The sequence below is a fragment of the Aethalodelphis obliquidens genome, unplaced genomic scaffold, assembly GCF_003676395.1.
Source record: "Aethalodelphis obliquidens isolate GAN/ISIS:26980383/991018 unplaced genomic scaffold, ASM367639v1 scaffold5, whole genome shotgun sequence".
NCBI classification, from domain to species: Eukaryota; Metazoa; Chordata; class Mammalia; order Artiodactyla; family Delphinidae; genus Aethalodelphis; species Aethalodelphis obliquidens.
The window spans coordinates 28,066,851-28,186,363 of record NW_020837949.1 but is presented as its reverse complement, the minus strand read 5'-3'; the positions used below and the strand labels follow the sequence as shown (position 1 = coordinate 28,186,363).

Below are 119,513 nucleotides of genomic sequence, written 5' to 3'. Positions count from 1 at the left end.
CGATAGTCATGAGGGATCTTCCCAGACCGGGGCACGAACCCGCGTCCTCTGCATCGGCAGGCGGATTCTTAACCACTGCGCCACCAGGGAAGCCCTATGCTTCTACCTTTTTAGCTTTCCTTTTAAAGCAATAGTCATGAAGAGTTTTGAAATAGAAAAAAATTCCAACAAATAGTGTCACAAATCACAAAATATTGATAAGTACTGACCTACAGGGTATAAAACAATTAACATGCTTCTTTCTCACCCTCCCAGGGAGGAAGGCCAGAAGGTTAATTCTGATTCCTTGGTTGCTTTTCTAGCCTTGTCTCTTACACCTCTTGTTTTACAGTTTTGTTTCCCCGTAACCCACAAAGTCTAATCTGAACAAGGAGTCCATGTCACAATTATTTTTTCTATTTTTCCGTTTGCCTTTGTCCCAGGAACAAATGGCCTTTGAAGGGATATAGAATTTTTTTCCTTCATGGTTTTTTTTATTAGTGAGGTGCCTTGTAGGGTCTCTTCCAAGAGAATGTAATGTTGCAAGTGCAGGTATGATAACCAAGTATTTTATAGACAAATTCTAATAAAAATACCCTGAAACCAATAAAAAAAAGACGATCCTGTCAGATATAGCAATCTTTCCTCATCTTATGAAGCTTAACTCTGAGACAATAATCAATTATGAGAAGTGAAAATAAATGAAGCCTCGTAAGTAAGCCTCATAAGTCTTACCCAATTATTTACCAAAATTTCATAGAGTTTTATTGCATTCACAGCTTTTATCCACACATTGTTTTATTACACAATGGTGGCCTTGTTATGAATATATTTTTATGCTGCCTTTCATGTTGTTACATAGGCATTTTTATTACACATAATTATAAACCTATCATTGTTACTGTGTAATATTCTACCTTGTATAGTGGTTTTCAAACAGGGATAGTATTGCGCCCCAGGGGACATTTGGCAGTGTCTGGAGACATTTTTGGTTTTCGCATCTGAAGGGGATGTGCTGCTGGCACTTACTGGGCAGAAGCTAGAAATGCTGCGAAACATTCCGAAATGCACAGGACAGCCCTCACAACGAAGAATCGTACAGCACAGCATGTCGGTAGTACCAGGGTGGAGGAACCCGCCCTCGTGGTGTACCGGGGCTCTTGTGATCACTTTCGTGATGTCAGCTGTTTAGGCTCTTTTCAAATTCTTCCTAAACTACAAAACTATGATAAACATTTCTTTATGTAAAAGCCTTTTACCATATTTAGGATGTTTCCTTAGTACCAATTCCTGTAAGTGCCAGTTGGTGAGAAGATTGTATGAATATTTTTATGTGTCTTAATACTCTTTGGCTTTCCGAGAGTTGTACAGTTTACACTCCCACTGCTCAGGTACTGGAGTCTTAGGGCTCCACTCCTGGGTTCAGGCTTCTGCTCAAACATCTCTTTGAGCAGCATTCCCCAATCGGCCTGTTGGAAGCAGCATCCCCCTCCTCCTAAGGAAGATCTTCAGAATATTTAGTGCTGATCATTGGAAGGGACTTGAGCTGCCTCAGTGTCCCGCGTGTGCAAGCCGAATGTGGGGCCCCCTCTCCGCAAGCCCCTCACCCCAGGCCCTCCCGTCTCCTTACCCTGCTTTTTCTCCGGAGCACATTTTGCTTCCTGACGTATTTTATATTTGTTGTCTGTCCCCCGCTATTTGTATATAAGCTCCATGAGGAGAGGAACTTTGGCTCTTGTAAACCTCTGTATTTCTATACCTAGAACAGGACTGGGCACGTTAAAAACACTCACTACATTTTAGATAAATGAATGAATAAGGAGTGAATTAATGAATGAATTGGGGTTGTTTTGTTTTGCTTTACCTAGGACAAAAATGCTCTTTAGTGATCCTGGGAAACCCGACACTCTATAGGTAGTGTTCCTCAACATACAATAAATGTGTCAATTTTGACCCATTTTCTTTTTCTGTAGCACCTTTGTAAATTAGCCCAATTGAGAAATGGTGTTCTATACAGACTTTATCTCCGATATTAAATCACGTAGAGCAGTTTTGCAATCTGCAGAGAGGTATTAAAGATGAGCATGACCCACCTATTTAGCGAAATGCATGGGACTCTATATAGTCCATCATGGGTCTCAGCCTGATACTACCTGAGAATTTATGGCAGCTGCTCCTTCATATCAAATTAATACAAATATTTAATATGTGCATGTTCTACTCAATATTACACCATAGGACTCTTACTTAATTTTCACATTTCTCATCTGAAAGCCCCTAATTTGTTAGCATCCAAAATGACTTTAATAGACAAAACTTAGAAAATAAGAACCCTTTATAAGCAGATACATTTTAGTTTCTTAGAATTGAATTCCATTCATAAATAGCACATAGAGTCAGAAATACTAAGTATTTACTTAATTAAAGTGAACTTTTTAGGGAAAGTGGGAAAAATATACACATTTGTCAAAATAAACAAAAACACTTTTATTATTATAAATCATGATTGATTATCTATCATCCACTCACTGGCTAATTGCAAAATATTCTTGTATATTAGAGGTTTCCTCCTCATTAGTACAATATTGGTGTGTTAGGGTAGGTGGTATTAAATGTTAAGGCATATAAATAAAACACACTACACTGGTTTTAAAAATCTGGACATCCGGGATTTCCCTGGTGGCGCAGTGGTTAAGAATCCGCCTGCCAACACAGGGAACACGGGTTCGAGCCCTGGTCCGGGAAAATCCCACATGCCGCGAAGCAACTAAGCCCGTGGACCACAACTACTGAGCTCACGCGCCTAGAGCCTGTGCTCTGCAACAAGAGAAGCCACCACAATGAGAAGCACGGGCACTGCCGCGAAGAGTGGCCCCTGCTCGCCGCAATTAGAGAGAGCCTGCATGCAGCAACGAAGACCCAACGCAGCCAAAAATTTTAAAAATAAATAAATTTATATATATAAAACAAATCTGGACATCCTTGGCATTAAAGTTAACAAGTTTCTTAAGGTAATCATTTTTAAAAAGAAAAAATAAGATTTGGAAGTGGGAGTAAGAAAAATTGTGTGTGAGATTGAAACTTCTTGTTACGTACACAACAAACTCCTAATCAGCCTGTCACCTGGGACACATTCTAAGCAGCTCAAGACACACAGCCTGACCTTTGAAAAACTTCCCGGATATGCTAATTTGTAATCCTTTCCTCTGAAGCTTTGGACATGACTTTCTCAGATTCCTATTATCTTGCTTCAATCCTAGGGGAGTTGCTTTAGTTCTGAATTATCCACATGAGAAATGAACCGATGCAAGTAATTTTTTCCTTGCTGCTAAATTGTTTAATGAAGGTATGTATTGAAAACTATAGCATTAAGTTTCCTAATGGAAACTATTAGAGAAGTCTCTTACAGCACTTTTACTTCAGGTAAGTGTTTTAAAGGACTCGGGAGGTTAAAAGCACATTTCTTGGGCTTTTTAGAGAGTAAATGAAAAAATTCCACATTTTGTTTACACAGTATGTCTAGTTCTAATCTCACAGGATACATAAAAATGTTCAAAGAACCACCTGGAGAAAAAAAAATGAAATGGTTAGAAAATAACTAAGGCCAATGAGGAAACATTGATAACTGGGGTCATTTACTGTATATTCACAGAATCCACCTACCTGCCACTCTCCTTCTGGGGTGCCTTCCTGTGGCAGATTGTATTTTCCAAAAATAGCTCAACAATAGCTTTCAGCCCACATGTGACTCATTGAAACTCATCCCAGTGAGAGGTGGATCTATGGTCCCTTGCCTTGAATCTGGATGGACTTGTGACTACAATGAAAGTGATGCTACGTGATTTCTGAGGTTAAGTCGTAAAAGGCAACACAGCATCTGCCTGGTTCCCTTTATAACCATGCTGTGAGTTACTGCTGTCTTCAGTTTATGGAAAAGGAAACAGCTAGTATGTTGTAGGACTAATCACACTACTTCTCAGAGAAACTTCTGTCTCATGAGTCTAGGATGAGGAAAGCTGGAAATATAAATATCAGTATTATCTGGAGGAAGCCAAAAAAGTCAGAAAGACCTGGAAGATGTGAGCATTAAGTCTACCAAAATGGTTAGACCAGGGATTCCCAAACTGTGACTCAGGGGCCACATGCTTCTAAGTACAGTATAATCTACCCATCCATACCCAGATCCTACCACCACCACCTTTACTATTGAAATTTCTGGTAGAAAACTTGTTACTGAGAGCCAATGCAGTGTTTCACTCTATATATCTTTACTCGAGCTTACTGACATTTCCTTTTCTAGCACTAACGTTAGACAGCCCCCCTTCAATCATACCCCCTTTATCACTCAGTTAAAGCCCAAACTAGTTATTATATTATCTCAGTGGGTTCCTGCTCCCACCCAAGGTGCTAGTTCCCTAGTTCCCATGCCATCTGGGTGCTCATCCAGACTGGGGGTGGAATCAATGCAACACAAGTGTTATTTCCTAATTGATTATGTTAAAATCAATGTTGTGGTTAAAAACAAAAAACAAAAAACTTTCATAAGAGTTATGTCTTTACTTGTTAATAGATTATTGATATTTTTGGCAGGTGGGACCAGCTCGTAATCAACTCTGATCCTTTTCCAAAAGCATAGATGCTTTCTCAACTGCCATATGTCCCACATATAACACCTGCTTATTTCGATGGCAGAATGTTTCATATGCCAGAATATGAGCACAGTCCCTCAGAAAGTTTAATTTTTATCCCTAAAGAGAAACATTCCTTTCCTCCAAGGAGAAACAAAGTTTTATTTGTGCATCTTGGTACCTAATTCACACAGCATGCGATTCACACAAAGTGCACAATTCAGTGATTTTTAGCACATTCACAGAGTTGCACCTCCATTACCACAATCAACTCTACACTTTCATCTCCCCCCAAAAACCCCCAAACTCATTAGCAGTCACTCCCACTTGCCCCCAAACCCCCCAGCCCTAGGCAACCACTAATCTACTTTCTCCATATAGAGATTTGACTATTCTGGACATTTCAAACAAATGAAATCATACAATATGTGGCTTTTCATGCTTGGCTTCTTTCACTTAATATTTATCCATGTTGTAGCAAGTGACTGTACTTAATCTCTTTTTAATTGCCAAATAATATTCCATTGTATGGATATGCCACAGTTTGTTTATTCATTTATTATTGGATGGGCAGTTGACTTGTTTTGATTTCTGGCTGTTATGAATAATGCTGCTATGAACATCTGTTTACAAGGTGTTGCGTGGACATATTTTCATTTCTCTAATACCAAAGAGTGGAATTACTGGATCATATGGTAACTCTATGTTTAACCATTTGAGGAACTGCCAAACTGTTTTTCCAAGCAGTTGTACCACTTTATATTTCCACCTGCAGTTTATGAGGGCTCCAATTTCTCCACATCTTCACCAGCACTTGTTATTATTTTTTCACAGTAGCTGTCCTGGTGACTTTGAAGTGGCATCTCATTGTAGGTTTGATTTGTATTTCCCTGATAGCTAATGTACGTTAAGCATCTTTTCATGTGCTTATTGGCCTTTTGTATGTCTTCTTTGGAGAACTGTTAATTGCGATCCTTCGTCCATTTATTTTAATTGGGCTCTTTGACTTTTTCTTGAATACAGTAGTTCTTTACCTATTCTAAGTACAAGTTCTTCTCTCACTTGGTATATGATTTGCAAACATTTTTTCTCATTCTATGGGTTGTCTTTTGCCTTCTTGAGGTATTCTTGGAAGCACAGAAGTTTTTAATCATGATGATACCCAATTTATCTTTCAGTGCTTGTGCTTTTGGTGTCATTTATTTAAGAAAGCACTGCCTAATCCAAGGTCATAGAGATTTACACCTAGGATTTCATCTAAAAGTTTTATAGTGTTTGCTCTCATATTTAGGTAGTTGGTCCATTTTGAGATAATTTTTATATGTGCTGTGAGGTAGGGAGTCCAGCTTTATTCTTTTGTATGTGGATATCCAGTTGTTTCAGCACAAGTTGATGAAAAGATTATTTTCCTCAATTGAATTGTCCTAGCACCTTTTTCAAAAGTCAATTGACTGTAAATATGAGTTCTTTCTGGACTCTCAATCTATTCCTATTTTACACTTTTTCTTAGAATTGTTTTCTTAATATTACTTTTGCTTCATTCATTGATATTGTATACAAATACAATCAATTTTTGAATATTAATCCTGTATCATGCAACTTTGCTGATCTCATGTATTAGTTCTAATGTTTTCTTAGAGTATTCCTTTGAATTTTCTTTGTATAACATTAGAGATAGTTTTACATCTTCCTTTCTAATCTGGATGTCCTTTACTTCATTTTCTTGCCTAATTGCCCAGCTATACCCTCCAGTACAAGTTGAATGGAAATGGCAAGAGTATACATCCTTGTTTTGTTTCTGATTTTAGGGGGGAATCCTTCAGTCTTTCATCATTAACTATGATACTAGCTATGGTTTTTTCATAGATGCCCTTTATCAGGTTGAAGAATTCCCTTCTATTCCTAGTTTGTTGAGTGTTTTTATCATAAAAGTGTGTTGGATTTGTTAATGCTTTTCCTGTGCCTAATGAGGTGACCATGTGGATTTTGATTTAGTCTTACCTATTTCCTTCTCCAAACATTAAAAGAAAGCTATAGGAAATGTCACTTTCTAAATGAATCATCATTTTACAAAAAGGCATAAAATAGTATTATTGCAAAGCTTTGGTGATCTAAAAGCATCCAACTGAATCCGTTAGAAAAATAAAGCTGCATGAAGAAATTTTTTTCTTACTAAAAAGATAAAACTTCATCTGCTAATTATCGGAAAATATATTCTTGTAAGAAAAAAGTTGCATAATAAATTAACAAGTAGTATAATCATTGTCACTTTTACATACACATGAAAAAATACATGATAGAATTATTAAAGTTCCCTGGTAATTACTGTCATCTCTTGTTCCAAATGTTTTCATATTAAAATAGAGATTTATATTTCAAAAACACCATTGTATTGACTTAATCAAAACATATCATGCTTTATGTTTTAAAATATCACATTAGCAAGCATGTTTGTGGCCTAAAAGTTCAGAGCTGTGTTGGCTGGGAAGATAAAAACAAAATATAATTCTCAATTACGGTTTGATTGTGCTCTGTGTAGTATACATAATGCCCTCTGCTTTAATTCGCTCCAGTATTGGTCCATAGATCTCCTTTGAAAAGGGCCCCATCAGGCCTTTAGCTTGAATTTCACCTAGAAGAAAATAAATTTGTAGTTACCATTTTAAAGGTGGTATGAAAGGTTAACTTCTACAGCAAGAGTCTCCATACAGCAGTAAACTGTGAGTCAACAAGTTGTTGGAGGCCTAGGGATTTTTCAAAATAGCAGCTTAAATGTCCCCTACTAAATTATTACTTTGGGACTTCCCTGGTGGTCCAGTGGGTAAGACTCCGCGTTCCCCATTCAGGGGACCTGGGTTCGATCCCTGGTCGGGGAGCTAGATCCCACATGCATGCCGCAACTAGTAGTTCGCATGCTGCAACTAAGAAGTCCACATGCCACAACTAAGAGCCCACATGCCGCAATGAAGATCCTGTGTGCCGCAACTAAGACCCGGCGCAGCCAAAATAAATACATAAATATTTTTTTTAATTATTACTTAATCAACACTGTAAGAAAAAGCAGTTAATTGAAAGCACAGCTGGAGTTAGGGACAGAGTCTGAATTTATACACTTAACTGCATTAACTACCAAATCAGAGAATAAAGTCTAGTAAGAAAGTAAAGTCAACCTAACGGGTCTGCTTTATTTGCTGATGTCATTTTTTAAAAAGCATGAGACCAACAGAATGAAATTAAAACCAGTCTGGTTATTTGGGCACTGGCATCTGTTAGGGTGGCTGAAAGAGTAAGTCTGGGCACTTTCCTTAAAGACTATGATGCCCTCATCCCTCATCACTTCTTCACTCTAGTTCCTCAATAACTAAGTAGGTGGTTTAATTTTTTTTTCTTTTTTTTTTTGCGGTACGCGGGCCTCTCACTGCTGTGGCCTCTCCCGTTGCGGAGCACAGGCTCCGGACACGCAGGCTCAGCAGCCATGGCTCACGGGCCCAGCCGCTCCACGGCATGTGGGATCTTCCCGGACCGGGGCACAAACCCGTGTCCCCTGCATCGGCAGGCGGACTCTCAACCACTGCGCCACCAGGGAAGCCCTAGGTGGTTTAGCTAATATGATACTGTACGTTTTTTCCCCATTATTTCCCATTTATGTTTTGATGTTTTTTACTCCCCTCACACCTTCACAGGGGCCAAATGGGGTGTCATATTCAGAGCTGATGCTTATTGAATGCAAACATCATCTTAAGGGGAGAGTGGAGAGTTGAAATTTGAATTCATTTAGTTCAAAATATATATTTAGTATTGCTAGTATGTTGAGACATGAGGATTAATAAAATGTGGCCTATATTTTTGAAGATCTGGAAATGAATACCCTCTGCTATTTCAGTGTTACCCCAAACATACAAAAAAATAAGGAAAGAAAAGAAGGCAGTTAACATTCCCTGGGGAACCCCTCTATGTGGTAGGAGCTTTATGTATTATTTCACTTTAGTGTCACAACAACCCTATGAATTAGTCATGACAATCCCCACTTTAAAGATGAAGGAACTCTGACTCAGAGATGCTAAGTAACTTGCACCCCATCACTCAGTCATCTTGCGACTGAGCTGGGACAGAAATCAGGTCTAACTCCAAAGCCAAGGTTTTTTATTCATCACAAGGTGATCTCCCAGTCAGCCAGCCCTTACATCTTCTGAACTGGCTCACTTTTAGTGAAAGCTAGTGTCATACTCAAGACTAATTATTTGATATCCAGGCCCTGAATGACTTGGAGATAATATGGAGACAAACTTGGTCCCCCAGTGAAAGAACTTACCATCAAGTAACATCTTGGCTGCCATAGCAGTGGGTAACCCCACAGTTTTAGCCATAGCTGAAAAACCATTGACATCCCCGTAAACCACAAGATCAATAGTTTTATTTTCTAAATGTCCAGAAGGATGTCTGATTCCAAAGTTGTCTCTCATCACAATCATATCTTTCTCTCCAGGGCCTTAAAATAAATAAACATACAGTTTAAAATGTCACTATCATCACAACTCCAGTATCGTACTTCATCCCCCTGCGCCTGCCCTTCTGCTCTCGTTTCCCCTCCCACTATGTATATCCTTAAACAATTATGTATACTGCTTTTTAGCCCAAAGACCAAATTAAAAATTCAAGGAATTGATAACTGTAACCAGGTTCCTCTGTCTAGGTGGGTATCACTATAACCTGGTTACAGACACGAGGGTGCTGCTGTAGAGGCCGTCCCTGCTTCTCCCCAAAACGCTCCTTCAGCATTTTCCTTAATGTGTCAAAAATTAAAAGTAAAACTAATGATTTTTTCCTTTGCCATATTACCCAAGTTCACTCTTACTTAATAGTTCTCTTATTCTCCCCTCTGGAAAAATAGTCCACGTGTTCCTTCCCCATTCCCACTGTGTAGCTCCCGCCCTTCAGTCTAATTCACTGGTTCTTATGATTCCTCTGCTGGGATGTTTAGCCAATAGCCCACAGCCTACCATAGGAAAGCTTCATGGCCAAATGCTTGGAGAGTGCATCCACGAGAGACTCTGCCCGAGGGACTTGTTCATCCCCAAGCAAGCCCAACCTGAGAAGCACGAGAGATGGCTGCATTAGTTCAAGTCCTATACATATGCTCAGTTGGGAAGCAGAAGGGAACGCTCACTGGATTTTATCTTGAAAGGGCAGAATCACAAGACGACAGTTCAAGTTATATGACTCTCAAGTTATTGTAAAATAATAATAATGAGAGTAATGTTTTCACCTTTAGAATCATCCCCAGACTCTCCCAGGAGTGTTGCCTGGAGCTAGACCTGATGCACTGTAAGTACACACTGTTGCAAAGCTTTTCATGAGATTAACTTACAGGTTAGTTCTCCCACATGAAGGATACCAGCAGAATGGGCCACAGCCACATGAATAAGTGTTGTAAAGTAGTTAAAGGAAGACTGGGAGAATGTCCTACAGGAGAGAAAAAATATCCCACCTTTCTCAGGAACTGAGTAGTGAAGCTGCTCAAAAATAAGTATTTCCCAAGTTATAATTGCCATTGAATTTCTCGCTTTACCTACTTTTCATCCCCACGTGAACATGGTACGTGGTAATCTCTGTACAACAGGCCAACATTAGAGCAGCAAATTAATCAAAGACAATGTAAAATATTTGCTTCTATCTTGACTTTTCTTTGACTAGAAAGCACTAAGTAATCATTGATCCAGTATTTTGCTCTAGGTTGACTGGTGGGTACCTACCATTCAACAGCCTCCAGCTGGGTATTGTCTCCTTCTAGTTTCTTAAAGACAGCTTCCTTAAGCACATCACACTTGGAGGAGGGTGAAATTCCCACTAGATCACAGAGGAGTTCTTTCTGGTTATTAGAAAAACAAAGATACAAATTCTAAGCTCCAAATAAAATAAAAAATGAGTTGAGAAATTACCCTATTAAGACATTGGACCTCAAAAGAACCTCAAATTTTAAATTAGAAATAATTAGAAATAGTAAATTGTGGCACACACATGTGCATACACACATCTGCACACCCACACATCAATAAATGGGTATTTCAGAATGATATTTCAGCAATAAAAGAGTCATGACACCAAATCAATACCAAAAAGGTGACACCATATTTACCATCACATTGACTACCTTTGCAGGTCCTCCCTATCACCTTATCCCTCATTATCCCTCACCGTCTAGAAGTCAATTTTGGCCAGGATAGAGTGAAAGGGACTTATTGCTGTGGTTGCTAGTAGCAACTAGAGTTCTTTTGTAGGTTCAAGAAATGAGGAAAATTGTGCAGATAATAAAATCTCAAAGGACGAGCACTTAAACAGTGGTCATAGCTTTTTCTAATTTCTAAACAAGACTTTTTCCAGGCTCCCAAGGAAAATGTTATGCTCTAGATTAAGGATCAACAAACTAGTTCACAGGCCAAATTGAGCTCACCACCCGGTTTTGTAAATAAAAAGTTTTATTGGAACATAGCCATGCTCATTTGTTTACGAGCAGTCTGAACTGAGTAGCCTGACAGAGACCACATGACCCATAAAAGCCTAAAAAATTTATAATCTGGTCTTTTACCAAAAAAAAAAAAAACGTTTGCCAGCCCCTGTTCTAGACTGTAGCTACCAAGACAAGGGGACCAGCCCCAAGAATGCCTGCACCAACCTTCCCAATCAAACTGCCTCAATATCAGATTCACTATGGGTATTTATTCACTCCTGTCCAACAAGTAAGTTTATGAAATCTGAAACTTAGATTGAAAAGACTCTCAGATACACAAAAGAACTGAATTTAAAAGCAACTGGTGGGCTTCCCTGGTGGCTCAGTGGTTGAGAATCTGCCTGCCAATGCAGGAGACACGGGTTCGAGCCCTGGTCTGGGAGGATCCCACGTGCCGCGGAGCAACTAGGCCCGTGAGCCACAACTACTGAGCCTGCGCGTCTGGAGCTTGTGCTCCGCAACAAGAGAGGCCACGACAGTGAGAGGCCCGCGCACCGCGATGAAGAGTGGCCCCCGCTCACCGCAACTGGAGAAAGCTCTCGCACAGAAACAAAGACCCAACACAGCCAAAAATAATAAATTAATTAATTAATTTTTTTTAAAAAAGCAACTGGCTAACCAGAATACCCAAGATCCAAGTTTCTTTGGGACACTTAATGGGATTAGCTGTATTGATTCTTTTCTCTTTGTGATAAATTTCTAGCATTTCTATTGGAATATGGGCACATTAATTTAAGTTGAATGACCAGCTGGTAACAAGTTAATTCCTGGCAGTTAGTGGAAGCTCTAGATTTTAATACAACACAGATATGGGCATAAACTCAGTAATTAAAAACTCAGATTACGCATGGTTACAAATGGTCAAATAAAGGAACGAATGGGATTCGGGCGTTGGGAATCTAGTTCTGCGATACCAGCCGGAGCTCTCCTGCTTTCTCAGTTTCAGGAGGCCCAAGCTTAACTCCTGTCATGGGGTCACCACTCAGACAAGCGGCAGAGCCCAGAGCACAGTGCAGAGAGCAAGCGCATCTCTGCTCAGGGCTGAGGGAGCAATCAAGTGGTAGAAGTTGCAGCAGGAAACGGGCCCCAAGAGTCAGCCTCCGTGTGCTCTCCATCCTCCCCAAACAATGAAGTTTGGAAAGGGGGGCTTTGGGGCTAGGACTTAACTTCCTGCACATAAGCCACAGAATGGGTTCTTTGCTGGTCCAAACCCACGTTCAAACCTGACCATTTCAGAAGGCATTTTTTTTTTTTTTTTTTTTTTGTGGTACGCGGGCCTCTCACTGTTGTGGCCTCTCCCGTTGCGGAGCACAGGCTCCGGACGCGCAGGCTCAGCGGCCATGTCTCACGGGCCCAGCCGCTCCGTGGCCTGTGGGATCTTCCCGGACCGGGGCACGAACCGGTGTACCCTGCATCGGCAGGCGGACTCTCAACCACTGCACCACCAGGGAAGCCCTCAGAAGGCATTTCTGAAGAGCAGCAGACAATGTATTATTCCGGAGTCACTCACCCAGGTGAGCGGATTGGCATCAGGTCGAAGGGCAGGAAATGCATCTCTGTTTATAAGACCCAATTTTACAAATCCATTCAAGGCTTTGGCATATCCCTGTAACAAGAGTTATTAAGCAATATATAAAAATGTGTCTTCAAAGAAAAACATTTTTTAATTTCTTGAAAATAAGGACCTATTTTTGTAGTTCATTTAGAAAACAGGCTGAGAATAGCCATTTGTGCTGCTAGTATTGATGCAGTCACCCTCGGGTTCAAACCAAAATCAGCAGCGTCACAACAATTCCACTGGTTTACACAAGAGCCCTTGCAAAACGTGGGTCTTTACTTTTGTTTCTGGGTAACATGCGAGTGGTGTTTTCTGACAGCATAAGGGAAAGTTTCATCTTGGGTTACATGCTCAGGTCAGCAGAACTGTATTTAATAGAATAGTTGTTCTCTCTCTTATAATGGAAGAAGGAGCTTGTAAGAATATCTCCCAACGAAGATAATCCATCCTACTGATTAAGAGCCATTATCCTAACGTATATAAGGAGCAAGGGGGAAAGGCAGGCATCAGAGAGGTATTTCTAAAATGCCATCACGCTGATAGAAATTCCTCACATGTCCTTCATTCTCTACAGGACAGGCCGAGGTTCTTGGCACTGTTATGTAGAACCCATCCCAATAAACCCCTCCAGCCTGACTCACTAATCATCCTCTCCACCACTCACCATCCTCCAAACAAGCTGCTGTGCTCTTCCAGAGACCTGGGGCTCGGTGCACGCTGCTCCCATGCTTGGAACATGGTAACCCCTCTTTCTCATCTATGAAATGTTTACTTTTCTCTTAAGACCCAGCTCAGCACACATACTGAGCTCCCTAGGTGAGTGGGCACTCCCTTCTTCTCTGTATTCCTGTAGCATTTTATACATACGCACTTAACACAAACTGTAATTAATTGTCTATTCAGCTGCTGAACGGCAGGCATAGAAAGTATGTGTATGTGTGTCCTTCAACCCCATGTCCTCACCCCATTATCCATCATTCCAATATGCTGAAAGAGAACAAATGACTGGATGAATAGATTCTGAATGAAGATGAAGTGAAGGAGGATCATAATGTATGTTCTCCTGTGAGCAAGTTACACTGGGGGCCGGGAGGGAGGGGGGATTGGAAAGCCAAAATAAGGAGCTTTATAGCCACTGCAACTGAGAGACAGCAGGTGGGGGGAGGAGAAGAAGAAGAAGAAGAGAAGAAGGGCAGGAAATTATTTCAGGAAGCAGTAAAATTATTAAGATATAAAATAGTTCCTGTTGCCACTGGATGTTTCACAGTTTAATGTGTGAATTCTCACACGTCTGAACGGCTGTATTATTCAAACTGTCCAAAGTTACTAATTAAAGAATTAAAATTCATTTGCTCTAACCCAATGTAAATATACTTCAAAGAGGAGAAGCAAAAAAGCAATACCCCGAGCCTGCTTCTAGGATCTGATGAATGCTGGGGGCCCCTTCTTCCAACATCTCAAATACTGAGACATTTCTCAGCTATTTCTTCATCTCAGAAATAATTTTATGGTGACCTCTAGAAATGAATTTATTATGTGTATTCATTTATCACTAAGTACTTAGCAAAGTGCTGCCATGTGTGAGACTTGTGCTAGGGGCTGAGGCCACAGAGACGAAAAATGCAGTCCCTACCCATGAAGACACTACAGTCCAGGAGAAGGGTCAGATAAGTCCAACAAATAAGGCCTGGCCCATAGTGAGCAAAACCACGACCACTGAGGACTACGACACACTGGGCTATCACAGGTGCTACGACAGGTAAACGCCGAGCTGTGGGCACACAAGGAGGGGAACTCACGTAGATGTCGGGGAGGGGAGTCAAGGAGAGGAATTAAGAAAGATCCTGTAAGGTGATACAAGCTGGGTCTGGAAGGACTCAGGTGACAGGCAGGTGCAGGAGAGAAGTCAAGGTCTCCCTGTCATACTTGGATGACAGGGTCTCATCTCTAACGCTGGAAAGAATCTTCAGGTTACTGAAGGGTTGCTGACATTGCTCAGGACGTGAACTCTATGACATCTTCCATCCTCTGGGGTTCTGTGGGGATGGCTCTCATCCATGCACATCCTTGAGAGCTTTAGTTAATTCTTAAATCTCAAAATCCTCTATTTCTGGGTCTATATGTTTGGCAGGAGCCTAAATCTGTTGGAAAATCCTAACTCCTGAAACCCCTGGGGAAAAGAAACAGAATCAAGAATCCGTCAGATCTGAGGACAGTGTGGCTGCAATTCACACTAGAATTTCTGCTGTGCTTGAAGGCTTGCGAAGCATCCATGGTTCCTCGATCTCCTTAGGATGTTGTCACTGACAATTCCTTTAATTCCTAGACAATGAGGACATCGCATTCATGAGAGCACAGGTACCACGGAATCTCACAGGGCATCGAGATCTGAAATCAGGTCTCTAATTTTTAGAGATCTCTGTATTTTAGGTACGCTGGTTGTAGTGGGTTGAGTAGTGTATCCCTCATAACTCACGGCCACTCAGAACCTCAGAGTATGACCTTATGTGGCTCTTTGCAAATATAATTAGTTAAGGACCTCAGTATGAAGCGACCTATATTTGGGGTCCTAAATCCAGTGCCTGGTGTCCTGATAAGAAGAGGAGAGGACACAGTGATATAAACAAGAGAAGGTGGTATGAGGATGGAGACAAAGAGATGGGACCAGTATGTCTACAAGTTAAAGAACATCAACAGTCGCCAGCAACCACCAGAAGTGAGGCGAGAGTGGCAAGGGACAGTTTCTCCCTCGACGCCTCCAGAAGGCTTGCCCTGCCCACACTTTGATTTCAGACTGTGACCTCCTGGATAGTGAGAGGATAAATTTCTGTTGTTTTAATTTTGTAGTAATTTATTAGAACCACCCTAGGAAACAATTACACTGATTGTCTTAATCTGGTCACACTTGTAACTACTCTTCTGGGATTACAAAACGTGTGCTGGAATCTCTGCAACGGTGGTGCTTTCTGGGTCCCGCGGCGGCTTCCCTGCTGAGTCAGGCGTGGCTGGCTGCTGGGCAAAAATCAGACCCGCCTCTGTCCCATCACCCACGATGGAAACCCTCCAAGAAAAAGTGGTCCCAGACGCGTGTGCCTGAGGATTCCGCACGAAAGAGGTGCCCAAAATGAAGACCCTGACGCGCCCGGGGCTGGCAATGTGTTTTGCGCTCACCAGCACGTGCACCAGCTTGCCGCTCGTGTACAGCGGCCTTGGCGGCCAGAAGGAGCAGCCCGCAGCAGCAGCCGGCAGCGGCGACTGGCAGCGCGCAGCGGCCCGCAGAGAGCAGCCCCCTGCCGCGCCCCGAGGCCCCCACGCGACAGCGGTCACTGCAAGGATACCTTGGCGTGGCGGACCACAAGGAAGATCTCCAACACTTGGCTCAGCACTGGCTGGTTCACAATGACGATTGCCCTGGAGCTCTGAGACAGGACCAATGTTTATGGCATGGATCCCCAAGACTTCTGCAGGGCTCCCAATCACTCTTCAGTACCTTATCACTATTATGAACCTTTTGGACCTGATGAATGTGCAATGTACCTCTCCCGTTAGTGAGGACGGAAGGGTAGTCATCACCGCTTTATCACAGAGAAATGAGCCTTTAAGGACTGCGCGTGGGGCTTCCCTGGTGGCGCAGTGGTTGAGAGTCCGCCTGCGGATGCAGGGGACACGGGTTCGTGCCCCGGTCCGGGAGGATCCCACATGCCGCGGAGCGGCTGGGCCCGTGAGCCATGGCCGCTGAGCCTGCGCGTCCGGAGCCTGTGCTTCGCAACGAGAAAGAACTGGGCACAGACATTCAATTTTCACTTTTCGCAACCAGACCGGAAACCAGAATCGCTTGCTAGAAGTCATCCTGAGAACAAACCTGTGTTCTGAGGAAAGTGTGTGGCCAGACTGAAATCCCAAGTACCCTCTGTATCAGACATCGGGCCCCTGAACTTCCTGAGTCACCAGACATGGAAGAGGAACAGAATTGGTCGCAGGGGTAGCTGCACTCCTCAAGAAGTGCCATGTACAGCTGCCTCTGAGGCCTGACTGCAAAGCAGTGCAGCTGGTTTACAAGGGGAAATTCCAGAACTAATACACCCTAATGAGTGCTGTCCCTTTCAAGAGGGGTGACCTTAGGACCTGAACACTCATTTCAATGATGCTGCCATGGCTAAAAACATTTTGGATCTCTTTAAGTATTGCCTTTGAAACTGAGACACGAGCAACTCAACATTAGTTGTATTCCTCTGTAGAAATATCACGTTAAGAGTCATTTATCTATCAGATTGTATCCTAACCTGAACCTTTGTCATCTGTTGGACTCTGTGTGGTTTGCAAAAAGCAGCCTTGAAAGTATGGACATGATTTCTGAAGAGTACATCTTTACTAAAACTAAAAATAGAATTACCATATGACCCAGCAATCCCACTCCTGGGCATATACCCAGAGAAAAGACATATGCACCCCAATGTTTATTGTAGCACTATTTACAATAGCCAGGTCATGGAAGCAACCTAAATGCCCATTGACAGACGAATGGATAAAGAAGATGTGGTACCTATATACAATGGAATATAACTCAGCCATCAAAAGGAACAAAATTGGGTCATTTGTGGAGATGTGGATGGACCTAGAGACTGTCATACAGAATGAAGTAAGTCAGAAAGAGAAAAACAAATATCGTGTATTAATGCATATATGTGGAATCTAGAAAAATGGTACAGATAAACTGGTTTGCAAGGCAGAAATAGAGACACAGATGTAGAGAACAAACATATGACACCAAGGGGGGAAAGTGGGGAGTCAGGGGAGATGAACTGAGAGATTGAGATTGACATGTATACACTAATATGTATAAAATAGATAACTAATAGGAACCTGCTGTATAAAAATAAATAAATAGATAAAATTTTAAAAAAAGAGTACATCTTTACTGACTTTCAAAAGCAACTGCCCAATATTTATTCATTGAGAGTTTTTTAGTGTGCTCTAGGTCAGTATTTTTATAGATTATAATTATGTGGTAATTTATCCTTCCTAGTTCTTTAATCCTGAATGATGGTTGGAAAAGGCCCGGAACAGGGAGAGACGAGTTGCCGTGTTCACAGTGCTCATTGTTAGCATGTGATGGTATTTGGCTTGGAAATGTTGCGTTGCATTTTTTGAACCCTCAGGCTTCAAGAACAGCTATGATGCTTTCCAAAGTGCAGAAATGCTCCAAATGACAAAATTGAAAACCAAAAACTTTGTCATTCAAACAAAAAAGATACCAACAAGAGAAATTTAAAGACAATTTGCTTTAGTAATAATTGATGTAGGTCACTTCACTTAAGCCCTAGTTTCCTCTTCTGCAGAATGATATCACTGTACCAGAGGACCTCTTAAGTTTCATTCCAGATCTGAAATTCTCTCAACAAGCCTCTCGTTGACCCATGTAAGGACTTTGCACTTGGAATGATGGAGCTCCCACAGTAGCAGGAGCCTTATTTTAGGGGGTCTTTTATATCCCCCTACTACCTATCCCCCTCTTGTGGTTAAAAGCATACCTCCTCCCCAGACCCCATTGGCAGAAATCCATCCCCTGCTTCTCTGGTGCTTTTTGCACCAAAAAGAGTTGGCGGGGGAGAGAATTTTCATGCTTTTCCTTGGTGACAAGAATAAGGAACTGCACTTCTATGAGTTTTTGAGGAGAAGAGAATATAAGGAGATTCCCCATTATACTGCTCATTTATCCTATGAACTATTCAGATTCACTCACTGCAAATCTTACATTATGTTCACTGCCATTCCTTGGTGTTCAGGAGTATAAAGGACTCATTTTACTTAGAACCAAGATCAAACAGTATGACAGATTTTCATTTATGCAAGTAACATTGTTCAAAAATAGCCTTTAAAAAATATACCAATGTTTTCTTTACACATGGCTTAGGAGGCATTAATTTCTCTAATGCCAAATTTGAAGGCGTCAGCAAACATTATGTATGGGGACTGACATTGTTTTACAAAACATGACCTGGTTTGTGATTAAAGAAGCTTTCTCACGTTAAAAAATAAAAAATAAAACCATTCTTAAAAATGTGTACTGGACATTCGTATTTATGGTCCTAGTAGCTACACCCCATTTTGTGGTAAAAACATTTCAGATTCACTTTGGGGAAAGTGACGCTGACTACATCGTCAGCACTGGGGACATAAAACAGGGGCCAAAGCTGATTGGCACCTTTTATTGCACTGACCTCAGGGGCTAATGAGACAAAAACTCGACTTCTGGCTGTGAAGAAGTACTTTTTCTTTCTCACTGGATTTGAACCTAAGAGGATGCCACCATCTTGCCATCCCTGTGAAACAGGAGACGCAGCCAATGCTTGAAGGAAGAGCTGAGAGGTGAAGAGAAACTACTACGTGCCAGTGAGATCATAACCCTCAAACCTCAGTACACCTGAAGCTGACCCTTCACCTGGCCCCCCTTCTCCTGAGTCAAAAATTCCCTTTTTGCCCCAGTCACTTTGAGTTGTCTCCTGAAATAGTCAATCAAAAGAGCCCTGAGGGGAGAGCAGCTCAGGGCTCTGTGACCACCTAGAGCAGTGGGATAGCGAGGGTGGGAGGGAGATGCAAGAGGGAGGGGATATGGGGATATATGTATATGTATAACTGATTCACTTTGTTATAAAGCAGGAACTAACACGCCATTGTAAAGCAATTATACTCCAATAAAGATGTTTAAAAAAACCCAATTTTTAAGTAAAATATTTACATATAGAGTAAAAAAAAGAAAGAAAGAAAAGAGCCCTGAGAAAAAAGATGCCAATCTGGTTTGTTTTTTTTGTTTTTTATACATTACAAAATGATCACCATGATAAGTCAATTACCATCTGTCCCCATACAACGATACTACATTATTATTGACTACATTTCATACCCGTGACATGTACATTTCATACCTGACTCATTCATTTTGTAACTGGAAATTTGTACCTCTTAATAGCCCTCACCTATTTCCCCTTCCCTCTGGAAGCTACCTGTTTATTCTGTGTATCTATGACTTTGTTTTTATCTTTTTTAACATTTGTTCATTTATTTTGTTTTTAAATTCCACATATAAGTGAAATCATATGGTATTTGTCTTTCTCTGACTTATTTCATTTAGCATAACACCCTCCAGGTCCATCCATGTTGTTGCAAATGACAAGAGTTCATTCTTTTTTACAACTGAGTGATATTCCACTGCGTGTGTGTGTGTGTGTGCGTGTGTGTGTGTCTGTGTGTATGTATACACCACATCTTCTTTATCCATTTTTCTATTGATGGGCACTTAGCTTGCTTCCTTATCTTGGTTATTGTAAATAGTAAGCATAGGGGTGCCAGTCTGGTTTATCATCTTAATTATTTCAATTATGAAGAAAAGTTAAGTGTTCACATCACTTATATCAAAACAGGCAACATGATCATCTCAGATAGAGCCACTTACCTTGTACCTCAGCGTCCCCCGTAATAAAGTATGAGCAGACGGAATGCCATAAATCTCAGCATATTTGGTACTGTCTCTGTTAGGATAACTTTCCAAATTCAATCCAGGGAAATAGTCCATAGGAGTAACCGAATCCAGAAAGGAGACACCCCCGACCACATTCACAACCTGAGGAACATGGAAAAGGCACACGTGGGGTTAAGAAAGTGTATTCCTCTTTGGATTTACCTGCATTCGTTTCATAAGAAAGAAATCCAGGTTTTACAAGAAAGCAATAGGGGATTTGAAAAAAAAAATGTAATGAAACTATGCTAATCAACATCCCATATTCAAGCTGTTCTACTAGTATCACAATTCACAAGGCCATTGTTCTCCCAAGCTTTAAAATCTGACTTAAAGCATTTCGTTTCTTACTCAGATCTTGTTTCTGATTTTTCCTTGCCCCTGGATGAGATGGCACTGGATTGTGTCTCAGTAGAGTTTTGTTTTGTTTTTAAATAAACAATACGCTATAAGCAACAGATACTCAAAGTGGCTTCTGTGCTCAAACAGCAATGGCCACGTTCTCACTCTGTTCTTTCTCTTCGCTCCCATCCCCCTTCTCGAATGCTCACCACATCAGGCACCAGTCTTGCACATCCATTCACACAGCTAGCATTTACGGACCACCTGCTATGTGTGTGCCAGGATCACACCTGGGAATAACGACAGTGATGAATAAGATTCAACTCCTGCCTCCGTGCAATCCTTTGATCATTGAACAAACCTTTACTTAATGTCTACCAAGACCCAGGAGCTGCACTAGAGCAACAATGAAGTGCTAAGCCTGGACCAGTCAACGAACATGTGTACGTCGGGAAATGGAGTGGGGGAGATGCCCTCTCACAAGGACAATGCAATGAACATACAGTGAAACTCAAAAAAAAAAATACTACCTCCTGATCTTACTGCCTCTGAGAAGTTATGTCACCGATTCCCAAGCTCTTCTGATTTCTCAGTAATCTTCGTTCCTACATCTCTCCCCCCATAATACACAATCAAAATGCAGTGAAGCATTTTTTCCCGTTAATTTTGATTAAAGGGCTAAATTTTTCTTTCAGTTTGTGAGGTTGATGATCATCCTTGAGATCACGGAAAACATTCTGGAGTAATAAAATCAGGGCTGAGAATCCTGGTGGAACTAGACTTTTTGTCCTGCTTGCACCACTGGAAACAATCTCTGACCACATCTAAAAGCTGCACGAAAAAACACTGCACGAGGGAGCTGGTGACGTACCTTCTGGCTAAACTTAATGATTCACAGGGTTTATTTGTAGGGAGGTTCTGCGTATGTCTTGGTATGAAAGGGAAAATGGAAAGGTATGTATATGTATAGCTGAAGCCCCAGAAGGAAACGGGCAGTGCTGACCACAGAGTCATGCCTGGAGGGGCCTCCGCAGTCAAAGGCTCACTTTGAAGAGCACCAAGGACCATCAAAAATCCCAAGAGTGAGGGGCTTCCCTGGTGGCGCAGTGGTTGGCGGTCCGCCTGCCAATGCAGGGGACACGGGTTCGTGCCCCTGTCCGGGAGGATCCCACATGCCGTGGAGCGGCTGGGCCCATAAGCCATGGCCGCTGAGCCTGCACGTCCGGAGCCTGTGCTCCGCAATGGGAGAGGCCACAGTGGTGAGAGGCCCGCGTACAGCAAAAACCAAAACAAAACAAAACAAAAAAATCCCAAGAGTGGGAATCAGAAGGAAGTGAGGAATGCTTTTCATTTAAGTTTCTTGTCAAACTCTTCTGAACTTCACAGTAAACATTTCCTGAAGAGCCATTTCTGTACTTTTTCTTTAAAACAAATTTCTTCCATCAGGATTCTAAATTTTTTTTAAAAGTCTAATAAAGAGGCAAATGTTGACTTTTAGGGTCTTCCCACCTATCTCTCTTCTACAACCTATGGCAATTCTAAAGTTTGGTTTACTTGTTTGCAGGTTAGGGATTTTTAAAGAAAAATTCAATAAAGACCACTATATTCCAGCATTGTACTAATCAGAAATAAATCAGCTGGTTTCTAAGTCTATCATGAGGTCCTTGTAAAGAAAACAGGGAAGATATAAGCTGAACGGTAATGATCCGTTTAAAGACTGACGGCTGCTAAAGGAACCTGACCCCAAAATCACATTTGATGTCAATTCAGAGTCGTATTTCTAATGTCCTATCATGGGATTCATTAATAAGCCCCGCCCTACATGACAGATAAGAAAGAGAGGCATGTTTATCCATTTGCCAGAGAATATGCATTTTTTTTCTGACTCAACAATGATTCCATCCAAGACCCACTCCCAGCAGAAACAGTGGCTCATTACTCGCTGCTGGTGCAGACTGCTCTAAGTGTGACTCTTCCCCACACATGCGCCCACACCCACACGTCCCCCAACCGCTGAGAACCACTGACAATAAGCTGGATTACTAAACCAACAAGACATGTAACACAGGCAATATACAGACAAGCATTTATGAGGGCACACTGTGTGCCAGGTGCCTTATATACATTACCTTTAATCCACGCAATAACCCACTTTTCAGAGGTGAAAACTGAGGCTGATAGAGGCACCCAGGGGCAGATTTAAACCCATGTCTATTTGACTCCAGTGTCCGTGTTCTTTCTACTGTACCATACCGTCCCCTTAATTGTGCTCATCTGTGGATCAGTAGTTTGAAAAGGATATTAATTGACTAGGTACAGCATTCCTGATCATGCCACCAGTGATGCACCTGAAAATTGAGTTAAGAATGGCTGCAGGTGGGCTTCCCTGGTGGCGCAGTGGTTAAGAATCCGCCTGCCAATGCAGGGGACACTGGTTTGAGCCCTGGTCCGGGAAGATCCCACATACCGCGGAGCAACTAAGCCCGTGTGCCACAACTACTGAGCCTGCGCTCTATAGCCCGCAAACCACAACTACTGAAGCCCGTGAGCCACAACTACTGAAGCTTGCGCACCTAGAGCCCATGCTCCGCAACAAGAGAAGTCACTGCAATGAGAAGCCTATGCACTGCAACGAAGAGTAGCCCCCGCTTGCCGCAACTAGAGAAAGCCCGCGTGCAGCAACAAAGACCCAGCATAGCCAAAAATAATAAATAAAATAAATAAATTTTTTAAAAAAAGAATGGCTGCAGGCAATAGAGAGCAGCATCTACAGAGGGAAGGCTGGGTGCTACAGTCAAGGGAGGGGAAGGCAATAGGAAGAGAGCCAGAAAACCTATCTCAAATCTGTGTTTGCAGAGCGACCACGATCCTTACTTAGTGTATTTGTTTAGCTTGGGAGTGGCTTGGGATAGGAGGCTGAAGGAGATGATGGCGAAGGTCTGCCATGTCACCCCCAGGTGTCACCAATGTCCCATGGAGGGAACAGAACTCAGAGAAGACACAGTCACTGTCTCCAAACATGTGGAAGGAAATCAGATGCATTAGAAACAGGATTAGAAGTTAGAAGTTAGCAGTAGTACCAGAGGTAGATCTTGTCCTACATCCTTGCAGTTATTTCCAATGAGATACATCCTAATTCCTAGGCTACTGCCTGAGTTGCTGGAAAAGTTTAAGGTTTCAACTTAAAAGCAGAAGCCAGGGGCTTCCCTGGTGGCGCAGTGGTTGAGAGTCCGCCTGCCGATGCAGGGGACACGGGTTCGTGCCCCGGTCTGGGAAGATCCCACAGGCCACGGAGCGGCTGGGCCTGTGAGCCATGGCCGCTGAGCCTGCGCGTCCAGAGCCTGTGCTCTGCAACGGGAGAGGCCACAACAGTGAGAGGCCCGCGTACCGCAAAAAAAAAAAAAAAAAAAAAAAAAAAGCAGAAGCCAGAGAAGTCACCTGGCTCCCCCATGATGATTCTGTGTATTACATAAGGCCTGCTCCATGGTGGAGGGTGATGGTGACAGAGGCAATGGAGGAACAAGAGAGGTTTTGAGATGTTTCTGTGTATTACATAAGGCCTGCTCCATGGTGGAGGGTGATGGTGACAGAGGCAATGGAGGAACAAGAGAGGTTTTGAGATGTTTAACAATCTGGGTTAGAAGACAGACCGACACACTTGAATTACTGAGTGAATAATACAGCATCCGGAAAAAGTGTTAGACACAGACAACCGAAGTGTGGGAGTTCAGACAAAAGAATAGTGAACAGGGGCTGGAGTGGTCAGGAAGAGCTGCGTCCACAAGAGGAGACCTTGAAAAAAGTATGATTTTAGCAAAGAGAAGAAAAGCTTCGTGTTTTCTCTTGGTGTCCTCCACAGTGTCAGGGAGATGCAAAAAGCACTCCTCTTTTACAAAAGGAGTTCAGGATAAAAGGGAAAAACTTCAAATTCAACAAATACAACTTTTGCTGCCTGAAAATAACCTCTTGCTTTTCCTGAGCTCCTACCACCATTAATTTCTTTATGCAGCTGATGTTTGCTAGGGGCTTAGGACACGCCCAGAGATCTGCTGTGTGGCAGATTGTAATCTATATGACCTCACTGAGCCCTACTGCAAGAACCCTGCAAGGCTGGTGTGATTATGCTTACCTTCAGGCAAGGAGCTCAAAGCCCAGAGAGATGAAATGATTGCTCTAGTGCCACCCAGCCAGCCATGGCAGAGCTAGAGGACCAAGTCAGACACACTGGTATCAGGTTCCATGCTCTTTCTGTTGCACACTGCATTCCACTGACCTCCTTGTTATCATCTTTATCTCTTTTTTTTTGCGGTACACGGGCCTCTAACTGTTGTGGCCTCTCCCGTTGCAGAGCACAGGCTCCAGACGCGCAGGCTCAGCGGCCATGGTTCACGGGCCCAGCCGCTCCGTGGCATGTGGGATCTTCCCGGACCGGGGCATGAACCCGCATCCCCTGCATCGGCAGGTGGACTCTCAACCACTGCGCCACCAGGGAAGTCCTCTTTATCTTTTATATGGCCTCCTGCGAATAAGCATTTTACCCAGCTGAAGCAAGAATTCTTCCTGCATTCACATGTGAGTTTATACCAAACATAGGCCAGTCTCTGTTCCATGATTGCAGAAGGTAGAAGGGGCAGTTGAAGAGGAGATCAGCAGTGGCATAGAAAAGGGCGTGTGTCTGGTAGAACGTGAGACTGAGACCCAAACCTTCATGATTCTTAGAATTGGAGAACTAGATTGCCTGGCCTTTGGTGACACTGAGGGATGTCAGCACTTGGACCACAACTCAAGGGTTCTGTTTCATATCCTGAACCATGTGAATGTGTCTTTCCAGAATCAAGGTCAAGTGTCTTGCTTGTCCAGTAGTGTTTTCAGTGCAGCTGTGGTCCTCTGGTCACTAAGTCAGTCCATCTCAAATTCAGCTGCACATTAGAACCATTTGGGAAGTTTTTAAAGATCCCCAAGCCCAAGCAAGTCAGAATCTCTGGGGATGAGGCCCAGACATCAGGATTTTTTTAAGTGCCTTGGTGACTCCAGTGTTCGGCCACGGCTGTGAGCCGCGCTCACAGGTACAGAAGTCGATGGCTGACAGTGACATTCACCTTAAGAGATTCTTTCAATTTACTCCGGTTTTTACACGAAATACATTTAGATCACAGATACACTGAGAACTTATAATACTGCTGCCAGAATAATCTTTGTTAAGACCCACATCTGATCAAGTAATTCATCACTCCCTGCAGAGCTGGGACTACGGTGAGGTGAGTGAGGTGCTTAGGGCACAAAATATAAAGAGGAAGCCTTGGTCTAGTTATGTTTGTTCCTAAATGCGAGTCTTTCCTTACAGTCAAGAGCATAAACTATGAAAGCAGACAGATGTGATTTGGACACTGCTGAGCACAGTCATGAGTGGCAGTGTCTCTGCCAGGCTGGCGCCTTCTTATCCCTCAAGGCTGAGCACATCTTCTCTTCCCTGTTAATTTTCCTCTCCCTGACCTCCTCACCAAGGTCAAGTCAAAAGTCAATTGAACCTTGGGGTAAGAGAGGAATAAAGACACAGACATACTAGAGAACGGACTTGAGGATATGGGGAGGGGGAAGGGTGAGCTGTGACAAAGCGAGAGAGAGGCATGGACATATATACACTACCAAACGTACGGTAGATAGCTAGTGGGAAGCAGCCACATAGCACAGGGAGATCAGCTCAGTGCTTTGTGACCGCCTAGATGGGTGGGATAGGGAGGGTGGGAGGGAGGGAGACGCAAGAGGGAAGAGATATGGGAACATATGTATATGTATAACTGATTCACTTTGTTATAAAGCAGAAACCAACACACCATTGTAAAGCAATTATACCCCAATAAAGATGTTAAAAAAAAAAAGTCAATTGGCCTCTCATCTGCATCGCTGTGGCACTTTAGCATACTTTGGAACTCTCATTGAATTATACCTATTTATTCTACTGTCTGCCTTTCCTGCCGTGAAGCCATCTGGTAAAAGAGGGGAAAAAAAGGCTTTAGAGTTAGTTAGATCTGGGTTTGAATCCCAGCTGCATGACTGTGAACATTCTCTTTGCGCCACAGTTTCCTTATAGTAAAATGATGAAAATAGTACTAAACTCAGAGCACTCTTACGTTCTGCCACACAGCAGCTGGGAAGAAATCTTAGTTTCCTTCCTTGACCCATCACACCCTCCATCCCGAGAGCTACCCCCATTCTAGTTGTGAGTTCTCTGAGATCAGAAACTTCATTCAGCATGACAACCTTTAGTGCCTTGGCCCAAGTCTAGCACATAGTAGGGATTCAGTAAATGTTTGTCAGGCTGAAATAAACTGCAAGATGACCAGTAGTTATGCACGCAGAGAAGTTAAGAAGTGAGTGTTTCAACGGCAGAAACAACTTGCAAGAGGGCAAAGAGGAAAGAATGAGCCTGGGCTTTGCTGGGAACCGTGAGGAGACCACACGGAATGGAACAGTAAACACACACTGGGAAACAGTGCAGGAGGAGAATGGAGAGCAAGCAGCACAGCCAGCGTTAAAGGGCGTTGGTATTGGGGAGAAAGTGTTTGGCCTTTCTTAGGCAGTTACTGCAGGTTTGTATCTCTAAAGCTTTGATGATGAGCCTTCACCTTTCCATTGAGCAGGTAGGTGGCGGGCTGCATTATGTTCATCAAAACTCCCACTGGACTCCAGCTAAATTTGTATCTCAAGGGATTGTCTGAATGTTCAGGGGCTGGAAGGCCACCGCAGTAGGAAACATAAGATTCAATCTGTAAGATAAAGAATCAATAAATTAGGGAAATTAACAATTAGTTACGGAGAATAATCTATCCAAATCTATCCGAGTAATTAATTGAGTACAGTGACACAAATAAGGTAAACTTGTTACAGTTTCTCCTTTCTTAAAGTTACAAAGGCTTTCAAAAATACATCCTTAAAGCCAAACACCATTTGGTGTTTGTCAGTTATATTTAGATTAAGTCAGTTATATTTATATATATATATATGTGTGTGTGTGTGTATATATATATATTTTTTTTTTTTTAATCATCTAGAGATTGTGGCTAACATTTTGCTCCGTTAAAAATTCAACCATTAGTTCAATTCTGCTTGGTCAGTGCCTCCTGACTTTTAATTCAAATTATATACTTCATTATAATTTGATTGTATATGTATAATTATTAGTATTAATTAATATGTAATTAATATAAATATTATTAATTGATATGATATTTAATTAATTTGATTCTATATTTGATTATATATATTACATATGTGTGTGTATATATATAATATAAAATATATATAACCTGTTTTAGGTTATATATATATTATGTTAGGTTAGGTTTAATCTGAGTCATCACATTTTCATGTCCAATAGTTCTTTCTTATGTGTAAAAGATACTTTATATACCAACAGGTTGATAATATTACAAAGAATTTTTCCCACTTTTAAAAGTCAAACCTTATTATAGAATCTCCAAAGCAGTCTAAAATCTTTTATCAAACCAAAATATATATTATAGTAGCATCTATTTCTCTAAAAATCTATTGTTAAGGCTTGGACTTTTTTTTTACCATACAAATATTTCTGCAGTTTCAAAATTTTACTTGAAATTTCTAGTCGAAGTATGAGTTAGAACATAGCAGTTTCTTCTCAAAATAGACTAAAGACCCTAAATGTAACACCAGAAACCATGAAACTCCTAAAGGAAAACATAGGCAGAACACTCTGACACAAATTGCAGCAATGTTTTTTTGGATCTGTCTCCCAAAGCAAAGGAAATAAAAGCAAAAATAAACAAATGGGACCTAATTAAACTTAAAAGCTTTTGCACAGCAAAGGAAACTATTCACAAAGCAAAAAGACAATCTACTGAAAGGGAGAAAGTATTTGCAAATGATATGACTGATAAGGGGTTAATATTCAAAATATAAGGGCTTCCCTGGTGGGGCAGTGGTTGAGAGTCCGCCTGCCGATGCAGGGGACGCGGGTTCGTGCCCCGGTCCGGGAGGATCCCACATGCCGCGGAGCGGCTGGGCCCGTGAGCCATGGCCGCTGAGCCTGCGCGTCCGGAGCCTGTGCTCCACAACGGGAGAGGCCACAATAGTGAGAAGCCCGCGTACCGCAAAAAAAAAAAAAAATATATATATATATAAATACATATAAATAGCCATATAACTTAACATCAAAAAACAAACAACCTGATTAAAGAATGGGCAGAAGACCTGAATAGACATTTTTCCAAAGAAGAAATGCAGATGGCCAACAGGCACATGAGAAGATGCTCAACATTGTTAATCATCAGGGGAATGCAAATCAAAACCACAGTGAGATATCACCTCACACCTGTCAGAGTGGCTGTCATCAATAAGAACACAAATAACAAATGTTGGTGAGGATGTGGAGAAAATGGAACCTTCATACACTGTTGGTGGGAATGTAAATTGGTGCAGCCACTGTGAAAAACAGCAAGGAGGTTTCTCAAAAAACTAAAAATAGAACTACCACATGACCCAGCAATCCCACTCCTGGGTATATATCTGAAAAAAACAAAAACACTAATTCAAAAAGATACATGCACCCCAATGTTCATAGCAGCATTATTTACAATTGCCAAGATATGGAAGCAACCTAAGTGTCCATTAACAGATGAATGGATAAAGAAGATGTGGTACATATATACAATGGAATACTATTCAGCCATAAAAAAGAATGAAAGTTTTCCATTTGCAACAACATGGATGGACTTGTAGGGTACTATGCTAAGTGAAATAAGCAGACAGAGAAAGGCAAATACTGTATGATATCACTTATATGTGGGATCTAAAAAATACAACAAACTAGTAAATACAGTAAAAAAGAAGCAGACTCACAGATACAGAGAACAAACTGGTGATTACCAATGGGGAGAGGGAAGGGAGGAGGGGTAGAGGATTAAGAGGTACAAACTATTAGGCATAAAATAAGCTACAAGGAATATATCCAACACAGGGAATATAGCCAACATTTAAAAATAATTATAAATGGAGTATAACCTTTAAAAAAAGAATACAGTAGTTTCTTTAATCAGAATTATAGAAAGAGTATTTCTGTACACAAAAATCGGGACCTCTTAATATTTTCCTAAATGGACCTTTGGGTGTCAGTTGGGCTCACCGTGGCTCCCACTTCTTTGGCCTTGTCTATCGTTTCCATTGCCAACATATGATCAAGACCAGGGTCCAATCCCAATTCGCCAATGACTGTGATGCCAGCATCTTCCACACTGAAAGAGGTGGAAAGAGAAGGAAGGAAAATTTGGATAGAAAATAAAAACAATTCCATGGAGTTACTTTGTTGAAAACCTACAGAAACTTACCTCTTTTCTAATTCTTTTAGCACCGGGGTGATGTAGCTTGCAGTGATCATGTTAACCTTGCTTGCGATGCATGCCTTGGCCACAAGAGGATGCAATACATAAGGCAACAAGCTTAAAAACAGGAGAAACTAATCAGAAACTTTCTTTGCCAACCGTCCCTCCAATGTACCTTGAACTGCACTAAAGTGAAGATATCACACTGATTATTCTCTCAGAGATGATCAATGACTCCTTGAAGACTACAGAATAAATTCATCCTGTTATCATATTTAAAACTCTCCACAATATGACCTTCACTTAACCTTTCTATTTTTCCTCCTTGCATCTCCTTCATAAACCATATATGGGGACCAAAGAAGCTATTGTAATTCTCCACTCACAGTCTTTACTTTTCCATTTGTGAACCTTTACTCTCACCGTGTCTTCCACTTGAAATTGTCCCTCACCCACCCACCCCCATCCAGATCATACCTTCCTCAAAGAAATGTCTGAAAAGGTAAATCCTCCAAGAAGCTTTCCCAGATTCCCCCAAATCCAGATCTTCCTCTGTATGCACTCAGCTATCCTTTTGTAACATTTAGTGGACTTTATTCTACTCATCCTTATATTTCTATGATTTTCTGTCTTGGGTCCCTTAGTAAAAGGTAACGTTGCTATTCTTTTTACCTCCACATCTCCTAAATGGCTATCGTTAAACTAAGTCAAAGTGACCCATATGTTACATTAAAGAGTAGAGTCTAGGAAAGGCCAGGGGAAGAAATAAGTTTCAATGGTATTGTTAGGTGTAAAAGCTATCGAAACAGCTAAACGCCTATATGGGAAGCAAACACTGAAACTGTACTCAAAACTCAACTTTGGGTCTTCTAAGAATCTGGCTCTGGTGTTTTACTTTGGTGCTGGGACTACACAATCACAAAAAAATGAATTTCCATAAATTTACATATAAATGAGTATATTCATATTCTACCAAGAAATAACAAGCATCCTGTCAATCATTTAGTAATATTTAAGTTCTACTAGCTTACTGCCTATTTGGCAAAGCAATCTACACAGTACCAATGAAAATGTAAATACAAACTTGGAAACATTATTACAGTATATCACTGTACTTGTTAAATTCCTCCTGTTTATTTCATATTTTCTCTATTTCACATAAAACAAAACAATAAAACCACCTCTCAGGCACTTATTCCTCTTCAGGTTAATAGAACAGAGTATTGTTACTTAGATTTATTATCATGCAGAATAAAATTGGGTACATATTTTGCCAGTAACAATATGAAAGCCCTTGATCTCTGTTTTTTGGCTTTTTTTTTTTTTTTTTAAAGAAGATGTTGGGGGTAGGAGTTTAGTAATTTATTTATTTATTTTTGCTGTGTTGGGTCTTCATTTCTGTGCAAGGGCTTTCTCTAGTTGTGGCAAGCGGGGGCCACTCTTCATCGCGGTGCGCGGGCCTCTGACTATCGTGGCCTCTCTTGTTGCGGAGCACAGGCTCCAGACGCGCAGGCTCAGCAGTTGTGGCTCACGGGCCTAGCTGCTCCGCGGCATGTGGGATCTTCCCGGACCGGGGCACGAACCCGTGTCCCCTGCATCGGCAGGCGGACTCTCAACCACTATGCCACCAGGGAAGCCCTTTTTGGCTTTTTTAATCAAAAATAATTATTACTAAATATGGTAGCCCTTTAAAAGCCAATGAATGAAATACTTGCAAAACTCTTAGTTGGAAAAGTATTAATAGAAAATGTTCAGTGGCATCATCTTAAAGGTTAGTGGGGATTTTTTGTCGCATTCTCCACATTGAAAACCTGTCTGATAAAAATTTTATCCAGATCTAATAATATTTTTAAATTTGGGCATTATCAGCACTAACCTAATAATATACTGAGAACTAGAACGATAGAACTTCCATTGATGGTGCCTATTTTAGACAAAGGGATTAGAGTTCATAATTCATTGTATATGTAATATAGCAACTACTCAAGAGGACATAATTAACCCAAATAGTTGGAAATGCCACTTGTGAAAACATACACAAAATACACATCTAATTTTCAAAGTAATTTATCAAACTCAATTCCTACTTTTCATTAAATCGTTAAAAACCAGAACTGCAAAATAAAACCATGAGAATTTGACATATTATAAAATTTTTGTGAAACATATTTTTCACTCATTTTACTTTGATAGTCCCTAACATTGTGTTTACATCAAAACATTCTTTCTCCAACTTAAAAAATGAAAAGCTATGTAAGAAACACTACAGGAATGTTTAACATCATTTCCACTATTCACCACAGAAATTCAACCAACTGAGAAAAATGAAATATAAAACAGATTTTGCTCATGCTAAATCTTATTGCAGGTCACCAAGTCGTGGAATTCTAAATTTTACACCTGTTAATAGATTATTATCGTGTCCATTATCTTGTCATATTTTGCTTCTGATTTTGTTCAAAATGTGTTTTGTTATGTTCTTTTCTTTTTTTAATCAAAAAACAATGTTATGTTTAGGTACCTATGTGTGGCAAAACAAATTCTCTTTGTTTTATTCAGTAGGCTAGAATATTACATTTTGAAGGACTTACTTTCATAATTATAACCTGACAGACAAGGTCTACTGGTTATTGATAAACTTTTGCTAAAAAATAATTAATTCACATTAAATTTTTATAAATTGAATAATGTTTTTAAGTGTCCAAAGTGAGCCTATATTAAGAGATAATGCAAAAGTTCCCACTTAGAATTACCTTTCTTTGCGTCTGTTTTCCAACACCCACCCCCTTTTTTTAAGGAGGAACTCACAGAAGTTGCACAGAACTTGCAGAACTTCCTCAAAGATACCATTTGAATCTGATCTAACTATGAAAGTGATCTAATTATGAAAAAGCAGGTTAACTTTCTTCCTCCCATCTTGGAAAAATTATATTCTAAGAATAAATGGCTTATTCTTATCACTTTGATGTTTTCAAAGTGAAGTATCTAGCCTTCATTTTGTAGCCCTGTATCTAGATTTAGATCTGCAGTTGTATTAGATAGTAATGAATGATATATTTCAAGATATGTTCCTCTGCTAAGGCTAAAAATGGTCATAGGGCTAGAGAATCTACTCACTTTCATTTAAGCTTTATAAGTCCAAAGGAAAAAATAGCCACCCAAATACGTCGTTAGTGCCTCATGACCCAGCATTTCCACTTCTAGGTGAATCCAACAGAAGCGTGTGTATACGGTAACCAACAGACAAACACTACATTGTTCATGGCAGCACTATTCATAATAGCCAAATTCTGGAAACAACCTAAACACTCATCAGCAGTCAAATGTATAATAATAGTATATTCACGTAATGGAATATTACCCAGTAAAGAGAATAAACTACAGTTACAGACAACAACGCAAATGACGATCACAATGCTGAAGAAAGAAGGCAGCCACGAATGAGGACATACTGAAAGATTCCGACTGTACAAATGGAAAACTAGCAGAAACGAATCTCTGTGTTAGAAGCCTGGACAGTGCCTACCCTTGAAGGATGGGGCTGGTAATAAAAGGGGGCACAAGGAGCACTTCTTGGACACTATTATATTCTGGTTCTGATGTGGATGATGGTTACACCATGTGTTCACTTTGTGAAAATTCTTTGAACTACAAACTTATGATTTGTGCACTTTCCTGGAGGCACATGTGAGTGTAAAAGTTTACTGAGAGAAGAGAAGAGGAGAGAAGGGGGAAGGGAGGACAGGGGAGAGGAGGGGAGAAGAGAAGAGTGGAGAGGAGAGAAAATAAGGAAAGAGAAGTAACAGCAACAACAACAAAATATACGGCAATCATTTCTTACTATTTACTAACCTGATGACAAGATCCTGCGTTGCCACCAAGGAGTTCAACTTCACTTCTTGTTTACCAACGTACAGGCTAACAGGATTTATATTATACTTCTTGCCTAACTGTTCGATTTGATTCTCCATGTCAGACCCTATTCAAGAATCAAAACATCCAATCTTTAGATTTCCTTCCACTAGTCAGAGAGTAAAACACATTTTAACATCTTCAAAAATAATTTTTCAAAGTTTAGAAACAAGATAGTCATCTAACATTCACAGAGTAGCCATGTTTTGAAATCAATTTTACTTCCTCTTCTTTAAAAATTGGGGCTTATTTACCTACTGTTATTTCTATATTGTCGTCCCTCGACAGGTATTCCAACACCGGCTCAGATACGTAACCAGATCCAAGAACCAAGACCTTTTTCTTGGTGCTCGCTGAGAGTGACTGAACACGTTCCCTATAAATAAAAGGGGGGGGAGGGAATTTGAACAAAGAAACATTTCAAGTAACAAAATGTTGCTGTCCCCAAACCAGACTAAAACTTAGACTGTGAAGCAATTATTTTTTCCCACACTTCTTATCGTAAGAACCTCAACAGGAGTTCCCAATACCAACATTTTTCATTATTTTAGATCTTGTATGATGAACAACAGACCCTGAGATATTTGAGGCGTATGAGTTCCCTATACCACTAGTGAGGTGCAGATGCTGGCCCAGCGCCTGGCTACTCACAACTGAGTAACTTGGCGTCACACTCTATCCTTCCGGGGGACATGATTCAAAATCATGCTGGGGGCCTTACATCGAACCTTATTTACTCCTCGCAACAATCCGAGAAGACAACGATCTGAGGAGGAGATTATTATCATATTAGACACTGTCTTGTGATTTATCTTCAGGGTCACTTGAAAACAGTTAAAACCATAATTTTGAAATCACAAACGCCATGGGTTAAACGTAGAAACCTACATGAGTCACTAGGCAGAACTCTAATTCTTGAATTTTTCTGTTGTTGGAATTTGTGCCTTCCTGACAGCTAACTCTTTGTCTTTCCTGCAAACTCTGACCTCCAAGACAGTGACTGAGTCTTAGCTGTCTTTATAAACTCACTATTGCTCACTGTGTTTTGCCTTAAAGATGGAAGATACTCATTAAATGTCTTTTGAATCAGAGTCCCAGATAACCATGGAATGGCTTGGTGACAGGGACTTAAGCAGAAGGCTCTGTTGCTGGAATCTTTTAGGACAGGATGTCTCTCAAACCTTAACCTTTATTTAACTTCACTTCATTTCATTAATTATAAGTGAATAAAAATAAATTTAAATGTAAAATGTTCCTGCCCCCTCTTCACCCCCAGAACTCATATTACTGATGAGGGGACGACTCCTTTAACTTCCACCCCCATCCCATTTCACCTCCCAGAAAGAAACACTATTACAGATCCTCTCTAACAGCACTTTCTGTAGTTTGTGTAATTGAAACACATTATTTTGATGTCCAAAAAATAAAATGTTCAAAATACATATTTAAGAACTCGCTCCTAGATTTTAATACTCTCCACCCCATCAGCAACCCCAAAACGCTCCAGGTTAATAATCATTGTGCTAAGGAACGAAGAGAACAAAAGAACAAGGCAGGGATTCAAGAGAACTCCAATTTCCTTCCAAAATGCAACCTTCATTTTCAGTCTCTTGGCACAAGGTTCTACCTGGGAAGGAGGGCAGGAAGTCCTAGCAGTTGGGGCCAGCAGACCTGCCGCTACGTGAAATATAGTGTGTAAAGAGCGACTGGTCATGGTAGACACGTCATTGGATTAGTAATGTAAGAAAGAGATCATCTGATGATGACAATTCAAAGATACACAGAACTATGAAAAACAAATATGTGCAGTTTCCCCTACAAGACACTCTCCTATGGAGTTACAGAACTAGTTGCTTTTTTAAAAAACAAATTATACACTCTTGTATCATGCCAGAATATTTCACTGACGCACAAAAAATTACTGTAAGCTAACAAACACATTTGGAAAAGGCGTAACAGTAGTACTTGATCTGGTCATATCTCTTAGTTACTTCTTACAGGTGGAAAAACCGAGAAAGAAGACCAGGCAGTTTGTTTGTTTGTTTTTAATTTTCCCACTCTGGCTTCTTCTGAGAATTCAGTGCATGGGTTATTTTTTTTTAATGTGGATAGACCAGTGGAGCAGATATAAACACGGATCAAGTGCAATCAGTTGGAGACCAGAACATTCCAAAGAAATGTCAATGTTTCCAAACTTTTAGTAGTAAAACCAATTATAGAAACCAGGGCCTTAGCTAAGTATCTTCCTAAGAGAACTGTTCTCTCCAGTAGATTTGCCACATTACTTCCTGACACTTTCCTCCTAGTAAGAATCCCCAGGGGAAACTGACCTCTCACGATTTTCTTTCTTCACTACTTTCCTTAATTTCTAACCAAAAGCTCACTTTTCCGAGTATTATCCGAAACAAAAGAGAGTCCAAATCCTCAACCAAAAATCAGCCTGAAAGCACCACAGAAAGGGTTAGCAAGCTCATTTTCCTCTGAGAGAATAGCTGAGACATTACAACATGCAAAATGCTGGAGAAGGAACAAGGACAGAGCTTTTGGAGTTTTGCTTACTTACACCCAAGTCTACATGGATAACAGAAAGCCAGAACGATGCTACACTACTGTTTAAGGGAAAATAATTCACAATGGTTCCAGGCAGTCACTTGGTTTGAATTTCCTATTATTTACAGACATTTTTTAAAATTACATATTGCATAATCCTAGCATCACGAACTCACATAGAAGCATTAAAAAAAAGGACTCATGAGATCCATGATAAGAATAAATGTATTAAACAAGAGGATGTGAATGATGCTTACCTGCTCTCCCGGAGTTTCTGGATATATTTATACTTATTAGACAATGTGCCGTTGGATGTAATCACTGCCTGAATATATACGATACAAGACATTTCTTTAGTCACCACATTTAGTCCCACAAACATGGGCTCATGACTAATAGAGAAAAGAGAGAGTAACAGAGAAAGACAGGGAGAGAAAAAGGAAAGGGGAGAATGGGGAGCAAGGAGAGTGGTGGAAAAAGACATTCATGAAAAGAAATTCTTTTCATAACTTACATCTCGCACCACAGGAGAAAAATTTTGACTCTCAAGAGGCTGTGTCGCGTCTGATAATATCTGAAAAGGAAATGAGATTGGAAAGAGAGAAATGACATTGCAAAGAAGGCTTCTTGCTATTTTATCCATATGAAAATATTAGTCAAAGGAAAGAAAATAGTTTAGAAAACAGTTTTTTGAAAATCACTGAATTGTATAGATAATTGGTAAAAGAAATTTTCTATAAGCAATGAATTCTGCCCCCCTAAAACATTATTTTAGTACAATTATTTCAGTACAATTTCCAACTCTAAAACCAAAATTTAATCATGTTTGCTTACTGGAAGCACAAAAAAACTTACGCTTCCCCACCAGTTAAATGTGTCATGTTGAGCGTGCTGGTAAATACCATCACACGCTTTATAACCATAGTCCTCCCTCTGAGGAACTCTACCCCTTCCCAAAAGGTTCAGGCTGGGGCTTCCCTGGTGGCGCAGTTGTTGAGAGTCCGCCTGCCGATGCAGGGGACGCGGGTTCGTGCCCCGGTCCGGGAAGATCCCACATGTCGCGGAGCGGCTGGGCCCGTGAGCCATGGCCGCTGAGCCTGCGCGTCCGGAGCCTGTGCTCCGCAACGGGAGAGGCCACAACAGTGAGAGGCCCGCGTACCGCAAAAAAAAAGAGTTCAGGCTGTTCTATTAGAAGTAGAGAATGGGTCTTGCAGACAAAAGAGCCACCAACCCTACAATAGAGAGTCTCCCTCGGGTCAATATTAGTTCTGTTTATAGGCACATCAGCATTTCCAAAGTGTCCAGGAAAATGACTTGACCTAGTAAACTCAAAAAGTCATTCACACTCTTCCCATTATCTTGCAAGAATGAGTCAGATGGCCAACAACAAAGGCCACATCTCTCATATTAACATCCCAGCAACCCAGTCCTCCTCTTTTCTTCCAAGGTATAGAATCCTTGAATAGACTGCCAAAGGGTAAAGGTCATATAAGTCAGTATGATTGCTTCTGATGGCCAATGAGACGATCATTCCTTCTTTATCCATGGGTTAAGGTCCAGAGCACTCATCCAACTACGAAAGTGTAAAATGTACCTACCAGATGCTGGCAAGACAGTATCTGTTTACTGTATTAAAATAAATATAAAACTACTTCCATGTGTCTAAAACATAAGGCACCTAGGCTCTCTATTGCTGGGATAATGGCAAAGCCAGGGCATTCTTTGGGAAACTGATGAAATGGACACACCTGGGGTCTCCCCACTGCTTGTTTCTCCCAGGCACCTTTGGAGTATTTCCTTCTCAAGCTGACTTCTCCACCTACCAACCCTGTCTACAAACCAGGAGCCATCAGTAAGTAGACAATGAAATGAGTTCGCATTTCACTCGGTATACGGTTAAACCGCTGAACTCTTGTGTATCTTTTCACTCTCTCTCTGCTCTTTATCTCTTAATTCCACAGCTTTATTTAGGCCTTACTGGGACCATGGGAACTACTTCCCACCCCTCTTTCCTCCATTTATCTCCAATCTACAACACAAATCTGATTATTTCTCCTGTGCCTATTTAAAATAATTCAGTAGCTTTCCGTTGCCTTCAAGTTAGTCTCAGGCTCCTCTACAGTCTGACTCTGCCTCTCCTGCTTCAACCCTCCCATTGGCCTCACACCCGACACTTCAGTCCTGCTAACAGCGTGGAGCTGTGTATCTGCATCACACCCTCACCTGCCTCTGTGCCACACCATGTAGACGCTTCCCATGCTATTCCTCTACCTGGAACTCCTCCTCTTTGGTCTCCAAGATGCAGCTGAAGAATTGCCTCCTCTGAAAAGCCTTTACCAAAATCTGCCCCCAGGCAGACCTGGAAAGTAGGAACTGCACTTGGCATCTTGCTGTATGCCTACTACATTATAAAATGGTAAATATTCAATAAATACCTTAGTGGATACATGCAATAATTACTTAAAATTCAATGGATTTTTTTTCTCCAAGGAAACTAATAATTGTCTTGAACTGCAGTCCTCAGAGATGCCAATCCTCATTTCGTTTTTTTTTTTTTTTTGGCCATGCTACACGGTATGCGGGATCTTAGTTCCCCAACCAGGGATAGAACCCGTGCCCCCTGCAGTGGAAGCGTGGAACTTAACCACTGGACCAACGGGGAAGTCCCTAATAATTGTCTTGAGTCCACCTAAAGAAAGGCAAACATAAAAGACAACAAAAGGCTGTTTGATCACTGCATTTGACTGTCTCCCTTGCTAGAATTCGACCAGTACAAAACCGCAAGCACAAGCCTCCTGGAACATGTGGTATGTCTTGTCACTTCCACATATAACACCTTTGAGGCTCATCACTCTTTTTTTTTTTTAATACATTTATTTTATTTACTTATTTATTTTTGGCTGTGTTGGGTCTTCGTTGCTGCCCTCGGGCTTTCTCTGCAGCAAGCGGGGGCTACTCTTCATTGCGGTGCGTGGGTTTCTCATTGCGGTGGCTTCTCTTGTTGCGGAGCACGGGCTCTAGGTGTGCAGGCTTCAGTAGTTGTGGCACAGGGGCTCAGTAGTTGTAGCACGCGGGCTCAGTAGTTGTGGCTCACAGGCTCTAGAGCGCAGGCTCAGTAGTTGTGGCCCACAGGATTAGTTGCTTCCCGGCATGTGGGATCTTCCCGGATGGGGGCTGGAACTTGTGTCCCCTGCATTGGCAGGCAGATTCCTAACCACTGCGCCACCAGGGAAGTCCCTCATCAGTCTTTTCTAAATTAATTTCAAGCTATTTATCCTGGTGTTAAGACCCTTTTAACACAAAACCAACATATTTACCTTAACTCCACCAGACCAGACAACGCACAGAAAGCTTACATTAAATTACTCCCACCTTTGCTGCCGTCTCCATCACACAGGATGCCTCCCACACCTACGCAAATGAACAGATCCTATACATCTACCAAGAGCCAGCTCAAATGTCACCTTCCCTGACTTTCCCAACAGGGCAGATCCTCTCCCTCCACAACATCATTGGCATCTTTCTGATGGCTGTCACATTCCATCTTATGGCAGAGTTGCACACTCATCTTATCCCCTTCCTGGACCTCATACTCCTATAGGTCAGAAACTGTGTTTTAATTCTCTTCACTTATATGTGTGCCTTGTTCCAACAGACAAGAAATATCTATTGAACTCAACTGAAACAAAACTTCCATATTGGTTCAAAATGATATCTTGTGCCCTGCAGTGCTACAGGGTCCATAGGGACCTCAAGTCAAAAAGGAAAATCTGTGGGAAATAGGACAGTGCATATACCGGCATACCTTGTTCTATTGTGTTCAGTTTACTGTGGTTTACAGGTACTGATTTTTTTTTTTTTTTTTTTACAAATTGAAGGTTTGTGGCAACCCTGTGTCGGGCAAGTCTATCAGTACCATTATTCCAAAAGCATTTGTTCACTTCATGTCTCTGTGTCACATTTTGGTAACTCTCCCAATATTTCAAAATTTTGCATTATTATTATTTTTGTTAAGCTGATCTGTGATCAGTGATCTTTAATGTTACTATTGCAAAAAGATAATGACTCATTGAAGGCTCAGATGATGGTTAACATATTTTAGCAATAAAGTATTTTTTTAATTGAAGTAGAGTTGATATACAATATTGTATTTCTTAATTAAGGTATGTACATTTTCTTTAGACTTAATGCTATTGCACACTTAATAGACTACAGTATAGTTTAAACATAACTTGTATATGCACTGGGAAATCAAAAAAATTTGTGTGACTCACTTTATTGTGATATTCACTTTACTGCCGTGGTCTGAAATTAAACCCACAATATCTCCGAGGTACTTTAAGTATAGCTCCCATACCATTATCAGAAAAGAATACAGAAAATATACTTAATTTTTTAGTGGTAAGCAGATACACATAGTATTAAAACTACATAGAGACACTCATCAGTTTTCAAAAATGTCCAGTGCTCAAAGACAGGCTGAGATAGATGTCTCCAAGACAATCCCACCACACTGTTTGGAAGACCTTAGTGACATATAAAAGGAAGGAGCTGTGACAACTTAGGGAAGTTGGCTTTGTCAACAGACATCGAAGCACTTTTCTTAGATGTAGTCACCAATGTGGAAGCAATGGCTGGGACGCTGAGCAGAGAGAAACTGAGAAGAGCTTTCGGCTGACCTTAAACAATAGGGTGACAAAAACTGGAGCTTAAGTTCTGTTGAAGGGGATCCTAATAAAGGCCAGATTTTCATTTGCGATCCTGAAAGACTATATTCTAAATAAATGGTAAATTGAAAAACAGCAGTTTTCCAAAGGACCAAAGCCCACCTTTGAATCATCAATTGAGGTGATTTTTTTCCTAGACTATCCCCCTGCCAGAAACAAAGGAAATCTTCTCTGAAAAAAAATACACAAAATCCAGAGCCTCAAATCATCTCTAAAATTTTATAGATACAATATCCAACATTCAATCAAAACCAAACAGGCATAGTAAGTGATAAGAATTGACTGAAAACCAAGAAGAAGTAAAACAAAGAACATAAACAGACCCAAACGTTCACTGTAATTATCAGAAGTGGTTTAAACTCGGATTAATATGTTCAAAAAATAAAATTTTCCCCAAAAAGGCAAAACTAATCCATAGTTTTTAGTCAAGATGGTAGGTACCTTTCAGAAGGAGAGTGGGAACGGTGCTGGGAGAGGCACAAGGGGATTTCTGGGATGTTAACATTGTTCTCTTTTTTACCTATGTAGTGTTCACATGGGTGTCTTTGTGATAATTTATCATGCTGTATACTTACATATCACTTATCTGTGAGACTTTAATATTTTATGCTATTATATAATGTAAAAAAATTATATTCTTCTTTAAGAAAAATTTTATTTAAATTTTACTTATCCCTCATCAGTTACATGGGCTAACCCTCAAACACACTTTACTAAGGATTTCATTGAATTGGCTTGCTTTTCTCCTAACATCTGTATGAGATCAACTGTACTGAATGAATGGCAATTTTGATTAAGGACAAATTGGAATGAAAAACTGTGATCTAAGGTTCAAAAGAAATAAACTTGTAGGGCTTCCCTGGTGGCACAGTGGTTAAGAATCCGCCTGCCAATGCAGGGCACATGGGTTCAAGCCCTGGTCCGGGAAGATCCCACATGCTGTGGAGTAACGAAGCCCACGGGCCACAACTACTGAACCTGTGCTCTAGAGCCTGTAAGCCACAACTACTGAGCCCACGTGCCACAACTACTGAAGCCTGCACATCTAGATCCCGTGCTCCACAACAAGAGAAGCCACCGCAATGAGAAGCCCGTGCACCGCAACGAAGAGTAGCCCCTGCTCACTGCAACTAGAGAAAGCCCGCGCACAGCGACAAAAGACCCAACTCAGCCATAAATAAATAAATAAATAGATTAATTAATTAAAAAAAGAAAGAAACTTGTAATTGAAATTTTGAAACATAATAATTTGTGACTTGCAAATGGCTAGTAACAGCTTCTTAGAATGGCAAATGATTTTAGAGCAGCCAAACAAAAAGCCATTTCAAGAAATAACAGTCAAATCCATTCACAAAGGCAAATTAGCATGCAACATTTTCCATATTTTGGCCTAATAAGGTAAGAGTTGCACTGAAATGCATACTTGTAAGATTCAAAAGATGGATTAAAGCCAAAGGCTCACCGATAGCTCTTCTAGCTACTCCAAAGCTCTGCTGGAGTCAAGCTGATTTAATTAATGTATTATGACTGGGGAGTTCTCTTTTAGGTAGGGACTAAGCTCTAAGAGACCATCCCTTCTACGCATAACAACTATAAACTCTGGACAGAATACAAACAAAACTAACTACGTGAGGGCTTCAGAGAATGAAGAATAGCAGGCGGTTTGGGGAGAGTGTCAAAACTCGGAAGAAATCAGCAGTGCCGTAGTTGAGCTTGCTGTTCTCTTGGCATTGCCCTGAGGAGGGGCCACGTGGTGTGAAGAGCTAAAAACCTGCAAGCAAGCTCACTGACTTTCTGATCTGAGGAAACAGGGCTAAAACCCACAGCACCACAGCCTCTGGAGTGTGACTGGAAAATGCCAAAAAGGACAGATTCAGATAAAGTGAAGCCCAACTTCCATGTAAACTCTGGTCCAAGTCTGGAAGGACTGAGCATGTGCAGGTCAGATTACAAGCAATCCAGATAAGGATGAAAGAGCTGAACTTGAGCTACCTGTCTCAGGTGAGACAGAGTTTTCAGTTTAAGTCTAGCCAAGTTAATAAACCAAACAAAATCAACACTTTTCAGAGAAATGTAGCAATCCAGAATCTCCACAGCATGACTCTTCACCTCATCCAGGATGTTCTCCAAAACTATTCAGCTTAAGAAAACGAGAAAACTATGACGTGATCCATTCTCAAGGGAAAAGACAATCAATACATGTCAAGCCCAAGTTTACCCAGAATTTTGGAAATATGAGGTAGACTGTAAAGTGGCTTTTACAGCTGTGCTCCATGTGATAGAGGAAATTACACTCATAATAAATAAAAAGATAGAAATTCTCAGGAGAGAAAGAGAAAAAAATGTACTAAATGGAAAGTTTAGAACTAAAAGAGAATATCTGAAATAAAAATTCAAGTAAAGAGCTAAAGGAAGTTATTGATTCTTCAGGGAAATGATACCAGAGGGAAATGAATGAACATCACTGAAAATAGTAAACATCTAGGTAAATTTATTATTACTTTTTAAATATACACATGCTTTTCACCACTTAAACATTTACAATTACAGAATGTTAGAACTAGAGGGACCATTAAGATTATATATTAAAACCACCTTACTTTACAGGTGAAACATCTGAGGCTCAGAAAGGAAGTGACTGCCCGGCTCAAGGCCATAAAGCAAGTGATTGTCTCCAGTAAAACCTGGCATTTATACTCTCTTTCTCAGGCTACTTTAATCCCTCAGCACCAATTCCAGACACACTGCAGATCCAGTACTGCATCAGCAAGCTTTCTCAGCCTTAACTTCTTTGTGTCTCAGTTTTCTAATCAGTACAATGGGTTGATAATGGTACCTACCTGAAGGGGTGATCACGAGTATTTAAAAATAAAAATATATAAAGTAATTTGAACACTGTCTGGAACATAGTAAGTGCTATATAATATTGTTTCCAACCATGATAATGCCTGCCACCATCATTTTCTAAAGCCTGTTACATCTCCCTGCTGACATATTCCAGGAGGAAAAACAAAGGGTCAAAATAGAATAATTTGTGAAAGAAAAGAAGAAAATGGGCTGGAAGTTGCACTTATTAATACCACACTACCTATTGCCCCATTTTAGTATGAGAGCTCCTGAGTGAAACCATGGATGAAAAGGACAAGAGCCACTCTTCATACCTTTGGAACCATTGCCTGAGGCAGACAGCCATAAGCAATAGAAATAAAGCAGGATGGGTATAAATGCTTAGGATAAATACTGAAATAAGAAAGCTTTTCCCGAAAAAGAAAATGGAATTTAGATAACACCGTATTTCAGCAGTCAATCGCTGATCACAGTAAATAATACATGACCAGTGGACCTTCAAGACAGCAGAGGAGAAAGACGTGGAGATCACCTGCCTCCCCACAAATACATCAAAAATACATCTACGTGTGGAACAACTCCTACAGAACACCTACTGAACGCTGGCAGAAGACCTCAGACTTCCCAAAAGGCAAGAAACTTCCCACCTACCTGGGTAGGGCAAAAGAAAAAAGAAAAAACAGAGACAAAAGAATAGGGATGGGGCCTGCACCTCGGGGAGGAAGCTGTGAAGGAGGAAAAGTTTCCACACACTAGGAAGCCCTTCGCGGGCAGAGACTGCGGGTGGCAGAGGGGGGAAGCTTCGGAGCCACGGAGCAGAGCACAGCAACAGGTGTGCCGAGGGCAAAGTGGAGAGATTCCCGCACAGAGGATCGGTGCTGACCAGCACTCACCAGGCCGAGAGGCTTGTCTGCTCACCCGCCGGGGCGGGCGGGGCTGGGAGCTGAGGCTCGGGCTTCGGGGGTCAGATCCCAGGGAGAGGACTGGGGTTGGCTGCCTGAACACAGCCTGAAGGGGGCTAGTGAGCCACAGCTAATCGGGAGGGAGTCCGGGAAAAAGTCTGGAACTGCCTAAGAGACAAAAGACCATTGTTTCGGGATGCGCAAGGAGAGGGGATTCAGAGCACAGCCTAAACGAGCTCCAGAGATGGGCGCAAGCCGCGGCTATCAGCGCAGACACCAGAGACGGGCATGAGATGCTAAGGCTGCTGCTGCAGCCACCAAGAAGCCTGTGTGCAAGCACAGGTCACTGTCCACACCTCCCCTCCCGGGAGCCTGTGCAGCTCAGCCTGCCACTGCCAGGGTCCCATGATCCAGGGACAACTTCCCGGGAGAACACACGGCACGCCTCAGGCTGTTGCAACATCATGCCGGTCTCTGCCACCAGAGGCTCACCCCTCATTCTGTACCCCTCCCTTCCCCCAGGTGAGTGAGCCAGAGCCCCCTAATCAGCTTCTCCTTTAACCCGTCCTGTCTGGGTGGGAACAGACACCTGAGGGCGACCTACACGCAGAGGCAGGGCCAAACCCAAAGCTGAACCCCAGGAGCTGTGCGAACAAAGAAGAGAACGGGAAATGTCTCTCAGCAGCCTCAGGAGCAGCAGATTGACTCTCCACAGTCAACTTGATGTACCTGCACCTGTGGAATACCTGAATAGACAACGAATCACCTCAAAATTGAGGTGGTGGACTTCGGGAGCAACTCTAGACTTGGGGTTTGCTTTCTGTGTCTAATTTGTTTCTGGTTTTATGTTTATCTTAGTTTAGTATTTAGAGCTTAATATCACTGTTAGATTTGTTTATTGATTTGGTTAGTCTCTTCCTTTTTATATATTTTTTTTCTTTTTCTCTTTTTGTGTGTATGTGTATGATTCTTTGTGTGATTCTGTCTGTATAGCTTTGCATTTACCATTTAACCTAGGGTTCTATATGTCCACTTTTTTGGGGTTTTTTTGTTTTGTATAGTATTTACCGTTAGTTATCATTGGTGGATTTCTTTATTGGTTTGGATGCTCTCTGCTTTCTTTCTTTTATTTTTTTTTAAATTTATTTTATTTTTATTCTTGGGTGCATTGGGTCTTTGTTACTGCGTGAGGGCCTTCTCTAGTTGCGGCGAGTGGGGGCTACTCTTCATTGCAGTGCGCAGGCTTCTCATTGCGGTGGCTTCTCTGGCTGCTGAGCACGGGCTCTAGGCAAGCGGGCTTCAGTAGTTGTGGCGCGCAGGCTCTAGAGCACAGGCTCAGTAGTTGTGGCACACAGGCTTAGTTGCTCTGCGGCATGTGGGATCTTCCCGGACCAGGGCATGAACCCGTGTCCCAGGCATTGGCAGGAAGATTCTTAACCACTGCACCATGAGGGAAGTCCTCTTTCTTTTTTTTTAAATTATTTTGTTAATTTTTAATAATATATATTTTTAATAACTTTATTTTATTTTTTTTTCTTTCTTTCTTTTTTTCTCCATTTTCTTCTGAGCCGTGAGGCTAACATGGTCTTGGTGCTCTGGCTGGGTGTCAGGCCTGAGTCTCTTAAATGGGATAGCAGAGTTCAGGACACTGGTCCACCAGAGACCTCAGACCCCACATAATACCAAACGATGAAAGCTCTCCCAGAGATCTCCATCTCAATGTGAAGACCCAGCTCCACTCAAAGACCAGTAAGCTACAGTGCTGGACACCCTATGCCAAACAACTAGCAAGACAGGAACCCAACCCCATCCATTAGCAGAGACGCTACCTAAAATCATAATAAGTCCACAGACACCCCAAAAGACACACCAGACGCAGTCCTGCCCACGAGAAAGACAAGATCCAGCCTCATCCACCAGAACACAAGCAAAAGTCCCCTCCACAAGGAAGTTCACACAAACCACTGAACCAACCTTACCAACTGGGGGCAGACACCAAAAACAACGGGAACTACGAACCTGCAGCCTGCAAAAAGGAGACCCCAAACACAGTAAGTTAAGAAAAATGAGAAGACAGAGAAATACACAAAATATGAGGGAGCAAGGTAAAAACCTACCAAACCAAACAAATAAAGAGGAAAAAGGCAGTCTACCTGAAAAAGAATTCAGAGTAATGATAGAAAAGATGATCCAAAATCTTGGGAAACAAGTGGAGAAAATACAAGAAACATTTAACAAGGACCTAGAAGGACTAAAGAGCAAACAAACAATGATGAACAACACAATAAATGAAATTAAAAATTCTCTAGAAGGAATCAATAGAAGAATAACTGGGGCAGAAGAAAGGATAAGAGCAGAGCAGGAAAGGATTTTCTGCAGAGCAGAAAAAAGAAAAAGAATGAAAAGAATTGAGGACAGTCTCAGAGACCTCTGGGACAATATTAAAAGCACCAACATTTGAATTATAGGGGTCCCAGAAGAAAAAGAGAAAAAGAAAGGGTCTGAGAAAATATTTGAAGAGATTATAGTTGAAAACTTCCCTAATATGGGAAAAGAAATAGTCAATCAAGTCCAGGAAGTGCAGAGAGTCCCATACAGGATAAATCCAAGGAGGAACACACAAAAACAAATATTAATCAAACTATCAAAAACTAAATACAAAGAAAAAATATTAAAAGCAGCAAGGGAAAAGCAACAAATAACATACAAGGGAATCCCCATAAGGTTAACAGCTGATTTCTCAGCAGAAAATCTGCAAGCCAGAAGGGTGTGGCAGGACATATTTAAAGTGACAAAAGGGAAAAACCTACAACCAAATTACTCTACTCAGCAAGGATCTCATTCAGATTCGATGGAGAAATTAAAAGCTTTACAGACAAGTAAAAGCTAAGAGAATTAAGCACCACCAAACCAGCTTTACAGCAAATGCTAAAGGAATTTCTCTAAGAAGGAAACACAAGACAAGGAAAAAACCTATAAAAACAAACCCAAAACAATAAAGAAAATGGTAATAGGAACATACATATTGATAATCACTTTAAATGTAAATGGATTAAATGCTTCAACCAAAAGACACAGGCTTGCTGAATGGATATAAAAACAAGACCCATATGTATGCTGTCTACAAGAGACCCACTTCAGACCTAGGGACACATACAGACTGAAAGTAAGGGGATGGAAAAAGATATTCCATGCAAATGGAAACCAAAAGAAAGCTGGAGTAGCAATTCTCATATCAGACAAAATAGACTTTAAAATAAAGACTATTAGAAGAGACAAAGAAGGACACTACATAATGATCAAGGGATCAATCCAAGAAGAAGATATAACAACTGTAAATAGTTATGTATCCAACATAGGAGCACCTCAATACATAAGGAAAATGCTAACAGTAATGAAAGGGGAAATCGACAGTAACACAATCATAGTAGGGGGCTTTACCACCCCACTTTCACCAATGGACAGATCATCCAAAATTAAAATAAATAAGGAAAGACAAGCTTTAAATGATACATTAAACGACATGGACTTAACTGGTATTTATAGGACATTCCATCCAAAAACAACAGAACACATATTCTTCTCAAGTTCTCATGGAACACTCTCCAGATAGACCATATCTTGGGTCACAAATCAAGCCCTGGTAAATTTAAGAAAATTGAAATCGTATCAAGTATGTTTTCTGACCACAATGCTATGAGACTAGATATCAATTACAGGAAAAAAAACCTGTAAAAAATACAAACACATGGAGCTTAAGCAACACACTACTTAATAACCAAGAGATCACTGAAGAAATCAAAGAGGAAATGAAAAAATACCTAGAAACAAATGACAATGAAAACACAACAACCCCAAACCAATGGGATGCAGCAAAAGCAGTTATAAGAGGGAAGTTTATAGCAATACAATCCTACCTCAAGAAACAAGAAACATCTCAAATAAACAACCTAACCTTACACCTAAAGTAATTACAAAAAGAAGAACAAAAAAATCCCAAAGTTAGAAGAAGGAAAATAATAAAGATCAGATCAGAAATAACTGAAAAAGAAATGAAGGATACGACAGCAAAGATCAATAAAACTAAAAGCTGGTTCTTTGAGAAGATAAACAAAATTGATAAAACATTAGCCAGACTCATCAACAAAACAAGGGAGAAGACTCAAATCAACAGAGTTAGAAATGAAAAAGAAGTAACAACTGACACTGCAGAAATACAAAGGATCATGAGAGATTACTACAAGCAACAATATGCCAATAAAATGGACAACCTGGAAGAAATGGAAAAATTCTTAGAAAAGCACAACCTTCCGAGACTGAACCAGGAAGAAATAGAAAATATAAACAGACCAATCACAAGTACTGAAATTGAGACTGTGATTAAAAATCTTCCAACCAACAAAAGCCCAGGACCAGATGGCTTCAAAGCCATCAAATGTTTGACTTCAAATGTTTGAATTCTATCAAACATTTAGAGAAGAGCTAACACCTATCCTTCTCAAACTCTTCCAAAATATAGCAGAGGGAGGGACACTCCCAAACTTATTCTACGAGGCCACCATCACCCTGATACCAAAACCAAAGATGTCACAAAGAAAGAAAACTACAGGCCAATATCACTGATGAATATAGATGCAAAAATCCTCCAGAAAATACTAGCAAACAGAATCCAACAGCACAATAAAAGGATCATACACCATGATCAAGTGGGATTTATCCCAGGAATGGAAGGATTCTTCAATATACGCAAATCAATCAATGTGATACACCATAATACCAAATTGAAGGATAGAAACCATATGATAATCTCAATAGTTACAGAAAGCTTTTGACAGAATTCAACAGCCATTTATGATAAAAACTCTCCAGAAAGTAGGCATAGAGGGAACTTACCTCAACATAATAAAGGCCATATATAACAACCCCACAGCCAACATCGTCCTCAATGGTGAAAAACTGAAACCATTTCAGCTAAGATCAGGAGCAAGACAAGGTTGTCCACTCTCACCACTATTATTCAACATAGTTTTGGAAGTTTTAGCCACAGCAGTCAGAGAAGAAAAAGAAATAAAAGGAATCCAAATCAGAAAAGAACAAGTAAAACTGTCACTGTTTGCAGATGACATGATACTATACATAGAGAATCCTAAAGATGCTACCAGAAAACTACTAGAGCTAATCAATGAATTTGGTAAAGTAGCAGGATACAAAATTAATGCACAGAAATCTCTGGCATTCCTATACACTAATGATGAAAAATCAGAAAGAGAAATTAAGTAAACACTCCCATTTACCACTGCAACAAAAAGAATAAAATACCTAGGAATAAACCTATGTAAGGATACAAAAGACCTGTATGCAGAAAACTATAAGATACTGATGAAGGAAATTAAAGATGATACAAACAGAGAGATATACCATGCTCTTGTATTGGAAGAACCAACATTGTGAAAATGACTATACTACCCAAAGCAATCTACAGATTCAATGCAATCCTTATCAAACTACCAATGGCATTTTTCACAGAACTAGAATAAAAAATTTCACAATTTGTATGGAAACACAAAAGACCCCGAATAGCAAAAGCAATCTTGAGAACAAAAAACGGAGCTGGAGGAATCAGGCTCCCTGACTTCAGACTATACTACAAAGCTACAGTAATCAAGACAGTATGGTACTGGCACAACAACAGAAATATAGATCAATGGAACAGGATAGAAAGCCCAGAGATAAACCCATGCACATATGGTCACCTTATATTTGATAAAGTAGGCAAGAATATACAAGGGAGAAAAGACAGCCTCTTCAATAAATGGTGCTGGAAAAACTGGACAGCTATTTGTAAAAGAATGAAATTAGAACACTCCCTAACGCCACACACAAAAATAAACTCAAAATGGATTAAAGACCTAAATGTAAGGCCAGACACTATAAAACTCTTAGAGGAAAACATAGGTAGAACACTCAATGACATAAATCACCGCAAGAGGGCTTCCCTGGTGGCACAGTGGTTGGGGGTCCGCCTGCCAATGCAGCGGACGCGGGTTTGTGCCCCGGTCCGGGAGGATCCCACATGCCGCTGAGCTGCTGGGCCCGTGAGCCATGGCCACTGAGCCTGCGTGTCCAGAGCCTGTGCTCCGCAGCGGGAGAGGCCGCAGCAGTGAGAGGCCTGCGTACCGCAAAAAAATAAATAAATAAATAAAAATAAATCACTGCAAGATCCTTTTTGACCCACCTCCTAGAGAAATGGAAATAAAAACAAAAATAAACAAATGGGACCTCATAAAACCTAAAAGCTTTTGCCTAGCAAAGGAAACCATAAACAAGACGAAAAGACAACCCTCAGAATGAGAAAAAATATTTGCAAATAAAGCAACTGACAAAGGATTAATCTCCAAAATCTACAAGCAGCTCATGCAGCTCGATATCAAAAAAACAAACAACCCAATCCAAAAATGGGCAGAAGACCTAAATAGACATTTCTTCAAAAAAGATATACAGATTGCCAAGAAACACATGAAAGGATGCTCAACATCACTAGTCACTAGAAAAATGCAAATCAAAACTACAATGAGGTACCACCTCACACCAGTCAGGATGTCCATCATCAAAAAATCTACAAACAATAAATGCTGGAGAGGGTTTGGAGAAAAGGGAACCCTCTTGCACTGTTGGTGGGAATGTAAATTGATACAGCCACTATGGAGAACAGTATGTAGAGGTTCCTTAAAAAACTAAAAATAGAACTTCCATACAACCCAGTAATCCCACTGCTGGGCATATACCCTGAGAAGACCATAATTCAAAAAGAGTCATGTACCACAATGTTCACTGTAGCTCTATTTACAATAGCCAGGACATGGAAGCAACCTAAGTGTCTGTCGACAGATGAAGAGATAAAGAAGATGTGGCACATATATATAATGGAATATTAGCCACAAAAAGAAACGAAATTGAGTTATTTGTATTGAGGTGGATGTCCCTAGGGTGTGTCATACAGAGTGAAGTAAGTCAGAAAGAGAAAAGCAAATATCATATGCTAACACATATACGTGGAATCTTAAAAAAAAAAAAAAAAAAGTTTCTGAAGAGCCTAGGTGCAGGACAGGAATAAAGATGCAGACGTAGAGAATGGACTTGAGGACACACGGAGGGGGAAAAGTAAGCTGGGACGAAGTGAGAGAGTGGCAATGGACATATATACACTACCAAATGTAAAACAGATAGCTAGTCGGAAGCAACCGCATAGCACAGGGAGATCATCTGGGTGCTTTGTGACCACCTAGAGGGGTGGGATAGGGAGGGTGGGAGGGAGATGCAAGAGGGAGGAGATATGGGGATATATGTATATGTATAGCTGATTCACTTTGTTATACAGCAGAAACTAACAAACCATTGTAAAGCAATTATACTCCAATAAAGATGTTAAAAAATAATATTAATAATATATGACCAGAACATAGGCTGTCAATTAACCAAGCATGAGTGAGTAAAATCCAACAAAATTTTCTGTATTTCTGATTTTTCCAATCTATTAATCACAGCATAGTAAGAATGCCCCAAAATATGAATTGACCTAGAAAAGCAGAGAAAAAGTGAAAATAAAGTAAATCTTATTTCACATGTCAGGAACATTCTTAATAAAGTATGCATAATGAGAGGCAAATGCAATTGTAATTAAGCATGAAGGCAGTTACATATTTCCCATGAAACAATTATGCAGAATATGTAAAAATAAGAGTGTCAGTAAGTACTTCGGGGAAGCGCTGGCATTTCATTTTACAACAGATTTCTTAGACACAGAAGACCAGAACATTCATAAGATCACTCCAAAGTCCTATTTAAAGCCACAGAGGTGTTGCTACCAGTCCGCTTACCATTTCTTCAACATAAGGGTAAAGCATGTCTCCAAAGTATTCGGTAGATTCGATTGGAAGCTGTGCCGGCAAATTGTCAATGGAGCACATCAGAATCCCAGAGCCTTCGACGCTAGGAGAAGCAACGTGCTTTATTCGGATGGACAAAATTTATGTGTAAGCGCTAACTTTCGCAGATGTCTACTGCGTTATTTACACTTCATAATCATTTGTAATCTTCTACCACAGTATATAGGAAAATAAACAAGACTTTTCAAATAAAACTTTTCCCTTCTTCACAACCCATGGAAATGTAGTATGTGTGTGTGTGTATTTAAGTGCTCAAATCTGAATGTGGTTTTTCTACCAAATTTTTTAATATGCTTGAGCGTATCTCTGGAAATTTGCATAGCCTTCATAAAGCCGTGAAATATTGAGTATTTTAGAGTAGTATATCAAAGGAAGTAAATGATGCATTATTATGTATCTCTCCCCATCTAACAGCTTTAGCAAACTCACCTGTCATGAATAATATGCTGATCTGCATCATACATGCAGAAGGGATGCTCTATTGTCGTGCACTCAGTCATAAACTCAATAGATCCTCCGGTGTCAGCTGAAATGTCACATATTGCCACAAGTCTGTAAATAACATCAATACTTAGATGTGAACATGGATCTCTGAAGTCTCCGACAGAATTTAAAATGAGTAAAAATGAAAGGTGCTTGAACAATTTTCAATGTAGATGCTAAATATTTCCTAGGCTCCTTAGCTCTTTTTCCTACAGCTCACATGTTCAGGAAACTGTTCTTTTGGGATACAGAGAATCTTCCTAATAGGAGTTTTAGTCTCCCCAAGCAAAAAGAAAAAGAGGAAGAGGAGATGGATAGAGGAAGATAAGAAAGGAAAAGAGATAGAAGTAAAAGAAAAAAAAACCCTCCTTATACATACTACTATATATAAAATAGATAACTAATAAGGTCTATTGTATAGCAGAGGGGACCCTACTCAGTACTCTGTAATGGCCTCTATGGGAAAAGAATCTAAAAAAGAGTGGATAGGGAAGTCTCTGGTGGCTCAGTGGGTAAGACTCCACACTCCCAGTGCAGGGGGCCCAGGATCAATCCCTGGTCAGGGAACTAGATCTGCATGCATGCCACAACTAAGAAGTCCACATGCCGCAACTAAGACTCAGTGCAGCCTAAATAAATAAATATTAAAAATAAAAAAGAGTGGAGATATATATATATATATATATATATATATATATATATATATATAACTGGTTCACTTTGCTGTACAGCAGAAACAACACAACATTGTAAATCAACTATACTCCAATAAAAATGAAAAAAAAAACCCTCCCTAGAGAAATCATTGACAACAGCCTAAAGTTAAGCTAGTCAGCCAACTTTAAATAACTTAGCAAGTTCGACTACACTACCTCCACCCCGCTTAGTAATACATCATTTTATGTGTTATTACATAGAAATCTCTGGAATTATGAACAAAAGTCTCAGCCCAGGATTCGAAATCCTTTTGAAGTTGACCCCAATTTTCCTGCCGGATCTCTAATTTCCACTTGCCCATATAAACCCTATACTAGGGCTACAGTGTCCCACTCGCTGTCTTAAACTGTGCTTTGGTGGCTCCATAGTTATCAAGCACCAATCCTATCACTTGAAATCCCTGTTCTCACTCCTCCCTAGAGACTTTGCCGAGCCCATGCTCCCACTTTCTTCTAAACTCTTGCGATATTGATTGCTCCTAGCATTCCTTTGGAATTGAATTGATGCCAGCTACATGCCTGAGGGTAGCAACCACATTTTTTCTTTATCTCTCAGCTTAGCAGAGTGACAGGCAGACCAGGTGCTCCACAAATATTTATTTATTAACGAATTCATTCAACGTTTAGTAATTATTTGAATGAACATTATATGTCAAACAACGTACTGGGTACCTGTGGCCAAAACAAATAGGGCCCCTATCCTTAAGGAGATTAAGTTCTAGTAAGTTCTAGTGAGGCAGGAAATATCATAAACACAGGAAAATAAAAATCATAAACACATGAATTTCAGGGAAAAATATAGTAACAGACTGAAGAGTGATGGGAATGGGGAAGCAAGAGACGACCTCTCTGAGGAGCTTACTTTTGAGCTACGTGTGGAGTCCCATAAGAGAAGAGAATCTCAAGAAGGAGGAAAGGAAATAGACTCACAAACATAGAAAACAAACATATGGTTACCAAAGCGCAAAGGGGGGGGAGGGAGGGATAAATGAGGAGCTTGGGATTAACAGATATACACTACGATATATACAATGGATAAAAAATGAGGACCTACTGTATAGCACAGGGAACTATATTCAATATCTTATAATAACCTATAATGGAAAATAATCTGAAAAAGGAAAATATGTATATATATATATATACACATATATATATATATATAGATATATATATGTAACTAAATCACTGTGTTGTATACTTGAAACTAACAGGGCATTGTAAATCAACTAGACTTCAATAAAAAAAATAAACTTGCTCCCTAGAGCAAACAAACGAAAAAAAGAAACTTTGCAATCTCAGTTATCCCTAACATGTTATCACCGAGTCCAGCTGATCACTTAACACAGTTAAGCCCAGAACACTTTTTCTAACTTTCGGGATGTCACCTTATACATATATATATAACTGAATCACTTTGCTGTACATCTGAAACTAACAACATTATAAATCAACTATACTTTGATTAAAAAAAAAAAAAAGGAGGGAAGGTTAACTGTCAAATATTTCCAAGAGATTAAATAAGATACGTCAGACAACTGGTTATTAATAGTCAAGTCCTGTGCTATGTGGGTCCCCTATGTGTGATACCCTCACAGTGGGCCTTGCTGCTGAAAACTGCCATCATTGCTGAAGTCCTTACTTGTGTGGCAGTGCAGGGCAGCCTTCAACACCAGCAACTGAGGACTTGCCTGGAGCCAGGAGACTCTGAGCATCTTGGCGGGTTAGTAGGCGAGGAGTGTTTTGTTCCCAGTAGATTCCATTAATTAAACAAGTTGTATAGGGTGCAATCTGTAAAGCAGATTCCAAGGTCAGCGAGATAGGAAACAGCCTTTTTCAAAGCAGTGTGCTGAAAGACAGCTGTCAGTAAAGTTCATGAGAAATAATTTAACGTTATTTCTAATTGACTTCGTTATTTGCCAAGTCAGTGGCCACCTTTCGAAGCAAAGACGATAAATACCCACCCAGATTTCAGTGGAAAATTATCTCATTATAGAAAAACACATGAATATAAATACATTAATATCTGTGTTCTATAATGCCTTGCATAGCCAAGAAAAAGGAAATAACAGAAGTTCAAGTGACCAAGTGCTCTACTTCCAGCTCAGCCTCTAGTAGCATGTGATCTAAAGCATGCTACCTTAACTTCTCTGGGCTCTGTTTTCCTTACCTGCCAGGTGGGGATAACGTGTACCCTATTCCTCAAAGGAATGCTGTGAAGATTAAATCAGATAACATCTGTAAGCTCCATGGGCAAATGCGCTACATGCATGCATACATGGTAACTAGGTCATTATAAGTTTGGGGATGCATCCAATCACCAGTATTTCTGTGACTGGGGAAGAGAAGGGATGGAAACTTACTAGATTCAAAATTTTTCAATTTGAAACTAGTTTTATAATTCCTGTTTCTCAAGCATCTCAAGCATTTTCAAGCCACAGGTAAGAGTTCTTCTATAATATGCTCTACATGCTATAACACTAAATTTCATACCAGAATCTAAAAATGTTATATTGTTCAAATACATTTAAAATTATTTAAAATATTCCTTTTCACAATTAGATGCATGCATTTTTTTGTTGGTTTATTTTGAGAAGGACTGTTGCATGACCAATGACTACAAAACACACAAATATATTATCCTTCTTATAAGAAGAGACCAGAGTGTCCCCATCAGAAGGAGGATCTGAACTGGAAGTAACTTTTGTACAGTGGAGATGGGTCTTCCATAGCCATACTGTTTCACTCTGGTCCCCTGTAATCAATGGCATGTATTTCAAGATGGCTGGCTGAGGTTGACTGCAATTTGTGGCCATAGAAGGGATAGAACTATGTTGAGAACAACTCTCATAGACACTATGGTTTCTCAACAGTACTAACTAATTCAGGGTAAATACAGAAAAGAGTAACCCACAGGAAATGGTTTAGAGCAACTGGGCACATGCAGACCTGAAGGAGAAACAGAGTCAGTGAAGCAATGTGCACACCCATAGAAACTACCAAAGCCACAAAGCAAAGGCCACTCCAAACACCAAGAAAAGCCAACAACACCTAAGGACAACTCATAATACCCAAAGGACTCACCACAAGTCACTACGGAGAACTGAAAACCAACGTACACAATCACAATCTCTCTCCTTCAAAGCAGCCTAACTATAGTGTATCACGAGCAACCAACTCAAAAGCGAGGCATGATACTCACATCAGTATTAAAACGGCTTATGTAGCGCTCAGGGTATTTGTCATACTCTACAGGATCATAGATACCATCTGTTTTCCTGACGAGATGATGATGGCGACTTAACACTGTCCCGTACACTTTTCTCAGGTCTTGCAGAGGAGAAAGGAATTAGTAAAGTGGGTCACAAATGATAAAGGTTTATGGTGATAAAATATTATAACACTGAAACTGTTAAAAAAAACAGTAAAAGACACAAACACTCGCCCGCCCCGCCCTCCCTACCTCCATTTTGGGAAACTTCTTTTAATTCGTGCGGCTCCACGTATTCACAAGGTAATTCATTGAAGATTTCTTGGGCTCCCTGTAAATAATGCATGAGTGAAAACTCTAAAAATCAATCCGAAAAGAGCCAATACGATTTCCTGCAAAGGTTCCAACTCCTTTTCCCCACAATTTTATAGCTCAACTTGCCCTGCCCTGCAACTGGGACCACAGCACGGAAGCACAGGTGAGCCTCTTGCATGCAGCCTGTGAACCAACTTTTATTCCCATTTAAACACCACTCATTGGAAGGGGCTTTAATTTTTTTACTTAAAGTTATTCAGCATAGAAGCAAGGGGGTTTAAGAACTGACAGTACGATAAAAATATTTCTATTTAATTTTTGCTCCATTGCAGAAATTATTTCAAGTGGGGAAACTATATTTCCTACTTATATCAGATGGCTATCTCACAGTACAATATAAATAGTGATGTCCTGTTTGTAAAATATTTTCGCTGAAGAAAGATCTATTTTGCAGTTACAAGTTTCTCTATGGGATCAAAAAGACATTCTCGAAACTACCCCAGAAGGAAGAAAGTAACAATAGTAGTCTTGAGTTAAGCCTCTTAACATCTCTTGGCAAAACTCCAAATCTTGTAAAATTTACATCCTGGGGTCACTTCCAAATTTTGGGATATCTCAGTGATAGAGGTAAAGCAGAGCACCCTAAGAATAGACCTTTACACAACACGGAGTTATCCCTCTAAAAAGAAAAAAAGAAAAGAAACACCATTCAAAGCCTCTGACAGCTTGGAATCAACTCAAAGCAAAGACACTAAGTTTGGACCAGTACTGCACTTTACTGTGGGAAAAGTACATAGGTAAGAAAAGTACCAAGAACAGAATGCCCAGTCGTGGAAAAGAAGGGCTCTGAAATGTCACACAAAATGCCCACATCCTTTGGGTTAGTGTCAGAGTTTCAGACTGCTTTACAGAAAGAAGACAGTTGGAGCATACCTTAGATACATTACCAGTCCCTGTGAACACAAATGTTAAGGGCCCTATCGACTTTGGCATCAATCCCAGAGATATTTCATAGCCAGTGTCTCGGACAGCTTGCACAGCCTGACTGCTGTTCCTGTAGTTATGAGCCATGCCAATGTGCTACAAGCAAGCACACGTGGATCACGTTAGTCTACCACCCGAGACAGGTTTCTGTTCTTAAAATGTGACATGTATTTCAAAACAAATAGACACAATAAACATCTCACCATAAAAGGTGTGTGATGTCCCAAAGCAAGGAGCCTTAAACCCATTCCATGTAAAATGTTGATCATCCCTGTTGCAGAATCAGACCAACAGAAAGACCATTAGTTGGGAGGAGTTGAAGCTGTTCTCTCTACCTGTCCTCCAACCTGCTCCGTGCTCTGAGAAAGCACAGACCACAGCATCTCAGATTTGGAAGGGGCCCCAGTAGTCATCTTATCCATCCCCTCAACTTTCTGCCATCGAAAGCGTTAACCCAGCTGCACCCCGACCTGTCCCCTCCACATCCAATCCTGCTAAAACGGAAAGAGTGCCCCTCTTTTTCTCTAAGGTTAATCTCTCCACCTTTGCTCCAGATCCCATCCCTTCCTGTCTCTCTCAGGAATTTACTCTTGAATTATGTCCTCTCTCTATCCCTCTCTATTGGTTCATTCTTATCAACATTTAAACACGCCTCCATTTCTCTCATACCAAAAACAAATGAATAAGCAAAAAAGAAGTCACCATTGACCGACCCCTCCCCCCATCATTTCAGTGACCTACACAGCTAAACTCGTGGACACTTTTCAGATCTTGACTTACTTGTCAGAGGTATCTGGCAATGTAGAGCCCCTCTTTGTTGGGACTCTCTTCCCTCAGCTTGCCTGGCTTGAACATTTTCACCCTACATTTCTGCAGGCTCCACTTCCCATGCCCATTCCTTTTATATTAGTGCCTTGCCCTTTGCTTGGTATTGGTCACTCTCAGGATTCTGTCCCAGGCACTATTCTCTTCAATCTCCACATTTTTCCCTTAGCTAATCTCATGCATTCCTAAATTTCAAGTACTCTCTGTATGATGATGACTCCAAGTCTGTATCTCTAACGCAGATATTTTATTTCAAGACCCAACCAACCACCTTATGGATTTCTCAATCTGGATGTCCTTCACGTAGCAGAAACTTAGCATGCCTGTAACGAAGACCTCAGCATCCATTCTCCCCTTCTTTTCCGGAAGGGAACTTTCCCTCTCCATATCCCTGACAAATTTTCTTTGACCTTTTTTCTGATGTCAACTTTTAAAGGAATAATTTACATACAACAAATCACACCAATTTAAAGTCTATAGTTTGATAACTGTTAACAAATGCACACACCCATATTACCACCAACATAATCAAAATACAGAATATTCCCATCACTCCAGTCAATCCTCCCCGAACTTTGGCCCCAAACAACTACTGATTTTATTTGTCTCTATAGATTCGTTTCTTCTACAGTTGCATACAAATGAAATGTTAAGTATTTACTCTTCTTTGTGTGTCTGCTTTTACTCAGGAAAATGTTTTTGAGATTCGTGCATACTTTGTGCGTATAAGTAGTTTCCTTCTTTTTACTGCTGAGGAGTGTTCCATTCTATGGATGTACCACAGTTTATTTATCCATTCCTCTGCGGATTGTCTGGGCTATTATGAATGAAGCTACTATAAATAATTCTTTACAAAAAATAATTTGTTTCTCTTGATAAATGCCTATGAGTGGAATTTATTTTGTACATTGATATGCAAGTGTTTTATTTATTCTTGAGATGAGTCTTTCAAGGATTTGCCTATTTTGTCAACGTTGTCAAATTTATTGGCTTATTCATAATATTCCCTTATCATTTTTAATATCTGTGACATATATAGTGATGATTCCTCTTGTATTCCTAATATTGGTAAAAAGTGGCTTCTCTCTCTTTTTTTTAAAAATCAATCTAACTGGAGGTTTATCAATTTTATTGATTATTTTTTTAAAAAAAGAACTGGCTTTTGATTTTCTCTATTATTTTCCTGTTTTAATTTAATTGATGTTCCCTCTTATCAATATTATTTCCTTCCTTCTATTTGCTTTGGGTTAATTTTGGGTTAATTTTGGGTTAATTAATTTATTTTTCTAGCTTCTTCTGATGGAAATTTAGATTACTAATTTAAGAACTTTCTTCTTTTCTAATGAAAGCATTAGAATGCTATAAATTTCCTTCTAAGCACCACTTTACCTGCATTCCACAAATTTTGGTGTGCTGTGTTTTAAATTTTCATTCAATTCAAAATATTTTCTAATTTTTCCTGTGATGTCTTCTGGACTCATGGGTTATTCAAAAATACATTGTTTATCTTCCAAATATTTGGAAGTTTCCTATATATCTTTGTATTATGATTCCAAAATCAATTTTATTATAGTCAGAGCACATACTCTATGATTTCAGACCTTTTAAATTTATTAAAAATTGTTTTGTGACCTAGCATATGGACCATCTGGATGAATGTTCCACAGGAAAGGAATGTGTTCTATTCTGCAAGTTGCTGGGTGGAGTGCTGGGTGCTCAAGAACTTCCACTGATGTCAGGGCGGTTGATAGTGTTTTGTGTCCTCTATCCCTACAAATTTTCTGTCTACTTATTCTGACAATTATACACCTTCAAGTAGTCTAATCTGATATAGAGTTATAACATGTGGTGTTTCTCAACTAAAGATGGTCCAAAGTACTAACTGGGACAAAAATCAAGTACTGTTTTTCCCCAAACTCCAGCTTGTATCCTTGCTAGACTGCTCCTCTGTTGGCTCTTGTCCCCATACCTTTTCTCCCTCTTTTACCCTTTCTTCCATTCTTCAATTTCTCATCACCAAACTGACCTCTCTTTCCAGTCTTCCAAACAGTAAAAATTAAGAGCCTAAGCATAGCTGTTGTCCTTCTCCCTGCTCTCTTTTTCTTAATTTTTGTAATAAACATAGTTTAATGATTTTATTTTATTCCCCTGATATTCATCACCCTTAGTCACACCCCCATGTTTATTTTTATTGGTGGAAATGAACACTCCCATCCCCTTGCCACAAAAAAGAGAGAACGCAGTTACTCCCCAGGCAAATTTAGAAAATGGGTGATGTAACAGCCTTGGCATACCTACCTGCCACACCTGCCCACTGTCCAAACGCCACTACCCGTATTCCTCTATGATCCACCATTTTCTCATAATCAATAAGTCGGATTTCCTGAAGAAACAGTAAAAAATTTCTCAACCAGACCCATCCAGCTTAATTTGAATGAGTACAAAACATATATGAGCAAGTGATTATTTCACAGTATTCCCTCATAAAATAGATCTTGACTTGCCAGGTGCACCATGAAATATTTAGGAAATGCTGGGTCACAAACCAATGATAGGTTTGTGATGAGAAATGAAAGAATGGTCCTAGCAGGGTGCTAACACCCCTTGATAGTAGGCAATAAAATAACAAAGGCATGATTTCTTTTAACTTTTAGCCCAGCACCACTGACAAATATATCCACATACTGCCCCCACTCATCCTCACATCCTTCCCTCTAGTCTCAAAAACCACAAGTCTTTCCTGAGACTAATCCCTGTGAGCTAGACGTCAGCTTTACTCTATGTCTTCCAAGACCTCTCAAACTTTTTCTTTCTTTTCTTTCTTCCTTCTTTACACTGTTCCTTTCCCTCAGCCATTCTAAATACACCCAGGTCTCTCTTCTACTTTAAAAATAACAACTATACACCCTCTCAAGTCCATACACACAAATCTATCTCATTCTCTCTCTCTCTCCTTCTGTCTCTCTTAGTATCTCTCTGTTTCTCTGTCTCTCTCTTTTTTTTCTCTCTCCAGCCTTTCACAAGCGAACTTTATTTTAAAAGTAGCACAAGCTGCTTGCTCTTCACTTCCTCACCTTCACTAAAATCTTGTCCTTCCTCTTTCCTTGGGAATCTTCCGTCTCTCTTGGAAATGTCCTATTACCTCATGCTTAAAAACTGCTGACACATTGGAATTATAGAATGTTTTAAATAGTCTCTTTCCTCAAAGATGATATAATTTTTGCCATGTGCTTGGATTTAAGAATATTTAATATTAATCCAACTCCAAGTAATTTGTTACAAAATGTTGCCCCAAAGCAGCCCTGCTGGGTCTGTTTTCATTAATTTTCTTGAAATGAACTAAACTTCATATAACCAAAAAGAAAAATGTTTCTAAAGTACTTTTTGAGGAGTTTTATCTGCTTAAAGTGAAACATTCTTCTATGATACTATTTCCTTTAATTACTTTTTGAATTGGTTCTTATGACACACTGTAAATTAACTACAGTGTCTGTTTAGTGAATCTGAAATTAGTAAGAATGTATTCTACAGGTTTATGTAAAATTTTCCTCCATTACTTTTACTGTTTGTGAAACTCTCCTGTCCTCTACCTATCGTCAGATTCAAGTCTAGTTTCTAATGCTCTAACATCCTTACCCCAGGACTTAGACCTTGGACTTCTCCATCTGCAGTCACTCCTCACCCTCACCCAGTCTCATGGCTTTAGATACCATCTAGTCTCTGACAACTGAAAAATGTGTATCTGGAGAAGCTGCCCTCCTGAGCTACAGACTCGCATCCAATGGCCCACTCAGCATCTCCCCTTACATGTCTAATGGGCAAATTAAACTCGACAGGCCCTAAGCTCAAATCTTCATCCTCCCACCCAAGCCTGCTCCTCGTGCAGTAGCATCATGTCAATCTAAAGCAACTCCTTTAAGTTACTCTAACCAAAATGCTGGAGTCGCCTCTGACTCCTCTCTTTCTCTCATAGTCCACATTCACCTCATCCATGAATCCTGCAGGATCAGACCTCTAAAATACATCCAAGATTGTCCATGTGTCACGACCTCCACTCCCGCCGCCCTCAACATCATTTGCAGCCTAGCATCTGGACTAGTCTAGACTAACAATCTTCTTATCAATTTTGCTCTCCTTCTCCCGTCTCCAACTTTTATTCACAGAGCAGGCAGAATAAGCATCTTAGAATATGATGAACTCTAATCCTCCATTCAAAAAGACTGTCTGTCGGACTTTTGCACTACTATTCTCTCAGGCTGGAAGGCTTCTCCCAGATGGATATGGCTTGATCCTTTGCCTCTTACAAATTTTTGCTCAATGCCAATACTGCAATGAGGCACTCCCTGATCATCCTATTTCAAGTAGCGTTATCACCTCCCCTAGTGCCCAGCACTCCTTTTTTTCTTCTGTATTATACTTATCTCCATTACACATATCACCAAGCGACATATGAGGTGTTGTTTATTTATTCTAGTGTCTCCTCGTACTAGAATGTAAGCTATGTTCATTGCAGTGATCAGTGTCAGACACATTGTAGGCACTTGGTAAATATTTGTTGAGTATTTTAAATAGATGTATTTTAAATAGATGATAGTTTTTCCACAGTATTTATATCTCAAAAAATGTTTCTTTTCCTTATGAATGTTAATAAATGTAAAAACAGTTTCCAGTACAGTTCTGGTACTACAGAGCTGTGCAGCCTCAGTCAAGTCACTTCACCTCTCTGGGCTCCATCTGAAAAATTAGGGGGTAAGTTATATGATCCCTGAGGTTCCTTTTAGCTCTAAAATTCTACTTGCTAATATTTGAACTATTAACCTTATAAGTTAATAATCATTTGGAGCAAATGCTTCTATCATTCTTCCCATTTCAGAATACAAAGGAATGAAATGTGTTTGGTTCCACTTATCACAAACTCCAAACTTGCCCAGCAGAGCAGCCCGAAGAGCAGCAGAACTATACAAGCACTAACTGCAGATCACCTCTCCTACTGAGGTGAATACGTGATGTATGTTCTAGATGCTGAAAGAAAACTAAAACTCCACTTGACAGTTAAAAGTTAAAAAAAAATATGTTTCTATGTTAACATTTATGAATATTGGCCACTAATTACCTGTTTTAGGATCTCATCCAACAAACCCATATTGGCCTCCTGAGCCTTTATGGTGTGGGAGAAGAATGCATAGGTCTTCTTAGGCATTAGTTTTTCCTCTGGGGGTCTTTTAACTCCCAAAATTAAACAAGCTTCAGAAATATCCTCCTGAAGAATGCCACCAGCTTTGACATATTCCTGGGAATGTAATTTTGATTAAAAGTTATTCTCTTGATTTGTTGTATTCATATTTTCTTTAATAAATAAATGTAGCAATTAAAGTCACAACCTTTTGAAGGAAACAAATATAAGGAACAAATCATAGAAAAACTACTTCTAATATTCTTACTTGCTGGCTAAAGATCAATCTAACATGTTTGACTTTTGTACCAGAAACAAAAAATTAGAGAATTCAGCACATACTTTAATCTAAGAACTGTTAATAGTTTGACCATAACTGCTAGCACATGTGATTTAAATATACATGTAAAATGTATATTTTGTGCCAACAATGCCCTGAAACATTAAATGCTAAATAGTAATATACTTTTAAAGGAAATATATATACTTTTATATACAGGTATACTTTTAAAGGAAAGACATATATGCAATATTTTCTTTTCTTTTGTTTTTTTGTTGTTCAGTTAGTATTTATTACTGCCCTACTCTGTTCCATGGACTGTGCTAAAGATGAGATAGGACACAAAGAAACAGAGACAAGATCTCCCCTGTAAAGGAGCTCACAAAATATTGTAAAAAGAAGTCAGAGGCACAGTGCATGAGGCTGAATTCAAAAGAACATTATGACTAGCATAATCTAAGTGATATATTAATTTAATGGATATTGAGATAACTCCCAGGTGAGATGATCAAGGAAATGTGGAAATTTAAATTAATCTAAAAGGCTGGGTAGGATTTGGAGGGATGGAGATGGGAAATACAAGGTGGTAATATCAGTAAGAGATAGTGAAGGAGATGGGAAAGTAAGGAGATGTTTAGGGCATAATAAGTGAATCAATTTAGAAAAATAGACTGAATATTATTATGGTGAATATGAGCTTTATTGGATAAAAATAAAAATAATCATTGATTTTTTTTTTTTTTTGCGCTAGGCAAGCCTCTCACTGTTGTGGCCTCTCCCGTTGTGGAGCACAGGTTCTGGAGGCGCAGGCTCAACGGCCATGGCTCACAGGCCCAGCTACTCCGCAGCATGTGGGATCTTCCCAGACCGGGGCACGAACCCGTGTCCCCTGCATCAGCACGCGGATTCTCAACCACTGCGCCACCAGGGAAGCCCCATTGATATTTATTAATAAATTACTATGTGCTTTGCTAAGCTCTTTGGGTGAATTATCTCATTTAATTCTCAAAACTCCCATGAGGTAGGTACTATTATTATCCCCAATTTATCAATGGGAAACCTGAGTCCTACACATTAAACTGAGATTTCATAGCTAGTACACGGAGGCAATAGACAATCATTTCAGATTTTTAAATAAAGGGGTAGCATGATCCAGGCAGAATTTTTAAAGCATCTTAGATGGCAGTTGAATAAAATGAAGATAAATCTAGTTAGGAATCTACTTCAAAGTAAAGTACAAATGAATAGGAAAGAAAGTAAAAGAATGAACATATGGTTCATACCTGGTTTCTCTGAAAACAATCTATTTGCCCATTTATAGTAGACTGGTTAAATAAATCATGATAAATAATGGAGTAATTATAGCAGCCATTAAATAGAATGAAGCTGATGTCTATGAACTGACATGAAGTGATTTCCAGGTATGCTGTAGAACAAAGCAAGGTGCAAAAGAGTATATACAGTATAAAACGTTCTGTATAAGATTGAAGGGAAAATAAGAAAACATACATACACACACATACACGTGCTTATTTTTGCAAGAAGAAACACAGGAATGATAGATCAGAAACTGATGAAAATAGTAACCTATAGGGTGGGTGGGAATGGGATGTAAGGGATTAAGATGAGAGCAAGACTTCTCTGTGTCGCATCTTTTTATACAGTTTTAATCTTTGAAGCTTGTAAATGTTTAACTTATTTGAAAAATAAAATTAAATCAAAAAGGATTTAAAGCAAATATTAAAATGTCATAGAAACAAAAATAAATCCAACTGGATATCACATTGACATGTAACCACAGAGAAAAACTCATTCAGATATCTTTTGAACACAGCACTCCGAATATTCTTTGTGGGATGTATTCTAAAGGCCAAAAAAAAAAAAAATTCTTCTAAGAAATATTAAATTCCATTCAATATTCTCTTATTGAGGTATAATTGACATTATATTAGTTTCAGGTATACACCTAAATGATTCAACACTTGTGTATATTGCAAAATGATCACGACAATAAGCCTAGTTAACAATAAGCCCAGTACTGTTCTAGATTAAAAGAACTAAAGATACATAATAATGAATACAATGAACCTTAATTAAGCCTTGATTAAAATAAAAACCATAAAAGACATTTGAGACAATGGGGAATTTGAAATGTGAGATGTGAGATGATATCGTGGAATTATTAATTTCTTAGGTGTGAAAAAGATACAATGGTTACGCAGGAAGATGATTTATTCCTAGGAAATGTATACTGAAGCATTTAGAAATAAAGTGGCATTGTCTGCAGCATATTTTCAAACGGCTCAGGAAAGGAAAAACACATGCATGTATCTAAAATAAAAATAAAAGTCAAACCTGTGTCATAAGATTATTGTGAAGAATAAACAGAATGATGAATACGAGGGGCTTCACCTGGTGGCTGGCAAGGTAAACACTCATGAACAAACTCTACTCAGTGAAGCATTTCCTACAGACATTTGTCTTTCCAGTCCTAGAACCAGGGTCACACATGAAGGAGAGAATGACTGAAGGATGTCATCTCCTAAAAGCAATCATTTTATCCCTCAGCTGGAAAGCATGGGATGGGGTGAAAATAATACTTACTGGCTAAATTATGGGCTCAAGAAAGGATTCTAACTAGAAATCTCATAACTATATAATCTCATTATAACCGAAGTAAAGAAATATTGTCATGTGGTCTTTAAGTGACACTAGCAAACATTTTATTTTCACTCAGATGCTCCCTATTTTTCATACACAGGGTCATTTCAGTCCCACCTATTTTTAAAAATTGGAAATATTTACCTTATCGTGAATGGCCCGCCGATTGGAAGGCTGTATTAAGACCTTGTACCCCAGATTGGTGATCCCTTTGATGTGCCGGGGAGCCAGGGGAGCCCGCCTCTCCCAGGCGTTCACATCCTCCCGCCTCAATGCCATCACCGCCTTATAGTGAAGCCTGGAGAGGCTGAGGCCCAGCCTGCCCAGTTTGGTCCTAGGTACTCGCAGCATCTTGAAACCTGGTGACTGTAAAGAAATTGTAAGAGCAGGACAACAAAAGGCAAGAAGACTCACAGGTCAGTTCTGGTCTCCTGAGAAATCTGCTGTAAAATCCAACCAACTCAGGTGGTAACAGATTCAAGATGAGGAAGGGAGAGTGAAAACCTGGATGACATGATAATTTGCTGGTCATTGGGATGCTGTTCCTTTACCCAAACAAACCCAAACTTCCACAAACGATGTTACTTCCAAAAAAAAAAAAACAATAAAATGTCCCAAGCAACTTATGGGACACTAATCAATATCTGCTAAGTTGAACTCATTTTTTTAATGTATGTTTTATCAAACACACATTCAGCACAAAAGTTTTAAGCAAGTTAATCTACAATGCAAATACAGGAAGATAATTTATGCCAATTTTGATGATTAAAGTTTAGAATCCTTTCATAATGTACAAGATCCTTGACAATCTAGCTCCAACCTCTTTCGAGTTTCATCTCTGACCATTTCCTAAACTAGTTCTACTCAGTGTGTTTTATAGCCTGTTGTCAGTCGGTGACTGCTTTGTACTGGTCCACAATGAGATATGTACAGAAATAGAAAGTAAGCACTTAGAAACCTTTATATGACAGGATCATTTTTCTAGTAATTCACTGGTATTGAATTTTATAAAAGCATTGGTCCTGGAAGATTGGAAATTTAAGAAAACAAAACAAACAAACAATTTATCACCACAGGTGTTAGAAGCTGAGGAAGCACCTGACACCCCCAGCCTCACTTCTCTGACCCTGTCGTTGCTCTAAACATTCTCTTCCCGGGCTTCCCTGGTGGCACAGTGGTTAAGAATCAGCCTCCCAATGCAGGGCACACGGGTTTGAGCCCTGGTTCGGGAAGCTCCCACATGTCGCGGACTAAGCCCATGCGCCACAACTACTGAGCCTGCACTCTAGAGCCCGTGCTCTGCAACAAGAGAAGCCACCGCAATGAGAAGCCCGCGCACCACAACGAAGAGTAGCCCACACTCACAGCAACTAGAGAAAGCTCGCGCACTGCAACGAAGACCCAATGCAGCCAAAAAAAAAAAAAAAAAAAACATGTTCTTCCCCTTTCCAGAGTTTCCTCTACCAGACCCCCTCCCCCTGCTATCATATTAAACCCAGACCTGTCTCAGTTTTCTAACTGCTATTCCAGATTCTGTAACCCTATTCATTAATTCAATTAAGAAATATTTACAAGAGGCTTACTATGTGTCAGCACAGAATAAATTTTACAGAAAATTTTAAAGCATAAGTATCAAACAGTATTCTGTGCCTCTTCAAATGGTTACATAAATGTAGTAGTCAGAAGTCATTTCAGACGATAATTTGCTGGTCATTTGGATGCTGAACCTTAGTTTTCTATGTTTAAGGTTGGCATGAAAATATAGAGACTAAATGATTTTACATCTTCTAGAAATTCCCTAGCATATAGCACAATTCTTATGGAACACATTTCTGTTACATCAGACTACAATCTCTAAATCAGACCCACCTTATAGACAGGGAAGTTTTGTCCAACAATGGAATGTACAAGTACTATTTCCTGGGGGCAAACTACTTATCACCCTAGATAGAAAACTTGTAGGATAACTCACAACACAGACTAAAAGAATAAAGCAAACAGCAAAGAGTCCGGCTAAGAAGGCTTTAGGAAGAAAAGGGGCAGGGAGAGAAAACACTGCACACAGCAAATGAACATGCCGGTCATGAGGAGTTCAGGCTAACTTTTACTCAGGCCAAAATACGGATGACCGACTTTTTAGTAAAAGTCTGTTATATACTTTATCTAACTTTTTGGTTTACTTATATAGTTTCGTTTTTAAAAGAGACTATGCTAAGCCCCAATCCAAGCCCAAGCCCATAACATTTATTCTCCCCCAAGCCAAAGGAAAATCTGCAACGTCCCATAGAACTTGAATCCCTATGTTTGTAAATGAAATCAATTCCAAAGACAAATGAGTCTTCTAAACACACTGAGAAGCCCAGAAACAGTCCCATCTTCTCAGCAGGGGCTGCATCTCACATACCATAGTTGACCAAGTGATCCTAATCCTCTATACTTAGTAGCAGTTCTTGGCACAAAGATTAGGAAACATGTCCAAATAATTCAGTCTCTTTCCTCAGCCCAAGCTTGATTTATAACCACAGCTTCCCCTTTCTCAGCAACACTCCCTCCTCTTCCACACCTCCTTTGCCTGGAGTCGGGGGTACAGCGTGGGAGGAGAGACATAACCACATACACTCATGTAATACACACATACACGTTTGCAGCGGCAGACCTTCCTCGGGACCTAGGAAAGGAAAGTAGCAGAGGCTGGCCTTCTGCGTTTTATTTGGGAAGCTACTTTCACTTTCACTTTTTGTAGGGAATTCTTGAATCACAATTCCTGACCCTTTGTTTTCAAAGAAATAGAACAATAGTCACCACTGATTTAACATTATATGCTAAGCACTATACTGAGCACTTTACAGACATTATCTCATTTCCTCCTTGTGAAAATCTCATTTAGTAGATACTATTATTAGCCCCATTTTACAGATGAAGAAACTGAAGTGAAATCCAACTAGAGCTGTTGCTTTTAAGCAGAAGCAGAATCCCTAGGGTAATATTCAACACTCAGGATTTTCTCTTCTTTGCGAAAGCCTGCAGATCCACACCTCGTACATCTGACATATGTTACTCCTGCCAGCTCAATTCAGAAATAGATCAGATCCATATGGCATATTATTAGTTCTCGCACAGCATGGGGTTCCTCCATCAACCGCTTTCTATGTGTCACCAAAAATCCTTCCTGAGTCCCTGCCAAGGTAAATTCTAAGTTTCTGGATGCTTAGAAAAAAGATGATTATAGCAGGTCTGATTATGTTAGCAATTGCTTGAACCTTGAAACTTGGTCTCAGCATAGAACTTTCTGGGACCGCCATTCATTTCATTCTCAGGTCATCAAGAAATATGTAACAGTGAGAATTTCTGAATTACTCTGAGGTATGGCACTGCAGGTGTCTGACATTTCATGGAAATGCCCAAGTGGGTTATTCTGGACTTCCCTGTCCTGTGTTTTATGGGCTTTTCCAAGAATATCGTGAAGTAAATGTCATGTATATTTCTGGCAATGCCTTCAAGTGGAAGCAAGGCAGTAAGACTCCGGACTTATTCACTGGCTCAAGTGAGGTTAATTGACAGGGTTGTGTGCTGATAACAGCTTCTGGCATGAGCAAGGAGAATGTGGAAAAGCAAGAGAAGGAAAGGAAAGAGGAAAAATAAGGAGGAGGAAGAGGTGAGAAATAAGGGGAGAACGAGAAGTGTCACCCAGTCAGGGTTGGAGAACAAGGCCCTTTCCCTGACAATTTCTAAACAGTCTTCCCTTCAACACATGAAGGGCCAATGTTTCAAATGGCATTAAAATAAAATTTAAAAAGATTCTTCTGTATGTTTTTGTAAAACAAGAATAGCACTACAGGGCTTCCCTGGTGGTGCAGTGGTTGGGGGTCTGCCTGCCGATGCAGGGGACACGGGTTCGTGCCCCGGTCCGGGAAGATCCCACATGCCGCGGAGCGGTTGGGCCCGTGAGCCATGGACGCTGAGGCCACAACAGTGAGAGGCCTGCGTACCGCAAATAAATAAATAAATAAATAAAAGCCAGACATTTTCTTGATGAGCTATAATTTGCCCATTGATTATGGGAGAAGTGTTTTGATTTTCTTTCTTTAATTAAAAATAAATTTGGGGTTACTTAAGGTATGCATAGCGTGATGTTAGTTTCTTGTAAAGCAGCAGCAATCCAGTCCCTTGCTCATTTTCATGAGATCCAACAGGAGCAGCATGAAACAATTTTATCTAATTAAATGACCTCAAGCAGTATCTGCTGGTGACTTATCAATCACTAATTATAGCTGAATATTAGAGTCAGAGTGGATGGGAGAAAAGATCATCTAAAACCAGATAATACAAATGAAGGTAGCGTGCCTCATATAAATATGGGATTTCCCATGTTTCATAAACAGCATTTTCCAAGCATCTATGGATGAATCATAATAAAACAGTCTGCTCTTTGGTTGGTATAACTTTTAAATGTAACTGGATTAGGTTACATTTATCCGTTATTGTTCAGGTAGTACTTATGCCAGAAGACAGAGTACCTGATTTGCGCTGGTTTTCACGGGTTAGAGTGGTAGGTGGATGAAGAAAGCTGAGATCTACAGAGAGCTTTGTATCCTTCCATCGAATGTTCAAAAATCTTTTAAGTCTCTTCAATCCTTTCCATACTATCAACCTAAACAGAAACCTTTTTAAACCTACAAACCACCTACCAAAGCCAGAACAACGTGCAAGCAAACACAAGAGCTTAAGGACAAAAAAGGGTTAGGCTTGGCCCTTCTAATTTCTGGTGCTTCCACTGAGACATGTCAAAAGGATTACACATTCAGTATTAAAGAAATTTTAAGGCCAAATCATCTATCTTTAGCCCCCAAAGTCAGAGATGTGCTCTTTGTCCTTATATTTTAGATCTTTGAAATAATTCCACTAGCACATAATTCAGTGACTCGCACTAAAACCATCCAATTACATGAGGAGATTTCTCAATGCCAAGTTATTTGCAAATGATCAGGCATACATCTTGGTTAAATATTGAGACACTAAGGATGGAGTAGCCTTGAGCTGACTAAAATAAATAATGAGTGAGAAATGCAAATGTTTTATATCCACACTTCCAGTTTATTCAAAAAGTGCAAGCGTATTTAAAAAGCCATGGTTTCCCAGGAAGCCTTGGTACTATAAATAAGGGTAGGCAGCCGCATGGCCATGAGTCTTGGCCTACACAACATATTTGGCATCCAGACCATAATAATCCTGTAGAGGTCCAAAAGAGTTCCAAATTAATAGAACACCCAGTGATGGCCTAGAACTAATCCAAATACCTCCCAACCCCAAGGCTTGCTAGAACTAGGCTTGGGTATGCAGCAACACTGTCCTCCATACTTTTATTTCCTGTTGCATAGCTATATTCTTTTAATATTAAACTCCTTACAAAATAGTTAGCTAGAAGTAAAAACAAGCAGACGTGGGGAGTGCTTATTAGTGCTAAGTAATCTGGTCTAAGAATATTCATATGTTCTCAAGCCTATAAGCTACTCAAAGTCATCCAAAGACATAAGACCTATGAGTCTCCTGGTCTCTAGCCCACAAATGTAGCTTCACTGAGATGGAATGCAAAGTTAGTTCTGAATTGGAGTCTGATCCAAAATGTTTATCTGCATATTTGTCTGTCTCTTTGTTAAACTCTAAATTCTTTGAAGAAATGAATTGTGTTTTCCTCATCTCTGTATTCCCAGTGACTGCCCCATAGGAGAACTCAAGTGTTTTGCGAAAGAATGAAGAAATAAATGAGAAAATTTAAATGAATGTCATAAAGACCAATGTAGCAGAGAAAACAAAATAGACTGATGAATAAGAACAGGAATTCATATCTCCCATCCCTCCAACAATGCCCCACAAAAGATCTAATCTCTTGCTGAAATCTCATAGACCAATGAATATTTTGAAATGCAAATAAAAATGGTAGCAAAATCCAGACCTGGTTGCTGAGACATTTAACTAGATATGAGGCTCCTTACCTGACTTCAGTTTCCTCATCCAGACTGGAATATAATACTAAAGTCCTTTTCAGCTCTGATGTACTGATTCTATTAAGGATAGTAGTGACTAGGCACTGTGGATTACAAAAGCATTAGAATTTTAGAACATAAATAGGCACTCTGACTCATGAAGATCCAGGTGAAGTACAGTAAACAGGGAGACAAAAATACCAAAAACACTACAGAGGAAGACAGGATATTCACTTAAATTACCTGGATTAACTGCAGTGACCAGGAGCCCAGAGCTTAAAACAGGAGGGGGTACCTCAAAGGAATTCTGACTCCTCTCTTCCACAAATGGCCTGGGTTCCTCAGCTTCCCACTTACTCTATGACCTCGGTGAGTAACTTAACCTGTCTGTGCCTCGTCGGCAAAATGGGAATCATACTATCTACCTTTTAGAGCTATTGTGAAGTTTATTTGCACTAGTAGGCATAAAGTGCTGAGCACTGCCTTGCATGCCATAAACACTCAGTAAATGTTAAGAAAAAGGCTGCAAGCCTGCCCACTCCTCAAAGGTGAGCACAGGGGCTTCCCTAGTGGTGCAGTGGTTGAGAATCCGCCTGCCAGTGCAGGAGACACGGACTCAAGCCCTGGTCCGGGAAGATCCCACATGCCGCGGAGCAACTAAGCTCATGCACCACAACTACTGAGCCTGCGTGCCACAACTACTGAAGCCCAAGTGCCCTAGAGCCCATGCTCTGCAACAAGAGAAGCCACCACAATGAGAAGCCTGTACATCACAACAAAGAGTAGCCCCCGCTCGCCGCAACTAGAGAAAGCCCGTGCAGCAACGAAGACCCAATGCAGCCAAAAAAAAACTAATAAATAAATTTATTTTAAAAAAAGGTGAGCACAACCATCACCACTGACAGAAGACACCACTTTTCCATACTCTGGGTCACACCGTGGGAAGGCCTTCACAATGGCTCCATATTAATCCCTCCCCCTTCTTATTTTTTTAGAAGCCCAGTAAACCTTCTCTTTACCTTCACCCTTTAGGCATGAGTGTTCAAGAAAAATAAGTTATCATTTTAATACTGTATTTCACCAAATTTAAAACATGTTTTTTCACATTTTAACATCCCCAAAACGGGGATGCATCTTATAATTGGTTGCACCTTAATTCTATGAACACGGTAATAATGTTGTTGGTTATTTCCCATTCCAAATGTACAGCATTTCTGTGATTCCATGAATTCCATAGAATTTTTTTGTGGCCTCATCAAAGAAACTTGCCACTGTTTGTACTGTTATCTCTATGAGAAAATTAGAAAAAGAATATTTGGAAAAATGAAAACTTTTTTGTTAAATTGGCATTGGTTACATACCAAAGATCACTTCCAAAGTCCTGAACCAAAATCTGCTAATGATTAAATAGAAGATTAGTTAGTAAAGGGGGAAATTTTTCAATTACAAATAAATCAAAATTCTGATGACGCTGTCACCAGTAACAAGTGAGACTGATAACAAATATGATTTTCTGGAGAGTGGGAAAGTCACTTGGGGACATTGGCTTAACCTTTGTCGTCCTAGCTCATTTGGCAGAACGGCCACCAGGTTACATGGCTAGAAGGTAGTCTGGCCCTAGGTTCACTCAGCTTTATAGCAAAAAAAAAGGGGGGGCTTCCCTGGTGGCGCAGTGGTTGAGAGTCTGCCTTCCAATGCAGGGGACACGGGTTGGAGCCCTGGTCTGGGAAGATCCCACATGCCGCGGAGCAACTGGGCCCGTGAGCCACAACTACTGAGCCTGCGCGTCTGGAGCCTGTGCTCTGCAACAAGAGAGGCCGAGGTAGTAAGAGGCCCGCGCACCGCGATGAAGAGTGGCCCCCACTCGCTGCAACTAGAGAAAGCCCTCGCACAGAAACGAAGACCCAACACAGCCAAAAATAAATAAATAAATTTATTTATTTTTAAAAAAAGGGGGGGGAGTTCAAGTTACAAAACACACACACACAGAAGCGTCCACACCAAGTGCCATGGGTTTCTTGGTTTTTTTTTTCTTCCAATATAAAGTATATGAAAGCCACGTGTCAAAGTCAGTGATGGTTCGGTCCTGTGCATAGCTAGGTCGGCGTAATAACAGCTACGCCTTTTCCACATTCCGATAGCTGACGACCCACAATATCAAAAAATGTTCATCTTTGTTAGAGTTACTAAACACACTCTCTCCCTCTCACCACACCCACTCCCGCTCTCCTAAAATCAGTGCCTAAAAAGCATATTTCTTCCAGAAGTAGTTGGGCCATTTAGTCCCACTGAATTAAACAGGGTAGATAACTGCTTCTAACCGCGCCCCCTCCCCGCGCAAACGCTCACATTGGCCCGCACAGCCCCTGCGGGGTCTCCGCAGTTCAGATGCGCCGAAAGAAATCGGGGTGGGGGGGACCGGGGCGGCGCGGGGAGGCCCCCCTCTCCGTCAACCACCTCCCACAGCTGCCTATCTAAATAAGCACACAGTCCAAGAATTAACAGAGGGTTTGCTCTACAATACCAATGCTTTACAAACAGAGGGTTTGCTCTTCAATACCAATGCTTTACTCCCCAGCAACCGCTCCCCACCTCAGCCCTCGCCAAGAAAGAAATCCGAATTGCCATCCCCTAACTTCTCCTTCCTATACAGAAACTCCGGAGCCGCGCCCGCTGCGCCCCACCTCCCAGCCCTCGCGTGCAGAGAAACGCTAGGCGGGGAGGCCTGGCGAGGAGGCCCAAACGCTCGCCACCCTCTTCCGTACGCTCGTCCCGGCAAAGGCCGGAGTCCGCAGAGCTCCCGGGTCCCCAGCGGCGCGGGGAGGGGGAGGCAGAGCTCGCCAGCACCGCCCGGCGGACTGGCAGAGCCCCGCCGGCGATCTCCAAATCCTTCTTACAGGCTGAGCCCACCGCGCATCTGCTCAGCCCCTCCGGGCACCCTCCCCCTGCTCACCTCGTCCGGTCCCCGCCGCCTCTGCGCTCCCGGGGCCGGGCAGAGTAGGATCCGAATTCCCAGCAGAAATTGGGATGGGGGCCTTGAGGAGGAGGTGTTTGCTCAACTTCGGAAGTCATGCCGCTTCCTCCGCAGCCAATCAGCGCCCGCCCTGAGGGAACAACCTTCTCCTCCACCAATCCGCGGCGCTGCTAGGTGCTAGGTCATGCCCTGCCCCTGCTCCTCCCCGAAAATCCTCCTGCCTTTTAGATCTCTGACCTACGTCCTTAGCTGGGGGCGTCACGTCCTTCCAGGACTGTTATTGACCAAGTTTGTAACTGTCCATAGCAGGAGACAGGCGGAGACGGAGAAGGACGAAAATAGTCCGGACATTACACGCTCAACAGATGCGTGTATCTCCTGGGAAAAAAGTTTCCGTTTCATGTATATCACGCTTGCTTAGCGATATGCACTTCTCAAAGCATTTTCACAGCCTCATAACAAGACTGTGACGCCAGATGACAGTTCTTAAGGCCATTTTAGAGTCCAGCAAACTAAGACTGAGAAATTAAGTGTTGTGTATCCACATCCAATGAATATTAATGTTCATTAATGAATTTACTAATTTGAATAATGAATTTTCATTTTTATGAATAGTGTGTAGCCCCAGAGGCTTTTTGCTTAAGTCAATGAGATGATCAGAGTCGTGCACTTAAGGGAATATGGTCTAGATAGTGTATAGAAGGGGGTCAAGTAAAAGTGATAGTAAAGGGATTTAAAAGGACAGAGTCAACACCACCAGTAAGACTAACAGGCTAGAGGAAGAACTGAAACAAATTTGGTGTTTCAGGCTTGGCTAAGTGGTGATTAGGAAGTTGGTGATATCAAGAACAGTGCAGTAAAACACAGCAAGGAGGGAAGGCTTTAGAGAAGTGGTTAGGAATATGATTTGGCATGTGTAAAGCTAAAGATACAGAGGAAAACCCCAGCTTCCAGAGAACCTTCTCATTTTCTCTGTAATTGGAGATATGAGTGGAGTTTATAAAAATGTTCTAGGTTCAAGATCGTTGACATGAGCATTTAATAGTTAAACACATCTGTGGCAGTATGAGAAAAGTATGTGTTAGAGAAAGTTACAAAAACAGAAAGGAATATTACCCTCTGGCCATTGATTCCCTAGGAAGCCCACAGATGGACTTCGTTTTTTCTGCCTCTAGTGCTGAGGCTAGTCTTCACAAAATGCATTTCCCCCGACCCTCTAGGGCCATTTAGCCAGGACTTTTAAAGAACACTGGACTTTGTCACATATGCATGAATTCTTAATATTCATTGGATGTGGATACAGTAAGTTTACATCTCAGTCTCGGTTTGCTGGACTCTGAAACTGTTCTAAGAACTGTCATCTGGCTTCACGGACTTGTTATGAGGCTGTGAAAACACTTTGAAAAGTGCATATCGCTAAACAGTGTGATAGTCGTGAACTCAAAACTTTCTTCCAGGAGATACACACATCTGTTTAGTGAGTCATGCCTAGACTATTTAGCCCAAAGTCTTTCACACAATGTGTGAGTTCCTTCAAGATATGGCCAAAATCAGCCATCTCAGCTTTATTTCAACAGCAGCACCAGCCTGAAAAGAACAGTGAACCACATCTGTGCTTTGTTATCTCCTAAGGATTAAGAGCCTGGATCAGAATCCTTACTTTCTCCCCTCAAGGTAGAAATGGTGGACAAGTTACTCAGTTTTCAAAAAGGCCTTGGTTTCCTTACCTGCTAATAGGAAAATAATAGGAACTACTTCATGGGGTCATTATGAGGATAAAGCAAGATGATGGCCAAAGTGCTCTGCCAAGTGTTTAGCTAAAGAAACAGGCAATTATTCTTCATTTTCCCAGAATCTCATGCTGTTTACTTATCTGTGGTTCTCTGTAATTCCAACGGGGTAAATTAGGAGACATTAAGAGAGTGGGTACAGGGATAAAGAAGGGCAACAAAAGATGGTGATGCACCCCAGGGCTAGCCATAGTGAGAATACCTGTAGGCCTTGATAGGGCCAGGGGAAGAGACAGTTACCAGAACTCAGGAAGAGCTCTAGCTGTGGTGTAGCTGAAGCTATAGGAGGGCCACTTGACAGTGGTGACTTTTGACAGGCATGGAGATGCCTAAGGAATCAATAACCCTGCCCAGAGAGGGAGTTACCTAAGGCAGAGGTCAATAAACTTTATTCTGTAAAGGACAGAAAATTAATATTTTAGACTTTGCAGACCATTACGTCTGTGTCACAGTTACCCAACTCTGAGATTTGGAGAGTAAGAGCAGCCATAGACAATACTTAAATGGATGGGCATGGCTGTGTGCCAATAAAACTTTATTTATAGAAATAAATTGCAGGCTAGATTTGGATCGAGGGTCACAGTTTGCAGATGCCCCGCCTATGGAATGAATAACCCTACTTCCCTCTCCTGCCCTCCCCTCTCCTGCTAGTGCCTTCTACAAATTGAGCCCAAGGAAAGCCTGAGGCTTGGTACAGTCCATAAAGGTCAGTCCCTCAAGGACAGAGCAGGTACAGAAAGGGGCAGAAGTTCTACCAGGTTCAAAGGAACGTATTCAGCACAAAAGGTATTCAGCAAACGCTTGTTTAAATGAATGATTGGTCACTGTGAATTACTCTGCAAATGGTTGAACACCCATAGGAAAACTATCAAAATTACATCCCTTAATGGGCAAAGCCAGGAAAGGGTCCTGGATTACGGTGACTCCACCGAGAGACTGGGATGCTCCGTTAGCCTCTCTCTTGCTTTATTTTGAAATCCCATGCACTCCTGACCTGCCGATGAAACATTAACCTGGCAAAAAGAATCCTTCCTTTTATTTCCAAACTACCGCTCAAATGCTTATGGCGTTCAAGAATTTTGCAAAATATGCACATGAGAAAACCTGTTCCTTAAAATGAGGGATTCAAATGTTTTTCATCGTAGTGACATTTGTTGTAATAAGTGTGACAGTTCTCAGAAATTTCTTCACAATGAAAAGAGACAACAGATGCAAGAAAAACAAGTCTTGGATACACCCCAGGTGCTTCCACAGTCAACTTTGGCAGTCAACCCCTCAGACTCCTTCAATATAGGAGAATTCTTCTTCCACCTACGTGGGGTGCTGAGTCAATACTCCTGAAATTAGAAAGTTGATTCTCGGCCACTCAAGCTGCCTCTCTTTCTCCCACATTCTTTGGCTTTCTCTCTCCCCTCGTTGTTCCTTACTTTGGTTTTGTTCTTCCTGAGAGGCCATGAGGGTAGTAGTCAGGCATGAGAGCACTGGAGTGAGCCAGACCTAGACTTAATCCCTCCTTTGCCAACTCCCTAGTAAGTCATTTTCCCCCACCAGGACATTGGCAAACATCATAATGTTCTCAAGAAGATTAAGTGACGCACATTCTCAGGATACATGAGCTATCATTGGGGTTTACTGTTTTACTCTGTCTCCTCCTCCCCTCTCCTTTCTTTGTATGCAGAACCCATTTTTAATCTTAAGTGAACTTTGCCATAAAGAGAAAAGAGGTGGACATTTGTTCTATTTTTTTAATTAATTAATTAATTTAATTTAATTTTTCGCTGCTTTGGGTCTTCGTTGCTGCACACGGGCTTTCTCTAGTTGTGGTGAGCGGGGGCTACTCTTCGTTGCAGTGCACAGGCTTCTCATTGCGGTGGCTTCTCTTGTTGCGGAGCACGGGCTCTAGGCGCGCGGGCTTCAGTAGTTGCACCACGTGGGCTCGGTAGTTGTGGCTCGTGGGATCTAAAGCGCAGGCTCAGGAGTTGTGGCGCATGGGCTTACTTGCTCTGCGGCACGTGGGATCTTCCTGGACCAGGGATCGAACCTGTGTCCCCTGTGTTGGCAGGCAGATTCTTAACCACTGCGCCACTAGGGAAGTCCCAAGAGGTGGACATTTGTTCTCTTGATCTCTCAAGACTTTATATCTCTCACATGAACAGCAAATTTCACAATATCACCTATATCAGCCCACCCTAATAAAATATTTGATTATTATAAATAGAAATTTCTTACAGACAGGAAGTACAAAGTCATGTTGTATAAAATAAGAAGTAGTTTAGGAAAGAAAAGTTTCTAAATGACAATTACTATTGTTGCCTAACTCCCAAATTATCTTGGGAATGAAACACACCTTCTTTACTATCAAGGAATTTAAAAATCTGATTAGGTAAGATAAGAGCAGGAACCACCCACAGAAAAATCACAATTCCTGCAAACAGGTTCTGGGTGGAGACAGTGATGTCCTGGGGGATTGTACTTTCCCCCCACCCTTAGAAGAAAGAAGCAGAGAAAACTAATTTTTAGTTCACCTCCTCTACCATTACCAGTCCTTAGGGAGCCTTCCTGAAAAAAAATTTTAAGAAAATCCCAAGCCCCCTGGCATTTCCAGGGTCAACATTTGTTGGTTTCACAAAGTCCCCAAGCGTCCATGACCTCCCTCGAGAGTTACTTATGCAAACATAACTCACTGGACAGGTTTGCTGTCCATCATCACCTGCTTAGTAACTGTTATTGTAAGTCTACCAGGACTTCTAAATTTTCAGTTACACAACAATGCATTTTATAGATTGAGTGACAATTTTATGCCATGACAATACAAGCATTGTACTGGGGATGCAGATTGTGGAATATATCTCCCTGACCAATAATGGATCTAATATATTCAGATCGAGGAAGAAAATCCAGCGTTCCTCCTCTCAGCCTCATTTGCATGAAAATCTCAAAAGAGAAGATGTCTTAAAGGACTGAGAAAAGATTGGAGAAAGGAGGGAGGAAGTATTTAAAGCAAAAATAAAATACAAGTGTAGTTTTTCTGGAGTAACTGCAAGTGTAATTGAGCTGGAGACAACCAGCAGGCCAGGAGGAGGAGGTAGGAGAGTCAGGACTTTCTCACTCTAGTCCTAACCTGGGTTAGGGACTGAACGAAACCAATCTTTTACCGTTGTCATCTCACTATAGACATAGGAAGGAGAAAAGAATATAAAAATTGTTTTTTGCAGTGTAAGAAGTAGCAGCTAGGAAAAATAATCTCAGCATAGACAAGGTCTCATCAGGAAGCAGGAAGTCAAGTAGAGAAAGTATCCCTGACATTGAACTGACTCTCATGATCACTGCCATCTGTATAGCTCCTCGGAAACAAAGGTAATAGAATTGGAAAGGAAGAGAGAAAGAATATCAAAGGAAGATGTTCTCACTGAATGGTGTAATAATATGGACATTGCCCATGACAGGCACAGGCTTGTCTGGCATTATTATTTATCATTATTGAACGAACGACTCCCAACCCCCTAAAACAAAACAAAGGCAAAAGCCTGAAAGACAAGCATTTACTCCGTAAAGAGAGTACTGCCTGGGCCTATATACACAGGTTAACCCCAAATATTTGTTAGCTATTTTATAAACATAGTTTAAATAACCACTTTCCCTACCCTAAGAAGCTAAATGCCTACAATGCCAAGGATGTGTTGAGACAAACACCACAACAATGAATAAACTCTTAGGAGTCCAAGACTTGTGCTCTGTCTTTGGAATCTCAGGTGTCCCCTGCCCGCCCTACACCCACTAGGCCCTGAGGGATCTGTGCAATTTTGTGAAAGTAATAGATTTAGACCGTGGATGAAACAGGCAACTGAAAAAAAGAATAAAATGAGGAAAAGTGGAGAAAACAAGGATAAAGAATGAAGTGAGTGGAAGGTGAGAGGCCAGCAGCAGAAGGGTTACAGCAAAGTTTACTCACTGCATGCAAGTCCCATGAGAAGGAGACAGGAGGATGAGCTGCCACAGAGGACACAAAAGGGTTTCAGAAAGGACAAATATGTCAAAGGTTTGGGGAATAACACCCACATCTCAGAACACCTCTATTGAATTTTAAGAAGGAATTAAGTTCAAGAAATCTTTTCCTGCTAGAAACCACTTCTGCTTCTTCCCCCCTCTTTCTTGGGCACAGGCTGCCTTGCCTGCTTACATCTTCGGCTTCCTGTCAGCATCCTGGCTGCCGTGAAAGCTCCATGGCTGGTGGGAGCCTGGCTGTGCCATCTGCTGAGCCCACAACAGCGAAATACCATCTCCCTTGTCAGGAAGGGAACTGCGTTCCTACCACCTAATGGAATTCAGTGGCCTTTGTAATGGGTTGAATGATGTCCCCCAAAATTCATGTCCACCCAGAACCTTGAAATGTGACCTTATTTGGAGGTAGAGCCTTTGCAGGTATAACGAAGGAAAGAATCAAGTTGAGATCATATTTGTTTCCGGTGGGAAACTCACTGTAAGTGTCTTTAAAAGAAAAGGACATGTGAAGGGAAGAAGACAGAAGCAAAGATGGAGTTATGCTGCCACAAGCCAAGGAAACCCAGAAGCCACCAGGAACTTGAAGAAGCAAGGAAGGATTCTCCCTGCAGCGCCTACGGAGGGGCCATGGCCCTGCCAACACTTTGATATCGGACTTCTGGCCTCCAGAACGATGAAACAATACATTTCTGTTGTTCTAAGCCCCCCAGTCATTGGCACTTTGTTACGGAAGCCCTTAGGAACAGCCTTAATCCACCAAAGAGCTAGATTGCCCCCCAATGTTGTGGTGATTGCTCATGTATCACTGTCTTAGGACACAAAACAAAATAAAATCACGCAATGAATAAAGAAGGTAGAAATATACCATAACTGCATAGGCAGGAATTCAAAGTCAAGGTCACTTCTTTAGATTGATCTTCCAAAGACTGTTTGCTCTAAAGGTCTAGAGAAAATGAAGCTGAGCTACAGCTTCACTGTGAGCTCTAAAATCAATTTGAAATACAGGTACACTGAAGCTGGTTGATTCTACTTTTAAAAGACCTACGCCTATGGATTTTGGAGAAACACCCTTATACCTGCAGTTTCTACAGACTCATTTAGCAAGACTACTTCATTTACAAAAATGCCTATATGAAAAGAGAATGGTGGAAACAAACATTTTTAACCACTTCATCTCAGACAAGTCTTCTGTAACCCATGTTTCTTCATTAGGTAGACTGATAAAAAGCATATCAGAGAATTGGTGAGTACTATCTTGAAAATGGTATTATTGTTATTATTATACATGGTACATGGCACACTAATCTGACAATGTGAGAAAAAAGTCAGAAAAGTATCACCCTCAGGTGAAACAGATGACCAGCACCAAAATGGAGAGAAGAGCGGCCAACTTTAGAAATTGTTTTTAAATGAATCGCTGAAGGTACTAAGGAATTTTCCAGGTCTCTTTCAGGAGATCCTGTTGTCCTCTCAAGATCTCTATGGGATACAATAATGTAGACAAACTGTAACTTAATTGCTTGTTTTCTGCCTGAAGCAATGATATGGTAACCCCAGAGCTGTGAGATGCATGGAATCTAAAAAAAATGTGAACAGAGTCTTACCTATGAAGGAGAATCCTCTGCTCAGGCCAGCAGTGTCCATATCCCTGCGTTAGAGACACAGGAGAAGATCCAGATGTGGGGGAGCCCGAGATATCATCTGTTGGACTTCCTTCAATAAAAAAGACAAAATTATAAATTCAAAATTAAGTACAAGAATAAATTCTTATTTATACTAAGAAAAGAATTCATGATGGATTATTAGAGCCTTGAAAATTCAGGGCCCATTCTTCTGAGATCTCTTTAGGCAATTTACTAAAAATGTTTACATAGAAATACTTCCTGGTTGCAATTCTGGCTTCCCCTCTCTACCTAGAATACTCTACAGTTCACGTTCCAGTCCGCCCAGCACTCACAGGACTCAGGTAAGGGAGGGGCTGAAGCTGAAACCTGTTTATGCTACATCCAGTTCTGCAGAGAGGGTTGTGTCCAGCTGTAACAGAGATTTCCCTGTCCAGGACAGAATGTACTGTCAAGCAGTGACATGGATTTCTTATCAAATATTAATAATAAATTGACATTTTGGCTTTTGAGTTCAACCTGCATGAATCAGTCCCTAAGAGCCCAAAGTGCTGGTAACAATGAGGGAGCTTGAATGTGGAGACTCTAGCAGATAACGTCATCCTGAGAATCCCTGGCTGAACAACTAGTCACACTGTGTCTTTGACATCTCCAACAAGGACCACTAGCTCCATAAATACACTTAGCAAGAAATACTGGACTCTTCGCCTTCCTGTACACACACAAACACACACACCCCACAAGATACGGCTCACTCCATTCTTTAAGGATCAATTTTGATCTCAGTTTAAGATGAATTGTACACACACAAACACACACACCCCACAAGATACGGCTCACTCCATTCTTTAAGGATCAATTTTGATCTCAGTTTAAGATGAATTTATATCTTCTGCAGCAGTGCTCAACCTTGGCTGTTCATCAGATTTACAAGCAAGAAAATGCTCCAGTAAGAATGTATACAGGGCTTCCCTTCCCTGGTGGTGCAGTGCAGGGGACACAGGTTCGAGCCCTGGGCCAGGAAGATCCCATATGCTGCGGAGCAACTAAGCCCGTGCGCCACAACTACTGAGCCTGCGTGCCACAACTACTGAAGCTCACTGCCACAACTACTGAAGCTCACGCGCCTAGAGCCCGTGCTCCACAACAAGAGAAGCCACCGCAATGAGAAGCCTGCACACCGCAAAGAGGAGTAGACCCCGCTCGCTGCATCTAGAGAAAGCCCTGCACACAGCAACGAAGACCCAATGCAGCCAAAATAAATTAAATAAATAAATAAATTTATTTTTTAAAAAAAAGAATGTATACAAAATAAATTTAAAAAAAAAGAATGACCAAGTCCAATGGACCAAGGGATAAACGAATGCCTTAATTAAAAAGAGCCACATCATGTTTCCCTGAGACAAGGTGGTAGCAGTGCTGGTCGTGAAATGTGGAATGGAGGAGTGTTGTGCTTTTTTAGAAGACAATGAGTAAAGTTTCATGCATATTTGGTGTGAGGTACCTGCAGCATATACCGAGGTAAAGATGTTTAGTAACCATGTACTACAATTACATTCACACATGTCTTCAGCTCCTGGTAAGTTGTGATCCCCATGAAGCCAGATAATAGATCTTATTCACATTTATATCCTTGGTATCCAACTCAGGACCTACAGTATAAACGGAGTTCAATACACATTTGGTGAGTGGATGAACAAACAAACTACTATATGAAGTAAATGAACCAGTGTTTGATAATCTGTTCAGGAACTGAGTCATCGAGACTGAAGCTTTTCTGTACACTTGCCAAGTCCCAAAGAGAGGTGAAAATTCTGGTGCCTGAAGCCCTGACACCTGAAAATCCTGATTCCCTTATTTTGTCCACTTGGCTAGCGGGTTCTCCCAAAGACTACCTTCTCTTGGATTCTTGGCTCCCTTACCCTTCATGCTTAGCAATTCATACCACTACCCCTTGCTATGACTGTGTAATGCTGATTGCTCATCTAGAATACCGTTATCTGTGCCCATATTCTCTGTACTCTCTACTCTGCCTTCCTAGCTGCATTTTCTCCACTACTTGTAGCTGCATCCCACTGCCAATGGCTGTCCTTACCTAGTCCCTCTCAATGTGTCCTTCCTTCCGTGGTGTATCAATGTACTAGCAGGAAAGAAATGGCAAACACAAAGGCTGTAACTGACAGAGTTCCATAAAAGCGGTATGGGCAAGTCTTGGTGAAACACTCAGGGATCAGCAAGAGTGAGAAATCATTGCTACGTCACAACTGAAGGCACAAGAATGGGAAACAGTGTTTCCAGAGCCTAGAAAAAGTTTGGAGCCATAGAAGAGGAACTGAAGGACAGAAGCTCTAACTATAGAACACAGCCACTGCCCAAACTATGGCCAAGCAAATGTAAGAGTGCAGAGGGAATAAATAACCCAACATGCTTCTCCTTTCATCTGCCAATACCCTGCCGCTGTCTCCCTTTGGCTAAACCCAGCTGGAAGCCAAAGGGCAAGGGCAGTCTGGTAATGTAATCCATAGAGGTCAGTGTCTGACGCACAGAAGGTAAAGGGCATGGTATGGATCAAGGTATGACGTGGGGGTATGCAAACAGAGAATAACCTATACAGTCCATTCCTTTTGCTACTCAGCTTTTACTCTTGACCTCTGCCTAGATGAAGAACTTGTGACCCCCATACAGGAGAAACACAAAATATCATCAGTCATAGCGTCATTGTTGAGTGATGTCAGTTCTGTCACACTTCCCACCACTGGAATCTAAACTGTGATGTTAGCCACCATTAGCACTCTTCATAAAATGTAAGAAGGAAAGGGGGGAGACAATTAATTTAAAACTGCTGCAAAGCTTTTTGTAGCTGGTTACGAGATCTAAACTGATAACAAGAGCTTCCGTGTTTTAGCACTCATTCCCTCACTCTCTACCAGCATCCTGACTGAACAGAATTCCTTATCTAGTAGGGTTACCTAAAAATTCTTGCCTGCAAAATCTGAGTCCTTGGTGTTTCTGATTTATTGAGCTACTGGAGTTTTCCATTGACTAGTGTTTTGAACTGGGAATTCTAGACTTTAGGTTTATCTTTTATGTATACTCTCCAGAGTAGACAGTGTCCAGTCCATCCCTCAATCCACCCCATGGTTGCCATAGCAACTAAGTGAAAGACTATTTGATCCCTCACTACTTTGTTCTCTCCCTCTAACTCCATCACACGCCGCCTTCAACGATAATCTGAGTAATGGGATATTATTACATCTCCTTTCCTCCCAACAAGGAGGGTATCTATGCATTCAAATACGTGACCATCACAACCTGAGCTTCCCATTTTGAGGATCACTTCTGAGACCAGTATCAGCCAGGGTCACAGCAGGAAAAAAGATAGCTCACTCAGGGTCCCTTGGCATAGTTTTCTTCCCATGCTCCAAACTTTGGCCAGAGTATCTCATCAACCCAACTCAACAGGAAATCTTAGGGCAAACCCTAGGGTTGCAATCCACAGAAGTCAGCCTCCTGGGTGTGGCACAGAACAAGTTAGAAACCTGGAGGATGGATGTGATGTAGCGCTCAGACAATAATCAGCATACTTGGTCACACTGACACCTTTTAAAAAACAACTTGTTTTTTAAGTTATAACTCCTGAATTATAACAGTTAAGGTTGAGAAGGTTTTAAAATCTTCTTTACAGAGCAAACATATCAATATTTATCCCTCTAAATCAATTAACATAAAAGACTAAATGAACATGTGTATGTAAGTCTCTCTGTTCTAGAGGCCTGGGACACCACTATCTAAATCTACTTCTCAATGGAAAGATTACTCGGCAAATGCCAACATGCCTTATAATTATTTTACTTTGATTGTGTTTTCCTTCTGAGGTTTAATGAGTTTGAATAACTTGCTGATGCAATTTTGTTACAATGGAATTTATCAGTTTTAGAAATAATTTATTATAAATTATATTTGATATAATTATAACTAGAAATATTCTTCAATAATACTCTACATGTTTGCTAATGTCATTTGGAGCAAACAAAATTACCAGAGCATATCTGGACTTTTTCTTTATCTCCTGGCACTAACGGATACTCAACTCTTATCCTTATAATAGTCAACGGCCCTTGGAACTGACATTCTTCTCTTTGTTGAATTTTTGTGACCTGTTATGATGGCTTGTAAAACTGGGAATGATAGGTGTGGGTTACCCATGTAAATAATGTTAAAATACAGTGTAATGGAAACACTGAGGAATATTTACGGATGCTAACGTGTTTCATTTGGAGAACTTATAGAGCTCTGCTACTGATGGATGGAAATTCAGTTTAACGGCACTGATTATACTTTGCCTTGAAATGGAGTGGAGAAGTGGGAAGTAGAGAGCTTGGGAAGAGTAATGTTTGGAAAGGAGAAGGATAAGTGATTGAGGAGCTAAAGAATCACCAAGATAAGATCTTACTGAGACTCAGCATCCTGGCTGAAGGACCACCATTTCCACTGAAATGATTTTATCTGGATAATCAAATGTGGACTTTGATTAACCACAGGACCTGCTTCTCCAGACTCAGACGTAATGGAGAATATGTAGATTTGTAGAAATATCCCCATATAAAATTCTAGGGACTTGACTTCTTTTACCTTAGCTCTTGGCATAGTATTCCTAACAATATTTTGATGATGGGCTTACGTTACTTTCATTCCATGGAGAACACTGATTCTTGTGACGATGTATTTAAAGCAGGAATGTAGGAAAGCTATTTATATAAACACAAATGTTGGATTCTTACAGGAAATCAATGAGTTCCTAAATGTTTTCTATAGGGTATCAGTGAAAAATATGCTGCAAAGATCCTAAAATACATGAAAACCATAACCTTAAAGGTTTCCATGAAAAAAAAGAAGTATGAACAACAGAGAGCAGTGAAATAAAAGTGGTGAAAGTATAGGTCAGAATCTAAGAATATAATGTATATTTTAGAAAGTCTTGAGAGAGAAGTAAAATTCGTATTTTATGGCAAGACACGAAAAATTTAAACATAAAAACTTTTCTCTGTCCTTTGGCCTCCTCTCTCCCCTCTGCTGTGCATTGTGTATCTGCATTACGCATCGACCAAACATCCCCATTGGCAGAAATACCTGCTCAACCATAAATAGCAACATTCTCCTAGCACCAACAAGACAACTCCTTAAAAGATAACATTCTTTCCTGATCTTGTAAAGGGTCACTACGACCCACAACTTTGTGCTTACAGACCTGGGATTGTGTAAACTGTCAAAAATACATCATTTAAAGTTCAGCTCTCTGTCTCAAAAAAATTTTTATAACTGTGCCTCGACTTCTAATGGACAGGACAGCTCTCAGAGACTTCTGAGAGGCTGTACCCAGGATATAATTCTCCATTTGGCTCGAATAAAATTTTCCTCTTCTTTCTTAGATTGACCAATTGATTGACCAATTGACACAAGAAAGTAATTTAAAAGTATAAATGAATACAGGGATAAAATACAAACAATTAGGTAATTATATGGTAATAAAATGATAATAAGAAAAGTACCATGTTTGAACACCTATATGCCAGATATTGTGAAAAGTGCTAAACCTATAATATCTCATGCAGGCCGTACAGTATCACATGGGGTAGATATTAATAGTAGTTGCAATCTATTTGAGAAAACTGAGGCTCAGAAAAGTTAAGTGAAGACACTCAGATCCCTGCTGAGGAGCTAAACTTAGGTCAATTCTCTGGTGGATTCCAAAGCTCATGCTCTTAACCACTGTGCTATGATTCTTCTCAGAAAAACAATAATTTGTGAGTTTGAACCGGGACTAGTGGGGGTTTTTTTGTTTCGTTTTGTTTTAGTAAGGTGACTGCTTTTCTATACAATTTCCTGTCATAGAACTTGCCTGCCACAAATGGCCCTGAAGCATGAAAGCTTTTATCTTTTAGGGGTGGCAGCCTCTCTGATTCTGGGTACTTTGCTTCTCTCATCTTCAAAATCAATAGAAAATATAGTCCATCTATACAAGATGATCTATTTATTTCCAAGGCTGTAGACTTCATGCTGTCTGAACTGAAAGAAATGGGTAGATCCAGGGTCAGGGGTGGAGAAGAAGCTGTGTTTGGAACATCCTGAAGGAATTATTTATAGGTGGACAAATAGAAAAATTATAAGTTGTCAACAAGGACCTTTGGAGAAAAATGTGGGAAAAGAGCAGAGGTGTTTGAAGATTACCAGTAGTACACAAATGAAAGTAAAATTGAAGTTCTAAGAGGCAAAAGGTGGGGGGGGGATGGAAAAAGCTCAGATGAAGTAACAGTTTGGGTCATACTTAGGGCATATCAAATATAAAATTGTGAAGAGATGAAATGCTTGGGAAGAAGGAGATTGGGGACCATCAAAGTGGTTGGAGAAAGTGGGTAAAAGCAAACCAATTCTTTAATTTTGCCTAAATGAACATAATCAAGATGAGATGTGTGTAAAATAGAATAAAGATACTCACTGCTCATGGGACTTCTCCCTAGTCCTTCACCCCCGCCAAATCTGACATCCCCTCCAGAAGGAATATCTGCAGCTCTTGTCAAAACTGGAGGAGGAGGGGGGAGGGGGAGGAGGAGAAGGAGAAGAAGAAGGAGAAGAAACACCACTGGATTAAAATTCAGAGGTCTGATTGTGATAGTTCAGAAATAAAGGATGGGGGACTTCCCTGGTGGCACAGTGGTTAAGAATCCGCCTGCCAATGCAGGGGACACGGGTTCGATCCCTGGTCCGGGAAGATCCCACATGCTGCGGAGCAGCTAAGCCCAGGCGCCACAGCTATGGAGCCTGCGCTCTGCAGCCCACGAGCTCACAGCTACTGAGCCCACATGCCACAACTAAAGCCCGCGCGCGCCTAGAGCCTGTGCTCCGCAACAAGAGGAGCCCCCACTCTCTGCAACTAGAGGAAAGCCTGCACGCAGCAACGAAGACCCAACACAGCCACAGTTAAAAATAAATAAATAAATAAAGTTATTTAAAAAAAAAAAAAAAAAGAAATAAAGGATGGGACAAGCCATCCCAAGATATGTTTTAGCTCTTGGCTGCCAGCTTCTCACACAGCTGACTTTAAATGTTTAATAACCATGTTAAGAGATTGCAGAGGATTCCCATCACCCAGCCAGGATGGATTTATTCCCACCCATTCATATCCATCTCACAGAGCCAGAGAAAAATTTGAGGAAGAGTGGGCAAAAAGCTTCATCTCCTGCATCTCCCTTACGGCCTCTCACCAGCGACACCTACTACTGTTCCCCATAACTGTCCATTTGAAGTGAGGGAGAGAAAGCAGGAAAGAGGGGGCTTGTGTTCAGGCTACTGCTGCTGCTACAAAGATAAACAGATTTATTCCAACATATGTATATTTAAAACAACATTAGCATGACCTAACTCTTATGTGTATTATTGGCTCAATAAATGGGAAAAAAGAGATGAAAGTGGAGAAGAGGAATTTCCTTTTTTCCCTGTTCATTATGATTATCAAATTGGTCCAGGGTCTACTCTTTCACCTGGAGCCTGATCTTAGCATTTATACTAGTTTACAGCTTGCACAATGAATGCATTCCACTGCCTTTACTGATGTTGTACTAGTTTGCTAGGGCTTCCAAAACAAAATACCACAGACTGGATATATTAAACAGAAATTAATTTTCTAGAGGCTGCAAATCCAAGGTCAAAATGTCAGCAGATTGGGTTTCTCCTGAGGCCTCTTTCCTTGGCTTGCAGATGGTCAACTTCTCGCTGTGTCCTCATGTAGCCTTTCCTCTGTGCAAGCACATCCCTGGTATCTTTCTGTATGTCCTAATCTCCTCTTTCTTTTATTTTTTAAGATTTATTTATTTATTTATTTATTTTTGGCTGCGTTGGATCTTCGTTGCTGCATGGGGGCTTTCTCTAGTTGCGGCGAGCGGGGGCTGCTCTTCTTTGCGGTGTCCAGGCTTCTCATTGCGATGACTTCTCTTGTTGCGGAGCATGGGCTCTAGGCCCACGGGCTTCAGTAGTTGTGGCATGCAGGCTCCGTAGTTGTGGCTCATGGGTTCTAGAGCACAGGCTCAGTAGTTGTGGTGCACGGACTTAGTTGCTCCTCAGCATCTTTCTGGGATCTTTCTGGACCAGGGCTCGAACCCGTGTCCCCTGCATTGGCAGGTGGATTCTTAATCACTGCTCCACCAGAGAAGTCCTAATCTCCTCTTTTTATAAGGACACCAGTTAAACTGGATTAGGGTCCACCTCACAAGCTCATTTTAACTTAATTACCTCTTGGAAGTCCCTATCTTTAAATTCAGTCACATCTGAGGTACTAGGCGTTAAGGGCCTCAACTCATGAATTTTGAGGGGGACACAATTCAATCCCTAGCAGATGGTATGTTTATACTGCAACATCAACTGTTACCGAATGCAAGTTCATTTGTCCAACAGAGTGAGGTCAAACAAACCTTAAACATCAGAGTTTGGAGCAGAGAAAGCTTTACTGCAGGGCCAAGCAAGGAGAATGGGCAGCTCATGCTCAAAATACCCCAAACTCTCCACTGGTTTTTGGAGAAGTGTTTTTATAGGCAAAATTGGGGGTGAGGGCTGCTTTGTCTACACTATTGTTTCTTGACTCTTCCTCCTTTGTTTCTGCATTTCCTCCCTTTCCTAATTAGTAACTCTACCCTTTCGAAATCAGGGAAGGTCTGGGAGGCTGAAACCTTTTTCCTACAAACTAAAAATGGGGGACACGGAAAGGCTTTTTTACCTGGGAGGGTCCCACAGGGTCCAGCTTGGTTTCAATCCCCCTTTTATTTGATAATCCTCAGTCTTGAGGGGAACAGGTGTTCAGGTGTTAGGCAAGAAAGGGAATAACATTTGGATAGAGACGTTGATTATAAACTCGGCAGAGGAACTTGGTTTTAGGAGGACTCAGTTTCAATGCCAGGCTACCAGTTACACCTCCTTTCCTTCCCCTCCTTGGTGAATGTTCAGAGTTAACTGACGGAATTTTTATTGTTAAAGCATGTGGTGAAGTAACCTAGTGATGACAAATAATTTTCTGGAACTCTTTTGGGGTATGTTGATACCTATCATAAATCGCCTAGTTATAAAATTATTGGCATGGGACTAGAGTCTGACTGTGTAGATGGTAGCGAACCCTGGGGAGCACATGTTGGAGTAGTAGAGAAGAAAAAAGGGACAGAGTATGATCTGAAACCAGTAGGATCCAACACAAGAGAAAGTTTGAAGTAAGAAAAATAAGAGCAGGCCTGAAGAACTTTCCAAATCAAAGCATAGACAGTTGAAGAGATGTTTTTTCAGTTCTCATGACTACCAGCATGGATGTAGTCATGAGACTGCCTGGAGCACTTCAGAAGCAGAAGAAAAGTACATAGACGTGAAAAGGAAGACCTATCTTGATGAGAAAAATAGTACAGAGGTAGAATCAATAGAACATTGAAGATGCCTGGAAAACGGAGGAGATAGAAATGGCAGAACTGGAAACGGGAGAATGGCAGGATAGTGACCAATACAGTAGTAGGCAGAGTTGAGGTGCTGGGTTAGATGAATTGAATGCAATGTTCTGGCAAGACATCTAAATGACAATGTATAGTAGGAACCTAGGAATTAATGACTAGAGTTAGAAAAGTTAAGGTTGTAGATAGGATTTGGTATCTGTAGGCATAGACAGCAAAAAAAGAGAGGACACAGCCTTGTAAAAGCCTACATGGAAGGGGAAGACGAGAGCAAGGCATGAGAAGAGAGTGCGCCAAGAGAGTATGACACAGGGGACTTCGAGAGAAGAAGGAGCTTCAAGGAGAATGTGGATGTGGGTAGATGGTTTTAAACCTGTTTTATGTTGCATGAAAATTTGATAATTTGTAAACTTTTGGAAATGTGATACAGTGAAATGTCATGTTGATACTAAGCAACACAATGAACTCTGCTTGAAGGATGGCCCCTGGACTGAATATGAATAGGTATGAATATACACACCTAGTGAGGAGCCATAATTTTGGCCTTCAGTGAGTGCAGTGACTTGCAAGGACCCTGGAAGAGATGGCTAAGAAGTTGTTAGAAGAGATGGGCTCATGTGGAACGTGGGGTTTCTAAGCCAGGGCTGCTCCCACCCTGGCTCAACATGGATCTTGTCATCTTGCATGAACTGTCATGGGGGAACCAGGGCCAAAGAGAATAACCCCCAGACAGGTGAATAGACTGGTGGGTTAATGGCTGCCACGAATACCAATGAAGTACCGAAACAAACCAATAAAACTATCAGAATACAATTATATACTCAGCCCTCCCCTGCCAATAAAATCATTCAAAGACAAAGGTGAAATAAAACCATTTTCAGGCAAACAAAAACTAAGAGAATTTGTCACCAGCAGTTCTGCCTTATGAGAAATATTGAAAGAAGTCCTAAATAAATGAAGAAAACCGAAAATGACAAATGTGAGGGTAAATATAACATTTTTTTTCTAGGGCTTCCCTGGTGGCACAGTGGTTAAGAATCCGCTGCCAATGCAGGGGACACGGGTTCGAGCCCTGGTCTGGGAAGATCTCACGAGCCGCAGACAATTAAGCCCGTATGCCACAACTACTGAGCCTGCACTCTAGAGTCTGTGAGCCACAACTACTGAGCCCATGTGCCACAACTACTGAAGCCTGCACACCTAGAGCCCATGCTCTGCAACAAGAGAAGCCACCTCAGTGAGAAGCCTGTACACCTCAACAAAAGGTAGCCCCCCGTTCGCTACAACTAGAGAAAGCCCCCGTGCAGCAACGAAGACTCAATTCAGCCAAAAATAAATAAATAAAATAAGTAAATTTCTTAAAAAAATAAATAAAATATATTTTTTTAACTTTCTTTAGAAGGTAATTGACTGTTTAAAGCAAAAAGAATAGCAATGTATTATGAATTTATAATAAATGTGGACATAAAATGTATGACAACAATTGTGCAAATATACTATTATAGGATTCTTACATTGATTACATTGTATGTGAAGTAGCATAGTATCATTTGAAGGAAAACTGTTAAGTTGAAAATGTATGTGGTAAACTCTAGAGCACTAAAATACTAGTGCTACCACTAAACCACTAAAAAAATAACAATATAATAAAGAGATAATAAAACAAAGGGAGGGAAAAAACAAATTGTGGAAAAAAATAATCTAAAAGGACACCAAGAAATGTTTTGAGTTGATGGAAATGTTTTATGTCTTGATTTTGGTTGTGGTTGTATGACTGTATACATTTGTAAAAACTCATTGAGATGTATACTTAAAATCAACAACTTTTATCATTTGTAAATTAAACTTCAATAAAGATGATTTCCAAAAAAGTGGGCAGAAGCTGTTCCCAAATTGTGGTCGAAAGAAAACCAGCGTTGTAGGCTAAATGTTTGTGTCCCCACCAAAATTCATATATTGAAGCCCAAGCCCCCAGTATGATAATATTTGGGACTGTGGCTTTTGAGAGGTAATTATACTTAGATTAGGTCATGAGGGTAGGACGCCCCCCCCCCCCCCGCCATGGAATTAGTGCCCTTAGAAAAAGAGGAAGAAAGAGAGAGATTTCTTTCTCTCTCCAGGAGAACACATCAAGGAAATGCCACGTGAGGACACAGCAAGAAGGAGGCTTTCTACACTCCAGGAATCTCACCAGGAATTGAATCTGCTGGAATCTTGATCTTGGACTTCTCAGCCTCCAGAACTATGAAGAATAAATTTCTGTTGTTTAAGTCACCCAGTCTACGGTATCTTGTTACAGCAACCCAAACTGACTAAGATAACTGGAATCTTAGTGAGATGTTAATCAGTACTTCAAGAACAATAGATCTTCTAGTCCTAGAAGCTGGGTAATGTTGTGCCATAAATTATTCTCTCAGAACTTCACAATAAACAATAGCACATTAAAGAATCTAGGAAATACCTTGTTATAACAAAAAAGGAAAAAAACCTATTTGAGTTGGGAAAGTTTTTTCCCATCAAAACTATTAATTTCTCCTGGAACTGTTTCCCTGAATAAACTAGTTTGAGAAGTTCTGGTGTCCAACATTCTTTTGAGAAATTTGTCAGCAAGTAAAATGAGATCACTGGGTCTTTCATCTGACTGATAAGGAAAAAATAAAAATAAGCACGTATAATCGTGACTTGGTTTTTAAATAAACATAGAGTAAAAGTTACCTTTTTTAATACAGTTCTATGAATTTTAACCCATGTACAGATTCATGTAACCACCACCACAATTAAGATACAGGACAGTTATATCATCCCTAAAACTCCCTCATGTTGGTAACATCCTTTGTAGTGACGTCCTGCTCCCATGTCTAACCCCAGGCAATCACTGATTTGTTCTCTATTGCTATAGTTTTGTCTTTTCAAGAATGACATAAAAGTGGAATCATACTGTCTATAATGTTAGCTTCTTCCACTCATAATGTCTTCAGAAACCATCTAAGTTATAGTGTGTATCAATAGTTCATTCCTTCTTATCATTGCATAATATTCCACAGTGTCAATGTACCACAGTTCATCCATTCACTCACTAAAGGACATTTGGGTTGTTTCAGCTCTTGACAATTCTGAATAGAGCTGTAAATATTTGTGTACAGGTTGCTGTGTTTTCATTTTACTACCTAAGAGTGGGATTACTAGGTTTTAGGAAGTTTAACTTTATAAGGAACTGCCAATCGGGACTTCCCTGGTAGTCCAGTGGTTAAGATTCAGCACTTCCAAAGCAGGGCACAGAGGTTTGATCCCTGGTCAGGGAACTAAGATCCCACATGCCGTGTGGCGTGGCCAAAAGAAAAAAAAAAAAGAAAAGAAACTGACAATCTGTTTTCCAGAGTGGCTCTACCATGTTTTACTACCACCAGGAGTCCAAAAGAGTTCCAGTTATTCTGTATCATCATCAGGACTTGGTATGTTTACTCTTCTTAATTTTAGATATTCTGATAGATATACAGTAGTGGTATTAAAAATGTGGCATTAATTTGTGTTTTCCTAGTGGCTAATGATGTTGGATATCTTTTCATGTGACTATTTGCTTATTTTTTGTCCACATAACCTGTTTTAGCGAAGTGTCTTTTCAAGTATTCCCACATTTTTATTTGGATTGTTTGTTTTCTTTCTCTTGAGTTTTGAGATATCTTATGTATTCTGGATATAAGTCCTTTGTAGAACACCTGGAGTGCAAATATTTTCTTTCAATCTGTAAATTCTCTTTTTTATTCTCTGAAAAGTGTCTACCATAGAGGAAAAGGTTTTAATTTTTATGAAGTCTAATGTATTAATATTTTTCTTTTGTGGACTGTGCTTTTGATGCCTTGCCCAGAACTCTTTGTTTAACCCCAGGTCATAAAGATTTTTCCTAGGTTTACTTCTAAAAATTTGTATGATTTTAAGTTTTACATTTAGATTTATGATCCATTTAAATTAATTTTTGCATAGGTGTGAAGTTATGTCAAGGTTCTTTTTTTTTTTTTTTTGCTTATGGTTGTCTAATTGTTCCAGCATGGTTTGTTGAAAGATTCCCCTTTCAACATTAAATTGCCTTTGCATCATTGTCAAAAATAAATCAACTGGGCTTCCCTGGTGGCGCAGTGGTTAAGAATCCGCCTGCCAATGCAGGGAACACGGGTTTGAGCCCTGGTCCAGGAAGATCGCACACGCCGCGGAGCAACTAAGCCCATGTGCCACAACTACTGAGACTGCACTCTAGAGCCCATGAGACACAACTAGTGAGCCCGAGAGCCACAACTACCGAGCTCACGTGCCACAATTACTGAAGCCCGTTCACCTAGAGCCCATGCTCTTCAACAAGAGAAGCCAGCGCAATGAGAAGCCTGCACACTGCAACGACGAGTAGCACCCACTCACTGCAACTAGAGAAAGCAGGCACTCAGCAACGAAGACCCAACGCAGCCAAAAATAAAAATAAATAAATTTATAAAAAATGTTATATGTCAGAACGGTATTGGCTTCCGGAAGACGGCGGAAGAGTAAGACGCAGAGATCACCTTCCTCCCCACAGATACACCAGAAATACATCTACACGTGGAACAACTCCTACAGAACACCTACTGAACGCTGGCAAAAGACCTCAGACCTCCCAAAAGGCAAGAAACCACCCCCCCAACAACGTACCTGGGTAGGGCAAAAGAAAAAAGAAACATCAGAGACAAAATAATAGGGACGGGACCCGCACCAGTGGGAGGGAGCTGTGAAGGAGGAAAGTTTTCCACACACTAGAAGCCCCTTCGCGGGCGGAGACTGCGGGTGGCGGAGGGGGAAAGCTTCAGAGTCGCGGAGGAGAGCGCAGCAACAGGGGTGCAGAGGGCAAAGCGGAGAGAATCCCGCACAGAGGATCAGGGCCGACCGGCACTCACCAGCCCGAGAGGCTTGTCTGCTCACCCTCCGGGGCGGGCGGGGCCTGGAGTTGAGGCTCGGGCTTCGGTCGGAGCACCGGGAGAGGACTGGCGGGGTGAACACAGCCTGCAGGGGGTTAGTGCGCCACGGCTGAACGGGAGGGAGTCTGGGGAAAAGTCTGGACCTGCCGAAGAGGCAGGAGACTTTTTCTTCCCTCTTTGTTTCCTGGTGCGCGAGGAGACGGGATTAAGAGCGCTGCTTAAAGGAGCTCCAGAGACGGGCCCAAGCCACGGCTAAAAGCGCGGACCCCAGAGACGGGCATGAGACGCTAAGGCTGCTGCTGCCGCCACCAAAAACTATCCACACACCCCTTCCAGGGAGCCTGTGCAGCCCGCCACTGCCAGGGTCCTGGGATCCAGGGACAACTTCCCTGGGAGAACGCACGGCGCGCCTCAGGCTGCTGCAACGTCACGGAGGCCTCTGCCGCCGCAGGCCCGCCCCGCACGCAGTGCCCCTCCCTCCCCCGGGCCTGAGTGAGCCAGAGACCCTGAATCAGCGGCTCCTTTAACCCATCCTGTCTGAGCGAAGAACAGACGCCCTCCGGCGACCTACACGCAGAGGCTGGGCCCAATCCAAAGCTGAGCCCCTGGGAGCTGTGAAAACAAAGAAAAGAAAGGGATATCTCTCCCAGCAGCCTCAGAAGCAGCGGATTAAAGCTCCACAATCAACTTGATGTACCCTGCATCTGTGGAATACATGAATAGAAAAAGAATCATCCCAAATTGAGGAGGTGGACTTTGAGAGCAAGATTTAGGATTTTTTCCCCTTTTCCTCTTTTTGTGAGTGTGTATGTGTATGCTTCTGTGTGAGATTTTGTCTGTATAGCTTTGCTTCCACCATTTGTCCTAGGGTTCAATCTGCCCTTTTTTTGTTGTTGTTGTTTTGTTTTGGTTTTTTGGGGTTTTTAAATTTTTTTCTCTTAATAATTATTTTTTTATTTTAATAACTTTATTATATTTTATCTTACTTTATTTTACTTTATCTTTTCTTTTTTTCTTCCTTCCTTCCCTCCTTCCTTCCTTCCTCCCTCCCTCCCTCCCTCCCTCCCTTCCTCCTTTCTTTCTTTCTTTCTTTCTTTCTACTTCAACTAATTCTTTCTTTTTACTTTTTCTCCCTTTTATTCTGAGCCGTGTGGATGAAAGGCTCTTGGTGCTCCAGCCAGGAGTCAGTGCTGTGCCTCTGAGGTGGGAGAGGCAACTTCAGGACACTGGTCCACACTGGTCCCAGCTCCACATAATATCAAATGGCAAAAATCTCCCAGAGATCTCCATCTCAACACCAGCACCCAGCTTCACTCAACGACCAGCAAGCTACAGTGCTGGACGCCCTATGCCAAACAACTAGCAAGACAGGAACACAACACCACCCATTAGCAGAGAGGCTGCCTAAAATAATAATAAGTCCACAGACACCCCAAAACACACCACCAGACATGGACCTGCCCACCAGAAAGACAATATCCAGCCTTATCCACCAGAAGATAGGCACTAGTCCCCTCCACCAGGAAGCCTACACAACCCACTGAACCAACCTTAGCCACTGGGGACAGACACTAAAAACAACGGGAACTACGAACCTGCAGCTTGCGAAAAGAGACCCCAAACACAGTAAGTTAAGCAAAATGAGAAGACAGAAAAACACAGAGCAGATGAAGGAGCAAGATTAAAACCACCAGACCTAACAAATTTAGAGGAAATAGGCAGTCTACCTGAAAAAGAATTCAGAATAATGATAGTAAAGATGATCCAAAATCTTGGAAATAGAATAGACAAAATGCAAGAAACTTTTAACAAGGACCTAGAAGAACTAAAGATAAAACAAACAACGATGAACAACACAAAATGAATTAAATGAAATTAAAAATTAAATGAAATTAAAAATACTCTAGATGGGATCAATAGCAGAATAACTGAGGCAGAAGAACAGATAAGTGACCTGGAAGATAAAATAGTGGAAATAACTACTGCAGAGCAGAATAAAGAAAAAAGAATGAAAAGAACTGAGGACAGTCTCAGAGACCTCCGGGACAACATTAAACGCACCAACATTCGAAGTATAGGGGTCCCAGAAGAAGAAGAGAAAAAAAAAGGGACTGAGGAAATATTTGAAGAGATTGTAGTTGAAAACGTCCCTAATATGGGAAAGGAAATAGTTAATCAAGTCCAGGAAGCACAGAGAATCCCATACAGGATAAATCCAAGGAGAAATACACCAAGACACATATTAATCAAACTGTCAAAAATTAAATACAAAGAAAACATATTAAAAGCAGCAAGGGAAAAAGAACAAATAACACACAAGGGAATCCCCATAAGGTTAACAGCTGATCTTTCAGCAGAAACTCTGCAAGCCAGAAGGGACTGGCAGGACACATTTAAAGTGATGAAGGAGAAAAACCTGCAACCAAGATTACTCTACCCAGCAAGGATCTCATTCAGATTTGATGGAGAACTTAAAACCTTTACAGACAAGCAAAAGCTGAGAGAGTTCAGCACCACCAAACCAGCTTTACAACAACTGCTAAAGGAACTTCTCTAGGCAAGAAACACAAGAGAAGGAAAAGACCTACGCTAATGAACCCAAAACAATTAAGAAAATGGGAATAGGAACATACATATCGATAATTACCTTAAATGTAAATGGATTAAATGCTCCCACCAAAAGCCGCAGATTGGCTGAATGGATACAAAAACAAGACCCATATATTTGCTGTCTACAAGAGACCCACTTCAGACCTAGAGACACATACAGACTGAAAGTAAGAGGATGGAAAAAGATATTTCATTCAAATGGAAACCAAAAGAAAGCTGGAGTAGCAATTCTCATATCAGACAAAATAGACTTTAAAATAAAGACTATTAGAAGAGACAAAGAAGGACACTACATAATGATCAAGGGATCGATCCAAGAAGAAGGTATAACAATTGTAAATATTTATGCACCCAATATAGGAGCACCTCAATACATAAGGTAAATATAACAGCCATAAAAGGGGAAATCGACAGTAACACATTCATAGTAGGGGACTTTAACACCCCACTTTCACCCATGGACAGATCATCCAAAATGAAAATGAATAAGGAAACACAAGCTTTAAATGATACATTAAACAAGATGGACTTAATTGATATTTATAGGACATTCCATCCAAAAACAACAGAATGCACATTTTTCTCAAGTGCTCATGGAACATTCTCCAGGATAGATCGTATCTTGGGTCACAAGTCAAGCCTTGGTAAATTTAAGAAAATTGAATTTGTATCAAGTATCTTTTCTGACCACAACGCTATGAGACTAGATATCAATTACAGGAAAAGATCTGTAAAAAATACAAACACATGGAGGCTAAACAATACACTACTTAATAATGAAGTGATCACTGAAGAAATCAAAGAGGAAATTAAAAAATACCTAGAAACAAATGACAATGGAGACACAATGACCCAAAATCTATGGGATGCAGCAAAAGCAGTTCTAAGACGTAAGTTTATAGCAATACAATCCTACATTAAGAAACAGGAAACATCTCGAATAAACAACCTAACCTTGCACCTAAAGCAATTAGAGAAAGAAAAACAAAGAAACCCCAAAGTTAGCAGAAGGAAAGAAATCATAGAAATCAGATCAGAAATAAATGAAAAAGAAATGAAGGAAATGATAACAAAGATCAATAAAACTAAAAGCTTGTTCTTTGAGAAGACAAACAAAATTGATAAACTGTTAGCCAGACTCATCAAGAAAAAAAGGGAGAAGACTCAAATCAATAGAATTAGAAATGAAAAAGAAGTAACAACTGACACTGCAGAAATACAAAAGATCATGAGAGATTACTACAAGCAACTCTATGCCAATAAAATGGACAACCTGGAAGAAATGGACAAATTCTTAGAAATGCACAACCTGCCAAGACTGAATCAGGAGGAAATAGAAAAGATGAACAGACCAATCACAAGCACTGAAATTGAAACTGTGGTTAAAAATCTTCCAACAAACAAAAGCCCAGGACCAGATGGCTTCACAGGCGAATTCTATCAAACATTTAGAGAAGAGCTAACACCTATCCTTCTGAAACTCTTCCAAAATATAGCAGAGGGAGGAACAATCCCAAACTCATTCTACGAGGCCACCATCACCCTGATACCAAAACCAGACAAGGATGTCACAAAGAAAGAAAACTACAGGCCAATATCACTGATGAACATAGATGCAAAAATCCTCAACAAAATACTAGCAAACAGAATCCAACAGCACATTAAAAGGATCATACACCATGATCAAGTGGGGTTTATTCCAGGAATGCAAGGATTCGTCAATATACACAAATCAATCAATGTGATAAACCATATTAACAAATTGAAGGAGAAAAACCATATGATCATCTCAATAGATGCAGAGAAAGCTTTTGACAAAATTCAACACCCATTTATGATAAAAACTCTCCAGAAAGTAGGCATAGAGGAAACTTTCCTCAACATAACAAGGTCATATATGACAAACCCACAGCCAACATCGTCCTCAATGGTGAAAAACTGAAACCATTTCCACTAAGATCAGGAACAAGACAAGGTTGCCCCCTCTTACCACTCTTATTCCACATAGTTTTGGAAGTTTTAGCCACAGCAATCAGAGAAGAAAAGGAATCCAAATCGGAAAAGAAGAAGTAAAGCTGTCACTGTTTGCAGATGACATGATACTATACATAGAGAATCCTAAAGATGCTACCAGAAAACTACTAGAGCTAATCAATGAATTTGGTAAAGTAGCAGGATACAAAATTAATGCACAGAAATCTCTGGCATTCGTATACACTAATGATGAAAAATCTGAAAGGGAAATCAAGAAAACACTCCCATTTACCATTGCAACACAAAGAACAAAATACCTAGGAATAAACCTACCTAAGGAGACAAAAGACCTGTATGCAGAAAATTATAAGACACTGATGAAAGAAATTAAAGATGATACAAATAGATGGAGAGATATACCATGTTCTTGGATTGGAAGAATCAACATTGTGAAAATGACTCTACTACCCAAAGCAATCTACAGATTCAATGCAATCCCTATCAAACTACCAGTGGCATTTTTCACAGAACTAGAACAAAAAATTTCACAATTTGTATGGAAACACAAAAGACCCCGAATAGCCAAAGCAATCTTGAGAATGAAAAACGGAGCTGGAGGAATCAGGCTCCCTGACTTCAGACTATACTACAAAGCTACAGTCATCAAGACAGTATGGTACTGTCACAAAAACAGAAATATAGATCAATGGAACAGGATAGAAAGCCCAGAGATAAACCCACTCACGTATGGTCACCTTATCTTTGATAAAGGAGGCAGGAATGTACAGTGGAGAAAGGACAGCCTCTTCAATAAGTGGTGCTGGGAAAACTGAACAGGTACATGTAAAAGTATGAGATTAGATCACTCCCTAAAACCATACACAAAAATAAGCTCAAAATGGATTAAAGACCTAAATGTTAGGCCAGACACGATCAAAGTCTTAGAGGAAAACATAGGCAGGACACTCTATGACATAAATCACAGCAAGATCCTTTTTGACCCACCTCCTAGAGAAATGGACATAAAAACAAAAATAAACAAATGGGACCTAATGAAACTTCAAAGCTTTTGCACAGCAAAGGAAACCATAAACAAGACCAAAAGACAGCCCTCAGAATGGGAGAAAATATTTGCAAATGAAGCAACTGACAAAGGATTAATCTCCAAAATTTATAAGCAGCTCATGCAGCTCAATAACAAAAAAGCAAACAACCCAATCCAAAAATGGGCAGAAGACCTAAATAGACATTTCTCCAAAGAAGATATACAGACTGCCAACAAACCATGAAAGAATGCTCAACATCATTAATCATTAGAGAAATGCAAATCAAAACTACAATGAGATATCATCTCACACCAGTCAGAGTGGCCATCATCAAAAAATCTAGAAACAATAAATGCTGGAGAGGGCGTGGAGAAAAGGAAACCCTCTTGCACTGTTGGTGGGAATATAAATTGATACAGCCATTGTGTAGAACAGTATGGAGGTTCCTTAAAAAACTACAAATAGAACTACCATATGACCCAGCAATCCCACTACTGGGCATATACCCTGAGAAAACCATAATTCAAAAAGAGTCATGTACCAGAATGTTCATTGCAGCTCTATTTACAATAGCCCGGAGATGGAAACAACCTAAGTGTCCATCATCGGATGAATGGATAAAGAAGATGTGGCACATATATACAATGGAATATTACTCAGCCATAAAAAGAAATGAAATTGAGCTATTTTTAATGAGGTGGATAGACCTAGAGTCTGTCATACAGAGTGAAGTAAGTGAGAAAGAGAAAGACAAATACTGTATGCTAACACATATATATGGAATTTAAGAAAAGAAAAATGTCATGAAGGACTTAGGGATAAGACAGGAATAAAGACACAGATCTACTAGAAAAAAAAATGTTATATGTCAATTATATATCAATAAAAAATGTTTTAAATCAGTAAGGTGGAATCAAAGATTTTAAAGATAACTCTCGCTTATTAAAAAAATAGTAATAAAAATAAAATCTTATCATTAAAAAAAAAAGAATAAAATACTTGGGAATAAACTTAACCAAGGAGGCAAAACACTTGTATACTGAAAACTACAAAGCACTCTGGAAAAAAAATTTAAAGCACAAATAAATGGAAAGACACCCTGTGTTCATGGACCAGTTTCACTCTTAAGCAGAGTGCCGTTCACGTGTGTGTCCTTGTCCCTCTTTTCTCCTAACTTAGCATATTATTCCACAATATCAACTTTTTACCCACCTGTTGCACCCACGATTCCTCCCTGTGCCCTAGTCTGAAAATCATTAACAATTGGAATTGCTGTTTAAAGCTGGGGCTTGCAAACTTCTGTTGGAGGTGGTCAGAGGGAATAATAATCATAACTTAATAATCTTTTTCCTTATCCTGTGATATAAAGGGTGAAAATGGTCTCCACTTGGAGTACTGTAAAATATAACTGTGCTTTCATCAGACTAAAGTTGGGATTTGGTTGAGAAGGGAGATAAAGGGATTGTTTGGAGTATTTCTGAGTTTGTTGACAACAGAATATCAGTTGAAAGGAAGGGGAGAGGTGTTGTCAGGAGGAAGTTTCAAGGAGATACAGGCCTGAGCTGGAGGCACAAGAACAGTTAGACTGAACTAGATAGGGAGGAAAAAGTGGTGAAAGGTAAACTGGAGGGTTCTCAGTGACATTTTAGTTCCTGTAACTTGCCTCTCCTCCTTTCTGGGGCTGCCTGATGAGAGATTATATTATCAAAAATCAAATAGATAAGCAAGAATTTATTGCCAGTTTTATGAACACCAGGGCAAGTACCCTACATCTCAATGGTAAAAGATGGATAAGAAGATACAGCTTAGTTTTCAGTTGAAGGGAGATCTCTTACTCTGGAGATCTTACGGGGAGGGAAGGGCAGGTAGAGGGTGGGATACTGTGCAGAGCATACATCTAATCACTAACCCAACCAGCAACAAAGATTAGAAGGGGCAGGCCTACTGCATCTACCCAGTCTTCTGCTTGTTGTGAAGACACTGTCCAATTTATCTAACTTTTGTTTAAATCCAACAGCACGTCGGAAAGCCAAGAGAATGTGCCACCAGATGGCATTGATTTAGCACAGTGACTTAGACTCCACTGAGTCAGACTTGCAACTCTCCCTCCTATGGAGAGGAATGAGTATGGGGTGGAAAAAAAGGAAGGCCAGAAGGACTCACTTCAAGCCTCCTGGGAAGTATGGAGTGGAGATAAGACCTAAGATTTGTAGTGAGATTGGTATTGAAAGCCAAGGACCAGGAGTCGATGATGAGATAACACCCAATTAGTTAGAAGGCAAGAACGAGATGCTGTCTGAATTGTTTAGGAGACGGTCACTAAATGAGAGCCACCAGGCTTTCATTTATAACGTGTCTCATTTGTTGCCTCGATCCAAAGGACATAGAAAATGACCAAAAGTAGGGCTTAGACATTCACTTGAATTTCCTAAAGACCCAATGGCTGAGCTCTAGTCATATCAACAGTGCCACGCTAAACACCCAAACCTTTCACCTTTTTTGTTTCTCTGCCTCCCCACTCCCTAGGCTGAAACCCTGCGTGAGCATTAACAGGCAGTAGGGTCCTGGTTTAACTCCCCCAGACTTTGCTTAAGGGACTCCCTCAGCTACCTCCCCATATTCTCACAGATCCGTTTCAGACAATCTATTGAGAAAGGTTAGGAAAGAGACTTGTTCTAGCTTCAGTGGAGGGGGTCACAGGTTCATATCCGTTTATGCCTCCAATAATTCTATTTGTTGCCTTTGCATTGTGTTCCAAGATAATGAATACCTCCATAGTAACACAAGTCTGAAAATAAACTGTTACCTTGATTTTCACATTTTCAAAGAAAAATCCCTCAAAGGCAACCAAACCAGAAGTCTCAGCAGTGAATATGCAATAACGGCTACAAGGTGAACAGTGTTTTTTATTCCATTTTCTAAGCAGCACCACTGATTGATTATCTTGGAAAGGAATTTAGATTGGATTAGGTGATCTTTTTTTTTTCTTCAGTTGTATAACTTGTTATTAGCAATTAGAACATGCAGTTGCTTTTGAACAATGCAGGTGATAAGTGACTTTGAAGGAGATTTATTATATTGTGATACAAATGCTTTATAAATGCAATTTTATTTTAAAACTTCCACCTTTTCCTTTTCTCTGGTTACAACTGTCAAAGTATTCTGAAAGCAGAAAGAGTGTGCATAACTGGAAAAAAATATAACAAAATATTCCAGATATACTAAACACTTTACAGGCTGAATTCAAAGGACTGCTGTTGCTGTACTTTTTTTTTTTTTTTAAGCTATCACCTTTTCTCTTTGCACAGCATACTTCAGGGACAACCCCACTTACACTGTGTGAAACCAGAAAACTCTTAGCAATGAACTAAAATTAGGAAAGACTATACCTATCAACCATGAGGAAATTGAGTTCTGGCAACTTTGAGGGTTCAAGATTCCCAGTGTTCAGCAGTGATATCTTCATAAGGGTCCAACTGGACCCCCATATAGAACACAGGCATGTGCAAACAGAGTCCTGTAAACTCAGAACTTCAGTGAGCTCAGCTTAAGTCCTGAAAGGACAGCTCCCTAAACATCTATACTGGCTTGATTGGGTATCATTTTTTAAATGAAATATTTTTATTTCAATTTTCTGGACCCTGTGATTGTGGTTTTAGAGAGCCAATAAATAGCACTCCGCTTTTCCATACCCCAATAGATGCAGGAATCTGACAGAGATCAAAGCATAATCTTTATTATTGATAAAAGGTAGAAGGAAGATGTGGCTTAAATGTTCAGTCTCAATAGATTTCCTAACACTTTGTCACTGTATTAAACTTAGATCCTCTAATTTGTCAAAGGATGGAAACTGTCAATAAAAAATTAATCAGTCAATCTAAGAAAGAAATGAGAAATTTTATTCAAGCCAAATTGGTGATTATAACCCAGAAACAGCTCTCAGAAAACTTTGAGAAATGTCCCACTCATTAGAAGTCAAAGCACAGTTATTTAAGTTTTTTGAGACAGAGAGCTGAACTTTAAGCGATGTATTTTTGACAGTTTACACAATCTCAGATCTGTAAGTGCAAAGTGATGGGTCATCATGACCCCTTACAAGATCAAGAAGGAATGTTATCTTTTAAGGAATTGTCTTGTTGATGCTAGAAGAAGGTTGCTCTTTATGGTTGAGCAGGTATTTCTGCCAATGGGGGATGTTTGGTTGATGCATAATTCAGATACACAATACACAGTAGAGGGGAGAGAGGAGGCCAAAAGGCAGAGACTTTTTTTTGTTTAAATTTTTCTTGTCTTGCCATAAATTGTGAATTTCATTTCACAAAACTAAATTTTTGGTGGTGAGAATACTGTAGTGTGTACAGAAGTAGCAATACAATGTTGAACACATGAAACTTATATAATGTTATAAACCAATGCTACCCCAATAAAAAATAAACTTACTCTCTAGGGGCACAACAATGGATCCGTGGTACTGGGAGGTGAGACTGGCACCTGGACACTTTGAGCTCCTCATGACACTGAATCAACAGGCAGAAGAAGCAGTGACTGTACTGCTAGGGGTTGATTCATCCTGAGTGAAAAGGGGGAAATTGAGGTTGCAAGTGCATAATGAGAGAAACGATCCCTGGGACACCTCTTATTACTGTCATATCCTGTGAGTAAAGTCCATGGAAAATGGCAACAATTAATTCAAGCAGAATTTCTAATGGCTCAGACCCCTCAGGAATGAAGCTTAGGGTCACTTCACCAGGCAAAGGGTCATGACCAGTTGAGGTAAATCCTCGGGGCAAAGGAAATATAGAGGGTTAGTGAAAGGATGTCATTATAAATATTAGCTACAACCATGTGACCTGTTGCAGATATGAGGAATGCAATACTTATGAGTGGTTTTACTTATTTTTATATGAACATTTTTGTTTTCTTACCTCTTTCATCCTTTATTATCTAATATAGGTTGTATTAATAGTAGATAGCTAAGTATTTATCAGGTTATCAAAAAGAGAGCGTAAATCAGATGGGAGAAGGATGAATACCCAAAGACAAAAAAGAGATGTAACCTCTCCTGGGGAAATGCTTAGATGGTTTTTCAGCTATATGTGATAGAGTTGCAGCAAGTGAGATGGAAGTATGACTTTCTTACTGTCATAATCTGAGACTAACTTTGGTTTAAGAAATGTGAATACATATGGCTGTTCCTCAACCTGGATGACCAAAAACTTCCTGGTACTTCAACAAAATGCATTTGTCAGCAGGCAGAGAGTTTCCTACACAGTGAGGATTTTCACTCTTCATTTTGGCCCCTGGAGAGATGGGTCTCATATTTTTCCTGTGAACGACTGAATATTTCAGACTTTTGCAAGGCTCTTGTAACTTGAACAAAACATTAAAAAATTTTTTTCAAATACACAAATATAAAGATTTTATTTAACATAGTGTAATATAAAAATCTTATTTGTCTAATGCAGTTGATGCCAAAGTATAATATGTATTTGCAATTTAGATCTTAAAAAATACATACATTTTTCCAGCTCTCAGCCATAATGTAGGCAACATAGTCCCTTTTTGTAAATGAAGCAACTCCAGAACATCTGTCTCCCTTCTCTTAATTCAATATTTTTTCTATATTATATCATGTTGCAGTTAAATGTAATTCCAAACATGCCATTTTTCTTTTATAGTTATTGGTGTCTCTGTGAACTGTAGGGTATAATAAGGAACTAGTTTACAGTTCCAACGTGAAATTCTCCTCACAATTGCTCTTATGCGGCAATTCACAATTTCACCACTGGACGGCACCAGATTTTATCTTTTAAAGTTGATGTTTCAATTGAAATTGAGACTAGTGCACAGCAGTAAAGTAAATATTTAAGTTACAAGAGTTAATCAAGAACAAAATACTTCAATCAGGTAAAATCACACCCTAATCCTCAAGTCAACGCTAAAAACTAACATTTCTGCACCACATGTTTGTAAGTGAAGAAACAAAGTATGTGTATAAATGAGCATTACAATTCAAAAGTGTTGACTCAAAGTAAATTGTATGTAACAACACCAACGAATGTTTAACCTTGAAATTAGATTAATCCAAAGGAAAACTGTTCAAATCCATAAGTCACAATAAACTTTAACAAACTCGCAGTACAAAGACAGAAAGTAATGCAAATATGCTCCAGCCACATGAATTCAAGTTGGAGACTATCCAAAGCTTATGATAACCACCTGTTTTCCTGAACTATCTGCTCTAAGAGTTCACTCCAGTGTTTCATCCCCTTGGTGGGTTTTCTCAGTCTTGCTGTGGTCTATGAAGTCATCCTTTGATTTTCCTATCAAAGTGACCTTCTCTTAAAGGGAGTGAACCTTCAAGATGTTCTCGTCTCACGCTTCCTCTTTCTTCTTCCCTCTGATGGTAATTTACACATCCGATCCAAAATTGTACTTTAATCATGTTGCAATATATACGTATATCAAATCACGTTTTACACCTTAAACTTCCACAGTGTTATACGTCAATTGTCTCTCAAGAAACCCAGGGGAAAAAATGTACTTTATATACTGACTGGCTGGGTATTGTAACCAGAAGCCCACATACTACCAAGAAAAAAATATGCACAGGAGAAGGAGGAAAACCAGAAAAAGATAGTGCATGGAACGCAAGAGAAAAGTCTTGTGGGACAATTCCTTCCTTCCAGTTGCTCAGACCAGAAATACTTGGAGTTAACCTTGACACCTCTATTTTTCTCACACTGCAGATTCAATTCATTACCAAACTCTATTTTCTCTACCTTCAAAATATATACAGGTCTGTTACGGTCTGAATGTTTGTGTGCCCCTAAAATTCTTATGTTGAAATCCTAACAGCCATTGTGATGATATTAGGAGGTGGGGCCTTATAGATGTGCTTAAGTCATGAAGATGGAGCCCTCACGAATGGGATCAGTGCTTTTACAAAACAACCAAAAAACCCCACAGAGCTCCCTAACCCTTTCTGCAACGTGAGGATACAATGAGAAGTGTGCAACCCAGAGAGGGCCTTTGCCAGAACCCTACCAGACTGGCACTATGATCTTGGACTTCCAGTCTCCAGAACCATAAGCAATAAATTTCTGCAGTTTATAAGCCACCCAGTGTGCGGTAGTTTATTATAGCAGCCTGAACAGACCAAGACAGACACCCACTCACTTCACCCTACTCCTTCTCCTGTAACCCTGTTCCAAGCCACTACCATTTCTTGCCTCAATTATTTCTATAAACTCACGACTGCTCATGCTGTCACTGTCTTCCCTCCTACAGTCTACTGTCAACACAATGATCCTTTTAAATGTGAAATATTACTTTGCTGCTTAAAATTCTCCAATGGATTTTTCTTCTTCATTGATTGGAAAGGTTGCAATTTTTAAGGTGAATCTTTATATTTCCTTACATCAAAAATTATACATGTCCAATGTGATAAAGTCCATCATTTCTAAAATGAGTATTATAGACAGTGAAATTCCCAAGGAACCTTCTCTTCCTAGTAAAAACTACTATTGACAGTTTGATGGGTATTTTTTAATGCAGGTAGGATCATAATATAATATTTTTCTGCAAATTACTTTATTGGCTTAACCTTATATTTTTGGACAATTTTCCATGTCAATATATCTAGACCTACCTCACTCTTTTAAATAGCTGTACCACAATTCAATAGTATATTGAATGGCTCTGCCATGGTTTATTTAACAATAATTGATATAGGAACATTGGGGTCATTTTCAAAACATTTTTTTTTACTAATACTTCAGTGTTCATCATTGTGCAGGCATTTTTGCATGCATGTGAGTGTATGTCTGTAGGTAAAGTCCTAGAAGTGGAATTACTGGGTCATAGGGTATAAGACACATACATTGGTGTCAAAGCCTTGATTCTCCTAGTTGCCACTCCCCTACTCTACCCTTTCCTGTGAGGAAAAGTTCCTCCTCCCCCCAGTTCTCCTAGGGTTCTACATTGAGATCACAGTGCCTTGACATGACGCTCACCTCCCCTGGCCACAACACAGATGATCATCTCCACCTTGCAGGTGAGACAGATGATTTCAAAGAGCCATGATAAGACCTCACATGTTTAGTAAGTGCATAAAATAAACGTTAAACCCAAGTCTGCATGACTCCAAAGCTGTGCTTATTTTCCTATGCTGCACTTTGATACAAGTATAAGGAATTCTGTTGAAAACCATCTGAATATAGAAGCTAAGTGGATTCTCTGGGACTCAGGGTCTGGACCCTGGTTGGGTTTGTGCTGTTTTCTAAGCAACAAGAGAGGGGAAATCTCCACCCTGGCATCTAAATATTCTGACTCCGCAGGACCACACGTCAATGCTTCCAGGTCTCCTGATATTTGGGTTTTGTTAATAAACCATGGACTGGATGTTTTATATTTTGTCTGGGTGTGTGGGGACTATAGAGACCAACAGAATGTGATTAAGCACAGTGTTCACAGTGAGATGCTCTGTTAATGGCAGCATTTGTGATTCAAGGAAAGAGGAAAACTGCTAGTGATAGAAACATTCATTTATTTGGACTTGATAAAGCACTCAGATATTATTGATATTTATAATCCAGTATGTGCTTATAGTGATAAGGAAAAAAGAATAAGGCTGCTAATTCCCTTGCATTGTATGGAACTCTTTATGGTAGCAGACATTTGTTTCCCTGTGGTAGGAGTCTCTCTTCTAATTCTTCTAGAATTACTGAGGCCCAGAGCATACACAGCTTTTATGTTCCTTACCCAATCCCCAGCAGGTCTCCAGTGGACAGTGTTGCTCTAACAGAACATACCTGCCTGAAGCAAACCTGGGAAGTGAGTCATGCTGCTTTCCTTAAAGCATCTATCTTTCCTATTGTAATAAAACCAATCAACAACAATGGTGATGAAGATGACATGATAACAGCTAACATACATTGAACATCAATGCATATGCTCATGCTCCGTAAAAGTATTTCTAAGGATACTTTTAAAAATTGTACCAATGCCTATGATCTCCTCCCAAAACTCCTCCCTAGTTTGATGAACCAAACTTGGAACAGTTATGCCTAGAAAGAGAAATGGAATTTCAGATTTCCCAAGAAAATGATTGATAGTTTATTTGGCTTCGTAAGCTCCCTTGCATGGTTTTTATACCTGTATTTTATTCCTATATGGTCACAGCTCTTGAAATTAATAAAAACAAAGCTCAAACTAGCATAAACCAAAAAGGTAACTAGGAAGTTCAAGGGATGAACACACAGACAAATCTGAATTCAGAGGCTCCAATGATAACATCAACCTTGGTCTCTTCCCTTCGTGTCTTAATTTTGCTACCTTCTACACTGGCTTTCTTCTCAGGCATTTTTTGTTTGTTTGTTTTTTTATGAGATGACCCATGAGCAGCTTCAGGCTTAAATGTTGCTAGCATAACTATTCATTCAAAGATTTTATTTTGCAACAGCTCTAGCAAAAATCTCAGAATTCAATTAACTGACTTGGGTCCCAAACCCAGATTTGAAGCAATCATCATAGTTGAAAAGTGAAACTGTCCAAAAGGCCAGGCCTGGGACCTATATGCCTACCTCTAGGTAAACCCCAATCCAACACATGAATTGAGAGTGGGGTGGTCAAGTCCTCACAGAGTAAGAAGAGGTGTTGGATGCGGGAAAAAAGGTCTTTACAGTGTCTGTGTCTTAATCAGACTGTAAGCTTATCAAGAGCAAGGACTACATCTGATAATTATTTGTATTCCCCAGATAGTATTCAAAACAGTGCTATACATGAGCGCCCATAAATAAATTTTTATTTACAAAGTTTCTAGCTGCCTGAATACAATGGCTTAAAAGGGGCCTTTATCCAAAGATGGTGACATCACCATGCCCACCAAAACAAAAATATGTGAAATTCAAACAATAAAAAGTATTTTCTCTTTTTTTTTGCTAAAAAAAGGTGGGGGGACTCTATATAGATCAAAAGATACAATATTTCCCTCTCTAAATAAGTTACTGTTTAAATTCCATTAATATTTATTGAGCAAAGATCATTTACAAGGCACTATATATAGTATTTTATGCATATTATTGCATGTAATAACTAGTCCAACCCTGTGGGGAAGTATTGTTATTTCTTTTACAGAATGAGGAAATTGAACTTCTGAGAGATTAAGTAATTTGCTCATAGTCTTAAAGTTAATACATGGCGAAGCTTGGAGAGATTTTTGATTCGACGGCATTCTCTGCACCAGACCAAAAGTGGACATTTAGAGACCACAGATGTGTTTGGACAGAAAGTTATGTTAAAAAATTTAAATGGATGTTAAAAAATTAAAATGGAATGCTTTTAAGAGAGACATTAATCACATGTTTATTGTATAAACCAATTTTTATTGACTTACAGCTGACTTCATCACACAGTTGTGATACCTGCATGGTCTCCAGAAGCACGTGGGTGAGGGAACTGCACAGGACCATGATGGACTTAAGCCATTCAGGCTCCGTAGGCTCCCATCAGTATTATTTCCTTGTTAAAGTATGATATTTATACTGGCTATACATTTGGGGGGGGGAATTAAATTAGATTCTGTTCACACTATACAAAAAGTAAATTCTAAAAATAATACCAAAAGAAAATATTAAAAGATAACATAGGCACAACACTCTGACATAAATTGTAGCAAAATCTTTTTTGACCCACCTCCCACAGTAATGAGAATAAAAACAAAAATAAACAAATAGGACCTAATGAAATTTAAAAGTTTTTGCACAGCAAAGGAAACCATAAACAAAATGAAAAGACAACCCTCAGAATGGGGGAAAACATTTGCAAATGAAGTGACTGACAAAGGATTAATCTCCAAAATATACAAACAGCTCATGCAGCTCAATATCTAAAAAACAACCCAGTCAAAAACTGGGCAGAAGACGTAAATAGCTATTTCTCCAAAGAAGATATTCAGATGGCCAAGAAGCACATGGAAAGATGCTCAACATCACTAATTATTAAAGAAATGCAAATCAAAACTACAATGAGGTATCACTTCACACCAATCAGAATGGCCATCATCAAAAAATCTACAAACAATAAATGCTGGAGAGGGTGTGGAGAAAAGAGAACCCTCTCGCACTGTTGGTGGGAATGTAAATTGATACAGCCACTATGGAGAACAGTATGGAGGTTCCTTAAAAAACTAAAAATAGAACTACCATATGACCCAGCAATCACACTGCTGGGCATATACCCAGAGAAAAACGTAATTTTTTACTGCATGGGGACATTGGTGCCCCTAACCCCACATGGTTCTAGATATATATATGTCCTGGAGATATATATACATATATCTCCAATTTGTTCTGTTTCTCTGGAGGACCCTAATACACTATAATTATTTCAAAATAATACATTAAAAAATAAATGCGTGCATACTGAACAAGTTTTTTTTTTTTTTAACTTGTGTTTCATGGGAAGTAATAAACATAAGGGTATCTATAGAGAAAAAAAGCAAATAGATTAAGGTTTCCATGGAATAGCACTGTCAGCACTGTCCAGGCTCTGAAGCCAACAAAGCTGCCCTGAAGCCCTTGCACTAGGCAGGTCCCGGCAAGTTCCTTAACCCATAAGCCTCAGTTTCTCATCTGTAAAATGGACGTTATAATAGCTATTGCTTTGGGGATACCGTGAGAATTAAATGAGCTAACTCCTGTAAGGCACTCAGTCCTGTGCCTGCCAGATAGTAAGTATTCAATACATTTAGTTATAATTAAAATTATATTCATTCATATTTAAGTATATTATGTATCAATGCCCACATAGTTTTGGATTTTTGTCATAGTTTTAAACCTGGTACAAGTATAAAAAATGTTATGAGAACTATTTTCAACCTCATTTTTGTACTAGAAAATAATTTATGAAATCTTTCATGGGAAACCTTTGGAGATTTAATTTTCTTCACTCTGTTTCTCAGCCTGCTGGAAAGTGTATTATGCCATTGGCTATTTAGTCTTGGAATTTCGTTCACACTGTTCTCAGGAGGTGTTGCCAAGGAACACAGATGAACATCGGAATTGTGAACCTTTCTTATCCAAATCTCGCTGCTAACTCCGTCTCTGATGGCTGATCATATTAAAGACGAAAGTAAATCGTTATAATGTAACCTTCAACTTGCATGATCTTTTTATTAAAAAAGCATTATTTACTCAAATGGCAGCTGGGAGCCCAGAGCCCATGGCTACTTAAAACATTTTCTAATATAGGCAATTTTCTGCCCTAGAGACAAAACATGAATGGACCAGCTATTGGGATGACCAATGGCAGTGAGGGGGTGGGGAAGGGACGACAGAAAACTAGTTAAAGGATAAAGACATAATTAAATGTCACTGACCAGTCTCATTATCATTAGGACATCAGATTTGGAAGCTTGGTTTATATAATCAACTGCCGAAAGCTGATTGGATGAAGATGATCACCACTGGGTAAAATTGGACAGAAAAAGAACTCAGGAGGTTTAAAATTCTTCATGTAAGTCCATCAGCTCATCAGTTCAAAATGTTTTATGCCTAAATTTTTTAAAACTAGAGTTAGAATTTATATTTTTGTTTAAAGCTTCAGGTAATAAATGCAAAATATTAATGAGATTTAAAATTAAGGAGCTGTGAAACAGTATGTTCTAGCTAATTGAGGCAGAATTTTAAAGGAACACCAAGGGACTCTAACCAAAATGATGAATTCTCTGATCAAAGAGGACAATTTGCCTTGAGAGCGGTGGTCTGAAGCAAGAGCAGGGGTGCTGGGAAGAGGTTGCAATGTCTTAGCTCTACTGTCAATTTTCCTATCATCCAGGCATTTGAGATTTATCGACTCTGACTTGTAAAAGTTGTTAGAATCTCCCCCAAAATTTGATTTGCCCCAAGTGACCAGAGTGTTATGGTTTTATTAAGGGCCCAACTCTGGCCTCAGCTCGATTTCACGAAGCTCTTATGGTTAAGCTGCCCTGGGCACTGCTCCCAGAGCCCACTGAACAACGTCTCTGGACATGGAAGACTCCTATTATTTCTTAATATTAGTCAGGGCTCTTCTGAATGTGAGTGACAGAGCTCTTACTCCAACCAGCTTAAGGAATAGAAAGGAAATATATGGGATCATAGAACTACTAGAAGCTAATGTTCACTTTACTACTGGACCCACTTTCCCATTCTTTCCTCCTTTAACATATACAATGTCGTAAGCTACTTCATTATTATTTACCAGAATTTTCTATAAACATGTGGACTAATTACTTATCATTATGGCATATATTAAGGAAACTTAGTAATGATAAAAGCTATAGTAAGCAACTACTATATTGATAAGGAGGGATAAAAAAGATCTCGAGTAACTGACTCAACTCAGTCCCTTGCCAAGCCTAGGCTAATCACGGTGACTGGGGTTCAGACATTCTGATTGGCTGTGCTCAAATCATGTGCTCCAATCATGTGCTTCCCAGATGAAGGGGGAGGGGGCTGCTAAACAGACCTAGAGGTGTTCAACTTTAAATGTGGGTATTTTAAATGTGCAAGGCATTATAATTGAAATGAAAATAATTACTATAATTATACTTATATAAATATAAAATATAATAATAAATACATTATATAAAATGTAACATATATATTAATCATTAAATATATTTATAATGTTATCTATTATAATATAATATGTAACATAATTATACTTATATAAATATTATAATTAATAAGCATTGTAGTTATAGGATTGCTTCTCATCCTTCCATCCCCCATTAAGAATTAGGTGTTATTTTTACTTCATGGACAAAAACACTGAGGATTCAAGAGGTTAAGTAATTTCCCAGTCTCACTGGTAGTGAGCGGAGGTATGGGGGCTTGAACCCACCGAGTCCAAGTCCTTCTTAGCTGTTACACTGCTGGCAGCAGAGTCACAGCCCTTTTTCTTTTTTCTGCTGTTTCTTTATCTAGTAAACATCTGCAACCCCTCTGGTCTTCAAATATTTGGTCTTCACATTTTCTTAATGAAAGACTGAAGTGATTTTAGTAGTCTGATCTATTATTATTCAGGATGTCGGGGCAAGGAGAGAAGGACTTAATTTACACGAGTGAGGAAACCAAAACACTAAGATGTCTAGTAAAGATTGGACTCTTCTGTCCTCTCAGCAAGGAGCAACACAGAGCTGAGAGCTCACAGGGGCATGAAGAGGGCAAGAAAGAAGGGGCCTCCCAACAGCAAGTCCAGGTTAGGGGTGCAACAGTCAATGGCAAGATGGCGGAGTTGTTCTCACTTTCTGATATAATTATTTGCCCAGCACATCCATTCTGGAGCTAAGCTATCCATACTTATACCCTAGTTCATGTTGATGTCAATAATATAGCTCAGATTCTGTAAGGCAAATCAGCTGTAGTCTTCTTTTTGTTACCTGAGCTCCCCAAACTCATGACTACTGAAAATGGAGTCAGCATACTGGTAACTTGCATTATATGAATCAAAGAATTGATGCTCAGGGCGTCATAACTAGCACAAGCAGTGGATAAATACAACCAGAACTTCCTTGTTATCAGTCTTTGATCATAACACTAATGTCCCTAAGGTATGTGAAGGGGTTATACTCAATTCTTATCGAAATTTTCCTTCAATTGTTGTCTTTATTAACCGATTCTGAATTGGTCGTCCAGAGAGAAGTATATTTTATTAAATGCTTATATAGAAGTATAAATATTATTCAAGGTATATGCTTATATAGAAGTATAAATATTGTTCAAGGTATAGTCACCTTATTATTCAAGTAAGGTGATAAATGACTTCCCTAGAAGTGTATGCAAATTAAATTAACTTTGGGAGTGAAGTCTTCATTTTCAAGAGAATCCCACACAATCTACTGCTTTCGCTCCTGCTGAGAGTGTTAATTTATTTTTTCTTAACTAGAAAACCATAAGAAGATCTCTTTTAGGACTGCGTCTTCTATTTATTAATTTCTTTCATTGATTCTAAGATACTTTAACAACAACCTTGCATCAATGGTTATGGTATTTTCAAGCTATTTAATGTAATGTCAGACAATATGTTTCATAGTAGTATCCCTTTGGAGTGTTAGGCAGTTTGCCTCCCTGTATAAGCTATCAAAAGACAAACAGTAGCAAGTATTTATCACAGCCTCAGATGTCCAGTGATTGGTTGGAATTCTTTGGTCAACAACAGATACAGAGAGATGAATGTTAATTTTCCAAGCATTTTGTTTAGAAAGCAATTCAGGTGAACATGTTCAAAGGAAATATTTAGTATTAATAGTGGTTGTTTATGACTTTTCCCTCTATTCACAGGAACTCAAAAACTAAGGAAAAAAGATAGTGGCACTGCTCTGCTTGTCGAAGGTAATTTATACTATAGCTAGTAAGTAAAGACACCTAGGTTAAATGATTTAACTATGTCTTCCATGCCTAAGACTCCAATTTGAAAACTCTTCTCTAAAATTAACTTGTAGCTTTAAATATTGTCAGAGTAGGGCTTCTCTGGTGGCGCAGTGGTTGAGAGTCCGCCTGCCAATGCAGGGGACGCGGCTTCGTGCCCCGGTCGGGAAGATCCCACATGCCGCAGAGAGGCTGGGCCCGTGAGCCATGGCCTCTGGGCACTGCGCATCCGGAGCCTGTGCTCCGCAATGGGAGAGGCCACA

At 40.2% G+C, this 119,513-nt stretch overlaps 1 protein-coding gene and 1 pseudogene across 4 annotated transcripts; one reads left to right on the top strand and one right to left on the bottom strand.

Annotated features, from left to right (window-relative positions):
• Positions 1-6,650: 6,650 nt before the first annotated feature.
• AASS (aminoadipate-semialdehyde synthase) lies at positions 6,651-76,446 on the bottom strand. 4 transcript variants are annotated; one of them, XM_027102076.1, is made up of 24 exons: positions 76,354-76,446; positions 67,561-67,782; positions 64,416-64,592; positions 61,601-61,685; positions 58,681-58,748; positions 58,427-58,573; positions 57,431-57,509; positions 57,170-57,297; positions 55,610-55,758; positions 53,198-53,320; positions 52,700-52,811; positions 36,861-36,920; positions 36,604-36,671; positions 34,051-34,172; positions 33,737-33,863; positions 29,891-30,001; positions 29,689-29,797; positions 27,158-27,298; positions 20,127-20,294; positions 12,626-12,721; positions 10,361-10,476; positions 9,608-9,696; positions 8,920-9,096; positions 6,651-7,239 (listed from the first exon to the last, which is right to left on the bottom strand). In XM_027102076.1, exons 2-24 carry the CDS (start codon positions 67,765-67,767, stop codon positions 7,121-7,123), a joined length of 2,778 nt encoding a protein of 925 aa, XP_026957877.1. In that variant the 5' UTR covers positions 67,768-67,782; positions 76,354-76,446; the 3' UTR covers positions 6,651-7,120. The 4 variants fall into 4 exon arrangements, with proteins under 4 accessions (XP_026957877.1, XP_026957878.1, XP_026957881.1 ...); XM_027102077.1 differs by lacking the exon at positions 76,354-76,446 and adding an exon at positions 67,111-67,246 and having other exon boundaries at positions 67,561-67,673; XM_027102079.1 differs by lacking the exons at positions 6,651-7,239; positions 8,920-9,096; positions 9,608-9,696 and adding an exon at positions 9,703-10,070.
• On the top strand, positions 15,270-16,310 carry LOC113618165 (alpha-N-acetylgalactosaminide alpha-2,6-sialyltransferase 5 pseudogene; annotated as a pseudogene).
• Positions 76,447-119,513: the final 43,067 nt, after the last annotated feature.

Coding starts and splice junctions, on each gene's coding strand:
- AASS (XM_027102076.1), bottom strand. CDS start 67,767: ATGCTGCGAGTACCTAGGACCAAACTGGGCAGGCTGGGCCTCAGCCTC. Junction 29,798..29,890: donor CTAAAAGAATTAGAAAAGAG/GTAAGTTTCTGT, acceptor CACCTCTTTCAG/TGTGGAAGATGCTGGCATCA. Junction 9,097..9,607: donor GGCCATGAAGCTTTCCTATG/GTAGGCTGTGGG, acceptor ATTTATTTTAAG/GCCCTGGAGAGAAAGATATG.